The sequence below is a fragment of the Chaetodon trifascialis genome, chromosome 9, assembly GCF_039877785.1.
Source record: "Chaetodon trifascialis isolate fChaTrf1 chromosome 9, fChaTrf1.hap1, whole genome shotgun sequence".
Classification (NCBI taxonomy): Eukaryota; Metazoa; Chordata; class Actinopteri; order Chaetodontiformes; family Chaetodontidae; genus Chaetodon; species Chaetodon trifascialis.
This window is the reverse complement of record NC_092064.1, coordinates 6,112,620-6,256,798: the sequence shown is the minus strand read 5'-3', so window position 1 is coordinate 6,256,798 and position 144,179 is coordinate 6,112,620. Positions and strand designations below refer to the sequence as shown.

General features: G+C 41.8%; 2 protein-coding genes and 1 pseudogene across 2 annotated transcripts in view; 1 reads left to right on the top strand and 2 right to left on the bottom strand.

The window, feature by feature from the left end:
* The window catches only part of chrd (chordin), a 17,708-nt gene extending 2,973 nt beyond the window's left edge, over positions 1-14,735 (bottom strand). Inside the window, exons 1-16 of the mRNA XM_070970331.1 lie at positions 14,326-14,735; positions 11,805-11,908; positions 11,476-11,602; positions 9,282-9,434; positions 8,901-9,018; positions 8,487-8,574; positions 7,294-7,435; positions 6,909-7,046; positions 6,729-6,811; positions 4,857-5,004; positions 3,328-3,434; positions 2,258-2,537; positions 1,844-2,085; positions 1,606-1,719; positions 206-397; positions 1-47 (exon numbers count right to left, since the gene is read on the bottom strand). The exon at positions 1-47 is cut by the window's left edge and continues 47 nt beyond it. Of these exons, the coding sequence (XP_070826432.1) occupies positions 1-47; positions 206-397; positions 1,606-1,719; positions 1,844-2,085; positions 2,258-2,537; positions 3,328-3,434; positions 4,857-5,004; positions 6,729-6,811; positions 6,909-7,046; positions 7,294-7,435; positions 8,487-8,574; positions 8,901-9,018; positions 9,282-9,434; positions 11,476-11,602; positions 11,805-11,908; positions 14,326-14,467 (2,225 nt within the window). The 5' untranslated portion in view covers positions 14,468-14,735. The remainder of the gene's footprint in view (positions 48-205; positions 398-1,605; positions 1,720-1,843; positions 2,086-2,257; positions 2,538-3,327; positions 3,435-4,856; positions 5,005-6,728; positions 6,812-6,908; positions 7,047-7,293; positions 7,436-8,486; positions 8,575-8,900; positions 9,019-9,281; positions 9,435-11,475; positions 11,603-11,804; positions 11,909-14,325) is intronic.
* Positions 14,736-35,862: 21,127 nt separating this feature from the next.
* Positions 35,863-99,259, top strand: LOC139336913 (solute carrier family 12 member 9). Its single transcript, XM_070971223.1, has 13 exons — positions 35,863-36,368; positions 39,199-39,333; positions 41,819-41,956; positions 42,548-42,868; positions 43,573-43,680; positions 43,761-43,872; positions 60,704-60,861; positions 64,963-65,045; positions 74,024-74,148; positions 87,376-87,568; positions 93,363-93,537; positions 95,137-95,283; positions 96,233-99,259. The coding sequence occupies exons 1-13, from the start codon at positions 36,149-36,151 to the stop codon at positions 97,186-97,188; spliced, it is 2,871 nt and encodes a 956-aa protein (XP_070827324.1). The 5' UTR covers positions 35,863-36,148; the 3' UTR covers positions 97,189-99,259.
* Positions 91,729-92,364, bottom strand: LOC139336462 (uncharacterized; annotated as a pseudogene).
* Positions 99,260-144,179: the final 44,920 nt, after the last annotated feature.

The following is a 144,179-nucleotide window of genomic DNA, read 5'->3' as shown; positions in this document are numbered from 1 at the left end:
CAGGTCAGCACCGGACAGATGACTGGGTCGCAGATCACAGTTCGCTTCTGCAGAAAACATGCAGGAAGTTAGGTCCAATCCTTGATGTGATTCCCAAAGACCGCAAACTCATTTATTTCCCAGCTTCTCTTCACATGCCTTAGTATTTCAGTGCCAAAACAGAGAACAAAGAGCTTGAATTGCTGCCTTCGCGTTTGGCGTTTACCTGGCAGCTGCAGGAGAAACACTTGTCATAGTTGGGAGTCCAGCGGGAGCCATGAGCATGGTGCTGGTTCTCAAAGAAGCAGGTATGGGGGTCTTTCTTCAGCTCCTCGGGATCCTTCACAAAGAGGTCGTCAAACTCAGCCTCCTCCACATCCCCTCTGGTCCCGAACTCACAGTTGTTTGGCACATGGACCTGGAGTGAAGAAATGAAAAGAAGAGATAGATGAAGGTGTTGAGCATGAAAGAAACACAAGAAGGCAGCAGGGGGAAGATGTAAGGGTGGGTGAAATATGTTGAGATGAAGGGGAGGAGAAAGAAAGAGAGGCAAAGAAAAGAGAAAAAGAGAAAGGACGGTTAGGACATCAGAGAACTGTTGGCCACACCTGACTCAAGGCTGGTGTCATGCTGACTTGTTAATTGTTCCTAAATGGAGCGTTTCTGTGCTCCCGAGCAGATGGCTGTTTATGTGTTGGACCTGCTTGCTATTAAAACAGCTGAACCCTGTAGTGTGTGTGTGTGTCATCACTTTCTCTGTTAGTACCTGGCAGCCTCAAAGACCTCATCAACCACTACACCTGCAAAGCCGCAAATACGTTTGTGGGCGACTGTGGTCTGCGCCTGTGTGTGCTTCTGAGCTGCAATAAAACTTTTACTTTTCAACAAAGTCTCTCCAGGCAGACAGCACCTGCCAGTGAAAGTGTGTGTTTGTGTGGGCTGGTAAGCACTAAATGAGCAATCACACAGGCACATAACCACTCAGATGGTCAAACGAGACCGCAAGGACTCTTACGCTTGGGGCTACAAACTGATTTTTTGACATGGTTCCAACCTCTTAGAGGCATTTTCTGACAGTTTAGCACTCTGCAGCATGACCATTGTTAAAAGATTTGCTCTGTGCAACTATAGCTAATGCCCTCAAATTATTTTTAGAAGTCTGAGCACTAACTAATCTAACCCCTCCTTTTTGGGTCTTGCTGTGCTGGTATACTAGCTTGCACTATTATCATTTTATCGTGTTATGGTTGTCTTGTAATAGTAAAACAGATTTGAGGATAAGGTCATTGTGTTGTGGTTGTAAAGCAATTATGTGACTTGTCCAAAGTTTTGCATTCAATTTGTAATTTTCTGTATTTAATACTGATCGTTTATGAAAAAGTTCCCTATCTTTAAGTACTCGTCATGACAAAAAATCAATACTGTCAGGACTGATGCCTCTAATTGGGAGACTAAAATACTTTGCTGAAAAGAGAGACTCGTGGAAATGTTTCAGAAAACTGGCAACTCTCCAAGCCTCAGAGCAAATCTGCTCTATCTGACAAAGGAAACTATTTCAAATTGAATAGTGAACTTGAAAAATGTGAAACACAAATGAATGTAATGTTGTAGCTTTTGTTTACATACCCGTCCTCGTATTTCTCCTCGGGGGTTCATCTTGGTGCTGACCTGGACAAATGCTGTTCCTTGGTCCAGGTGTTGCAATAATTCAACACTGATGTCCTTTAACACTCCCTGAGCCTGGAGGAGAGGAGAGTGTCTTTGAGTGTGTTTCTGTATGTATGGATTTTGTGTCCATCTGTGCACATATTTGCATTAATTTGAATGTGTGTGTGTGTGTGTGTGTGTGTGTGTACTGATGTACCTGAGAGCCATAAAAGCCAGTCAGCAGCCTCTTGTGAGTGGTGCTGCTGTCATCTAGTTCTCCAATCTCTGCCAATCCATGGAGGTGGACGTTCACAGTGAGGTCGTCTGCCTTGCTGAGGCCCGCAACAATGATCTCATAATGCAGGTGACACTGTTTGTCCACCGACACCCAGGCGTGGCCAGAGGCGCCAGTTCTTACTGGTGGAGACACAAAGTGGCCGGCCAGAGGAACGGGCAAGTCTGAAAGAAGCATTAATAACAGTTTAATGAAGTGTGCATCCAGGGCTTGAAAGCATTTAGAAAGCTGTAGCATCTAAAGCATGTATTTCTATGTATATTATGGTTTCTATGACCTCCAGCCCATCAATGCCACCCCTGCCCTTCTCTCTCCTTTGCTTCCACTGATCTGTACCATGTCTGGGTGCCTCCAGGCCATTGTAGAGCAGGGCCTTAATCTGCCCCCTCAGCTCCCCTTCCTGGCTGTGTGTCGTGGCCACATTGATGAAGAGCTCATTCTGCAGCAGCATGTGGATGTGTCGAGCCTCCAGACGACTCCAGCTGCCCTGCGCCTGGCCTGTGGCCTTGTTGTACTCCGGCGTCAGGTCATACAGCACAGAGCGCTTGTTTCGCCGCCGCGGCTTCAACTCAATAGTGAGGCCAACGAAATCACTGGTGAGACCTGCGACCTGAACCTGGAGAAAGGGAGGGAGAAAAGGTTGAAGCCTCCTCGGCTGTGCTTGCTTATCGTCACTTCATTTGGATGTTTGTGTTTCGTTGCAGAATGATGTATGTGTAGAGTTGGTCACTTGAAGGTTGTTTTCACATTCAGCTGCTGAAATCTGAGTTTGACAGGAGAATGTACCAGCAGGACTTTGGAGTTTAGGAAACAAGTTTGGAATCCAGTCGTGGTCCAATATTCAACTTACACAAGTGTGTCATGAAAGCTTTTCAGTGAAGTGGAATATATATAGTGTCCAGCAGTTAAACTCTTTATATCATTTACAAAACTTGCATGTTCATAAATTCTGTCTTTTTTTATATGTCTTAAAACATGTCTGGAGGGGATCCTTATTTAATGATTTGTTATTTGTGTTGTGGATTGTTTGATCTGAAATCTGATGCCAATGCAAAGGGAAAAGTGTACTAATAAAGATGTTAATGTGCTCTGGCCTGGTTTTTTATTGTTCAGAGACTTCAATCCCATTTTTGTGGAGGAGACTGCATAAAACTCATTTTGAGTGAGACTTGTGACATTCATCTTTTTGGATAGAGGACTGGCTAGTGGTTTATTGACTTTTTGTGCCAGTTACAGTGTTCTACCATAATTGACCAGACCAACAAGATAAAAGAACTAAATACTAGTTATCTTAAAAATAATTGTGTGTGAATGTGTAGTACATCCCCAGGTGTAAGTTTATAATCATAAACTATAATCCTAAAAAAAAAGTCAAACAATCTCCCTCAAAGTGGACAAATCCATACCTGGTAGTCCAGTGTGCCGTTATCATGGAGGTTGAACACTGCAGATCCCACGCCTCCCGTCTTCCCTGGCGTCAATGCATCACCGCTGGACAACACACTCTGAATAGCTGTGCCAGACAAAGACAGATTAATATCAAAAATCCACTTTAGAGTACATTCCTGCTCAAATGACTTATCTCCAACCATCACTTTTCCCCTCGGAGTTTCCCTCCCTTAAACCATAGTAAAGCCTGACAGCATGCGAGATGAGGCAATGATTTCTGTCATGTTAAAATTTGCTGGTTGGATCAAGGAGGGAGAGGAAGGTGGCTTCATTACATTCCCTCACGTTCTGCAACCGCACACACATCGAAGCCACATACCCATAATGTCACCCCTTTCTCCAAGAAAGAGTCATCGAGGGGACAGATTCGATTGAACCTCTAATCAGGAGGTGTGTCTGCTGCCTGTGTAACTGTGTGCTGCACAAGGGGCCAAAAACATACATGTTGTTGCACTGTCTGGCACACAAACACACACACTCACACACAAAAATCCCACCCAAGGTTAAGCCTTGGAATGAGGTAACCCTTGTTGAATGCAGCAGGCTTAGGAAGATTGAGCTGAGACGACAGGAGGGAATGAGTAAGAGAGAAGGATGAGAAAAGTGCACAGAAACATTTTGAAAATGACACGAAGACAGAAAAAAGCCAGAGAGGGGGAATGACGGCAAAGATGGGATGGGCTCGAGACATGAAGCGACAGAGTGAAAGAATGAGAGAGGGAGAGCGGGAAAGAGAAGGGGGAGAAAGGAGGGAGAGCGGGAAAGAGAAGGGGGAGAAAGGAGAGGGAGAGCGGGAAAGGAGTGTGTTGAGTTTGAATTCTTCACACATAACGTCAAGCTGTTAATCACAGCACTGGAACACCAGCATGGAGAGTCAGGTCCAGCAGACTGTGACCTTGGCAGCACCACTCTGTTTTGGTGTGTAAAACTTGGACTTAAAAAAACATCTTTGTGTTTATTTGTGTCTGTTTGTGTGCAGGTATTTGTGTATGTTAGACAATAAAAGCGTCTTTCAGGGTGTTTCAAAGTGCCGAACACCTTGATGTTCAATGATCACGTTCAAGTATGCGTCCTATGAAAAGACCATGTGTGCATGCTTTAACGGTTTCAGACGATTGGGCTGTGCACAGCATTCCTAAAACCTCTGTCTGTCTTTCTTTGTGTCTGTCACAAACACACATGGACAGACATGCATACACAGTCTTGGTGGGCCACCAAGTCCACCAGAAGGTCTATAAACATGGTTTTCCCCCAGCGATAAGACTTGAAAGGATGGAGGCACAGAGAAAGAGAACAAGTATTTATAGAGGAGAATGACAAAAACAGCCACAGATGGACAAGAACAAGCCAACTACAAAGCCAAATACATTCTCGGCAGTTTGTTGCCTCTACAGTGTTTCACCTTGCCGGAGTAATGTGAAGAGAGACAAGAAAAGACATTTTCATTTCACCTGTGTTAAGGTGTTTGACTGCAGGGGACACTTACTGTCACAAGATTTCCTGCCAGTGATGAAGCCAGAGATCTGCCGGGGATCCTGACCCTCTGTTGCCACGGCGATTTCCAGCTGACCACGAGATAACCAAAACAGTTCGCGGCTATTCAGGTCTGTCAGCACCTCCGCGAAGTCTGGATCCTGTACAGATTGAAACGGTTAGATCAACAAGTGGATAAATATAAAACCATATTCCATTGTAATCAATGCCTTTTCAGTACCAGAAATGAAAACTGTTACTGTGCCATTAAGATCTTGCTGACATGATGTTAGTACAACACTGACAGGTTACCAGAGTAACCAACCCCAACTTCGTTAGACGGAAGACACAGTGGTGCCATGTTTCCGACTGAAATGAATTTATCCCCTCAGTTTATACCAAACAAAGATGAGATGAGCAAAGAGAGCAAAACAGATCCCTGGACAGTTAAATCTCCTCAAGACAGGATTAATTCAACAATCACAAAGGTACCACAAAGTCAAAAGCCATTAAGAATACAAACTGCTATATTACTTAAAAACACATGATTTGAAATCACTGCTCTCAGAAGCGCAGGCTTAAACCTGGGGCAAAAATATGACTTGCATTGCCTGAGCATGTTTCATATTGAGCGAGGTTTAATTTCAAGCAGGCAGACTGGACTCTGAGAAAGCAGGAGGGGCTGGTCAGGACGCTGAGAAATGTGGGATTAATAGGACAGATGTACGAGCGTGTTGAAGAAATGTTACTTTTATGACCTCAGGGCCTCAGTTCAATATAAATATACTTGTACCATAAATCCACACAGCGAGGAGCCAAAACAGAGTGGGGACGGAGAAGGGGCTGGGCAGAGGGAAGGTGACTTATGTTGGGGAAACTGAATGGATAGACTACTGAGAGGGAAGCAGGATGCAAAAGGATATGTTGGGGTTTTGTGTAAATCGGGCAGAACAGCAACACTCAAGTGTGTTTGCTTATGTATGAGTGTATTTAGAAATAAATAAAGGCAAGCATCCTCCTCGGCTACATTGTGTTGTTTATATGCTGTTTCTCAGTTAGACTTAAAATGAGTGGTTTGGCTTTCAGCATCTAGCTCAAGGACACTTTGAGGGGTCATGTGGCAAGTTCCTGAGCTCAAAAGTTTCACATATTTTTCACGGACGGTGTCTCTCACCGCTAGGCTCGAAAGAGGCGCATCGGCCCTTCACGCAATTCCTGGCAGAATTCAAAACAGACCCGCCTTTCATCACTCCTCTTCCTCCCTCCATCCATCTCAGCCCACAGACCACTAACCACTGACATGTGTGAGGAGTGTGTACGCAGTCCATCCTCTCTACCTCCCCAGTCTCTCCACTCTTTCCTCTGCGTCTCTCATCCCTCGCTCACATCTGTCTCCTGCAAGAACTCCTCTCACACACTTTCTCTCTTCTCTTGTTTTCCCCTAACTCTTCCTCTTCATCCATTTTTTCTTGTCATGTCTCAGGGCAGTTAACTGTGATCAGAGCGGCGGCAACAACAGCGTTGGGATGTGGTGACCAAACCACATCCGTCTGGGAGAGGAGGGGTGGGGGGAACCAGGAGTGTGAGTGTGTTGCTGTGTCATATGTTCCTAACCGACAACAACCTCCAGTCACCCCTTAAATTCACCGTCTGTCCCAGATAGGACTTTTCCCTAAAACCTCCCACTTATTTCGGGCTGAATATTGGGTTTTTTGATTTATTGTTTTTCCAGATACTTTGTGGCAAACACAGAGTATGTCTATTTTTTGAACAGTTAAAGAATTCTCAAGCATGAAGATAAAAATATTTCTTACAACAGCTTCGACTGCTGGTATCAGCCTTGAAAACGCCATGCCAAACTGAAAACCATGGTTATGTTACTCACGTGAGAGGTGATGTTTGCGCGGATCTCTCTCAGGATGTGTTGACGGTATACAAGCTGGACTCGGATGGGCACCACGAGGGGCTCTGAGGAGACACAGAGACAGTTTTCTCACCGTCAAACCTAAAATTTTCTCTACAATTCAGTGACGACCGTCTCTTCCTTCTTTGTCTGACTTCTCACCTTTGTCTTTGTGTCTGATGAGGCCTTGAAGGATGAGGATGAAGTGGAGGTTGTTTTCTGTGTCACTGAGCGTCAACATGGCGATGCCTCCCATGCCTGAATTCTCCTCCTCCGATGTCAACGTGGAACTGAATGTCTCTGTACACAAGACACATGCACATTACCATATTGAGTATCTGCATTTTCTTACAGGACTTTGATCTAAATACTTCTCTGTAAACAAAGCCCACACTTTGTAGCTGCATTAATCCACAAAGGGCCTTTTAAGATACATGAGAACGTATACAATTCCAGTGCTTAAATATTGAGTTTATTGTGTCTAAAGGAACTTAACAAAAAATAATGATCCATCAGGATCAGGACAATATCCAACAAGCACGCATACCAGCAAACAGCGCCCTGTGTTTGATGATCTTCCCCTCCACTTCGTCTCGTCTGCTCGTCGATAACGTCATGCTGATGCGCATCTGCTCAGACTGCAGCTGTCGTATTACGGGCTTAGCCAGGTTCTTCCATACCCCGCAGATCTATAGGAACACACAGACACAGGCAGGTAATACACAGTATCGCTGCAGTAGTCATCTCCAAATATTTTGATATATCTCTCAGAAATGAAAAAGGCACACAGACATCCAAACAGACATCACATGCACATCTGCTAAATACATCAGATCATCTGATTGTATTCTCAACCCTCTGCTGCAAACCTTCAGCATAAAACTGCTACTTCTCCCTGAGAGCGGAGGGAAGAAATGTGGCAGCGTGCCGGCACTTCATAACTTTCAGTTCAAGGGTAATCTCCATTTTAATTAGCGATACTCTCTGTCTCCCTGCTAAGCAGTGATGTAACATGTGAAAAATTCTCTTTCCAAAAGTTTTGGTCCAGCAAACCCCCCCTCCGGCCGCCCTCTTCCTTTTTTGCACTGGAGTGTTTTCTCTAAGGTCCTCTGGTGCTTGACACTGACATTTATCTAAAAATAATAATAGGCCAATTTCTGGGACCTGTATTTAGGGGGCTCCTGCCTCGCTCAACAGTGTTTGAGTGTTCTGGTCTGAAATGGAATGAGGAGATGTGTGTATCTTGGCAGGAAATGATGTGTAGTGATGGAGCCAGACCTTCGGGAGTATGTGGACATGCATGCATGGGTACTACTGTTACACCAACATATCAGTTTACTGATTTATCAGGATAATATTGGCCTTTAACTAAACTCAGTGTTGTACTCCTCTGACTGGAGAGTGGTTTCTCCCTCATGTTACCTTTTGAGTGAGTGTGTGTTGATGTTTACTGCAATCAGACTGCGATGTTTAGAAAGAGCTAACGAAGCAGAAAGGAAATGTCACTCTATATGTGTGTGCGTGTCTACGAGTGTGTTTATTGTTTATTATCGCAGAATGAGTTATAGGAGAGAGCTTGAGCATAAAGTCAGAGCGGGTATGAACAGTGAGCACATTCTTCACACCAGTACCTCTCACCTCTCTCAGGAAACACACAGACACACATGCACACATAATGAAAGCAGCACCGACACAAGCAACGGAAGCAAGAGATGACTTTCTACTTATGTGATGCCTTACCATGTCTGACTGTCCCTTGGGGACTCTGTACTCAAAAGCAGTGGTCCCATCTGAATCCCGGAAGATTATTTTGCTGGGGCGGCTCATTCTGAAACGTAAGGGAAGACCAAGAGATTGAATGGACAAACATTTCACATATAATTGTTTTCAACAACCTAATTTTAGTACTTTTAATGCTGACCACTTCAGCAAAATGATGGTAGAAACAACACAGAGCTTGTGCTGTGTTTTATATAGGAGAATCTAAACACAAATCTGTTTGGGATACACAATAGAACAGCTGGAAAAGAGGAAAAGATGAGCAGTGATGCTGCTGAGGCTGTTCAGAGGAGGAGGAGAGCACCACCATCAGGGACTAATGCCACTAAATATTTAAGGAAGTAGTCGTTTTAGCTGTGACACTGTGTTTTTTACCTCTGGTATGTGATGGAGAAGGTCAGGCTCGTTCTGGTCAGAGAGAAGCGAGCTCTGGCAACACCACTGGAGCTGGGCAGCCATGAGTCTATCACTCCTGTCAACACTGCTACAAAGTCTGCAGGAAGAGAGAGTGTTATATAGGTGCTTACTAACATATGCCATCATACGTATTCCTGTTTACTTAATTTTATTATCCTGTGTGTTTGTGATGCATGAATGGGAGCCCCGTGTGAATGCATTCTGTGATGCATGTATCATCTTTAGAGTTTCATTAATTATGTACAGATATTTACGCCCGCGTTACAAATAGCAGTCCACTGCGCTCTAATGTAAGCGTGTTGGTGGTCTGTCCATCTGTCTGTGGGTGCTCCTACTCACCAGTGCGGCTCTCCCCGGGACCCACCTCCTCCGAGCTCAGGTAGGATCGGTCATTGTAAGATTTGTGGAGGTCATCCTCCTTCTCTTTGCCCTTCTCATGGAAATATTCAAAGCTGTCCAGCACAGAGTCTGTCTGTTTCTTGTCATCCACACCTGCAGAAGGAAAAAAGTTAAGACAGAGATACTTGCTACAGTAAGTACTGTTGATATTAGTGAGATTTATACACTGTAGATTTGTGTAATGTTATACTTCTATGCACAGTTTGTCAGTATATATGGCTGTTAGCCTTTGAATGTCAGTTGTCATTTTAAATATGTCAACATTTTGTACTAGGAATATATTTCATTGTCTTTATATTCCCTGATAAAAAAGACTGTTAGCAGTAGCAGTGTTCTGGTTTTTAATAAAGACTTTCAGTATCTGCCTTTCATTATCTGGCAAGGTAAACCAGGTGAACCGAAGCATTTCAAAACACATTCTGCTACATTGTCCTCAAAGTCTGGCACACAGATGAGAATAAATCATCAGCTGACCTCCATTTTTCATTTGATTGCATTTTCAGTGTGGATGAAGAGTGTGAAAGGTGTGGACATAAGCAGCCGGAGAGAAACTGTACACAAATCCAGGTTGGGCAAGACAAAAATTACAGAGCGGGGATGGGAAGTCGGAACGATTTGGAGGATGTCAGAGGGCTACAGAGCATTCTCTCTGTCTTCCTCACTTCCTCTCTCTCTCTCTCTCTCTCTCTCTCTCTCTCTCTCTCTCTCTCAGCCAGGGGTAACTAACCAGGGTAGTCTCCTGTAGCTGAAGAGCTTAAGGAGAATTGGGAGTGACACTGGCGTGCGATCCCAACAATGACCTGCTGTTCCACACAGACTGCTGTGCGTCTTGATGTAATGTGTAGACTGCACACACACACACACACACACACACACACACACACACACACACAGTGACAAATGCAGTGGTGATCATTCAGCCAAATAGAGCTCTCTGACATGATCCTGAGAAAGAAAACCACACACTGGCTCTTAGTCACCTAAACTTTATTTCTCCAAGGCACTTTTCTGAGATTGACTGGACTGTCTGTTTTCTTTCTTGGTGTCTGATTCACACACACACACACACGCACGCACGCACGCACGCACGCACGCACGCACGCACGCACGCACGCACGCACGCACGCACGCACGCACGCACGCACACACACACACACACACACAAACACACACACACACACACACACACACACACACACACACACACACACACACAACTCAAATCTCATCATTCTCCTCTCACTCCCTCAGTCCTCTGCTCCACTGGGCACACTCAAGGGCTTCTGGGTAGTGTCACTCTCACTTCTCCCCACTTACACTGTATCCTCAGGTGTACCACATTACACACACATGCACATAAAAACACACACACACAAACACACACACCATTTTCCATCACTTAGACAAACATACTAGCTGCTTTGGTGCCAAAGCTAAGACAAACACACTCAACCTTTTCCTTAAAACTTGACCACAACACACACACAATCCTGGGCCTGTCCAATTCAATTCACACACATACACACACAGCACAGCACAGTGTTGTCCACACAGTGCTTTACCTTTACTTTCCATTCCATTACCAGACACACAGCGTAGAAAAACACCCAATCTGCTGAATAACAGCACAGCATGAAGACCCACCCTGTGTATGTGTGAGTTTGTGAGCATGTGGAGCTCTAATTCTCTAATAAGGTGGAACTGTGTGCCCAGCAGTGTGTAGACAAGTGGCAATGTGTGAATGAGGTTAAATTGATGGGTGGTACTTTGAGTTGTGGCTGGTTAGAGAAAATGTCCATTTGATGCAGCTGAATGGAAAATCAATTGACCTGCGACGACTGTAACTGTAACTGTAACTGGGGGGGCAGAAGAATTGTGAGTGCAACAGGGAAAGACGGAGATAGACAGGGAGGGAGGAGGGGAAGAAAAATAGAGATATGAATCAAACAAAGAATAAACAAAAAGAAGAAAAGTAAAGAAGCCCTTGAGGGGAACAACTGCAAGTAATTCATTTTTGCTGTTTTCCCATGAGGCTTTGGGAGCAATTTAAGCTGTGCTTTGCTTGTTTTCTCAGCTGACTATTTCATGCATTTGGGACAGCTACAGTGGAGAGAGTGGGTCAGCAGATGATTACCTTTGGGACAGGTTTTACAGCAGTGGCCTGGGAGCAGGACAGGATCGTCACAGTCCAGGTCTGGACAGTCCTGTTTGATGTTCTTACAGTTTACTTTCCCGAACACCTTGCCACGACGGCTCTTTTGCTGCCAGGATAACAACAGAGAAACAGACACATCTGTCATTGACCAAATCTCATCTGAATACATACAGTGAAGAATTCTGCCTTTCTGGGGCAACAGTTGATTACAAATTCATCTGGAGTTAGAGCTGCTTCAACCTGCTACTGCACAGATACTGGGTGAGAGTGACACATACAGAGAGAAGTCACAGTGAGACAAAACTTACAGGTTCACAGTAGCACTGGACACAGTGCATGACACCGAAGGGCTCCCCCAGATCTGGGTGCCATGTCTCTTCCAGAGAATAGAATCGGCCTCCAAATGAGCATCCTGTAACACAAACACTGCTGATTACACATGGCCGTCATTGTACAAGGCGGTCTTCAGGGTGCAACATCGGATAGTTATGATAACGATTTTTGGCTCTTTCCAAACCAGACACACTCTCAACAAGAAACTAACTGAAATGATATGATTATATATGAGGTCTGTCCTTTTTAATTGCACTAGAGTTAATTATGGGGCACACATACAACAAGAATTTAGTTGAGGTATTTTAGCTGACTTGCATAAAGAGCAAGAAAAAGTGCAGCTGCAAGGCTTTTATTAAGTGTCAGTCATGCAAAATGACAAACTGTACAAGCCGAGCCATTGTGCCCGTTTTCAGATTTAACTACAAATAAATCTTGCATAGCTCACTGCCCAGGCATGTTGGAGGCAACTGAAACTCCCTGAATGCCTCGTGAGTTTTGGGACTCAACCTTGCATCCTGCTTCATCTAAATGATCCATGAGCAGAGCAGACATGGGAGACATTCAAATTTCCACCAAAAGATTAAGGGAGATTCCCAGAAATATGTGAAATGGTGTAGGCCAAACCTTGTTAAAAAAAGACTTTGAGGAAGTGATTAAATACATTTTGAAGGCACAGTGTAAATGCAAACAAAGGAACCAATAGAGGGTGAGAAATACTAGTTTACAATAAACTCATGCTAGTTTGTACATACATACATACTAAAGGGATTATGACATCAAACATAGTTGGACAGTTTTTTCTTTGGCTCATCAGCATGTTGCAAGAAAAACGAAACAATGAGAAAGAGACTACAGGAGTAAGGGCTTTGAGTGCACATCCACATCAGATGAAACATGTAAAAACTGAAATCCTTTATTCCACAACAGCCCCAAAGATAAAAAAGGGGCTACAGCTCCTTACTCACCCAACATGTCTGTGAACACTCTCGAAGCTCAAAGACAGCACATCATAGTCATTGTTTCACTTGAAACCCAGTGTGCTGGAGTACAGCCATAACTATACAAAACACATCACTGTTCTAATATATAGGGACTGCACCGTGTATTGATGTTACCGGAGATAAAAATAGCTTTTAGCGTTATTATTACTATACTAAAATCATAATTGAGTGTTAGTCATGCTGTGTTACTACAGGAATATTACAGGGATTTTTGGATGGGATAAGTGCCTGTGAGCAGTGTGTGTGGTGAGAGCCCTTGTCTGACTGCACACACACACACACACACACACACACACACACACACACACACATCAATCGTAATGTCGCCCCTCGCCAACTTCACTCGATCTGATGCCTAGCCTTGCTCACTGCTACCAACCTGGTTCACATTATTCTTTCATTAAAGTGACTACACACTTTAAACAGTCCAATGCAGTTAAAGGGAGCCAAACTGTGATCCCCTCGCTTTTCCTGCCACCTCTGTCTCTGCTGAAATAAATCATCTCAGAGGAGCCAGCGCTTGTAATGGAAAGTCGATTGATTACAGTTTCCAACATAGAATTACGCGTTAAGGAGGGGGTTAACGTGGAGTTCCCACAGTTTTGAACTCCAGAGTAGTTACCTTGTAAAAACCGCAATGAGCTTTGTGCGTAGGGGCTTTCACACATGAATCAAATGGCATTCACTGTGGTTATGACTCAGATGTTTGCCGCTAGTTTACACATGAAGCAACTCAGGCAGAGACAAGAGGGAAATATGGAAATTCACGAAAAACAGGTTGGCTTTCCAAAGCCATCACAGTGGGAAAAGTTAAGAAAATAGTTCATTTAAGTCAGCTGTAAATGTCATGCGCTGATATTTCGAAAGCGTTAGCGACTCGGGCTATTGGGCCAGTTACTGGGCTGAACCCAGGTCATAACCTGCAACCGGCGCGCGCACACAGCACAACACAAACTTCGTCGAGATATCTCGCAATTTAAAGACTTCTGATTTCTTTTTCGGTAAAATATGTGTACAGGTCATACTTACAGTAATTTTGAATGGTAATCGTGTGCTCATTGCAGTTCGGCTTGATTGTTATATCAAGTTATAGCACTCTTTTAAAAATAATCTGGACTTTTAAATTGTTAATCAGCGCTCGATGCTGCCCCCCTCGGCGTGTGTTGGGTCAATAGGAGGTGCAATTCGCTTCAATGCGTGAAATTGTTGATAAAATGAATGCTGCTTGTTGTATTGGATGTTAGCCGAATTGACGACAGGCTCCTCTGTGTTCATTCTAAATGTATAGTCACTTTAGACTTCCATAGACCCGACCTTTCCAGAACTGTTCACATTAAAAACGACACATTTTGAACGGAGTTTTGCTTCTATCTTGTGCTGGCTCAATTGACTGTCTCACACAATAGCACTGTATAGAGCCAAACACAAAACTTTTGGAATAACGGGAAACAATGGTGTGCAAGTTATAAAATAAATATGTCGTCTCTCTTACCTGACAAGCCTTTGGAGGGCAGCGGCTCTCTCTCTGACTGGATGGGCAGAGCAGGAGACTTCAGTCGCGAGGCCGCTCCGGTGTGCAGCCACGCGCAGCTCAGCATGCACAGCAAAGAGCGGAGCGCGCGGGGAGCCAGCATCCCAAACCTCCGTCGCGTCTTTCCACAAAATATTCCCCGCAAACTTCCGATAGCGCGTACTTTAGAAAGCCACTGTCGACTTGGAAGCGACTAACTGCACAAAAAACTCAGGAAACGTAGGTTTCCTCCTTACATCCAAGTAGTCGTGGTTATTAGTTGGAAAGTCTCCTGTTTTAGATCATCCGAGTTTCAGTCAGGCCGTGGTTTTCCGAAGACAGCACAGTCAGCTGTACCGTATGTCGTCCCTCAGCACCAGCAGCCTCCTCACAGTCCCGTCCCTTTCTGCTTTATAGCCTGCTTCCCTGACAGCTTGAAGCAGCCACCGGCCGGGAGGAGGGGGGCAGATGAGGGGTGGGATGTGTGATGGGTGGAGGTGGGGGTTGGTGATGGAAAGGGAAATTGACGCCGCTATCAATTCACTAACAGTTAAGATATGGAAAAGAGAGTGTGTCTGATCCATTCCGTACCAAAACTACTACTTCTTCTTCTTCTTCTTCTTCTTCTTCTTCTTCTTCTTCTTCTTTTTTGTATACAAATAATAATAATATAGGGAAAGTGTAAAGCTATATTATTAGTAAAGGAGTGAGAGACTGAATGTCATTTTTAATATTTTTGCTTTAGATTAAAAGTATCGATTAACTGGTATATTGCATTTGCTGAGGTCATTTGCTAGTTTACTTGACTTATTGAGAATATTTGATCATTTAAGTAGCCTACTGTTAGAGGCAACAAAATGTTATCGTATTATTATTGTTATTTTGGTGGTGGCACCAAATGCTGCTTTATTTATTTGTTTTGCTCTTTTGATTGTTTGTCATATGGCCTCCTCATAGATTTATGGTATTTATGCTTCGATTTTCACACTCTGCCGCAGTGATAAAACCCTAAGGGATCTGCTCAGTTTGTTGGGTGCCACACTTCAGTCAGTTGACACCGATGAGCCAGAAACTGCATCAGAGCTCCTGTGGAGAGAAAGTGTGAATCACCACATCATGTACAGTAAGGAATGTGTGTGTGTGTGTGTGTGTGTGTGTGTGTGTGTGTGTGTGTGTGTGTGTGTGTGTGTGTGTGTGTGTGTGTGTGTGTGTGTGTGTGTGTGTGTGTGAGTGATTGGCCACACCATCTATATTTTCAAGTGTGTTTGGAGCTGAGACCTAAGTGACTTAACAGAAACAAATGAAAATAGTTGGAATGCCTCAGGTAAGCCATCTCACTTTGTCCTGGCCCTCTGCAAACCTCTGTCCTCTTTCACATCTCAAACTGCTTCTTTTAGCTTGCTTAAAAAGCTCACCTGGATGACTCTACTCAAAATCCCATTTATTAAGACTTAATTACACTTCCAGGGCCCCCCACATGTGGATACAGGTGCCAGAAGCCATTGAAGCTCCAATCTTTTAAAACTCATCTGTGGCCCGTGTGGAGCTTCACAACATCAACAAGTGAAATTTATTTCAGCCTATTTAGATCTGGGAAATGTTCCCATCAAACAAAGCCGAGCTGTTGAGCAACAGTCCAGCTCCTCATAGTGGTCCCTTGGGGGCCAGAACAAACGGTCTGCAGTTCAAGTTTACATTACTGTAGTGGTGCTCATGGGTAATTTATTTCAGAGAGTTTGGCAAAGGTCAGGCTTATTATATAGCTGAGATATTTGAGATAAAGGAGTGACTGACTGGATTTTAAAAGATATAATAACAATGATAATAATAGGCCTAATTTTTATGGAAATGCTGCCAACCTTCATGTACGTTGTCCTGTGTAACTTCATCTATAGTTTGTTATATATGGCTCAATCTAGACAACATGCTCAAAATAGTGTCTTTACAATGAGAATAAATGTTGTTTGTGCCCATTGAAGTCTCCAGACCCTACTTTGAGAACCACCAGACAGCAGCAGTTGTATACTGTACTTCATTTTTTCATGTAATTTCTCCATGGCCTACTTAGTACTCGGACAGGCTACAAATCCCACCCGACACCCTAAACCCTGTGTCTTCGTACTGAAAAGTCGCGTAAAAAGTGCCAAATCTCATCGGTTTTGTGCCAAAAGTCCAGGCCGAGGTGTGAGCGCAGGGTGTTATTTTTATGCATGTGTCACATTATGTGGCCTGTGGGAGCCACTTCCATCCGGGTGTGGAGATTCATGCTGCTCTCCCCAGCTGCAATGGGAGTCGATGATGGCCTGTTTGCACTTCATCATCGGGCGATAAGCGACACTTTTCTTCTGCGCTGCACACGGTGATTCATTAAGCAGACTGGATGGTAAACTGTCTATTGGAGCGAACCAAAACCCAGTACACATAGAGCCCCTCTGAGGTAATGACGACAGTGTTTTTGTGTATTGGAGGTGTCCAAGCAATGTTTAGAAAAGGACTCTCCGGGAGGGCTCCAAACCCTATTTCATTATGAGAGAGTGGATGAACAATAAATTATGATACAAGGTCCTTCCTGTACATGAGGCCATTATTCAATCGCCAGCAACTCACGCAACGCTCCCCTCAGTCAACTTAAGACATCCACTCTGCTCCAAGCTTCGTTATCTTGTTCAAATCTGACTGGAATGGCAGAGAAAACAATATATGCAACTCTTGAAGGTGCATGTCCATGCCGAATTCCGGAGTCTTGCACATTATTGGACGTGTTGTCTACTGCTCCAGTACTGAATAGTCTATAATATGCTGAACATAGTGAGACAGTAATTAATGAAGGCTGACCGTCGATAACTCATTTTTGAGGCATGTGAGTGTAATTTGGCTTCAGGCCGCTGGACTCCACTGAGCTGCAGCGCTTGCATTTATAGAGCCATAGCATGGCAATAATCCTTTAACAATTACAGATGTCTTTGTAAGAACGACAAACAATATTCATCTTGAACTGATCCATACCAGTTCTCCCCGGGAGGTGTGGGTGCAGAGAGGGGCCGGAGAAAAAGAAGACTGACAATCAATTCTTAAGTCTTTTCTATTATACCACGAAACATTACAGCCCCCCCCAAAATCGATCAACCGTGGTCGGCGCTTTATGGCTCTGAGAAAAAGTACGACTCCGACCAAGACTCAATTAGAAGCAGACGTACTGTTCCTTTATAAAATAACTTATATCGCTTCAGAGTCCTGGAACCTTTCTTTCTGGAGAACGCAATAACCCGATATGAGACACTGCTGGCATGCATGGAAGAAACATGCAGACTTTTACAGACCCAAATGTGACATCATTAAAAGCGCATTATCGAAATTCGCTCTCGTGTGTGTGTGTGTGTGTGTGTGTGTGTGTGTGTGTGTGTGTGTTTGGGAGGGGAGGGACTTGTCGGCTGTAAATCAGCCATTATGGCATAATGGTGCAGCTGGATGGATACACACATGGATACTTCACACTCCATCACCGCGCTGTGTATTTGCTCTTGTTTGTCAGACGCCCCAGCTTGCAGGTCATAAACGTGGTTGTTTAGCAGTATCACCCCCACCCCTCCTCCACCTCCACCCCTCCTTAATCTGTCTGTCTGACTCCGCAGCACACACTCACAAGGGACCGCATCCTGTTTGCTGGTCGGACTGGGAGGTGTGAATATTCAGCCAGTGAGCTATGGAGCTACGATGGCCTGGCAGATGTGCTCTCTCTCTCTCTCTCTCTCTCTCTCTCTCTCTCTCTCTCTGTCTCTCTCTCTCTCTCTCTCTCTCTCTCTCTCTCTCTCTCTATCTCTCTCACACACACACACACACACACACACACACACACACACACACACACACACACACACACACACACACCACCTGTTCCTCATCACACGCTCGCTGCACCACTACAAGCATGACAGAGGCTTAACTAGCCGCCTAATTTGTTAAAAAATCAAAAAGCTGTGTCTTCATATTAAGCTGTGCATGCGTTTTGTGCATCTGTAGGACAGTGAATCACGTCTATTGAATCCCGAAGCCTTAGAGAACCTCTAACAGAATTTATGGCACCAAAAAGTCTCCCATGTGGCTCATAGAACAAATTCTGTTTAGAGTGCACATGACTGTTCTCCCGTTCTCCCGTATTAATTTGCTGGAAATGCATCTTAAAGACCCAATTATTTCTGACTAATGTTTAGATAAGCCGTGATACACAATCCAGTCCTAATTGTGCTTTTCCCGTTGCATTCCTAACTTCTGTGCGCATTTCAGGTTATTCTATCATAGGCAGACATCTGAAGGAGGCAACTCATTAAGAGATTTTGGAAAATTCGATCTTTGACGCCAGAAATAATCAGATCCAGAGACCTGAACTGAACTGATTTTTGTCCCCAGCACAGGAGCCGTGATCTTCATCCAAGAGTATCAGTGGATATCAGTCAGAGGCAGGATGTAGCTCAGGGCGAGCTGTAAAAGCTGACAGAGCAACAGAACAAGAGGCGCATGATGCTTTTACAGCCTCTGTTATGCTGATGCTGATAATGATGGTAATAAGAGGCGGCCCGCTCAGTTGTAAAGCTAATTTTGTGCTGCTGCCGGCAACGGAAAAGGCCGAATGGGCTTTTCCTCACTCAATATGCAAATAGAAGAAGTCTTGCAGAGTTGATGTTTATTCATACAAATGGAATCCATTTGCAGACACAGTCGAAACTTCAGAGAGAAAAGCGGACCTATTTCTTTTCTCACCATCACTATTTCCGAATTGGGAGCCATGATGGAGAGTGTGTGACAATAATTAGTGGAGGCAATTAGCGGGCAGAAGTCATCTCCAAATGTACTGGCTATGGTTGTTGTGGGTGTGTGTGGGAGCTTGGTTTATTTTGACACCTCGGGGAGAGGACCTGTGTGCGTCTGGGGTGAAGTTTCCATCATTTGCCACCAATAAATAGAAAAAGATGGAGGGAAAGTGGAGCAACGTGTGACAGACTGACGAGATGGGCTTATTATAAATTCAGTCCGATAAATGTTGTAGGGCATTTAAGAAAATGGTTTAGAGATTGAATACGTTTGAGAAAGTACAAAGTAAAATAAATAAATAAATGAAATCCCTTATTTATTTGTTTATTTTTACTCAAGTAAAAGTACTGGCCATAAAATGGTGCCACATGAGTGTTATAGTAATTAAAGTCATATTCATTTATTTTTAGGGTTGCATTAATCATCTGTAGCTGTAGCTTGTGGAGTCAATTTTAATTATTTTATATATTATCGGATAGCTGAATCTTTATTAATACATGATATTTCATATATTGACACTGGTGGAGGAAGCACTCAGTCTCTTTGCTTAAATAACAGTAGTAATACTTCATTACAAACAAAAATCCTTTACTCACTGACAAATAGACACAGAGTGACATAAAAACAGTTCGAATAAGACAGGACATACAAAATACAGAGCAGTGTAAGATATGAATCAATGTCTTGAAGAGCATAAAATGGAAATACCCAAAGCTGTACTTAAGTTAAATACTTGAGTAAATGTACTTAGTTACATTCCACCACTGCACCTTGCTAAACGGTTCATGTACAGAAAGCCAGACACCATACAGGAGACGCTGCCAAATGCGCACACATGGCACCACGCGTTTCAACTCTTATCCATCCTTCCTGGCAAACTCCCCCCTCTCTTCTCGCGGCCCTTTGAAATCTGCATCACGCCTCTCTCATTTCTGTTTACAAGAGTCAAATTGCTTCCACACACTTTATTGGTAATAGATCTGCACAGAGAGCTGCGCCAAAAGCGGTCACGGCACACGCATTTTTTTTACTCGCGCGGTAAATTCCTCGACCGTTAAACATCCACACACAGTCATCTTGATGAGTGGTCTGAGAGGCGACAGTCTAACAAGCTTCTCTTTGACTCATCGGTTATTACTGAGTCTGACCCACTGCTTAACTGATGCCGTGCATACATGAAATGAATGACGCTCAATGGAAACTTGGCCCAACTCCACTGCTACTCGTCCTCAAAAGTGTCCCTGCAGCGCTCCTACAGACTGATGCTTGTTTTAATTGCAAGGGTTTTTTCATTTCTTACAATGAGATTTACAGTTTGGGTGCCTGCTAAATACTTGGAGATTGCAGCTTCCAAAAAGGCAAGCACACTCATTGAAAAACAGACAGGAAAGAAGAAGGTGGGGCAGGAGGGAATTCTGGGCCTGCACTACTTGATCATAAGTCAAGTGGTCACAGGGAGAATATGAACATCGGCTATGCCAAGTATAAATAGTCCTCGGCACCAGTGGTTCTTCAAATGGGGCTTGGAGCCGTAGGGATCAGGGAGAAAATGAGGAAAAGTTTATACTTTCACTATTTCCTTAGCCAAAATCACTCAAATTGAATCTGTGCCTAACATGCAAAACCAGGGGTGTGGAGCTAAAGGCCTATGAAGAAGAGACACAAGAGAAGGTCTCAGTTGCAGAGAAAACACTTAGCAAACAGACACATGAAAAAATACGTTTGCATACAGCTTCTGATCAATGAAAGGACACGTGCTTGACTGAAAAGCTTTGCATCTCTATCACTACACTGTAACCTCACCACTTTAACGATGAAGCAGTGGCTTCTGCAGCTCAATCCTGCCTTAAAACAAGCTCTCAGGTGGTGTGACCTGAGCCAGTTGATCCATTCAGAGCGTCTTGGCATGAAAGCTGTTGGGAATCCCTCTCTCAGCTCATTTCTTTTTGACCAGGTCATCACCTGCTGTCTTTTATTCATGCATACTGTTTTCTCTTCCTCCCTCTCTGTTCTCCTGCTCTCTTTCACCCCTTTTGAAGTCCTTGGGAGCCCTGTGGTTTTCAAAGGGTCAGAAAAGGGTAAGCCTACTGTCCTATCGAAGGCAGGCCGCGGGATAAACGCATGTTAGCACCTGTCCTCACTGCTCCGTGTCAACACCGCTGGTGTGACTGCACTCACACCTCGACATCTACCCCCCTGTCGCCTGTACATTGTTCCCTCGTGCTCATACACATCGAAATGCGACTGAGCAAACACACATAGTTTGGATAGTGCTTGTGCCCACATACACACATACAGGAACATGCGCACTGCTACTGTAGGACCCCTACTGTCTGACAACCGTCACACAGAGACAAATCCAGGAGTCCCGCTGCTAAAAGCCCACCCTTTCCTCACACGTCACATTACAGAGGACTCTTTCTGGTCCAATCCCAAACCAGTGGGGGTTGTTTGGTTGAGAGGAAGGGCTGTGTCCTGGGGTGAGAATCAATTGCAGTTCTGGGGTCACGCAGAGAGTGGAAGGAGATAGCCAGAAGTCCTTCAAGATGAAAAATTAGCCTTTCAAATGACAGCCAAAGATCAAACCACTCAGAGGAGCAATGGGTGTATTTCTGATGATCCCATTGAAGCTCTTCTTATTCAGCCTGAGTTTCCTGTCCTGCTTGCCCAGAGGAAAACATCCCAGGAATCCCAACATCTGGAAAGGAAGCCAAGGTGGAGCACGATGATCCAAAACTGGACACCAGGCCTGAGTCAGAGTCTGACACAGCCAGCTCCTCAAACTTCTGTATCACTTTCCTCACAGACAGGAAGGGGATCTCCCTGTGCCACTGGCCTCCAGCAGCCCCACAAGGCCCCCTATAGACTGAATCCTTACTAAGGAACACATGAGGAGGAGGGGGGAGGCCGCAGCACAGCCTCAGCCTGCCCTGGCCCAGGCACAGGGCCGGCAGCACTCCGGCAGGGTTGAAGTAGGTAGGCAGCGTGGCGAGGTGCTCCTGGGTCAGAGGGTTGTGGAAGCTCAGGGTGCCCCCACCAATGTTAAGGAAGACCCCGACTTTTTTGATCTGAGGTGGGACAGTGCAGAGTGGCTCCTGGCTGCCATCATACACTGCACAAAAAGACAAGCCGCACCTTTCGAGCCACCATCCGCCAGAGCCGTCCAATGAGCTCACACCTAAGAGAGTGAGAGTGACATTTCATATTCACTGTGCACATTTATGGATTTGCAGCCTTCAAAAAAGCAATTTCCCAAGATTTTTAACATTTAAATTCCTAACTTTTCAGAAACTCTGCAAGAATAATATATCATGTTTGAGTCTTTCACTTTAGCCAACAAGTTGAACAACAAGTCATTGTTTTCAGCCATGTTAGTGGTGTGGCTTTGGCGACGGATATGTAATTAGGTTGGCTGGTCTACTGCTTTGGTCCAGATGGATGGAGAGCCATTACATTGTGTACAAACATTCATGGAGTACATGGAATTTTCCTCTGGCTCTACCATGAGGTTGGCATATCTGATTGAATTTGACACAGACATTCATGTTCCCCCCAGGACGAAGTGTCATAACCTTGGTGATCTTTTAACTTTTCATTTAGCACCATCACCAGGTCGAAATTTCAATCTGTCCAATACTTTGGTTTATCACCAAATATCTGCAAAACCAATGACTTTCCTTTTAAGGATTCTTTGTGTTTAGTCCTTATTAGAAAATGTTCACATGCCATCACTGTAAACAAAGAGGCTAATCATCAGCATGTTATTGTTGTCCTTGTGAGCATGTTAGCATCCTGACATTAGCATTTAGCTCAAAACACCAGAGTCCTTTGAGTATCCAGGCATAGCCTCACAGAGACACTAGCCTGGCCGTAGACTTTTAGTCTTCCTCTGTTGTTTCTCTCAGTGATCAGAGAGCTGAGTTATGAAAGAGTGACTCATTTATTTTTCATTGCATGCAGGTAATAGCAGGCATATTAAACCAATGTTGTGTTTCCCAGATTACTGTGACTTTGCATGAATTAACACAGTCAAAAGAACTTTCTCTGTTAGCTGTTACAGTCAGATGGTGGTGCAGTGCCAGAGTTTCAGGGTCACTGCACTTCTCTTTGATTGTGGAGGGTTTTGATGCCAATAACTCTGTAAATACAGACATGTCTGAATCAGATCATGACGTGGATTATAATTTTGTGTGACAGGATAATTCAGATAATTCAGAAGCAGAATTAGAGTAACGTTTCTTTTTCCAAGTTGTAAGTTGACAATTCTATTCATATTTGGTACAACTGAAATCTGTTTCTAGTCATGTCTTATTCATGGATTTCAAGTTAAACACAGGTTACTATATTAGGACAACTTGGTCCAGTCATTTCAGAAAACATGTAGAATGGAAATCAGTTTACCAATGCTGCTTAACTAATCATCAAAGGTCTGTCAGTAGTCTAACCGCCTGGTGGCACTATGAACGCTGTCTGATGACGTGTGCATGTGTGTTTACAAATGAGTGTGGGCTTAAACAAGCACAGTCTTGCTGACTAACGGTAAGGGTTTCTGGAAACAATAAGCACAATGGCATCGAACCAACCTAAACAAACTTAAGAGAGTTCTTACCGATCCTGTAGACAGAGCTGTTACAGACATCCACCTCCCAGTAATACTGTCCTCGTGCAATGACAACATCAGCACAGACCCGGGGGAGGGCCAGTGTAAGCCCAGGGCCAGAGGTCATTGATCTCCTGACCTTGTTGTCTGAAGGTGGGCCAGGAAGGCTCTCTCCTTGGTAGGTGATGGTGAGGGAGGAGTTGGAAAGATGGAGTGATGGAGGGACGGTTGAAGGGTCCAGAGCAAAATACAGTCCTAAATTAAACCAAAAGTGAACAGAGAACGTAAAGGATAGTCCTTTTTATATTAGTAACCCATTAAAACAAAAATACTGTTCATGTTCTGTACACATAAACCTACAAGAAATGCATTTTGTTTATGCATTAAACTCATCAAGCGTGAACCCTGACCAAAGACTGACTGCTCCATTTCCTCCTCTCGCAGGTCTACAACGCCATCCACTGGTGCTGTTAAGGAACTGCCAGCATCGGAACCTGAGTGAAATGAATCTATGAGTGTGTAGGTTCAGTAGGAATCACACAGAAAAAAGGTTATTCATAGAAACTGGCTGGACCTATGGATGCATCACCATACTCACCATGTAAGCGGCTCTGTTTCGTCATGTCACCTGCATCCTGGCAGCATGTTTCCCCCTAAATATAGTGACAGCAGTGGGATGGGATTATGAATAGAAGAAATAAGCAGCACAGGTCACAAAGAATGAAATTAATTTCAGCTGTGACACAGAAGTGACACAGCCGGCTTGGCTCTGGCCAAGTCCTGGACAGCCACTGACCAGCACCTCTGAAGCTCATCAATTATCAACACATTACACTAAAATATTTGTTGATATTGTTTGTTGCTATTTGTTAGCATATAGCATGAAAAAAATCAAAAGTTTCCAGTGTTTATAAAGTAAATACTTTTCGAATTGACTGCTTTTATAGTCAACAGCAAAACAAGAAAAGAAGTAAATCAATTAAAGATTAATACTTCTCCATCGCAACAGCCAATGCATAAAATCTGAAAAAGTTCAAGTAAATAAAAACATACATTATTCTTACTTTTACTCTTTATTGCATGTTTGGCTTCTTCAGGCCTCAGCAGTACGCCATCCTGCATTTGAATCTTTCATTTCTCTCTTCTTGGTTTGGATCTCTCACCTGCACATGTTGAGGGTGATCCTCAGACGCTCCCTCCCTGGTGCTTCTCTCCCTGCTGAGACTCAGTGTGGGATGTTTTGGGAGGCAGAAAGTTGCAGATGACCAGTTCCAGCATGGCAGCTCCACGGGATGTCGACAGCATGGGCACAGCACAGAGCAGACAGGTAGGGCGACGCTACGGTGTTGACGCTGACTTGACCTTACTCCCTCTGCAGCTGCTATACAGTGAGCACACATGGTGTGAGAGCACGGCAGGATCAGGACAATGTCACAGTCCTGGATGCAAGCTGGACAGCGAGAGAACTGCTGCAAACAATTTCTATCTTTCTCCTCATCTTCCTCCCTGTTTGACTTGCCGGTTTCCACATCCAGAAGCTTCTGCTTCCCATGTCGTCTCTGATGATAAAAAGTCCTCACTGACATTGCTAGTAATTAAATAAATTCTTTAAATGCCATTGCTTCTTTGGCTTTCCCATTGCTTGAAACATGAAAAAAAATCTACATTTCCGTTATTTTCCAACATAAAGGTAATACCTTACAGCGTATATCCAACTATTATCTTCAGTGAGCAAGGCCTCTGCCACCAAAGAAGCAGCATCAATAATCCGTCCTTCAAGGAAAGATACACAGAGGCGGCATCCTATTGTCGAGATATCGTTTGCTGGGAAATCACAAAGATGTTCTAGTGGGTAGAGATGTCCCACAGTGACAAAAATGACAAAGTTCACTCATCTCTAACAGACCAAAAGCACATTGTCACACTGCAGGACGTGAAGAACGTTGTTAAACAGACATCAAGAAATCCTCCTGTTGTGCCATCCTCTTTGTCTCCCGGCTGACTATTGTGGGTGAAATAGGTAGAATGGCCTGAGAGCAGATAAAAGAGAGAGAGCGATAGAGAGAGGGGGACAGAGAGAGGAGCCCAGTCTTTTGAAATGTATTCATTGCTTGGTGTTGCCATGGTGATGGCGCTCCCATAGAGATGCACAGCTGCAAGATAATGTGCTGCGTAGGACCCTTGTGCAGATACACATGTCTAAATGCTAACAAAGAGCTCACTGATTTCATATGCATAGGCCACGTCACAGATAGACAAAATAACACACACACACACTTACATACAACATACACATTTCATCTTCTCCTCCTGCTCTGCACGCTCTGCTCTCCTGTTCATCAGCCGTGCTCCCTTATGGAGGATTATCAGTGAGTGATCCATGTTGTGAATGTGAAAGATATTTGTCGCAGCTCGTTGTAATTCACTGCTGTGAGAAGGAGACAGCTCATTGTCCCCTTGCTTTGTCTACAATGTAGGGGGCACATCTGAGGTCAGCGTTGGGGAGGCTTTCAAATGTTTTGAATGGTAAAGAAAAAAAAGCCTCCTGGGCAGATCTTGTGTGGAAAAAAAAAAAATCATGGCGTTGATTTTGGCATCAGGTAAAAGCAAAAGCAAAATTACATCTTACAGTTTGTTGGAAAAAGAACATGCATAGACTCCTTCCTGCACGAGGTGGATCGTTGTTCCTCATCATGGGAGTTTGTTGGAGCAGGACGATTGTGATGTCACAGCGTTTCGCAACATGATAACAGGGAAGTCTGGCATGGCCTGCTGTCTCGAAAGCTGTTTTTTCCCCCACTGATATAAAAAGAATGTAGCATTGCACTGTCATGATGCAATAGTAGGCAGATTTAAACGTGACATTTTTTGCAATGCTATTCCATTGAGGAACCTATTTGTAGGATTTTTACATGATTGTAGCATGTTGTTCTGCATAGCATAGCATACATTTGTAGGTGTTTTGTTTGTTCAGTGAACATGGGATGGATGGTGACTAGTGTCAGAAAGTTTCAAATGATACACACATAGTGACTTTAATAACACATGGTGAAATAGTATTCTTGCTCATCTGTGTTTGATGTCCCCAGTTTAACAAAGGATGCCAACTTATTTACTGTTCAATTGAAGCTGCACTAATGAGTATTTTTTACATACACAAAGGGTCAAATGGCAACGTGTCAATGGTCAATCCACAGAGAATTATCACCCGGCTCTGTAGTTCCCCTCGGCTCTACAGAGCGTTCTGGCATCTTTTAGCTCATTGTTTTGGTGTTCCTGTCTGCAAACTCTGCTATCATTTATTCCTGGCACAACTTTTCTCAGCAAAAAAACAATATAAATATTTATTAATAAAGGCAGTATGCATAACCTGCCCAGCACCAAACAGCATAGACAAAAGTTAGCGACAAGCCAGTGAACATAGTGGAGCATTTGGCTGCTAAAGAGTCAGCTCTTTTCCCTGAGGAGTGGGCGAAGACCAAAACGAAGCTAAAAGGAGAGTGAATATTGGACTTAAATCCATCAGGTGGCCGGAAACATGACTACTAATTGATGCTAAAGTTGCTCCTGTCAGCTGGATCTGTACAATTAAGTAACCCTTTATCACTAGTTAAGATAAGGCGTCAATTTTTCCTACTGCCACTTATATCTACTCTGCAACCTCTGTCCTCTATTCTGTCCCTGTTTCTCCTGTTTGTTTTGGTGTGTGTGTGTGTGTGTGTGTGTGTGTGTGTGTGTGTGTGTGTGTGTGTGTGTGTGTGTGTGTGTGTGTGTGTGTGTGTATGTGTGTGTGTGTGTGTGTGTGTGTGGAGTTTTTCCAGATCCAATCATGACTCTAACAGGTGTTTTAACATTGTAGACTACAGTCTGTAAAGACTGCTGAAACAAATGTGCGACTTTGGGTTGCTTAAATGGAATTGCCTTGGCTTAACTAACATCTTTCTCAGTCGATCAGGTGACTGGAAAATGGCGAGACCCCTCCTTCAATAATCATTACTTTTATTTGTAATAGCAGGAGTCGTGGTAGTAGTAGTGTCATACTGGTCTTATTGCACAGTCCATCATAAGTCCACCATGATATGAACCAGCAGGTACAGACATGTAGCAGACGAACCATCAGATATAAATTACACTAACTCAAGCAAAGTGAGTCCTCCTTTTCTGTATCATCATGTTATAACTGGGTTAGTTCTGTATCTGCCTTTGTGGTGCCTCTCTTGTCTTGTTTGTGTTGAGGATCATGAGTCAAACATTAACTTTGGCCTAAATCAAATATAAAGCCTACTGGCTCTAAAAGTCATGGTTCAGTCATGGTTTCATGCGAGCACACGTCACTCTTGACACAGCAGATTATTAAACTGTTGTCAAACTATTAAAAGAGAAAGCAGCTGAATGGCGTTCTCACCAGACCTGGAACCTGTGGCTCAAGACTTTGCCTGAGCCTTACGCACGCTAAATGGCATTTCTTCTGGACACTGGAGTATCTATGTTCTGAGCTCGTTCTGATGAAGTGGAATGTAAGAAGGATGTAAGTTGACAGACCACAGCTGAGGGACACCATGCACCCAGGAACGGGTTATGGCTTATAGCAGTAAGTTGACTGCTTGGACTCATATCCTGTATTTCAGCTGTTATTAACAAAGGGCAAGATCTGGTGTTACTGTGCTTTATACATAATTAAAGTGGTGCAAGTGTGTCACTTGGATGTCAAACATACTGCTGATCATGTTGCTGTTAGGACATGATAGCGTAGTATGTGATGTGAAGCCTCAGTCCTTGAGGAGATTCCTTTTTATTCACAGTGACTCATACTGTGACCTCATCTTCTCCAGAAAAGTCAAAGTGTAGATGGCTAATCTTTTATAACACTTCATTCATCCATCGCCAACACACCCACACACAAATACCTGCAAAAATTAGAGATTATTTTGGAATAGGAAGCACTTGTAGGGGCAAATCTCTTGTTGTTATTTTTTGGCAAGGACAGACGGAAACAGATAAAAGGTGTGATATAGTCTGCAAGCTTCAATGAGCAGAATTTGGACTGAGTGACTAAGTGGAGGGGGATTTTTGTGGCTGCTGCTGCAGAAAAAAAGGATCTAGATGGGAGCTCGTCAGTCATTTCCACCGTGTGTTCCTCTAGGACTCCTGCTGCTGCTGATAGGAGTGATTTCCTCCCATCTACCTGAAGTCCAGGCCAGAAACATTAACTTTTGGTGCAACAGTCAAGCCAGGAAATTTATGGAGTCATGGATTGAAATGCTGAAGAAAGACATGGTGAGGAATTCTATATCACAAGAGCTTTCCAAATAATGTTTTAAACAGAAAAATTATGAAGAAAAATGCAGTCTGCAGTGACAGGGATTGAATTTCTTTGTTGATTTCTGTGTGATTTTCTCCACATCCATGTGTGTCACAAAACTTTGTTCATGTACTCAGGTGGGCTGCGTGGGCTCAGATACGCTGTCCTCTCCTATTCAGCTACCGTGTGTTTGGATAAACGAAGCAGAATGGGCAAATAAAACTGTGAGTAATACCTGACCAAGGCACGTACACACACACCTCCAGCATCTCTGTCATTCAGAAATTTGGCAGCCAATTGCAAAAACTGACACATGCATTGTTTTGTGCCTCTTCTTATCTTTCTTTGTCCACGCTCTATTCACAAATACAGCATCTGTGCTTTTTCAGTGAATTAATATGCTACTCAGGTTCACATATTACATATGAAAGCATATAGTTTTAGCAAAAGATATCACCTCTCATCTTTGAAAATGCACTTTGATAACTTAGCTATCAAAGCTCAAGCAACGAGCTATTTGTTACAAAAGTATATTTTCTCATACATATAAATTAACATCTGAACTAACTAAAAAAAATTAAATCATGGATGATAATTTATGTATGTCTGCATCTGAAGGGGCAGTTTTTAAATAATTCTTAAGGCACTGATATAAGTGTGCAGGTTTGTACGCTGTGCAAGAATCATCATGCAACAAGAAGAAAATATGATATTGTTAATGGCTACAAATATTTCCAGGGAAGTTATGCAACATCTGCCTGCTTTGGTTGCTGACTTATGCAAACTTTGCAACTGCTCCTGTCCAACAAGTGTGTTGTTGTGACAGGTAGGTTTGAAGACATGGCAGGAACTCTTTGGAATGAAATTTAACAGAATTTATTGAATTCAGTTTAAATCATGCTGATGCAGTTTAGCAGGCCATATTAGCATTTAGCCATTGCCATATTATTTGGACTTTAGTGTCTATTTTGTGATTTTTAAAATCATCACAACTGCACAAACTTAAGAGAGACAGTGAATTTCATTTGATGCCACAAATTATGAGACACTATTGTTGGGGTACTGATGAGGATTTGGGCAAACGGAGGTGATGGACAAACCACACTTCACACTTACCTAAGTTTTCTTTAGTTTGCAATGCAAAACGAAGTAGAAATGAGCCATGTTTACAGCGTCGAGCAACTGTGCTGAGGCAACTAAATGCTAAAGCCAGCATGCTAACATGCTCACAGTGAAAATGCTAAAATGCTGATGTTTTGCAGGATTTACAATGTTTACCATTTATGTTTTGCATGAATGTCATTAGTTTTGGTTCATAAACCAAAATAATGATGATGAATAATTTTGATGGCACTAGATGAACAGACAGGGGATCACAGAAGTTATTACAATTCATCCTGAGGGGAGCAAGAATATCTGAAGCAAACTTCATGACAATCTATCCAATAGTTTACATTTTCATTTTACTTAAATACCTCATTGTGTATCACAAAATTCATTGTGATTCGTCCTCCAGGAACCATGCATGTCTGTAAAAAATTTCATAGCAAATCCATCCAATAGTTTTTGAGACATTTCAGTCTGGACCAACTGATCGACCAGCAAATGTTGCCATAGCAATCCACTGTTGATGTGATAGGTAGAAGCTGAAATGCTTTGTCAGTTGTTAGTAAAATGGAAAGACTAAACATGTTCCAACAGGTGAAGTTGGAAGACAAGCATCCTTGTGCCAAGGGGTACATACCTGGATTGTATATCACGCGGTCATGTTCATACTTCATATCAATTTCACATAACATTCATCTTGCACCTAACCATTACACCCTCTGTGCGTGATGCAAGTGGAAATAAGCAATAAAATAGGAAATATGACGGATCATTGTGTAACAAATATATCTTCCTTTTATCTACTGGCTGTCATCGTGTGCATGTTCCGGTGCAAATGCCAGTTCAAATTGATGGGGGAAGCGTGATAGTACAAGCAGAATGCAATTCAGTAGAAATGGACAACATCCAAGAGTGATATTTCTAGAGCAGAACCTAAACAGGCAGATGGTGATGTGGAGGAGGCTGTTACCAACAACATCACCAGGGTCAGAATAAGCCTTCAGTAGACTGTCAAATCAGTGCATTTGAAATGGATGAGGTTTGGTAAATTTAGACATTTTTACATCAATGAAATCAATCAAACTAAATCCCTATTTTCTCTTTGATTGATATCACAACATAGTCACTCAAGCTTTAAACAATTTCACACTGTGCAATATGGTTCACGTTTTTAGGCATGCAAGCAACTCTTGAGATGCAAATGTGGGTCAGCTGGTCGACTGCTCCACCGCTTTGGTCCAGACTGAAATAGCTTGACAACTCTGAGATTGCTGTGAAATTTTGTACAAACATTTATGGTCCGCGGGCGATGAATCCTGAAAACTATGGCGATCCTCCAACTCCATCTCTATCACCACCATGAGGTTAATATTTGTGGTTCACAAAGAAAAACCTCCACAACTATTTGATGAACTGCCTTCTAATGTACAACAGATATTCAACATCCCTGGAGGATATGCTCTGACTTTGGTGATACTGTGACATTCCCTCTAGTGCCACCTGCAGGTCAAAGTTTTCGCTTACGCTATGCTATAGCTCAACATCCACACACATTGGTACAAACTCTGGTACAGACTTTCATGGTCCCCAGATGATGTATCCTGCTGACTTTTTAACTCTTCGCCTTGTTAATGAAATAACTGACCCAGATTTAAACTGCCACATCGGCAGTTTTAACCATTACCAGATTTAAACTGCCACATCGGCAGTTTAAATCTGGGTCAATGCTAATAATTTATATGAGTAGTAAAATAGTTTATTGTACATCTCTCTCTCTTTCTCTTTCTCTCTCTCTCTCTCTCTCTCTCTCTCTCTCTCTCAAGCCAATCAGTTTCATTTCATGGCAACATTGTGACAGTCTGTGTGTGCGTGTTTGTCCAGCTTCAGCAGAAGCATGCAGAGGTGGTTGGGGCCTTCCAGATGTTTCAAGATGGAGTGCAGAATCAGACCACACAGCAATGTCAGACCCCATTATTGGAGAGGCTGGGGCATCGAATCACAAACTATCTGGTTATTGTCAACAAGCTTCAGATACAGGTGATACACATGAACGTGAATTCTTCAAAACCCTGTGTGGCTGCATAACATAAATTGTTGTTGTATATTGTGCATTGTTTTAAGCATATAGATAAACATAGAGAATAAAAGATAACAAAAGATCCACCAAAAAACTATATTCATTCATAAAAAATTATAAGATAAACTTTTGCATAAACAATGTGACATTTTTACCGAACACTGACAAATTCACATATTACATTTAGTAAAAGAAACCATCAACAAAACTGAAAGTTCTTCACCTGCTCTGTTCTTACTACTGTTACTACAATTGCAGTACAACACAATTCATGCCCTATAATGACCACAAATGTTACAAAGTAAAAAACAGCTTAACAACATAGACATGCTTTAATTCAATATCTGTGCCGGTTCTGAAAAACACGTTTGTCAAACCCTGTTAAAACTCTCTGTTGTATAATAACTTGATTTTTCTTTGGGGTCCTTACAGAATGGCACGGTGACACCGCCTCAGTCTGCAGTGCAGAACTGTTCCAGCCAAACCAGCCTGAGCAAAGTGCTGGAACAGCTGCAACACCTACTCAGGGGAAAACTGGAGCACCTTGCTCTTGACCTCCAAGACAGTAACTGCAAAGTAGAACACAGGACAACCAATACCAACCCAAGAACTAACTGACAATACTGACCCAAGACCTTATGGCTAATTTAACAAATAGAAAGCTTATTTGTGCTGCTGAGCTGTGTCAGCTGAGAACTGATCGAAGATGTAAGAGGATATCAAGAAAGGACCGGCACATTGTGGACTGAGAGTGTGCGTCATGTTGACGAAGACCCAAGAAGAAAGGCGTGGAATTGAGTTTGTGGATAGAACGGTGTGGTGGCGTAAAGCTGTCTGTAAAGTTGTCTGTCTTCTTAAGCAGCTTCTCCATCTTCTAAGTTAATATTGCTTCTTCTCAAGCATGACTGGATTAGAGCTAAAGAATTTTGTCTACTAATTTTGCAGGTTTTGCTCATAAACCAAAGTATTTGACAAAACTTAACCTCATGATGGCATTAGAAAAAAAGTGAAGGTATCACCAAAGTCAGTATGTGTCTGTACAAAATGTGATTGTGATCCGTCCAGTTGTGTGGTGACCTGACCACTTAGTGATTGACTGACAGACCAACAGTGCTATCCCCAGAACCATATTGCTAGCGTGAGTGAAAAGATACACAACAGCTAACCTGAACCGCTTAATTTTGCTGGAATTTAAGGGGAGGAGTTTGTTCTCATGCGGTGTGTGTGTGTGTGTGTGGCGGTTTTGGATTCAGAGTAGACAGTATAATCACATGGATATAATCATGTTGTGTGGAAGTTAGCAGTGGTCTTTTTTAAGAAATAGTGAGCAACCAACTGTTTGCCAGGAAAGTTTCACAAGTAGGGCTGGAGGGTCTTTGAAGTGGAACTGATCTGGCCTTATGTGAGACCCTGGTTCATTTGTTTCCATGTAAGTAAGTGCAATTGTGCAATGACCATCATTTTGCAATCACACTCCTAACACTACTGTTTATGTGAGCCTGGTGAGGCAGTGCACTTTGTTGGTCATGCTTCTCTTTGCCAAGTGCAATCAAAACTGTAACTGTAGCGCCCTCTGTGGGTGCTGGATGAGTGGTGCTCCATGTTGGGTTCTGCTGTGATCTGCCCGCATGGAAACAAGGAAAAAGGGCATCTCATCTCATTAAGCCTGTCCTGGCCTGCGGGACAACTTTTTAAATATTTTTTTATAGTTAATCTACAAAGGAATAAAAAGATCTAAATGCAAACAAGACCTTCAAAAAAATAACTGATACAGTTAAAGATACACATAGTGAGTGGCCCTTTCTAAAGCACTCAGCAGAGTCCCAGTTGTTGATGATATGAACTGTGGACTGTTGTGCACTACAACAAAATCAGTGAATACATTTTTAAGTTGGTCATGTTTTATTGGAGATCTTTGGATGTATCTGATGAAAATCAAAAGATGTGTGAATGTATATATGTATGTATGTACGTCTGTATACACAGAGAGTTGTCTTATTGCATTATTGTTGCATTATTTTTATAGATGTTATAGATGTATACACGTTTGTTTTTAATATATGCAGCAATATGTATATACTATATAAAATATATGTATTAATGTTGCAGTATTTTTCAGTATGTCATTTTTGCTAAATCACTATAGTGTCAAAAAGACCTTCAGGCTCTGCTAGTCAGACTGTGTTCATATATTATTTATTTGCTGGGGAGGACTTTAGGCTGCGTGGGAAGGGACTGGGTCATGACACTCTTGCACTACTCTGTATTGTATTGATCACTTTCAGTTATAAACCAGTCATATGTTTCAAAAGAAAACTGGTGAAAAGTGTTTCATCATTATGTAAAATGACAGAAGTAAAAGAAGAGGAGGAGCACATTTGGTTTAAACTAGAATTTTCATAGCCATATTGATCCATGCAAGATAGCGTTGTTGACAAAAAGAAATAGTTATTATTTAATTTGCAGTGGAAGCTTGAGAACACAAAAATAATGCAAGAATCTATAATAGATAACCTACAATTAAAATTAAATATGTTTTCCTCTTTGATCTATCAAAAGTTACTACATTTTTTCTGTTTTCAAGGTGAAGTAATATGGACACCAAGTTCAATATATTAACCGGTTTTCTGTCTCTGACGTGATGTGGCTCCCACTGGCAGGTGACCGAAAGAGTCCAGTGGTCTGATTGGTCCAGCCAACCTGATCACATGACCAAAAGCAACAGGCTGGAAATACGGCGGCTGGAAGATTCAGGCATTAGAAAGCTTGGTCAAGTTAGATACAGACAGGCAGGAGAAAACCGGAAATTGCGGGATTAACGTTTAAAACAAATATACAAATAAATCTGGTATTTCTCTTGTTTGTCTTGTTGAATTATTCTGACTGATTTGACAGCAAGCAGTGGTTGTTAATACTTTCTGAGTAGTTTGGTAGATGTTTGTATGCTACCACTGATTTTCCTGTCTCGTCCATGGTCTGTCATCTTGTTTATATACTGTGTTATATTTTTTAACGATTGCTATTATTCTATGTTTATATACTTATTTTAAGAATTGCTCTCATCCTTATTCTTCTTTGTTGTATACATTTTGGGTTTGTCTGCATGTTTAAACTGATGCTGCAACAGAATAATTGCCCAATTTGGGATCAATAAAATAAGTGTAAGTCTAAGTCTTTTCTAGAGATTTTCAGATTGATCTGTTGTAGTAGAAGATCTATTTATATGTATATACTCACTCACACAGACACAGACACAGACACAGACACACACACACACACACACACACACACACACGCACACACACACACACACACACACACACACACACACACACACACACACACACACACACACACACACACACACACACACATTATGACACGAACAACTTTTTCTTTTTTTTTTTTTTTTTTAACTTTTTTCTGTTTGCTTTTACTACAACTGATTTCCGTTTTGCCTTGCAATTTTTTTAAGCTTTTATACTGAAAGCAATGGCCGGAAGTTGTTCCTGTCATTCAGGGGGTTTCACGTTCGTACATCACATGATATTCTATTCAGTCGTTTTACTAAGAAATTATCCTGAGCTACAGTGTTTTCGCTTGTGTGGATTTTTAACTGTTTTCTCCACTACGTGTAAGGACTGCTCATTTGGATGTGCAGGTTTACTACGCTGATTTAAACTATTTTTGTTGATAGCGAAAGTACTTATTTTCTACTCTGCTATGTAGCTACTAGTTCCCTAGCTGTCGTCAATCAGGACGCGTCACTGACTTCCCAGAAAAACATTGGAAACGTTCATTAACATCTGGGAGACGGGCGGCGGAGCAGTCAGCTGCAGTGACAGCTCTCTCTGCCATTATTCACAGCACTCTATGAAGTTGTGAAGCTTGCGCCCAGGCAGGTTTCACTATGACAGAGCGGACTCCTCTTCTCCACTACCGCCTCTCCACCAGCGTCAATGAATCCGAGCTGCAGCCACCTCCGACCGGGCAGGCCCTGGAGCAGCACCCGGGCAGCCCGAGGCAGAGGTCTGCCCATCAACGGCAACCAAAGAAACTGTCCATCTTCTTCGGGGTGGTGATCCCTACCTTGCTGTCAATGTTCAGCGTGGTAGTTTTTCTCAGAATAGGTGAGTGCTGATGATGTGAATAACGGAGGTACGCCAACACAAAGATAAACCAAACCCCATTCAAAATTCTTACATTTTAAGGTTCCCCCGCTTGTCACTAAAGGCACATAGTATATAACATTACTTTGAGCTTTTTAGGAGCCCCTGGTGAATCCGGTATGCAAGCCAGTCAAATACGATTGAGTAATACCAACTTTAATGCACTCAATCCTCTGTCTGAATTACAATGTAGGGGTCTTGTGAACATAGTGAACCCATTCAATAAGTTGATTTTATTGAAAGTAAATGTGTGCTTGATGAACTGATATGAAGAATCCATTAAAAGCTTTTACTCCTTTCAATTTCTCTCAATCATTTCCTACTGGTTATGAAGGAGATTTATGCTTACAGGTAGTCATCTTAGGTTTGGTACACACCTACTCTCAAAACCACGGTTATGTATCAGTTTTGGCTCTCTGTCAACCCTGTGGTACCTGTGTGTTAACTAGTCTTGGTAACTTTGATTCCATTTGATTTGTTTGAGCTTAAATCGACAGTTATATGCAAAGTGAGTGTATGGATTCATATTATGTTCATAAATTCAGCTCCAAATCTCACCTGTATCCTGAAAGGAGGATGAATTCCCCCATTCAGCCGGAGAGCGTCTCCTTCCTTATGTACATTTCTTGGGTAAGAATAAAATGTTTGACCTCCCCCCCCTTTTTTTTTTTAGTTTTGAACGTTATGCATAACCGAATTTCTTTTGAAATCTCTTCACGAGAAATTTGTTCCAAATGTAACCAAAATTTGTTTGCAGTAAAAATGTCCCCTTTTTGAAATTGCTGGACCTTTTTCTTGAGGTTCATGTAACAATTTTACCAGTCCAACTGGTTCCTCTCTGGCATGGAGGCATGAGCTTCTGGCAGGTTAGTTGTACCATTCCTCAAAGCATCATCATCAGTATGAAAGTGTAGCTTCCTGGTTTCTATCTGTTGTTTTGGTAACATGAGGCCCACTTCATTTAAAGGAAGCATTTCTGTTTTTTATTTCGAGTACTGCGTAAGTTTTGGGCTAAAACAGCTGAAATAAGTAAATTGAACTGAAACCATGTCAAAGTGCTGATTTCATGTGAAAAAGTGCAAGTATGAAACTGATAATCAATGTCATGCAAAAGTTGAACTTTTCTACTGTCACAGTGTGTAAAAGAGGCCGCAGACTGCAGATCGTCCCTCATGTCTCTGCTCTGCCTTAATGAGTGTTTTTCCTCCCTCTTCCATTTCCAAGTTGTTTTCTAACTCTCTCTCATTTTGCCCCCTCCCCTACCCCCACGGTCTCATGAGATGTCAGCTGCTGTGCAGTGAACACACATAGTGTATACTCACACACACACACACACAGACACACATGCACATGCACATACTCACATGAACACACATAGTAGCTGTCTGTTGAGCACTTCACACTACTATTCTTACACTGTAGCATGTTGGTCTGCACAGGAACTAACCGTGGTTTCATGGTGGATATGAAACTACTGAACATTTACCAGCTGTGAAAGCCTCTCCATACATGTGGATGAGGAGATGTTGCTGGCTATGGTTTTAAAATCAAACATGGCCTCACATATCCCAGTAAGTCAAGTTCTGTTTTCATGGTGTTTAAAATCAAAGCATCGTGTCCGAATTTGCTTAAAACTACCATCGAGCTAAAAAATCTTCATATGTATTTGAACATTTTCCAGGAGATTTTGCTTCTGATGCTTTGCGATCACGTGACATCCAGATAAAAACAGCCCTGAAAGCAGCAGCATTATGCTGTTCGTCACAGTCCCTGATTGCATATAAATATATACAAACGTCACAGTAGTAGAAAGGAGGGATGATGTGGAAAATGTGTCCAACATGGTCTAAAATGCCACTCATATCTGCTCCCGCACTTTGATTGGATGTGCATGACTTTGTTTATGAAGATGAGAGATTTTAGTTATTTTAATCAACTGGCATCTGGACTAGTTTTGCCACATAACGTGTATGCAAACTCTGTATAAAAGAGCTGAACGTAACAAAGTCTGCACTCAGTAAACCACTGAATGTTTTAAGTGAATGAGTGAATGATTTCAGACAAATTATCCTGATTAAAATAAACTTGTAACCGGGCGAACTGCTGAGCCTTCAACTTTAAGCAGCACCACAAACTACAGCCTCTAAAATGATGCAAAGTGGAATGATGTCATGAACCTTTTCATGTTGTTCAGGCAGAGTCAGACAGACTTTGTATCTTATCAACCTAACATCAGACATTTCCAAAACATCCAAGCTGCCTCTGCTGGTCTCTCCCAACTGATGTCGGAGCTCTGTTAAATAATTAGGAGTTAAGACCAAGTCTGAAAACTTCATGCCTGACACTTCCAGGCTGCTTTCACAAACCCTGATTCCTTTTTGTCGTCTTTGTTAAACTATTTTTTCTGCGGCACATAATTAGAACCACAGGCTCCAGTGTTGTGAAGGCACGGAAGGGAAACTGGGAATCACTTTCAACATGTGATCCCAGTTTCACTTTGAGACAACATGGACTGTTGTGAAGAGTCATTTTGTGCAATGGTCACTTTCATTTTGCTTTCTTTACAACATTTTCAGAAATGAATTAATCATAAAGCGCAGTTCTTCCTCTTTTATGGTCCTCATGCCACACTGAGTGCTCACATCCCCTGTGGGTGTGGGCTCTTCCTGGCATCATTTAACTTCCCTCTGCGACCACACTGACGATACTGCCAGGGCCAAAGTTCTGCTTTCGAGCAGCTGACCAGGTGCTCGCTGTTTGGTCTCATTGTGTGTCTGTTTTCTCTAACTAGGCTTCGTGGTGGGACAGTCCGGACTGTACCAAGCTATTGCCATGTTTCTGGTGGCCTACTTCATTATCTCCATGACTGTGCTGTCAGTCTGTGCCATCTCCACCAATGGAGCCCTGGATGCCGGGGGAGCCTATTGTATCCTTTTCACACATGCACCATCGTGACATTTGCATGTGACAGTCAGCGTAGTATCAGTAACATTGTCAGTGACCAAAATATCAAGAACACGCACTTGTCGTACCCCTTTGCTATACTAAATATATACAAGCTGTCCTCATTTTAGCATTGTGTTAGTGAATATCTGCAGCTTTGTCTGTGACACTGAATGGAGGGTTATATGTCTATTAACGGCACCATAGCACACTGTTTGCTGCTTTAGACAGAGGCCAGTGTGCTTTGTTTTCCAGGAAGTTGTAAGTGATCTGAGAACAGGCGATCTTCATCATTTGAAGTTGAAACACATGCATTAACATGTACAGTACACGTGCACAGTAAACAGCTTTGTCCTCTTGGCATTCAGTTGTGGCAGACGTGACCTCCTGTAGATGATTTATATAGAAGTAATACATTAAACATCCTCTCCATTATCTGCAGTCAGTAGTGCTGTCTCCCAACAATTATCATTTGCCCATCTGTCATGTTTTAATTGTGGCATTGGCTCAGAAATAGAGTTGGATGAAAGTAATCTATGTTCTTCTATCTACACACACTATTATAGTTCTTGGTTGGACTGTTTTGAGTGTGTTTGAACTTTCCTTGATCATACCCTTTACCCTCAGCAATAACAGCTGGGTTTATCATTGACAATGCTGAAGTATTAGAATGACCTATCTCTGACCATCTTTGTGCATTTTTTCATGCCAGCCTGCCTTAACAAAGACTAAAAGGGACTTTTTGGTTCAAAAGAAATCCCTCGATGGCAAGGCTGAATAAAGTTCAGTAATATTATGGGATCATTTGAGTCACACTGCTGTAACTGCTCTTTAAATGACAGGGTCGAACACTTCAATACTACCATGTCATCTGCTTTAAATGCTTTTGCTCCTCTAAAGGTTAAAAAGAAGTCAACAGAATCTCCCCATAGTTAAACAATAGCAGTGTTAATGAGGGGAAGAGAATCTGTTGAGTAGCTGCTAGAAAATGGAGGAAAAGGAAGCCATGACTGTCTATAACAAAGCCATGACTGTCTGTGACAAAGCCATGACTGTCTGTGACAAAGCCATGACTGTCTATAACAAACATACATCTGGCAAGAAAGGATTACTTCTCTAAGATTATGATAGAGAATGCTGGGAACTCTGGGATATTATTCTCCACTATTGACCAGCTGCTCAGCACTGTCCCCACCAGTCCACAGCTCTCTGCATCAAATTGTGAGGGTATTGCATCGTTCTTCAATATCAAAATGAGCTCAATCAGAGACAGAATTAATGCTGAGGTGAACACAGATCAAGCAATCAAACCTTTATTTGTCCCCAATGGGGCAATTGCTGTGCAGCACTGGGAGCAACACATAAGTACACATCAGTCACTCATAATCAGAAATACATAAATGGAATAAGAATACTCAATCGGTATGGATAAAATAGTGAAATAATATAAAATAGTAAAATAATGAGCTCAATAAACCCTGTGAAAAAGATGTAACCATGAGAAAATTCATCTGCAAGACTGTCACTGAGTCCAACTCATCCACCTCATGTGCTGACCCTGTTCCTACAGCATTTTAAAGCAGGTGTTTGACAGATTAGAAATACATCTCTGCAAACAGGCATCTTCCCCGTTGTGTTTAAAACAGCTCCTATAAAACCATTATTAAAGAAACTCAGCCTAGATGGTAATGCACTCACTAACTATACACTGATATCCAACCTTCCATTCATCAGTAAGATACTGGAAAATATAGTTTCAGTGCAAATTAAATTCTCTCAGAAAATAACATTCTGGAGGAATTTCAGTCAGGCTTTAGAACACACCACAGCACTGAAACTGATCTAACTACAGTAACCAGCAACCTCAAACTAAAGGTCTAAGCTCTTCTCTTAGATCTAGTCTTGGAGATCATGCATCTGAGAAACATCATATATTTTGGGGTTGCACAAGGCAGCTGCCTCGGCCCATTACTGTTCTCATTATACATGCTGCCACTGGGTGATGTCATTAGAGAGCACAATATGTTTCCATAGTTACGCAGATGACACACAACCGTACATCTGTGCTGAACCAAATGATGCTGCAGCTATAGACTCCATCACCAACTGTCTCTTGGCAATAAATAAGTGGATGAAAAATTAAATGATGCCCCTGTTTCCAGTTTTTGTGCTAAACTCAGCTGACTGTCTCTGGCTGTAGATGTATTCCCCAACATATCAAAATATTCCTTAGACTTTTTTTCTCACCCAAACACCATGAGCTACACTCTTGGGATGTACACCACCTCTCTTTTACCCAAACCGATTTCTAATCTTAACTAGAATCGGATCCCTTGTAAAGGAGACAGCCATTGCCCTCATGCTCTTCAATACTGACTGGATTTTACAAGAACAGAAATACAAAAACACACACACCTCTTTCACATTGTATCCAATGAACAAGTGCACTTTGCCTTAACTTCACTCAGACATGATAAGCCGAGCGCTGGGACCAGAATTTGGTGGCAGTATTGGCATCATGTTCTTCCTGGCCAATGTGTGCGGCAGCGCTCTGTATGTGCTGGGCCTGGTTGAAGCCATTGTGGCCACTTTTGGAGTGCCAGAAGGTTAGTTCAATTCTGGAAAAGTGTCAGCATTCCTCATTGTTTTAGTTTACAAACACAATTTTGTATCTGTTTAACTTACCACATATAACACACATTATAACAGAGACACAACATTGACAATTAACACAGCTTGGATTGATCCCTCCACCAACCTAAAACATCAGTCTGATTATAACTCATGTCATTAGCTCTCTGAATTACTTATTGTAGGTCATTTAGAGAGCATTATGTTTCTTCAATCCATCATTATATCTGACTGCTCATCCTTTCTGAAGAAATGCTGACAAGATCTGAGGTGTGAACGAGTAGAACTGAATGAATATAAAGTAGGAAGTTTCTGCACCGTAGCATAAAGCTCAGGCAGTGTCCCCTGAGTAAATAAGGCTTAAAAAATGGGGTGTTTGGTGTTGCGGGACAGTTACACTGAAGGTGCTGACATTATTGTTTATTCCTCTGAAAAGTTGTTTGTAGCTTCTGTGCTGGAACATGATTGTCTTGAACACATTCTGTCAATCATTTCTAAACATTAACAGATATTCCCCCTCATCTCTCCCCTCCTCACCCTCTGCCTCAACACCTTTACATCTCTAGATGGGACTCTGGCAGTTTCGTCCTACCAGGTCCTGCCATCGGGCTACTGGTGGTCTCTTCTTTATGCAACAGCCGTTGCCCTGCTGTGCCTGCTGGTGTGCCTGGTAGGAGCCCACATCTATGCCAAGGCTACCTTCCTCATCTTCGTGGTCGTCATGTTTGTCCTGGGCACCATCTTCATCAGCTTCTTTGCCGTACGCCCTCGGACCATTGTCCTTCCCCCTTTTGCCAACCCGTCAGCCAATGGAACGGGCCCCGTGTTTCCCACCACAGCCAACTTCACTGGTTTCAAGTTGGACACGCTGCTCGGGAACCTGCGGGGTAAGGTGCATGAGGCTGGGCCAGCAATGGTTCTCTCAGGATGTGCTCACACCTAGCCTGTTTGGGGATCCTTATTTGATCTTTGGTGTGTTTACTTCTTTTGTTCAGAGGACACACGTCTTCACTGATCTCTAATTATATGTTGCACATGCTCTCTGATTCTAAAGGTCCATGGAAAACCAACCAAGCACTCCACTCTGTTTGCAGGGATTTATGTTCAAGCACATGATTTCTAAGCTAACTGCTGTAACTCAGGCACGCAGTCAGGCACACGTGAGAGCTATTATACATTCAAGCTTTGAATAATCCAAGAATCTGACAAAATAGAGCACAAACACACACAGAGACACGTCAAAATATGATTTTACATGTAAATATGTCAAGAGAAAATCATGCGTTCATAATTTCAGACTCTCATGATGGTTTCTGAATGTGTGTTGTTCCATTTTAAGGAGTAAAAGGGCCCGAGTGGAGTGGCAGTGCAATTCTACCTCTCTTGTTATTTTTAGATCCAGCACTCTGTGATTGAGTAGATGCTGCTCTGTAAACAACAGAAAAGATGTGTGTGCCTTTCTCAAACGCTGTAAAACATGATGAGGTTTGGTGGCGAGCAGGTACAGAGGAGTGTCTGCCAACAAACCAAATTGAGCTTTTTGATGCTGACAAAAGCACAACTAAAGTGACTTATCTGTGGCCTCTTACAGCTGACTACACTGTGGATTACACAACAGGAACTACGATGACTTTTGCCACCGTTTTTGCTGTTATGTTTAATGGCTGCACCGGCATCATGGCTGGTTCCAACATGTCAGGTGGGTGAGTTCAGGCTGCGTGTGTGTGTGAGACCTGATTACTTTTATATGAACACTCAGTAAACCTGTCTGTCTACCAGGCGAATTGAAGAATCCAAGCTATTCCATCCCCCGCGGCACCATCACAGCTGTCATCTTCACCTTCATCATCTACAATCTGCTCTCCGTGCTGGTGGCCTGCTCCTGTGACCGGTCAGTCACACACACACTCCTGTATATGCACATACTTAGGCGATATGATTAGGGTATTTTGCACTTGTGTTGAACTCCAAGAACTTTCTGAGAAGCATTAATTTATGCTTTTTATCTTTCCTTCATTTTCATATAAGTGTCTTGGTCTTATACTACTTACTGTAATGCATTCAATTATATAATTTACATCTGCAAACAAGCAAAAAGCAGTAAAATGGCCCATAATTGAATATTACGCCACACAGATCCAAACAAAGTAATTAAACCTTGAGTTTGATAAGAGTACAAGTGTGGTGCTGTAGTAATAGATAGAGCAGATGAAATCCAATACTCAGTGAGTATCAGATAATGCAAACGCGGTTCATTTTCTGCTCCACCAAACAGAATTGGAGCATCAGGGGAGGCCAATTTCAAAACCATCTATTCCAAGTGAATGTTATCCAACACCAGGTGTCAGATAATCAATTTGAACAACTGCAGCGTGCCTGAAAGAAAGTGGACAAAATAATGGAAACGTATGACTGTGTGCGAGACTGACCAGTGTGGCTCCATTCAAAGCCCCTTTGTGATGCTGACGCTGATCATTGACAGCAATTTAGAGTGTCAGATCTGTTTTTTTTATTCTATTTGTTGTGTAGCAATTACCGTGTAATGCGGCTCAAATAGTCGTCTTTTTAAATGTTGGAGCAGTAGCAGCAATATAGAAGAAGATAAAGAGAGACTGGTCAGTCTACACTCAACAATGTTTCATGCTTGCAATCATTATTCATAAAGTTGCAGGAACTATATGTCCACTGCCACTGTCCACGACTTCCCTAGTGACTGATGAAAGATTAAAGATTAAACAGTGAATTAGAATGACCTACTCTAAATCTGCGACTGGCTGAGATTGCAGCATATTTTAATGCTTAAGCAGTTGTTCAGGCGATCTTGTGCAAGAATTTGAGAAAGGGCATCTGAGTAAAAGTGAGTTGGTGCTTATTATTATGTGCTTATGTGGATAATGGAATACACACAAATACATTTGTTAAGCACAGAATAGGTTATTATTTGTTTCTCAACAAACTATAATTTATGTATTTGCAGTTTTTTCTATGCTCTCAAGGTTCCGTTGTGTGGCCAGATCGAGACATGAGTTAAAGTTCAGAGGTGTGATGAGTAGCTGTGCTTGGGTTTCTGGATGGGACTTGAAGGATTTTGAAATCATATTCTTCCAGGTCGAAGGCTGGATTTTGGAATATAATTGATGAGAAGAAAGTGTCAGACATCGTCAGTGTCTTCAGTAGATCCATTAGAGAATCCATCACAACATGCCAACACTGCAGCATACAACATATTTGAGTGAGAGTTTTAAAACTACTTTCTGAAAAACAAGCACATATTTATTTATCCACTTATTATTGACTGTCTGTGGTCTTCCATAACCACCCACAGAGATTTATGTTCATTATTTATTTATTCATTTACTGCAACATGTCAGCATAACAGCATCTACCTTAGCGTTGGGCGATGATACGGTGATGAGGTATTTGAAAATAGCAGTTTCCATTTCATAGTACTTGTGTGTGTGCTACAGGCTGTTCAGCACCACAGGCAAACTGGTAAGTCTGTTACGTGGCTGTTTGAAGACTGAAAATGAAAATCTGTTTGTTTTTCTGGCCAAAAACTGAGAATAGGCAGTCCGACGTTTCAGCATTTGATGCCCATTTCCGCTCCTGCCAGTTATTATGTAGACAGTTTGTTGTCAATTTCCTTCCGTTTGGTGAGAGTTACTGCCACGTCCTTACACTATTCTTTATTTACCTCAGACTACCTGCAGTATTTGAACTCAACTTGAAGTTGGCGGCTCTCTCAAAGTCCTCCAATATGATGTGTAATCAGCTGGTAATCCCATATACTGCGGGAAATATATGGGGAAGGTTGAACAGTATCAAAAATTAGATACCGCCCAACCCTATTCTATCTTAAAAGCTACATATGAAAATGTCCAATGAAACTTTATAAATGCTCATGCAGTGTAATCCACAAGCCACAAGATATGGTGAAATATTCCTTTGATTGTTAGCATGCAGCTAATGAGTTATCAGGGACACAGGGATAACTTTGGTGTGTGTGTCTTTGCTCGTAGGGTTAGAGCAGAGAAGTCCTTGCCCTGATGTTGACTTGCTATTTGCTTCCTTCTCTTTATTGTCATCTCTCTCTCTCCATCAATCTCTTTCATTTCTGTCTTTTGCTGAGTGCCAGAGTTCAGTATTGATGTAACTCTAAAGCTGGTGTTGCCAATGTGCTAAACTGACATGACGGGCTATAAAAGAGCATCAAAGATCAATACTGCCATTATTTACCCTGCCGCACCGTCCTCTCTGCTGCCTCCTACCACGCACACACTCACTGATAAGAGCCAGAGTTTCCTAACACACTGTCTTCACCTCTGCAGTTCTCACACGTATTACTTGTACTTTATTGGTTGCTGTGTGATTCTATATGGTTTTCATCTGTTGTAGATATCTAAAGTAGTTTGCCTTGTAATAAAAAAGTGACTTATGCTGGGTATAGTTATGTGGTCATCAGTGAGGGCTAGAGGCAGTGTCATTGTATTGAAGAGGGACCAAGTCAGCACTGTGGGGCGGATAGAATAGTAATAAAAATCATGTTTTGGTCTGAAAGACATATCCACATATTGAGTCAGTTTAATGCCTGAACACTTCATGATGCAATTGAGAGTGTATGAAATCTAGTAAGTGAGCTAGCAGAGAGGTCAACACGTCTAAAAGTACTGCATCAATATTTGAAATAGATAACTAAATGAACAGATAAACAGTTGAACAATAGATGGCTGAAAGAAAGAGATAAGAATTTTGCTATATGTTACAGATTAATGGTTGGAATAGTTAAAATTATTCATCTTGGAATAGTAAGCTTAGCTAAAAAAGTGGATGAAATAGATTCCTAAAAGTAAATGGTTGAGATAGTCAGCTATTAGTTATGGATAAATTGTTAAAATAGATCGGGAAATAGCTAAATGCAATAGATTAATGGTTGAAATATTGATTAAAAAAGTAAACGCCACGGAAGATGTTTGGAATGTCCGACTCCTGCCAGTCCAAGTGGACGTAGTGCAAATGCAAACTTGACTAAACTGAACTACACATTGTATAATTCATAGTGTTAAATGGCATCCAGTTTAAACAGGAAGGAATGATCAGACAAAAAAGGCTGGGTACACTGACTTATGTATGTAGTGAAGGGCAAATGCATCTCCCCAGTAGATTTGGTCCTGTCAGCCTCCCAAGAGGTGCTTTTAAAGTCCATTGAGGTGAGGTATCACACAGCCACTGCAGTCCCGTCTCTAGCTGTGTGTGTGTGTGTGTGTGTGTGTGTGTGTGTGTGTGTGTGTGTGTGTTATGTTTCATGTTCGCAGTGGTCACAGTTTCCCCACAGAAAAAAATCAAATAGGAGCAGGTCAGTGGGGTCTGATCACAAGTGGTCACTGGAGACTCATTTGATTTCCTTTGTGAACTACAACCGCATCAAGACCCAATCTGAACACATTACATGTGTGTGAGCTGCATGTCTGGGCCCGTGCTTTTCCCAGTACATGAACATCTCCCTCAGCTTTATCGATGGATTTTTGTTTTGTTCCGCAACATTCTTACTGATATCGGCAGCTACATGTGACATCATATCATGTGCATCATGCGTGTGTGTGTGTCTGTGTGTGTGTGTGTGTGTGTGGGTGGGTGGGTGTGGGTGAGAAAGAGAGCTTATGCATCGGTGCATGTAATGCTTCTGTGGAAATCTGGTCATATGACGATGGCTTACTGTACACTGGAAATGGACAGGGTGGTAAAAGGGAACATAGTGGTGGGAAGAAAGTGAAACATCAAGTTCCTCAGAACTGTGCAGCCAGCCAGCCAGCTGTGTGATTCTGAAAGACAGAGGATGTAAACATGTGGTGTAAAATCCTATTTTATTGGTTTCTTGCCCGGGACTTCACTCCCTGTCTTATCTTCAGTATGCTCAGGGCCATTAGGTTTATTGAGGCTGGCCAGAATTGAACTGATATGAGTGTTATCTTGCAGGAGAAAATGTATAATCATTTCTCAGAAGCACTCGAAAATTGGCACTGATGGGGTATTTCCTTATTGTGCACTTGTTTCTGTCTGACTTTGTGATTTTTGGCTGGTTAATGTGAGACAAGAAGAAGAAAAGGTAGTCATTTTAAACTTGACCCAGCTATATTAATTAGGAAGATGGCGTCATATTTCTGTGTATGTTTCTCATTCTTGCTTTTAGAAACTTATGCAGAATTTTCTGTTTCGCATAAATGAATCTCACCATGTGATAAAATCTCATTGGCTGGAGTTTACTGCTTTCACTTCCCAGATTAACAGAGTGGTTGATTGTGCAATGTGGAAAATGGCACCAGACAATGTTTGACACCTTACTCAGAAGAGTGCACCCATTGACTGGCTGGCAACCACTATAGGGGATGATAAGTGGGCCAGTAGTGGCAATGACAGGCCTGACTACTGAACAATCTATTTTAATATCCAGCTTTCATTTTCTAATGGAGGACATAGGCGCATCTGTGCATTACCTGTTTCTAAGCAGCGTGCTGCAGCGTATTTCATCTTCTGGTTCCAGAAAAACATTTTCATTCCCCGCCGTTTCTGCTACATTAAGTCGGCTCACTCCCAGAGAAAACATTACCAACAATACCTAAAGTGCATTATCAAACTTATTGATTTTCTGTAAGGAAATTAGAGAAAGGCCAATATTTATCATGGCACAAGAATTTAAGTAACATCCATTTACCAAGTGCAAATCGTTCCAGAAACATCCATTGGAAGTACAAGAGCGCATACCTATTCAAAGAAAGCATTTTGTGAAAATTACCTTGAGATATTTGTATAGAAATACAGTCAGTATGAGCAGATTCTCTGATGAAAACTTAGGGGATCAGCAGGAGGAGAAACCAAAACCCTGCAGGGTGAAAACTCATCTTACATTTATCTCACACAACTACTTGTTCATGCCAACTCCAAATAACACACACTGACACAGCAGCGTGTGTCCGGCAGGCAGGAAGGCAGCAGGTTTCTTGTCATTAAATTATGCACAGAGGCAGACCAACCAAATTATCACGGATTAAAATATGACTGCTTCTATTAGAGTCACTTGTCATGTTATGGTGCCACCACACTACATATCAGGGGAAGCCCTCACCCCTGAGACGAGACGTGTCTGATTATTATGGGAAGGGGTAGGTAGGCATATATTTCTAACCCTAACCCTTACCTTTAACACCCCTTCTTTAGCATTTCTATTGTTTATAACCAACTAGAATATAGTTGTACGCACATATAAGGATTTTTTAAGGGCTTATTAGTATGTAAGTATGCCAGTGTTTATAACCTCCTCAAGCATCTGCTGGTGTATAAACAGATAAAAGTAAAACATAGCTGCAGCCATATTTAATTATGCACCATTCACACATGAACATAACCTTAGAGCATTTACTGTTTACACATCTACAAGTCATTCACAGGTGGGCTTAAGACCATTTTAAACTTGAGGTCCATTTAAGTTTCCTCAGTTGTCATGTGACATATAAGTACTGAGCATAATTAAATCTAATAATTTTTGGAAAATGACTCTGCAGTATCTTTATGTATAGATATCCTCACATCGTCCTACAAGTGCATCATACTGTGTTAGAAACAATTTCTGAATTGTTTACATGCAGCCTGTGTACGTTGCTGTAAATGGAAGGGTTCAAATAAACTGGAAGACTTAAAGGTTGTGGTGTTGTAGAGTCACTTTAGACGGCACTAATGCTGTCAAGGTTACAGCTTTCATTCCAACTGAGCCTTTCTGTGCTGCAGAATATCCAATTTAATAACAAGTTTTTTTTTTCTTGCAAGAAGGCAGTTCTATGATAAAAGCCAAAGGGAAATTCAGTGGCTGTTGTAGTTGTGTGACTTGGCCAGAGGGTGGCAGTCACGCACTCTTAGCCACCAGCCGTGCTGTTTTTTTAGGGGGGAGATTTAGAGTGACAAACTAACCTTTACATAAGTAAATTGCTACCCTCTGCAAATTGTAGTTCTGCATCATGGCTTTAAAAGGCAAAGCGGTTAAGATTGTATTTAAAAGTCAATGTCAGGCAGGTGGGAGAGAGGCCATTGAAAGTAATTGTATTGCACAGTAAGGGTACCTCTTTATAACTGCCTACCTGTGTCAGTGTGTGTACTGATCTCACAGCATCAGCCCTCACTCAGGTGTGGATGGGGGGTGGGAGGAACTGAACTATGACATGCCTCAGGAGCTACGACTCCATCCCTGTATGTGGAGTCCTCAGAGGTCATGGAAATCCTGGAGAATCATGGAATGGAGATTTTGTTTGGTGACTTCTCTCAGAGAGTCACAGAATTTCACAAATTTTTAAACACATTTTAGCTTCTATCACACATTTCAGTACGTTTTCTGAAGTATTCCAGCTAAGTAATGGAACTTCGTTCTGGAACGCTGTGGATTTTACACCCGTTCCACAGTGGGATTCCCGTGACTGTGAGATCGATTGTACAGATGCACTGTTTTTTTAACAGCTCCATGAGCACATTTTCTGCTTCGTGGCTGTTAGCGTAGCAAAGAAAATGAAGCTCATTTGGATGGAAAAGCCGTACAACTGGTTTCCAGGTCACTGTTAATAGAGCAGCCCCATATTTTGTCTGTTTTGAGATTATCTCCGATGATATGTCACTATGGTAAGAGGGCTGCAGCTGATGGCGATGAAGGCTGAGGGGATGTGAGATAGAGGGGAATCTATTAACCTCATGTGACCAGCTAGCCAACCATGACAGATTGCCCTGCCGCTACTTTATCAAGTTCTTTTGGTTGGTTGTGTGTGTGCGTGCGCGCGCTCCTCTGTAAATTAGGAACTTAAATCTACAGTTAAAGCAACATTGAGCATGATAACTCATTCTGTTGCTCTACAATTTTTTATCATTTTAGGACTGGTTTCATGAATATTAACCGACTGGTTTAGTGTGTGGCGTTGTCTCGGCTTGACTGACTTCTTTGTGTGTGTGTGCGTGTGTGTGTGTGCGCGTGTGAATGAGTGCATTAGTTGTGCACACGTGTTTCCACAGTGCGTGTGTGTGTGTGACCCGTGGGCTAATCCGCCTTGCGCTATGGAAGCTTTTGTATTAATAACTGACTTGATAATTATATTAATTTGAATCTGCTGGGCTTTCTTTTGTTGTGCTATCTCTGACATGCAGCCTTGTCAATGTGTGTGCAATCCGCACCCCCCGAAGAGCCTCCTTCTCTCATCTCACTTCTGCTGCCCCCCCCTCACCCCCTCACTCACACACACTTACCCATACCTACACACACATACGCACACACTGTATCTAATTTCTCTCACTTTTCCAGAAAGTCCCATCTTTCGTCACAGCACTTTATTTTTTTCTCTCCATCTTCCAAAAAACATTATGTATTTCTGCTCTGTCTCTTGTCACCCACACACTTTCTATTTCCATTTTTCTGTTTTCCTATTCTATATCCTCCGATTACCTTTCAATCACAAACTGCTGTTCAGATTTTTACTCTTCCAGCATCTTCTCCCCTGCTTTAGCCCCTTCCTGTCTGCGGGATCTTCTCCAGATATCTGAAGCTTTATCAATAACTGAAGGACCTTCACCTCATTTTCAATGTGAAAAGGGATAAAAGATTCTTGGCCATTGTTTCTGCTTTGCAGTAGTGAATGTCTTTGATTGGTGAATCACACAGCTACCATTTTTAATAGCAGTGATGAAGACACATATCAGCAGGAAGAGGAAGCGCAGTTCAAACAAAGTGAAACACAGGTAATAATCCCCAGACCCCAAAGGCATGCTAATGTGTTCTGGCTAATTTGTTACAGAATTTGTACTGCATAAGTACACTATCAACTAAAGCACATTGTGCAGTTTTATCTAACGCCGAGCCTTTGTCTTTATAGTGGGGCCCTGTGGGGTGGCAACTGGGGCCGACGCCCCACAACCAGACTGGTTGTGCACAACCACAAACCGGGCTTTTATGATGAGTTACACGCTGGAACTATTTCTTGTGAGTGCTTGATTGATCACCTACATTATGTGAACGGTCATATACACAGTGGAGAATACAGGAATTAAGGCGTGATGAAATTCAGACACTGTGTCTTTGTCAAATTAATGTTGGCTTTCTTGAAATCAATTTTTGGACATCACAGGAAAACATGGAAATGTAAAAATATGGAAATTTGCACATATTTTCAAAGCACCTGCAAACAGACTCCGATTGATATTGGTCTTCTTATTGAACTGTGCTGGAAAATGAAGAAGTATATTTCCCAAAATGTCAAACTCCTTTAAACCAGCCTTGTACAGTTGAACCTTAAAGAAACAGAAACAGAATCAGGCTTGCACAGTCACACTTCCTGTGTGCTCTTGATTTTTATGTAGTCCGTGAGCTTTGTAGCTCATCTCATTCTTGCTTTTTTGGTCAGGACCACACACACTGTCATCCCTCTCGGCCATCACTTCCCCGTTCTCAGGCCTTCTGCTCCTCCTTGTCCACACTGTAGCCATTGTAAGGCAAGTCCAGCATCTCTTCACCCCTCATCCTCACCCCTTCCTCTTTCTCCCCCTCTTATTCCTTTTTGTCTTGGCACTATCATCCCACAGCAGCATTTTTGGCTTGGCTTCCCTTTCTCCTGTCTCCGTCCTCTTCTTGTCTGTCATCCATCCATCCATCCATCCATCCATCCATCCATCCATCCATCCATCCATCCATCCATCCATCCACACAGCTGTCTTCCCTCCTTTTGTTATTCATCCCTATCTCTACACTGCAGAGATTTAACTCTTAAACTGTCTCCCCCTCTCTCTCTTTTTTCTCACTGCTTGCCCCTTTGTTTTTTTTTATGGTGGTGGTGGTGGTGGGGGGGGGGTTACAATGGTGACAGTACAGGCCAAGTCTTCGACAGCATGTCCAGCCTGAATTAAAAGCTGCTTGGACTGGAGGAAATGATGTAGGGATGAAGAGCAATAGAGAGAAAGGGAGGATGTGAGACAGTGGTTTAGATACCAGGCTCTTTAATTGAGTTGTTAGGCACTTTAAGTAGTCCATGAAAGAGTATTCAACAGGTCGACTTCATTGTACTTCATTAAACATTTCCAACATTTCCAGTGCAGCTATTCACATGAAATCTAGACCAGACATTGGTATTAACTCAATAAAACTGCAGAGATAAAGAAATCGTAACATTCCACTTCATAAAAAAAGTGCAATAAAGTGGAATGACACGGGAAAAAAGTATTGGCAATGGCTCTGGTTACCAATGGATTTCTAAACTCCTAAATGTTGTTATAAGACTAGTGGAGCCATTATCCACAATTGGAAGGAACATCAATCATCTGACCATGCACAGGAGCTCCTGGCAAGATTTCCAACTGGGCCTTCAGACAGGTCACAAGAAGAGCAGCCCAAGAGCCAGGGGCCAGTCCAAAAAGAGCTCCAGATGGACCTGGAAGCAGCAGGTACAGTCGTTGCAGAGAAGATAATAGGCAACACTCCACCGCCACTGTCTCCATGCACGATCGCCCCAAAGTCAATTTCTGAAGAAGAGACATGTTGCTGCACAGCAGTTGCAGGAGCCTGTAGATGATTATGAGAATGTAGTGTGGACAGACTTTTTGGCAATAATACAGCGTGTCATGTTTGGGGGAGAAATGGCTCTGCATATGACCCTAAAAATACCATACCGCCGTAATTTTGGAGTGAAAGCATCATGGTGTGGGCTGCTCTCTTCTCACGGCACTGGCAGAATCCAAATTCTCAAAGGGAGACGAATGGAGCCATGAACCAGGAAATTCTTAACAAGAATCTGTTGCCAACAACGAGGGCGATGACAGTGACACGGAGCTGGACCTTCCAGCAGGACAAGGACACTGTCAGTGTGTTCAAGAGGAAGGAAATAAAGGTTTTTGAATGGCCCAGTCAATCACCAGACATGAACCCGATGGAACATTTGTGGGAGGAACTGAAGATCCTGATTCACCAGTAGAAAGAGTTTGAGAGAGGGCCATGTTTACCACTTTGTCACATCCCCTGTTCTCAGTCAGTTAGTGTTTGAGAACTTAGGACACAAATTGAAGTTTTGAAAGCGAAATTCTTTCTTATAGAAGCCACACATGTAACATGAGCAGGATGTGATTTGGCATTGTCTTCCTGGAATATGCAGGGACATCCCTGAAGAAGACATCGCCTGGATGGCAGCAGATGTTGCTTTTAAACCTTTCAGCATTCGTGGTGCTTTCACAGATGTGCGAGTTACCCATGCCATGGGCATGAACACGCCTTCAAACCAGCACAGATGCTGGCTTTTGAACTTTGCACTGGTAACAGTCTGGATGGTTCTTTTCCACTTGAGCCATGTTTTCCAAAAGCAATTTTAAATGTGGACTCATCAGACTACAACACACTTTTCCACTTTGTGTCAGTCCATCTGATGAGCTCGGGCCCAGAGAAGACAGCAGCGTGTCTGGATGTTGTTGATATATGTTTTTCTTTACATGGTAGAGTCTTAATTTGCATCTGTAGATGCAGCAATATAATCCTTTATACAATCAGGCCAGTTGTCAATGCAGCGTTCTGACAGATTGAAGGCCACAGCCGTCCAATGTTGATTTTTGGCCTTGCCCCTTACCTGCAGAGATTTCTCTGGATTCTTTAAATCTTTTGACAATATTCTTGATTGTACATGGTCAAATCCCTAAAATCCTGGCAATTATGTGTTGAGAAACATTGTTCTGAAACTATTGGACTTTTTACACACTCAGTTTTTCTGAGTGGTGTACCTCGTCCCTTTCTTGCTTGTGAACAACTGAGCCTTTCCAGGATGCCCCTTTCATACCCAATCATGATCCTATCACCTGTTACCAATCAACCTGTTTACCTGTGGAATGTCTCAAACAGGTGTTTTTGCAGCATTCCACAACTTTCTTGCCCCTGGAACACATGGGCATCAAATTTAGAATCAGTGTGTATTTACAAAAAACAATAAAGTTTATTAGCCTATACATTGAATATCGTGTCTTTGTGACATATTCAATGAATGTAAGTCAGAAAGGATTTGCAAATCAATGCATTCTGTTTTACACAGCATCCCAACTTGAGTTTGTAAATTTAGTAGCTGTTCTCGAGCATTCAACCGTATAACAAAGGGGCAAACTCCATCTTCCTCCACAGATGGAGTTTGCCCAGTTGTCATAGAAATGTCATTGATGTTCGAATTTCCATTTTTGTGTGAGCACTTGGAGAATTTGTTGTTCCATGCTTAAACGCTGAGGTTTAAATGTTCTTCTACAACTCCATGACAGTTGGGCAATTTTCCACCTGCTGATGAAAAACAAGTGATACCATTTAGATTTCCATAACAGCTCTCCTGAAATGGTTGGCTTTCTGTATGTTTGTCTTCTGACAGTCACTGCAGGCTTTTATTGTCCCAGGATGGACCCTGAGGCCTGTTTGACACTGAGTATCAGGAAAGACCCGTCAGTATTCCTGTCCTGTATCGGTCAACCCCTTGTTACAAGCATCGTGGGCAATGGAAATTGGACGGTGGAGCAAGAACGACTGACTGGACAAGAGTGGCTGAAAATTGGAAACGGTGAAATTGAGAGCAGCCATGAAACAAAACGAGTGTATCCAGAAAAATGTGATAAACATTTAAAAATGTGAATGGCAAGATGGGCCTCAGGTCACCTGGGACATGCAGAGTACATGTGAAGAGATGGAAGGGCTGGAAACTGAGGATGGGAGGATTGAAAGGAAGGGAGGGCGAGAGAAGGAGGTTGTGTGTGTGCGCATGCGTGTGTGTGTGTGCACGCTCAGAGGCCTTGTTAGTTATTGATCCCATTTAATAATCCTTAACCACAGTCTGCTCCCCTGAGGGCACTTAACTCTCCCTCTCCCTCCCTCTCTCTGGCTCTTACAACCCCTCTCTGCCTCCCTTTTACTTTCTGCTTGCCTCCTGTTCCTCGGCTGCTTCTTTATGTGCCTGCATCTCTTCCTCACGTCTCGCGTAGGGTGGCTTCACTCTCAAAGCACCGCCAGGGTCAAGGTGAAGTGAGGCTAAAGACCGACACTAAATCCCAGCAGTAAAGGGTGTAATTCTGTGCTGGTGCATTTGTTGCTATTGAGTCGAATCAGTCGTCTCTAAGAGGCCTGAACTCATTCAAAGCACACCGGGCCAGATACAGACTCTGTAAAGGTAACACAGGTCTTTTGTGGATTGAGATCCACATGTTCAGACTGTTACAGTTCAGACTTTCTGAAGTGTGCTCTGAGGAGTTTGCCACTGGCTTTACTTGCCGGAAGACTTCTTTGTTTTTCCCCACTGGCATAGTGGAAAATTGGCCCATAGAATTGTCACCTTTTCATGTTTCTCAGCTCAAGTGTTGCCTTTATAAAACCCCCAATTCCAAAAAGTTGAGGCGTTGTGTAAAACATTAATAAAACCAGAATGGAATCATTGCAACGAACTGTTTCATTCCAAAGCAAACAGTTTTACAGAATGTCCTCCATCATATGTTTCGCGAAGTGGTGAACCAAGCTCCATCCTTGCTTTGAACGACTGAGCTGTTCCAGGATGCCCCTTTCATACCCAATCATGATACTATCACCTGATACCAATGAACCTGTTTACCTGTGGATTGTTCTAAACAGGTGTTTTTGGACTCCACATCTTTCCCAGTCTTTAGTTGCTCCTGTCCCAACTTGTTGGAAATGTGTTGCTGCATCAAATTCAAACATTAAACATATTGTCTTTGTACTGTTTTCTATTAAGTTTATGTCAAAAAAAGGGATGAGCACATTACCACATTCATCCATTCTTGTATTTACGCTTCCCGCAATGTTAAAGCTTTTTTGGAATTGGGGTTGTGCATTTATATCCTATACTTTAAATTCATTTTTGGTAAGGATGAAGGATGAAGTCAGTGCTTCTTCATTGAAGACCAGAGACCCTGAAATAAGTCTTGGTTTGATTCTGTTCATAACCCAACAAAGATATGATCTGTGTTAACCACTCATCAGCCTTTAAAAAAAGGCCCTTAAAGGGACACACTTGTGAAAACATTTGGTCTACTATATAATGTATTCTGTGGCTGTGAAGGAGATTTTAAAAGTTTGAAAAAATAACCCTGAGGATGTCATAGTGATGTTATCAGGGTTATCTCAGCTTAGGCTTGAGACTTAATGAAAGACGTCTAATGAAGGCAGCTGTCGCTAATTAAAGTTAGTTCCTTGAGTAACTTGATGACAGACCAAAATTAACCTGTACCTACTCTGTACGTGTCAAAGGTCATCTGTTAGGGTTGAACCTCCACTCTCTAACTCTGCTGTACAACCACAAGTAGAATGAGTGTTTTTATAATTCCCGCAATAGAGTGATTTGTGTTTTCTCATGTCACATCAATTTCCAAAGTCAGAACCTCTCTTTCAAACTTTGATTCATATTATTTCCAAAATTTGAATGAGAACCTTTAGTATTTGTCATCTACAAACTCATGAACATGTCAAACAGGAAATATATCACATTTAGGAAATAATATAATTTCCTGGGATCTTTAAAGCTGCAGCCATTTATTGTTCTGGCCACCAGGGAGCAGAACAGCAGAACAAATTAACACACCAATTCTACGATATTATCACCATTTTAATGTTGTTATGGTGAGTTTGTTGCCTATTTGCACACCTGGCACACACAAAGCAACATTAGCATTCATTTGGTGTTTTTGTCCACCCCAACAAATGAAAATCCAAAATCCACTCTCCTTTTAGCTCTTGGCTCTTTAGCTGTTAGATATCTGACACTCTTCCTAATCACTAACTTGGGCAGGTAGGTAACAGTGGGAAACATCTGCCTGCTGCTGTTGCTGCTGCTGCTGGAAAAAGGGATGATGAGCAAATTTGCTGGACTTGAAAACTAAAACAATGAGCTAAAACAGGCTGAAAAGCCCCGTAGAGGTGCAGTGCAGAATAACCGAGTGTCCCCTTTCACATTACACACAATAACTTAATTCACTGTTAACATAGAAAATATTGATTAGTGCGGCTTTAATGATAATATGCTCAGAGATCTATAAAAATGGCTTCTTTTTAAAAAAAAAAGTAAGAGCACAAATTCTGACATCAGCTTTCATCTAAAGACTTTTTCATCTCAAAAACCCATTGCTGTTAAAGTCACACCTCGTCTTCTGTTGTTGCAGTAAAGATGCACGCTGTCCTTGTAATGCTGATGGAGGGATTCATAAGAGGGACTAAACTTTGAATTCCATAGAGACTCTGAGTATTGACTTACAGGACCATCAGGTCCATATTGCGGGGACACAAATGGTCACATAATGGTACGATGAACATAACAGTGATGTTCGCCATAAGCCGGAGCCATCTCCGTAACTAGCTATGATCCCACTTGAGCATTTATCGGACATGCTGCCAAGCCTTTTTTTCTTCAGGATCATTAAACTAGATGATCCTGAATTGTTATGTTATTCCTGATATTCCTGACCTCGCCACCTGAAAGCTGAGATGACCACGATCACAGCCGAATAAGCACCGTCTCTGCTTCTACGTGTCAGCGCTTCATTTTTCATCCCATTTGCAAAAATCAAGGATAATTAATCCATAATGTTCGACCAAAGCGCTGGTGAATTATCAGAAGCACAAACACATGAAATGATGGATTAAAAGATGAATGCGCATGAATACACAAATGAGGGCATGAATAAAAGTGGTAAACAAATGAGCTGAAGGATGGAGCGAGCCGGGAGGAGCGAGAACAATCGGCCAAACAATCTCTGCGGGCTCCTTTTAGTCCTTTAGCTTTGTTTCCTCCTCGTCTCTAAACGAGCTCCTTTAATCTGTCACTCGCTCCCTCATGCTTTTGTTCTCCTCTTTATTTCGATGGCAGAGCTCATTTCAGCTGGATGATCTAATCAATAATTACTATCCGGGCCGCACACACACACGTATACACGTGCACAGAGGGAGTCACATATAAGCAATACTCCCTCGGTAATGAATACACAGCGCTGGAAGATATTCTAAAACACAGAATACATATATTTGCTCAGTCTATTATGACCCAACACATGAACATCCTCTCCTCCTCTCTCTGTCACACCCACACCCACACACACACACACCATTTGTCATCGCTGTCACCCAGTTTGCAGTGGCTTTGTTTTTGAGAGCCAGTTTGGAAATGTCAAGCTTTTCAAGATTTATTTTGCTGCTGCGGCACGTCAGAGAAATTAATAATCATCCTATAAGTTTTGACCCACATCATCACTCAGCTCTCTCTCTCTCACACACACACACACACACACACACTTTCACACACTTTAATTCCTCATCATGCTTAGCACTTTTTTTTGCATGATTCTCTTTTTCTTCTTTTTCTTAACAAATGCAGAGACTCTCCTCCAAGGGTGTGCCTGTGTGTCCGACCGCTGAACAGTTTTTTCATTTCATGAATATGTCAGAGTCTAATCCAAGCAATGGTTCATAAACTTTTCACTGCAGCACACACGCACACACACGCACACACACACACACACACACACACACACACACACACACACACACATACACATACACGACACACACACCAAATACGCCAAATAAACAAAGAAAGTTCCTAATTTGAGGGTTATGTTAACTTCTCCACAGAACCTTTGTGTAGTTTATTTGTGGTATTGCGTGTGTGTGTGTGTGTGTGTGTGTGTGTGTGTGTGTGTGTGTGTGTGTGTGTGTCTGCACATGTGTGCTGTATGTATATTTTCATGTGTACTCTATGTATATATGCGATGCAAGCGTGTGTGTGTGCCGCCTGCCTCGGGCTCCGTGTGAAATAATAGTGTGCACACATCTTTGGATGGAGTGAACAATACTTAACAGGGCCACGATAATAAGTATTAAAATCACTGGACCTGAAAGAAAACGTGGTGAGACTCTTAATTACCAGAGAGAGAGGGACAGAAAACTAGAAAAAAAAAAAATCCTTGAGTGGGTTTTAAAAACATCATGATGAGGGAGATGGAGGTGATGAGGGAGGGGAATAGATGGATTGCGTGTGTGCGTGTGTGTGTGTATTGAAACACAAAGAGAGATTGAGATGGATCAGGAAAGAGAGAGAGAGAAATACTCTGCACTCTAATGCTCCTCTCTCTTGCTGGGTTGTATTGAAAAGAGGTGGGGGGCAGGCCACAATCATGCACACCCTGCTGTGGTTTTTGTACTCTCTGATCTCACTTTCTCCACGTCTAGTGCAGCATCTCCTGCACACACACTCACTCACACACCCGCTGGAGTGAGCCCCTTATTCCAGGATGTCATTATGAGGCACCCTGGCAGACTAATCATCACTTCCTCTTCAATCATGTTCTTTTTCATTGGACACGTTTTGCCCCCTAGAACAAATGAGTTTGAAATGACATACAACCTTTTCAGACCTCTTGATTTTGATCTCCTGATATGAATGTAAGAGAATGAAGCCTTTGTCTGTTAATGGATATAGAGATGATGGGTGTCTTCTGTGGGCTGTTGTCGCATGTGGACATTTTCAATGCTAAGTTGTAGTAGGGGGTGATAAACCACATGTTTGTTCCTGTCTTTCATGCATTTCTACTATCAAATGAAAGTAAAGATGCCATAAACTAACACCATGAATGGCTTTCTTAGCACCAAGCTCACTTTGCTTATTAAATTAATCTCTTTGATCTCCAAAACTTCACAGTGTCCTGCTCCAGAGGGATTACAGTTTCCTGAGAGACATCAACATCTGGAACCCCTTTGTCACGATTGGGGTTTATTCCTCCACTCTCTCTGCTGCCATGAGCAACCTTATCGGAGCCTCGCGCATCCTCTACGCCCTGGCCAGGGATGACTTGTTTGGTAGGTAGCACAGCCAGTTTCTGCTGGGGACAGATGTCCTCTGATACTGCTGTCAGATGGCCTATTTTGAATGTTTATCACATGACTTCAGACTTAAAAGATGCAGATTTGCAGATGCTTTTTTTGAAAATAGTTGATATCATTTCAGCTTGGACCAATTAAGTGAGACCTCACCATCAGCTCCCCGTTCTAGTCACCAACCTTTAATCCCTCAGTGCTCTGTTTGCTTTCAGCTAATGGCTCAGTCGCTAAGATACTAAAGTATGGCACTTACTGTGAGTATTAATATCTTAAATTGTGTCATTCTTTGAAAATGAAAGTACTCCAACACTTTAAATATAAAGGCCCAGTCTACTTCCAGTAAATGCAATCCATGACCAGTCAGATCTTGAGTTTAAAATCTCCCTCTTAATGCAAGTGAAAGAAATTTCCCAGTGGAATGAGTTAAAGACCGTCTGCACTCGACTGTTGTTTTAAGACAGGCTTGAAAAAATGTGAACTTATCCTTTCATATCCGGCTTCCAAGGCAGATGAGCATGTTGAAGTTTCCCTGCAGAAGTGGAGTGAGTCATTAGTTCATATTTCGTGTCTCAAATGTGTAAAAAAAACAAAACAAAAAACAAATATGCTCTACGTCATATGTGAAATATCATTTATATCAAGCTCAATGAAAGGTTTGGTGATTTTCTGAATCTCACCTGCAGGTTAAGATATCAATAAGGCTGACTAGGTCTTATCATAGTATATACACTTCAGATAGAACAAAATACTTTTTTGCCCACGTGTTTTTTTTTTTGTCATTATTTTTTGGGTTATCCTGTACATTTATTGGATGGGCATGCAACAAAAGTCTGTTCAGACCTTTGTTTTCATTTTCTTTTCCATTCTTTACTATTTCTACCTCTTTTTCATACACACAACAAAGTGCCCTGTGAATGCCTCAGAACAGAGACTGCCCGATAGTCTGTGGCCTTATTCCCATTGGTGTAATGCAAAGACAGATATTTGGACAGAGATCAGGAAGACAGTGGGATGGAGTCATGACCAGGCTTTAACAGCAGGCTTTTTGCCCTATGTTCAGGTCAGCCAATCCAAACAGGTATAAACACTTGCCCCCAGACATGGTTTGATACTGTAAAAACTCTCTTTTGAATACTGAACCTTTAAGGCTATATTGACTGTGTGTGTGTGTGTGTGTGTGTGTGTGTGTGTGTGTGTGTGTGTGTGTGTGTGTGTGTGTGTGTGTGTGTGTGTGTGTGTGTGTGTGTGTGTGTGTGTGTGTGTGTGTGTGTGTGTGTGTGTGTGTGTGTGTGTGTGTGCTGGATTCTAAGAAACTAATTAAGCAACATAACTGAATGCTTCTTGCATGTTTTAACGCAAAAGTACCTCCCTTTGTCGTGTTAGTTATGAAGTTTTCCCGCAGTCATTCCCATATCGAGCGAGCGCAGCATTCATGTGATTTGCATCCCTCCCTGCCTCTCTGTGTGAATCCATGCTGCCTGCTGCTTTGTCATTATTAATGACTGTGAGCAACTTCCTTATCCCACCCCGTGCTCCTTTGTTAAGTCTATTGCAAATTGATTTGGCATGTTTCTGCCCGTGTGTGTGGCCACGCACGCGGGTGTGTCAGGGGAGGTAAATGGCTGTATTAGTGTGCGTTCCTCTGTGGAGTGATCAGATGGCAGAGGCAGATGACTCTTGCTCAGCTGTCTGTTCGCAAACAGCCAAAGGGTTAACTTAGATTAATCTGTTTCATTAAGACTCAATGACGGGGGAACCGTAAATGTGTAATGTTCTTGTAGGGGGAATGAAAAGGTGAGTATGACCACACCGTGTGCATGACTGCATGTTGGTCTTGTTGTTGTCATGTGTGCATGCCACTCACAGCTTAACCTTGCCACTGTCCTATGCTAACGGAGTGATGGATACGTCCCTCTATAACTCTCTAATCTCTAACTCCTTCACCTCTGTCCTGCCTCTCTCCGTCCTCTCCATCACTCAGCCTACTCCTCTCAGCCGCATTGATTTGACTGAAAAGTCTCGCTGATTTAATTCAAGTCCTTCATCAGCTGTGAAATTTATTCTTGAACTTGGATTCCTCGTCCACAAATAGTCACCTCCCTCCTCATGAGTTGGCCTTCTTTTCTTTTTTTGCCATGTCTTTTTCTGTCTCTGTTGTCTGTCTTTCACGGTGGTTGTGCAACCTCTACTGTGCAGACCTGCCACGCCATTCATCACAAATGTCAGCACCATCATGAGATGAAATGTCATGTTTGCAAAAATGAGAGGCTGTATGTAAATGATTTCTCTCCCAGTGAACCCCACAGCCATATAAGGTATTAAATAAAGTTAAGTGTCAGCTCACTTTGTCTCCCTCGCTGTCTCGCCCGCCTGCCCGCCCGCCCACTCACTTTCCCTCTCCATTCTTGGCTAGATGTGTAGTTAATTACACAAATTTAATTTAAATGTCAGTAAAATTAGAAATTGCCGTCCCTAGTCCGAGCTGATCTGGTCTGTAAAATCCCTGCCACTCAGAGGTCTGATGCTCCATGCACTGGTTTGTATCTGTTGCTATAGGAAACACAGGAAAAAGGAGCATGGTGCCTGTGTTTTGATACACTTTTAGCTGCTCTGTCCTCAAGATGAAGCTGTTTCAATTTTCCTTACAGCTTTAAACTAGTCCAGACCTTTAATTAAATTTAGAGGGTTATTTTTAGTCCATATTGTTACTGTAGTTCACGTCTTCTAAGATGGCTCATTAACAACTGAGTTTTTCATTAGCTGGAGTGTACAAATACACAATGGAATGCGCTGGTGCGGGATGTTATTTTCAGGTACTGGAGATATGATGATATGTGATCCAGGGAGGCCCAGTTGAACTGATGAGAGTCATGAGTTTGACGGCTTGTCACATGTCAAAACTCTACGCAGTGGTTTAAAGTCCTATGAGACAGGATTTTATATCTCTGGAGAGTTATCAGTGACAGTCATTTTATCTTTGACTGCAATGATTGGGACGGAAAATGATAGAAAGATGCTGTTCACATTACAAAGTAATCAACCAGAAAGGTGTGCTTGCATGTATTTGATTGGCCGCTGCAGTAACTTGAGGGATGAGGCAGCCTTGAAGTACAATTTTTTTGTTGACTGATCTTTTTATTTTCCCAGGAGCCAAAGCAGTGGTCCCATTCAAAGAAGGAGAGGGCTGTGTTTTTCACACAGCGCATTGTCATGTCTGAACCAGTCAGGTTACAAAGTAGACTAATTTACTAAGAAATAGCGCCATTCAAAGATGGAAAGATCAAACTCTGCCTTCATGTGAATGAAAAAAAATATTCCAAAGTTTATTTGAAGTTAAGTTAGTGAAGCTCAGCACAGAAACACTGTCTGTGGAAGCACAAAAAACTGAATTTTGTATTAAGCAACTCTGGAAAATACGCACTTGATGGCACATCTGCAGGAACGGGCATTGCTTGTTAAAAATCCTGCAGGAGAGAGCAGACACGGGATTGAAAAACTGTTCCATGCACACTTTCATAATTCTGTTTTGTATGAATCACTGAGAAATGTCCACTGGCAACAGACTTTACATGCCAAGTGAATACGTTTTCGTGGAGGCTTTCGTGGGACGCAGTGTCAGAAATCATCAGGAATAGCAGTGAGGAGGAGGTGTCAGGAGAAGGGCTGAAGTTAAACTGTGCAGGTGTGAACTAGTGCAGGTATTGACTAGTGAACAAGCATCTATTTGAGGGATCCACAAGGAGCGTCTACCTGCTATTTCAGTTCCTCCACACCCACAGCGTGTTCAAAACTTTCCAGTGTTGGGAGAAATGCCAGCTGACATTTCATGGAGCATGTTGCCAAGGAAATTCTTCATTAAATCCAAGGATGGTCATTCGTTGCATTCATTCTTGCTTTGATTAAACCTTTCTGTCCACGTATGCATCCAGGGTTTCACTGATGTGGGTATTAAAGGTCACTGCTGATATTTTTATGTGAAAGCTGCTGCGAAAGAGTATTCTGGGCAATTTTCAGGGTCATAATTCTCTGAAATCTGAAGTGTTTGTTGTTTTCACTAAGATTATTTTTTCATCCATGTAGGTAAAGTGTTATCTCCAGCTAAGAAGACATCCCACACTGGTAACCCCTGGGTCTCAGTGCTCATCTCCTGGTTCCTTGTGCAGGTAATTGGAGACATACAAATGTAGAGTGATGGAGATGGTCAGTAAAGATGTTTGACACCTGACAGAAGTTACTGGTTAGCCATTAAAGGGGATATCCCAGCAAATCTGCCAGTTAAGGCATCAGATCTCAAAGTAGTGACCGATGACTTATTCAGTTCAAAAGTTCCTGTATTTTGATCTGATATGGTGAAATCACATTTCTTCTTCAGACACAATTCCACTCATTTTCTCCTTTCAGCTTCACATTTTGTCCAAATTTCAGACTTTACTTCCCTGAATTAGGACAACATTTGCTATCTGGCTGTATTAATTCAAAGAACACTTTGCATTCACTCAGTTGATGTGGTGTGACCGATGTGCTTAAAAATGTAGAGCTTCAAGGGTCAGGAATTCAGATACAACACTGGCTTTAGACTTTGTTTTAAATATTTCAGTGAAATCGATAAATCAGGAGACATTCCTGCAGAGCTGTGGGAGCAATGAAGCTCAGGACTAAAGGAAGGAAGAGAGGCTTCAAACAAGCTGCTGTTATTTGTGGGTAGTACATGCAAGGCTGGAGATGTAGTGGGACAAAATCAGCCTGAGCTCCTGTTGTTTGGACTGTGAAGTCTTGTCATAGATACTTTCCTCAGGCAGGAAGATCAGAAAGTCCTGCTGTTTAACTCCAGAGAGTTCCTCCTTCAAACAGGAGCGATTCATTCTGAGGAGAAACTACGTCAGCTTGGGCAGTTTGGTTTCTTTGTTTCCTGTGACTGCCAGTCTGCATCCACGCATGCCCGTTACTATACTGTTCTTTAATTTGTACGTTTGTGTTGAACGAGCAGTGCTTGAAGCTTTCGTCGACTAATGTGTTCCAAAAAAGTGCTCCAGGGCCACTGAGTTCTCTTGGGTTCAATAGTTTTCACTGAATTTCCCAGAAAAGTAATTGTATTGTTTGCCACTAGACAGATGTTACAAAAGGGAAATGTTCTGTTTTCCACTGTCTGCATCTAAAACTGCATCCTTTCTCCTCTTAATCAATAACTTTGAACAAAAAAAAAAAACATTTAGTTGATGCAATGGTCAACATTTCCCCTCATACAGCAGTGTGGTGTCTGTAGTTTGATGCTGCTGCACGGTCTGTAGTCAGGCAATTTCTAACCAAAAAAGTAGCTTTTTTTCTTACCAGATGAAATTTTCTGCAAATCAACTTCAGGATACACCTTTTCTTAACACAAAGAACGTGAGAGCCAGGAATAAAATGACATATCACAGTTAAAGTGCCATGGCAGCAAGTGTACCCTTAGTTCCAAATTTAGACTTAGGAGCTGCGAGAGGAGCTTTTCACACCGACGTCAGCGAGCACCCTTCGTCAGAAGCATAGCTTGGACCCATTCCATTTTAATGCCTTATAAGTAATTAATACAATTTTGAACTGAATTCTGAAAGCAATGGGAAGTGAGTGAAGGGATGCTAAAATTGGAGAAATGTGTTCTCTTCTAATAAAGCCAAGCAGCTGCATTTTGGGCCAAGTGAGGAAGATTTAGTGCTTCTCTACTGAGTGCTCTTCAATATAGTTAGTAGTGTAGTTCCAGTAATCAGCATAGAATGAATGAAGGCATGTATAACATGCAGTCCCTATCTAGGCTGGTTTTGTCAAAATCAGTGGGAGGAGTGCAGAGTTGTTGTTTCAGGATCAGACCGAGGCCAGGAATACAGTACTGTCTTATTCTTACTCTGACGAAGAGGCCGAAGAATCTTCCTGTGGTGTTTTTCTCTTCTATTGTGGCTTCTAAGTAGGGGAAAGAAGTCAATTTAGACTGAGTAGAAAATATTGGCAGAAGGGAGGAGGGTGAGGATAGAGAGACAAAGAGGAGGAGGTGGAGGAGGAGGAGGATCTTAACAGCAAATAGGCCTGACTATCCCATCATTATCAGAGGTGAGTGTTAAAGGCTGAATGGCTTGTCATTATTTGCGCTCTCTCTCTCTCTTTCTCACTCTCTGTCCCGCGCTCGTCCTCCTCTCCTCATCCCTTGCCTCTCTCCAGGAGCGGAGGAGGAGCAATTAGATGGAAATCGTTAGCTGAGCCGCCGTCACCATCAGAGATCATTGACTCTCTCTCGTCCTCTTTCTCTCTGCCTCTTCCTCCGCCATTTGAATGATTCACTGATGACAAAAGTCTGATTGTAATCTCGCCTTGAACACTCACACACTGCAGGATTGAAGAGAGAGGAGGAGGGGGAGGGAATGAGCCAAGGTTTTTTTATTGGACTTTAAAGTAAAGGGAAAATAAGCAAGAACTGCAAGAATGAGCGGAGAAGAAAAACAGAAAAAGTCAAGAGAAGTTTGAAGGGGGTAGAGCTGGATCGCTGAGGTGAAAGTGAGCTGCATTTTGGCACAAGTTAATGTGATGGAAAAGATGGGCATTGTACATGATGACATTGAAATTGCATATATGCCAGTCACATTTATTGAAGAATTCACAATCTGTGATTGCGAGAATGAAAGCAAATGTGGCCAGAACTCACAGATATTTCAATTGAGCCACGTGGTCTCTTCCCAGTTTGACGTGCTCAGAACACCTCCACAGGGAGGTCTCCCGCAGACATCCTTATTAGACACCTGAACAACCTCAACTGACTTCTTTCAACACTGTGGAGAAGTGATTGTACTCCAGCTCCTTCCTGATTTCTGAGCTCCTTATTCTACAGGGGTGAGTCCAGCCGCCAAGCCAGGAAAACCCATTTTGGCCCTCTGAAACAGTGATCTCATTCTTTTGGTCTTTACCTAAAGCTCCTGAGTATAGGCGAGGGTTGGAATGTAGATATCCTCACCACAACAGTGCAGCGAAGCATCTGCATTAATGCTGACACAGAGCCAGTGTGCCCTGGGATTCATCCCCACTGCTTCACACTCTTGAGATCGCAGTCTGGTGAATTCAGAATAACCACATGAAGAGAAAGTCGGCCTGGAAGTTAAGTCTTTACAAGGTGTGACTAAATGTCCGTGGAGGATCATTATTGTGTGTCTCATATTTAAAAGTTGCTGATTATAAAAAGTCTGGCTTGCCACATCAAAAATATTGTACTCAGGTTGCTTTTTCCATAATGTTTGCTAACGAACAAGCTACTCTCTTGGTCAGTTGCTAGCTTGCGTGTGTTGAAATGCCAACATCGACGAAGAGCATGTTCACCGTAACGTTGCTGGAATGGACTGTAGAGCAGGGCTGCCCACAGTGGAGCCCGCTGCAAGCTTTGATGAGGCCCACAAGATGTTTCTCACTTTAAATACGCTCGTTAGTTATGTACGATCCCTGATTATGAATCATTTTTCATGATCTCAGCACAGACCAACACTGCGCAGCCAAATGTATTTCAAACAAAGCCGGCGAGAAGACTTCTATTTTAGAGATTTGAATTCCAAGTCAGCTTATTTTCAAGCAATCCGTTGATGTACTGATATCCGTCATCACTACGACTCTACACATGCACGACAGCAACGTGCAGAGACCAGTGAGCTGCTATCATTTTCCTCTGGAGAGTTTGTCAAACAGTGCCTCTCTTCAGCTGCTGAGTTAATGTGTTCCTCTCAGGCAAGGGTGTTCTCCCAAACCAGCTTGTCATGGAATACAGTAACGTGCCACAAGATAAGCCAAGTGACATCAGTGAGGAAATAAAGGCAAAATCTGCTGAATTTGCAGCCTTTCCAATAGCGTGATGACAGAACTGATATTTCAGATTCAGTGCTGGTTTTGAAGCAGGGTGAAAGCTTTGACTCCACTCAAGAACTGGCTGGTATCGACACACTGTGCGGCACCATGAAAGGGGAGGTTTTGTTTGCGGATTAACACAGATAGAGCCTCTGCAGTGGCTGGGAGGAAATCTGGCCTCGCCACATTTGTATCACAAACGGTCAGCACATACTAGCACTATTTTACTGTTTTAGATTTGTTATCAGTGAGATATGTAGGAATTAGATGACTTACTAATCCTGGGAATCAGTCTGTAAATTCTAAAACTCTTTACAGCCCTTTGTCACTGAGGGGAGAAAGGACAATTGAGTGAGGGACACAGGATAGAGGGGGAAGGTTAAGGTGCGATTCACTGTACCTGAGGAGTTTATGGTATAGTATGAACCCTGGGAAACAGGATGAGTGAACTCCCCCAAATGGTCATTGCTTTTGAAGGAAAGATTTATCATTACCAGGTGTCTGTGACAACCATTTGTTGTCAAGTATAAAAGCCAAGACATTGTTGAGATCTGGAGAGAACACTCTGCATGAGTCTTCCCTCCATGCTGCATGTATTAAAGAGACCTGATTCATCACACCGAGTCTGTAATTCTTCAGAGAATTAGCAACTCTCAACAAGCAACACGGAGAATTTCCCTTACAGATATTCTGGAGTTTATATAGTGACTTTGCTGTTGTGAACACAAGTGCATCTTTAAAATTCTAATAGATGTTTTTCTCATTGTTAGCACTGCTTTGTATAGCAGATCTGATTATCACTGACAGGCTTTTATGTGTTGCTTGAACAGAGCTCAAATAGAAAAATAAAGCATGCATCATGGGAATGGGCCTGGAGGCTGCATGTTCATCATTTTCAGGCAAAAGAAATCGTTACCTTTTTGGCCCATCACCAGTTTGCACCCCTGAGAACAGTTGTGTGCCAAATCCATCGGGCTGAGAGACGCCCAAGGTTATCAAAACAGTCAGCAACATATGCTCAGAGGCTCTCTGACACCACCAGCTCAAGGACCTGTTGGATGCGATGGGAGCACAGTTTGGTGGTGTGCTGAACCACCAGGAGGTTAGGTGGCTGAGTCGCAGAAAAGTACTCAAGCAATGAGAGATTTCCTCAGCAGTAAGGACAGAGATGCTCAAGTAGCCTTGGATGAGCTGGCTGACCTGGCTTTTGTCAACATCACAGGTCTGCTTAATGTGTTGAATGCTCAGCTTCAGGGACCAGATCATCACTCAGTTACTGTGAGGGCATAAAGAAACATCTATAATAACTTGGACCTATCATACAGTGCAGTATAATAATATCTTATTATTGTACTGTACTGTACTGTGTGGTCATAATTCACAGTACAGCAGAGATACATGATTAGAAATTGTCTTGTAGTTGCATGAATTAGTCAGAGAGGTACACGTGATGAAAGAGAGGCTGTCTGCTGCACTTCTCAGTGACCCGGCCCAGGATTTCACAGACACTTTGAGGATGTCAGCGACCATGCAGCAGACTTGGAGTTGTTTTTCCAGCCCTTCACCATCAGCGTTGACGGCTCAACTTCAGATGGAACTGACTGAGTTTCAGTGTGACTCAGAGCGCAAAAAGAATTCGAGCTCTCTTCACCCAAAGATGTGATACAAATGTGTCCCAGCAGACAGGTACTAGGCTCAGATGCTGACTAACCCTACAGTGCAGTACTGTACAATAGGCATTTGATTTTGGCCATAGCCCACCATTAAATTTCAGTTTTGACCCTTCAAGGGAAAATATTTGGGCGGCTCGGCACTTGGAACTTCCCCCAAACTGATGTACAGGTGTGACCAAGCCTCACCACTTTTCAAACTTACACCACAACTGAGCCATTTCTACTTCAATACCTGAAAGTAACCATTTGCATTGTTGACCTACTGGCAAAAAGAATAGATACAGACTCAATTCAGGGAAAACAAATGTCACCAAAGTGTGTTCAATATCTGAACTGTTAACTAACCTTTATGTTAAAGTTGCCACGAATTAAGTCATTTTGGGCTCCGATAATCATCAAAAATCTTTGTATTGAACATAAATGCTGATGGTAAAATTCAGATTTTCTTCATTACTTCTCAATCATCTGCTTACTGTAACAATTTCCTTCATTAGCCCTGCTGTATCTGTGTATGAAGCCAAACACAGCATGTTCCAATGGTTACGCATAACCCGCAGACATTTCTGTAAAAGTGTTGCCTTTTAGTCCAAAGCATTACTCAGCTGCTTCCCCTCAATTCTTCTTATTTAATAAAAGTGTCTGTGTGAGCTCTCTTATTTCAGGGAAATTTATGGCAATATATGCACACTGCTTTCCAGTAAAAACAGTCTTTCAAATCGCCACACAAAAACATGCCCAGGAGAGATTTAGTGTGCGGGTGTCTATGCTCACACACACACACACACACACACACACACACACACACACACACACACACACACACACACTTTGTGCGCTATGACAGCAGTTGTCCATGCTGGCCTGTGTCTGAGTTAATGGCTAATTAATGCTCTGGTAGAGGCAGCTCTCAGGGGAGCGCTGCAGAGACACCCACTGACTTTGACTGCCAGAGGTCAGAAACGCTCTCTTACCCGCCTTCTCTTTTCTCTCGTTCTTTCTTTCTTACCCCTCTCTTTTTTCAGTCCCGTCTTCTCCTCTGTTCTTCTTTGGCTCTCTTCTTCTCCATCCTCATTGCTCCCTCGGTTTATCATTTTCTCTCTCTTTCTGACCGCCTGTCAATAATGTGACATCATTAATCTCTATTCTCCATCATTACCTTCTCTCCTCTCTCTCCCCTTCAGTTTACATCTGCTTCATGGTCACAAAGTTAATGCTCATAGAGTTGCTGCTTCCCCCCCACAATAAACACCAACGATGTGCCCTTGAGTTCAAGAAAATATACTCCAACTACAGTGGAGTTTCTCAATGGTCAGTTGTGAAATGCATGATAATTGGAGAGAGAGTGTACAGCGTTGCAGTTTCCTCCTTGTTCTGTGCAGTCAGTCTCAGTAGCTTTCATAGAGATAAAGAAAGCACGCTTGATGAAACACCCACAGAAGATGTTTCAGTCGGTACAGAAGAACTAACGACGGCCTTTGAATGAAAGATTAAATGTTTATGCACGCTTTGTGTTCCTCCACCAAAATAAGAAGATATGGTACACATTGAATGGAAGGTTGTTATAATGGCTTTGTTCAAGCCATTGCAAAATTCAATACGCAATTTTTGGTAATGAGCGTCATTTACACACTGAATGAATAGTTAAGCCACAGTTCTGATGATGGGCACAGCTGACCATGTGTCAGCTTTGGATAATGGACTTCAGCTGATTTGGGACATTCATGTTTGTTTACTGTTCAAGAATCTTGGTTCTAATTATTGCTTGAATGTTGATGTATGTATCAACAAGTAAGAAATTTATACATATGACAACTTTAATGTGGGGGAATGTAGCAGAAATCTGATTTAATGAATATACAGATATCTGATTAAGCTATAGGTTGATGCAAATCAATGATGAAACTGTGATTTCCTTGAAACTACTGCAGTTCTGTAATTTCAAAAGCTCTACCAACCGTTAATGCCTGATGTGGCGATAGGTCAACTGATGATGTGTGTTCATGATGTGTTTGCAGCTTATTGCACTACTTCTTACTTTGCTACTTCGAATATTATAATTGTGACCATATTGTGGTTAATATTAAAGCAAAACGTAATGCCGATGAAACAGTGGAAGCTCTTGCTGCTCTCGCTCTTGCCTTTCACATGCATAGTAACTGGCATTGAGTCGCACACAGCCCTGTTCACACATTCTGATGTCAGGGAACATGGCAGGGACTTCTAATGGTTTCATCATTTCCCTCCTTTATTAGAAGTCACCTGCTACTCCTCAGTCAGAAGAATACATTCATGTACTGTCAGTGTTATCAGACTTACGACTCCAAATCAGGCACTTAGAATTGGAAATGTACTGTAGCTTGACTTGGCTGTGCCGTCATGTCGCTGCCGTAGCTAACATAGCTGACTGCGTGCTCCTAAAAAGCAGCCGAGATGCAATCTTTATTAAATCTAACACATTAGCCTCAATCAGTGGCTCCCAAAGTGAGCCTGGGGGCCACCTGTGGTCCTACACTGGTCCGTTAGAAACGTAGAACAATTTCATTTTAGCAGTGTCTTGCTCCCCAGATGATAGTCAAATCTATCCTTGCTGTCACCTTCCAACTACAGCGCAGGCAGATAATCATATCTAACAGCAGGAAATCTTCTTAAGGTTTCTTGGGACCAAAATGGACTAATGTTCAATTATCTGGGGTTCCTTGACTCGAGAAATGTGTGGAACCTCTGGCCTTGATAACAGCTTACTTAATGCCCCCATGTGTAGAATTTTTAATTACAACATTTTTCAAATTTTTTTGGATGACACAAGTTTTTATTTGTTTTAAAAAAAGGACAGGTCGGGCTTGCTGCCATTCCCTCTCAGTGGTGAGGGTTCAGATCTGATAACCAGTTCCGGTTCACAGTTGGCAAAAACACCCTGATTCATGAAGCACGGAGGATAATGAGTCTATTGGAGAACTTTTTATTTCTTGTCATTCTTTTTTTTAATTAAAGAGGAAATGAGCCATTTCTCAAACAATCAGGTAGCAGGCTTCTCAGTTTTTGCCAGATAGGACCTTGACTGGTGGGTTTGAGGTGTTGTGGGGCATCCATGTCTGTGACTGTTCATGACCGCTGAACAAAACCAACAGACTGGAGTGTTTTACGTCAGTTTTAGAAGAATCTCTCAGTTAAACTTTTGTGAATCTGTAAAGGGATCAAAATATTTGGGGAAAGTAACGTGTTGTATATCTTCAGCTTCACATTTAATTTTCAAGTTGTAACTACTGGATGTGAAAATTCATCAGGCTACCTCTAAAAGCTACAGTGTTTTATTAGAAGAGATTAGAGATCTAAATTGAATATGGAATTGAGCTTCAGTTATGTCTACTTTAGTTATTTTCTTCCAAATGAGGTTCAAAAGGATTCGATTTCACTCAAAAAGCACAAGAACATGTGCTTCACTTATTATATTTTAGAGGCCTGTTGTTGGGAGGGAAAAGCAGGTGCGTGCTGGAAAAGGTCATATGAAAAAGGCATTAAAATGCGCTTCTGTGTCCCACTTTGGAATGACATGTCGCTGTGAATATTAATCCCCTCTGCCTTTTCCCTCCTCTTCTGTTTTGTTCTGTCTTTTCTAGCTGGTGCTGTTTTCAGGGAAGCTCAACACCATTGCCAGTATTGTGACCATTTTCTTCCTGCTGGTGTATGCTGCCGTGGACCTGGCCTGCTTGGCTCTGGAGTGGGCATCTGCACCCAATTTCAGGTACACACGTGTCACTTACTTAACTGAAACACACAGTTTACCCGTCGCAATGAAGGCCTGTGGTCAACACCCCGCGATGTGACTTTCTGCAGCACGTTTTCCTCACTAAACACTCTCCTTCTCTTCTTTATTTTCCACCTCTGCCATTGTTTATGTATGTGTGTAAGAAGGTGGTTGTTTGCCAGCTGGATGCTGCTATGGTGACAGTGTACAAATAAAAGACATAAAACTGGCCAGTGCTTATAGCCCCATATTGGACAGGGACCAACAATAAAACAGACTGTGTGTTTGTTTTTGTGTGGGCGCAGCCTGAACTGGGTGCTCAAGTAACAGCGCATGGAGGTGCTTAGAGATTTAAATTTACAGTCTTTGTGCATGTGCATCGGTGTGTGTGTGTGTGTGTTGTTTGTATTCTTAGGACATTTGGAATGATCCTGATTTATAAAAGCTCCCTGAAGCCGTTTTCACACAACTGCAGTATAACCTGAGGACGGTGTTAGTGTGTATGTAGCTTGATGATCACATCATGGCATCAGCACGGCATTTGATTCACTCTGTGATTTTCTCATTGAGTTGTTCCAGATTTTCTGTGTGATGTTGGTGGTGTCAGACAGAAAATGTGTTCTATCTTCACTATCTTTAATTTGAAAATCTCCACATCCTGTAAGCTGTATTGTTTTTTTCTGAAGACATACCATCCTCGATTAATCTCCTCCACTGGCTGTGAAATACATTTGAACACGATAACAGCGACTGTTTTTATTTGTTAGGCAGGAGAAGCTCTTTAAACACCATGCAGCATTTCTTTGTTATGACAGGTTGCCTCCAGTGGTGCTTTGGGTGTTATACAGTTATCTGCAGTGATAGCAATGAGTGGTAAGACGTGAGCTTCCCACATCAAGGACGCATCCGTCAAGTCCGGTTGAAATCAGGATACAGCAGCCGAGAGTGTAAACATACTGTACATGTGGAAAACAAAGAGGTTGAGAAGTAATTCTCAGATGAGTGAGTTCCTCTGGTAATACTGATTCTCTGTACGATGGGATTCAGTCAGGTGTTGCTCTTCTGAATATTTCGCAGGATGACGTTAGTTAATTGATGCTGCATATTGGGCTTTGGTCTCGTCTTTGGGCATTGAATGCCTCTCTTGAAAGGCATGCACACAGAGTGCTGACACAAACCCCTGTTGTCTTACCTGTGAGATGAGGCTCTTCAGCAGCAGCAGCTTCCTTTGCTTTGTGTTTGAATGTGAGCACGGTGCAGATGTTTGAGCACATTCTCTCGTCACATTTTAAAGAAGTTGATCAATGGAACAGTATCCCCAAAAAAGAGCGGCCCCTTTTTTTCCACACATTTCTGTGTGACTCACCACTGACGTCTTTTTCAGTGCTTATTAAACGGCAGTGCAGCTGCACGGCAAAAACGTTTTTGTTATAAGCCCTGGAATCGCATATTTGAGAAAAATGGAAATGTCTGTCCCTATGTTTTGTCCTCCAATGAGTCTTTGTATCAGGGGTTCTCAAACGTCTCACACAAAGGTCCCCATCTGATTTTTGTTCAGCGTCAGAGGTCTGAAATGACTGGCCATAAAAAAATACTGTTGAATCTTGTCATTAACATCACGTCTCTTGTGATTGGACCAGCATGAAACCGAAGCAGACGAGGTTCAGGCAGTTAGTCCATACTTATTTCTGACTCAGACATATTCAATACTCAGACATTTACAATAGTCATTGTGTCCTAGAGAAAAGGAGAGACATCCTGTATTAATGTGTGAACCTCATTTTGGGGGTCTAAATTACCACAGAAAGTTTTGGAATTGTTCTAGTAGATCACCTCAGCCAGCAGCTCTGAAATGGGCTGCAACGTAATCCTTAGGGACAAATGCACCCATCAGACACTGAAATTTCTTTTTTTTTGCCACTGACAGACGCAGATTTTTATTCTACACACACGCGCGCTGCTGTGTGCTTGTGTGTCAAACTGTTGTTGTAAAGTATCCTTCTGCCAGCTAGAGACTCTGCTTTTAGTTTTTGTGTTTAACAGTTTATTTGAAATAAGTTAGCTAATAGATAAATTATTTAAATTACACCATATGGCCTTGGTGTTGATAACATGCAGCCTACATTTCAAAAGAAGACATTTTTCAGGGCATAAAACCGATGATCTGTTGATGTTTATAAATCAAGGCTCGACAGTCTAACAGTGGCATAGCTGAAAAAAAGAATTCAAATTGAATCCGGACCATAAAATTGAAAGTCATATTGAATCCTGGATTTGGAGAATCGGCACTCCTAATATCTTGGTGTCTAAATGACTAATAGGTACAAAAAGTTTCGGAATTGGTTCAGTGGATCAATCAGCCAGCTGCATGAAACAGGTTGCAGTGTAATCCGTGTGTTTGTTTTTGCCACTGACACACTCGGGGTGTTATTCTAAGTGTCTGACAGCATTGTGGAGAGGATCCCTGCAGAGGTGGACCTTTTTGTTAAAGAGTAAGATCCTTTTTGTTTAACCAGAAATAGCTGTTATGGCGTAGAGCTGATAGTCATGCAAACTTAAGGTGCCAGCAGGCTATGACTGCTGGAACAGACCGAAGCTTATCGAAGGGCTAGCCACTGTTAGTCATGCAGGAAACACTGGATTTAATGCTTAGCCTGTTATCTCCTCAATTCTACAGCTTTCAGCTCATTTCAGAAACCTGATGTATTATTTTGACGTAAAGGAGTTTGAGGAAAGCTTCCCCTGTGGGAAATAATGAACTGGCATGAATGTGACACACTTTTCAATTATTCACCCACAACAGTTATTTCAAAGATTTCCCTCTTTTAAGTGCAAGCAGTGGTTTTTGATTGCCAAACACCTGAAACCACCTCAAAATATAGTGATAAGTTCTTGGAAAATTACATTTTACAAGGTTTTTGTAAAGTTTTCAAATCTGAAATTGGCTTATCGTGCATCATTTCCTGTTTGTACAGGACAAGATGCATCAATTTGAACTGCCACAAGAGTGCACTGTCAGCCTCAGCACTCAGGCTCTGTTTTATAGTGTCAGTATAGTGGGGGGATTGTTTGTTGGAGAGTGCGCGTTAGAGGAAAAACTACAGTAACTTTGTGCGCAGTGCCCAGTGTTTCCTCTGGTGCCTTCCATGTACAGTGCTGTGTGCTATCTGCTCGTGCCTCGTTATCACTGTATGACCGCTGGCAAAGGCTACAGGACGCAAACTTAGCTGCAAAACTTTTTTTCCGACCGTCGATCTTTCCTCTCCCTGTCGGCCGGGAGACCCGGGGCCCCTGCAGCTGATAAGGCAGCTTGTTGTCTGGCTGGCCGCCTGCTTTGGGCCTCCTTCCTCTTCCCCTGAGTTGTTAATTCTGTTGGTTCATTGTTGCTGTGTCACTGGGCAAATTTTAACGCCCGTTGTTTGTGTGTTTATTGGTTTCCATTTTTGTTGCTCGTGCTCTGTGCTTCTCTCGCTGCTCTCTCTGTCTGGCTCTCTCCCACGTCTCTTTCCAGGCAAAAAGAATTAAAAGCCATTTAGTGCTGTCTCTCCCCCTGAGAACTGCTCTGTAATTAGCATAACTAATTTAGCAGAAATATTTCCCTTTCCCTTAAATTTGCTGTTGTGCAGGGAGGGAGGGATTGAAATTATGATGTAGCGGAAAAGATGTCTGCTTGTTAAGTGTGTTAGTGTGCATATGTGTGTGTGTGTGTGTGTGTGTGTGTGTGTGTGTGTGTGTGTGTGTGTGTGTGTGTGTGTGTGTGTGTTTGCACATAACGGTATACAACAGGAGAGTGAAGGTATGCAATTTGGAGACTGTGTGCGTCTGAGATCCAAATACGTTGGGTGTTTTTTCTTTTTTTCATGGCCATTGATGTGTGAGTGCATCTGCCTTTAGGACTTTCTGTGTGTGTGTGTGTGTGTGTGTGTGTGTGTGTGTGTGTGTGTGTGTGTGTGTGTGTGTGTGTGTGTGTGTGTGTGTGTGTATACACGTGTGTGCTGGAGTGTTTTCCTTCATTTGTATGTGTTTGCAGTTTAATCTTTGTGTGTGTTTTGTGTGAGGAGGCTTCTGTTGGCTGCAGCTTTATCAGTGGCAGCTCCAGCTGTGTGGAGTGTTCCTCAGGGGGTGCTGTGTGTCCTGCTGCTGATGCTGCACGGGCACCGGTCACTTGGACTTGTGGCTTAAACACGCATGAGCACACACGTATAAACACATATACACGCAGTACGACAGTGTCACTGGCCAGGATTCCACACACAACCAAGCGCTCTGTGCTGATGCCAAAGGATGTTTGTGGAACTTCGTCACACGCAGGCGATGACCTTCAGTCAGAGTGGGCGACTGGAAAGCAACAACTGGCAGCTCAACAGGAGCACACACATTTTTACTCTTTTTACTTTTACCCGCTCGGTGCCATCTGATGTCGAAATTACAGTAGCATTCTCTGCTGCTACCGCAATTGTCTTTGTAATAATCTGTGAATTGACCAGCTGAACCATTAGCTCCAAAAGCAAAAGCTTTGTCCTCTGCTGTGCCCATCCATTGTCCAAATATGAGTCAGAGTGATTTGACAGATTGGGGAGTATAAAAAACCAGATGGATCATCAACTGTGTCTGGATGAATGAGAGACAGTAGGTTGTTAGAGGATCATTATCTGTTAATGGAGGGATTGAGGATAAAAGTGTCTTTATCCTGAGCCTCAGCTCTAACCAGATATTCAGAGCATGGGTTTGTGATCAGCTCCATACTGACCCTGCACAAATGGGTATTTGTAGGTAGACTATATCTCTACTTGCATTGCTCATACATTAACGGACACTTGTAAAAAGGAGCTTGATTCATCATAAGGATTATAAATCAGCATATCTTGATAGTTTCAGGAGGATCCAAAAACACGTTCAGCTGAGCGTTGTGGTCATCTAAACTTGCTTAATTTAGCTTGAATAAGCTTGTTACTTGGGGTTTGAAAGTGATGAACCATCTTTGAAAGGGACACAGAACGATTTATTGATCTATGTTCTGTATCCTGGTGCTTTAATATAGTTCCTTTATTAAGTCTTTATGACATTGATCCTGTGTTGTACAAAGAATTCAGTGTAAAAGTGTACTTAGTGTTGATTTTCCTAACGATTCATTTCCCCAGTGACGTAACGGAAGTCAGTTTAGACTTAGAGTAAAAAATGGATATATTATAAAAGCCATTTTAAAATGTTACATATTCTAATTTCAATGTCCTGGACAAATTCTGGTCAAAAAAGAAATTCTGGTCAAATGTAACCTGTATTTATGGACCCTATCTGTTTCTGGGGCTAATGGGGAAACCAATTTTTGAATTTGGGCCAGTATTGAATGAGAACGTTGCAGCCGACAGCTGTGAAACGGCCTGCAATAAAATCCCTCCGTGCATCCATTAAAAGTGTTTGTTTTTGCCACTGACAGGCTCAGATTGTTACTGTAAGTGTCTGACAACATTATGAAAGGATCCCTACAGAGATAAACCTTTTTGTTGAAAGAATGAGATCCTCATTGTTTAACCAGAAACAGCCGCTACATGGCTCTTGCCAAAGCCACCAGACTCATTCACAGAAACGTCATTTTATCATCGTTAAACACACTTTAACCAGTTCCAGCAATCCTCACTAACTCTGCTTTGGTTTAAACAAACCCTTAACTCACTGGATCAGGAGAGTGAGAGAGAGGGCGGACATCAGAGGAGCAGCAGGGAAAACAGCCTGTAGAGCCAGAAAGCTTTCACATCTGACTGAATTAATAAATAAAATTATTAATAAATAAATAACATAACAGGAGTAAGTTTAACTGACGGCTATTTCTGGTGCTGCATAGTGAGGTTAGCAACATTTAATCGAGTCGACTAATCGCTCACATCTCGACTCAGTAGAGGTGCAAGTGACAAATCATTTTGTTGATTAAAATCATTTCATTTAGGTAAAAGAGTCAAGTCACTGAACATAGCCCCTTTCAGAAATGCACCCCTGTACTTCAATCTAATGGCAGTTTGTTGCTCTCATGTGTGAATAAGCTCACTTTCATACAAACACTTTCAACGTGGTGCTGAACTGACTGTCAGATTAACATAGTTCAGGCTGCTGCAGCACAATGCAAAACATAGCGAGAGAGATGAATGCATGCATGTCTTGTTCCACCTCCTGAGATCACTGTAATGGATTTATTATCTCTATCTTCACCTCCGGAAACACTGCAAAAGGCCTCATTTTACATTGTTGAGGAGATTCTTCTCAGATCAGATCAGAAAAATTTTAGTGACCGGGGCCAAAGAGATTAAAGAAGTTTGGAACTTACAACAGAAATAATTTGACCAGCACTCTCTATACAGATTTTCATTCTAACCGCATGGATGAATAATGAATATCCAGCAGAGCAGTAGGATAACATCATGTGTATGACAGCTGAGCTGACAATGGTGCTCTCAGTCACCAGTGAGGAGAGTGTCAGTGCAGAAAGCACTAATTTCTGCGGGGATAATGATGATTCAGTGTACCTTGCACTGTTAACCATGTGTTTGTACACTACGTGTACTGAAGACCTCTTATGCTAACAGGCAAAGCGTAAAAGTGTTTGGATGTAAGACTGTGGATCAGTGGAAAGATGCCGCCTCTGTGAGCCTCGATCACCAAACCTCCTCCATGCCAGAGGCCTGGAGAGAGGCTCAACTCAAGTGTACCATTCACACGATGAATGATGGGGCCATCAACAGGAGAAAGAACATGCTGCACTTACAGCTTTTATTGTTGGGACAGGATTCCTTGACTGTGTTGTGTGTAGGTTTGTCAGGTAATGGGATGACGTGCGATTGATCCCATCATGCAGTTGTGTCAAGTCACGTTGAGGTGAATGGATTGTCATGTTACATCAGACTGGTCCAGTATCAAGTGATTTCTTAAGTTCTCAAGTGGCTTCTTAAAGGCAGCCCAGTCTCCACTGGTGTTGTGCCAGTTTTGGGACGCTGCCTGACGTAATGTCTCCTACACTCACTGACCTCTCACTTATAGAACCTGACATCTCCTGGCAGCCCCCTGTGTCTGTCTCAGAGTGTGTGCCTGTGTGTGAGGGAGTGTCAGGATTAAGTTTCTGTCCCCACTTTCCCTCAATTATGACGTGTCTTTTGGCGAAAGGCCGGGTGTCCTTTCTCCATCTTCATTGCTCTCCGTTTCTTTTCCTTAATGTCTCTAAGGACTTGATTGGCGGTGATTATTTCAGGGTGCTTTTGCTGTGTCAGCTAAGTGACATCACTTGCTGGAGAACAAGAGGGGTGGCAGAGGAGAGAGCGAAGTGATTGTATGGAGGGACCGTAGAGACAAAAGAGATGGGTGGGGTAGGGCGGACCTGGTGGGTGAGCTTTTAGCGTAATTACACCCTCTCTCCAATGGGATGGAGACAAGGATAAGATGATAGAATTGTGGACATCGCCGACGTTAAGTGATAAAGTCGAGAAGAAAAAAAAGCAAAGTTTGAAGAGCGTAGGCCTGTACGGTGCAGCAGTGGGCACAGGCTAGGATGGGCTAAAACAGGTATGTCAGGATGATATAGTCATCTACTAATATGATGAAGCTTCCTGCTGAGTTTTAACAAGCGAATATGTTTTATTTTTATTTCCTTACGTCAGTCACAAGAGATCATCCCACTGTGCTGTGGGCGGATTTTACTCAACAGCTTCAGGAATGTCAGTCTTGAAAACCTGCAGTGAAACCTGCCGAGTCTCGCTGTAACAGCTGCCAAATAATTTCACCAGCGTGACAATCACTGGTGATTTTCGGTGTCCCATATATGCTGTTATAAAGGATTTTCCACCCTGACAAGAGTGTTTGTAATTTGTCTGGAATGTATATGCCTTAAAACAGTCTCACCAAAGAACTCAACAAAACAGCAGAGTCAAGTGTTTTATTGTGAAAGAGCCAGAAATTCATCAGCAACCCAGCCAGGGTCATGCTATACTATATGCCAAAGGGACAAGAGAGCTAATGTTGCTCAGGACAAAGTTATATATTTTGCTCAGAGAGGAGAACTTCAGCATGGTGATGACTCTTGCTCTTGGTCCATTTATTGGTGAGAAGTAAAATCAAATATTTCAACTTGAAAACAACAGCGAGTGAAGGGACGATGAACATTTGGCACCAAACACAAAGAACAGCTGAAGCTGATGGGAATGTAAGTTTTTCAGGTATTTCATCATAGTTTTGGACACCTCAAAATTTTGATGATGGTGCTGGATGAAGAGGCAGAGGATCACCAAAGTAATTGTAGTTCATTCTGATGGAGACATTGTGCCAATCCATCAAGTAGATGCTGGAATATATCCGTTGAGAACTTTGACTTGGTCATGATGCTAGAGGAAAAGTCAGTGGGCTTCATCCTTTAGAGCGCATGAATCTCAGTGCCAAATGTAATGGCATAATTGTCAAGATATTTCCCTAAAGACCAAAAATGTCAACCTGCCTGTGATGCTAGAGCATAAAGAGAAAGTTATCAGGCTCATCCTCTAGAGACTGAATATGAATATCTGCACCAGATTTCTTGCCAATACATCCAGTAATCTAACATCCAAGAGACATTTCAGACTGGTGAAAGACTGACTTCACCATCCGTAGAGCCATGATGCTTGGGTACCTCCAAATGAATATCAGCTGGTTTATTGATACTGGATTTTGCCTAAAAATCCAGTATTGATTTGGTTCTAACTACTGCCAAGTCTGGGGTGGAGTTGCTGTCTCAGTTACACGTCTCAGGATGAGGCTCTTAGATATCAGTGCAAAATATTAGCTTTCAGCATCTTTGATCTTTAAAAGTATTCACTTTCAGATTTCTAAAGTTAGACCTGCTCCCATTCTTATTTATCCCTCCCTTCTCAAAGAAATGAACTTGACCAATGGGAGAGCTAATGACTGTCTCACGGCTGTCTCTGTCAATCCCTTTGTTTTTCCTCCCTTCTCATTCCGCTTCCTGGTGGTCTCACCCCCTGCTAGCGTCTCCATACTGAGCGCTTTCCCGCTGCGTGGTGTTCAGCAGTGGTTATTTTCCCCCTCTTAAATAGACTGTGAGTGGGTCCGTGCAGGAAGCCTGTTGGTCATTTGAGATGCATTGTGTAATTACAGCTGAGACTATTTTAATGACTGTTTATCCACGTGGCTGCAGTTATTGCAGGGAAATTGGGGTCAATTGCATGATCCTCCAAATATGTGAGCGCTTCCATCCGCTGTGTGGCTCCCAGCTCTAAGACCCCGTCATCTCATTTGCACTTAAATGGCACACACACCTATGAAAATAGATTTTGACAGGCACATATGTGTAATGAGTAACAGTAATGCACTTGATCATATATGAAGTCAGGCTCATGCACACACACACACACACTGAGAGATCTACAGCAGCGTGCAGCTCATTATCTATGTGCGGTGTTTGTTTTAATTGCTCTTGTCCCAGCATTAACTCCACATTTGTTTTGATGCTGCTGTGCAGTCACACATTAAATGGCTCTGTAATTGTGTGTGTGTGTGTGTGTGTGTGTGGAGAGTTTGAGTTGAAGTAATTATGGCTCATCTGAAATTGAGATCCAGATGACTCGTGGTTAAAATCTGACCTTTTAAAGAATGTTTCAGCAAAACTATGGCCCAGGTTACATAAAGTGAAAAATTTAGATTTAAAATTGTTTACCTTGCCAGTGCAATTATTCACTTAAAATAACACCTTGTTATAATAGTCAATGGCAGGGATGTTTCTAGGGTTTGAGTACCCTGGGGGCTTAGCCTGGACCTCTGTAGAGGAATCTGAGCAGATTTTTTTATGCTCTGTTTTGATGGGTTTTTTTAATGCACTCTGGCAGATTTATTATGAATTGTGACGTTAAAAATATTAGTTGTTGTTATTTTATTTTATTTAATTTTAGAGATCCGGGGCGATTCATAAAACATTCAGACATGTAGCTGTGGACAGCCAGGCCTAATGATGGCTGTGGTCCAGGGTATGCATGTCAACTTTGCTAGTGTGTGTTGCCTGTCCAAGAGTTTGTCTCCACAGATGGCATCAGCTGCCACATACTGTTAGCATTCAACTTACAGTGGTTGTATGGCACAGTGGTACAAGAGCAGCCAGACAAATGGAAAATGATATAGTTTGGGGCCAGAGGGGAGGTTTTAAAAAAATCATGATGTCAAAAGCCAAGAAAGCAGTCACAAGTAGAGCCTCAGCAACACTGACTGAAAGAACAGGATGTTTGTTTAACATCGCAGATACCTACAAAATGACAAATGAGCTGAATAAAAATGAGTTGCAGTAACAGCCCTGACAGTCTCAACAAAAACAGAACAACATGTGCTTCACCCAATAGGTCTTGACCACATCCCTGATTTATTTTTCTAATGTTGCGCCTTAGTTTGTCTTTAAATTTGACTATTTTCATTCTCCAAATTTCTACACAAACAGGCATCAAGTGTCTTAAATGTTTCCTAAATATTTTTTTCCCCATCAGGGTGGGAAAGTCTCTGGAAAAGGGATTTAGACTATCGTGTGACACTGAAATTCTCCAGTGAAACCCAGACAAGCGAAGTTCTTTCATGGGTGTAGCAGCTATTTAACAGAGTGCCTGAGTGTTGGTGAGAGTTTGCTCATTTTCCAGATGGCTGACTCACTCTTATGAAATGCTGTATTTTATTTTCTTTAGTTTTTGCAAGTAAGATGGTTAATGTGCACAGAATCAGATCTTCTTTTCACTTAATCCAAACAACATGCTAGTCATCAGACTTAAATGATGCTCTCAAGTCATTCCAGTCATTCCAAATCTCTAAAATCACCAGGAGAACCATGTTAAAACTTCAAAACTTAATGGAAGCACTGCTTATCATCAACCATAAATAATACTGTCTACTGTCTCAGAACAAGGCTATGGGCTCTGTTTTTGTGGCAGCGCAGCATCCAGCACAGGTAGAGCTTTTGTACTTTAATACGATCCTTGCCAGCAAGAGCTAACTTTTGCCATTTTAATGAAACACTCAACATCCACTAGATGCGTTTAAATTGGCATCAAAGAAAATAATAAATAAATAACCTTTACTGTAATGAAAGCAGGGATGGCAGTAAATCAGCCCGCATTGATCACAAAGGTCATTAGGATTCCTCTGGACACTATGGACGCCTGTACCAGATTTCAGAGCAGTTCATCCAATAGTTGAGACATTTCACTAGATGTCACACAGTGGGAATTTAGCAAAAAGACACTTCACTGTTCATGTTTATTAATATCTAAAAATCTTTCCACCGTTCAGGTAGCATGTCTTGGTCAACTCCACCAAAAGACAACTTTGTCATGCTATGAAATCTTAGGATGAACCACAGTCCTGTTGAAACCAAAGGAATGAGGTCATAGAGTGTAAAAGTTCAATCCGGATCTGACTGAAAAAAAATCTGCCAGTCCTGTGTGAAAATGAACGACAGCGTGGGAATAAGATCAGAAAGAAGTAATACCCTGAAGATCTATTTCTTTGCTCTTGATAGACTTTAATAATTCAGTATGAGATTCCTGTGCCATTAGCTTTTTTAACCCAGGTGGATGGATAACCATGTTTGCAGAATTTTGATTTCATTCCAGCTGCTTTTTTTTTTTTTTTATCTGTGGTTTGTCAAATCCCTCTAAGTTTAAAGAACTGACATTTGGGAAGTGCTTCGTCAGAGGTCTTAGAAATGAGCCTGTAATGAACGGCTGAAGGTTTTTCTTGTCATATCCTCTAAAGAACTTTAAATAAAGAAACAACATGTTTACAACAGACATGTTCTTGAAAGTACCATCTCTGTACTTTATTACATAAAATATGCCAGATTACAGTTAGAACTGTAGAGCAATATCAGAAGTGAGCAGCAGAAGGTGGTTGTACCATGCAGGGTAGTGATATCTTACAACTGACTACAAAATTCACTCCCAAGTCTCTTTCCACTCTGCAGCATATCACCCTGTAATCGTACCAAGTCAGTAATCAAAGTTTGTTGTGTGTTTGCAGTATGGTCACATCCGTGGTGTGATGTTTTCCTCAGAAGGTTCTTGGTGTTTCTCTCTGTCTGTATAAATTGTTATGTCTTTGTCAGGTTTTATTCCCCTCTGTTCCACTAATCTGCACCACATTTGAACAGATATTTGACACATTATGACAGAACCTGCTTTTATGTCTCAATGGACTTGGCAAGGCATCTCTGTTTGAAACTCATGAATTAGTTCGAGTCCAGACCAAAAACATCTAGCCTCTATTAGCAACATTAGAAAAACCCTGAAAAAGAAGTGACAATAGATCAACACACTTGAAAGCTGCTAGAATCAGTATTTTTTCCACCAGTCAGTCACAACATACAGTAAAACCTGCTTCATGTGTGTGGGTCCCCCTCGTGCCACCCATCGGGACATGGATTGGATGGTGGGGCTTCCGTGGATCAGGCTTGTTGATGCACATCCCGAGGATGTTTGATCGGATTAGGATCTAGTCAATGCCTTGGGCTCTTTGTCGTGTTCCTCAAGCCATTCCTCAGCAGTTTTTGCTGGGAGAGGCCGCAGCTGTCGGGGATACCGTCACCATGTGGGGTGTCCTTGGTTGGCAACAGTGTTCAGGTGGTTTCACAGCAGAACATTGCATTTTAACAAGTAGGGATGGGCATTTCAAGCAAAGATATTGTTCGATATTCAATGATAGCTGTTCAGCCATTCTTCACGTCACTTGTCAGTGCTTTTAATATTGTTGCTGATCAGTGTATATTAACAAGGGATCAAATGACTGTCTTTCTTCAGTTCTTCAGTTCACCTTTCAGCATCTTTCAGCTTACTGTTTTGGTTTTCCAACTTTACTGTTTAGTTCCGTTCACCCCCCTCAACAACCTTGTTTCCAGCCACAGCAGACAGCAAGAAAAGCTTGGATAATCCCACCACGCGCTACTTGCCCAGCACCAAATGGCAGACCAATAAAGTTAGTGAAGTCACCTGAAGTGAGTGTTTTGAGGGCATTTTCGCAACTTTTGCTGTTTCTCTCAATGAAAACACGTTGATGGAAACATGGCTACAGTCATCTGAAAATGAAATAACAGCAACATATGTAAACAACTAGCAAATATCAGGGAGGAACCTGGTGGGTGAGCACTCTGATTTAATGACAAGTGAAACCTGTCCTGCTTCCAGCCTAACTTTTACCTCTCCACCTGTCCTATTCTCTTCTTAGGCCCACCTTCCGTTACTTCACCTGGCACACGTGTGTGTTGGGCATTGTGGGTTGTGCCGTCATGATGTTCCTGATAAACGCCATCTACGCCTCGGCCAGCATCGCTTTCATGCTGCTGCTCCTTCTGCTGATTCACTACCTCAGTCCCACCTCCAGCTGGGGCTACATCAGCCAGGCTCTTATTTTCCACCAGGTCTGACGCACACATACACACACACACACACACTCAACCCTGCATTGTCATTACTAGAGCAACTAAAATCTCATCCCCTCAGCTTTACAAGAGCCTGTACCTCTGCCAAGCAATCGTTCTATCAGGTTTATAGAGACATGCAGACACGCACACACACATACACACAAACACAGACAGACTGATCTCTGCTGCCTCTCCCTCAGCCAAACCCTCTGCATTTAGCAAACACACACACATTTTCTCTCGCACCCTTTTCTCACACATACACTCAACTCTGCCTTGTCATTCCTACAGCAGCTATCTATCACATTTATATCAGGTTTACCAAACAAACACACACACACACACACACACACACACACACACACACACACACACACACACACACACACACACACACACACACACACATCTGCATCTTTTCCCTCAGCAAAGCGCTGAACATTTATTACACACACACACTCATAAACATACACAAACACAGAGCTTTACATCATCCAGCTCTCCATGTCCTCTATCTGGCGAGCCTGTTGCTCTCAAGGAGAGGGGGCACAGTTGCCAGGAGGGCTCGCTGCCGAGGGAAACTGTTGCCAAGGCTGCGGGCAGGGGTTATAATCAGGGAGGGTGAGGGTGGCTGGGTTTGCCAGCAGCTTGTCAGGAGGCAGAACATTATTACAACCACTTAACTTATTGAGATTTTCCTCCTCCCGTCCTCCTTCCCCTCTTTCCTTTTCTCATCCTCTTGTCTTTATGTCTCCTTTTTCTCTCCCCCGTCTGCTGTTTGTCTCGACCCAACATAGCATCCACAAACAGGGATGGGGCCAATTTGATTGGCCACCCTCGGTGCCCCCACATCAGAGTCAGAAGGTGATGGGTAGTTAGGTTATTAGTGTAATGGATGGATTACTGGGTACAGGCCTTGGGCTGCTGGACCACAGCCTGGGAAGGAAGAGACTGTTAACAAAGACATGCAAACTACAAAGAGACACACAAAATGATGACAGACACACAAAACCACCACAACGAGAGACAGAACCACCACAGAGAGACACACGAAACAACCAGACAGACAAACGAAACGACCACAAGGAGACACACAAAATGACGACAGAGAGACAAACAAAATGACCTGCAAGAGACACACAAAACGATCAAGAAAGACACAAAACAACCACAAAAAGACACAAAAAAACACCACAAAGCTCTTCAAAGTTATGAGTAGCAATATATTATTTTGTATTGGAATAAAAGCTCTTCATGTGGCATTAATGTACAAATTAACAAAGTAACAATTTATAATGTACTAATGTATGTAATGTATGTAAGTATCAGGCTTTAAATATACATTTTTAGTCATTTTGTAAATGTGCCTCCTTTCTTCAAAACTGACCCAGTGTGTGTTTACACTAATAGACACAGCAGAAGAGACCAAGTGTGTGTATGTACATATCTCATACATGCACTCATCTCCCACTCCTGCACCCTCCAGCAGTAGCCAGTGTGGCAGGGCGCCAACTGGGTGACATTGAAGCAGGGACGGGGGACACAACAGCTTGCGACAAAAAACACACTGGGAGATAACAGGCAGCTGACAACAGTGTTTAAGAGAGAAAGAGAATGAAGAAAAAAGACAAACTGAGGCAAGAAACGCTGATAGTATCATGGGAGGGAAAGATAGAGGCAGAACAGAAGCAGGAAGAGGGGATGAGTGATTGAGAAACTAAGTGATGGATGAGACTGAAGCGACAGAAATGATGATAGCCTGATGGATGAGAAGACGGGAAAATGGAGAGATAAAGATAGACAGATGATTAGATGAGTGGAGGCAGTTGGTCTTCGCCTCTGAGACCCCGTTTTGTCGTTTTTGTGGCAATTAGTGGAAGGGAGCATGAAAACAGACATGGTGATTATGATGGTAATAATGTTGGGAAACGTTTGCATCTTCATCTTTGATTGATGGCTGTATAGACACATGCACACACATTAGTGGTTTATATATGAGATTTTTCTGGTTCTTTTCAGGCCAAGTTCTCAGCTGCAACATGAGACAAGTGTCATTCTTTCATTTTTCCTACAGTTTCATATCCATCAAACACATCCGAAATGTGTTTTCAACTGGAAGTCATGTTAAAGTATTTTTAGTCATTTTCAAGTGATGCTTTACGGTGCGTTTAACCAAAACAGGGCTCCTGTTTTAATTGGCCAGCGATGTGGGCTTCACTCACCTTTCCCAAATGTGAGGCGATTGGTTGACTCCACTAAAGGTCACTTTCTTCACACCACATCTTGCTGTACTTCATCAAGCTGTACTTGCGTCAGAGATGATGATTTCTACAACCAAGTCCAGTTGCCCTAGATTCAACCCTCCTTAGATAACCAAGACTGGGATGACTGAGAGTCTTCAGACATCACAGATGATGGAAACAGTTTCCCCCCAACTTTCTTGTAATGCTTGTGTCACTCACTCACTAAGCATGCAAAATCCACAAAAAGCACAACATTATCCATTAAAGTTAACCTTCATCTCTTCAGGAGGTGAATCCAACAGTGTTAAGTAGCAGCTTTAACATGGTGGACATGTTGTCACTGAGCTAATAGTCATTAATTCCAATGAGGGCATAAATCGAGTGTTAATCATTCCTAGTAGACTGTAAGTTTAGATCTAATGTTTGGCTCCACTTGGTTACATTTCCTTAATGGTACCTTGATCCCACCTCATCAAAACACTTTCAGAATCCTAATGGTGGTTGTGCTGTAGAGTGCATTGTAATACTGGTGCACATTTAAGCGTATGCATGCAATATGCACATGCTGACGTATGCACACAAACATATACACACAAAACCTTTGGTCCCTGCCATAGTCTTTTATTCTAATGGGATGTTGATTAGAAATGTAATGATGAAATACAACAGCATATGCATACATATCAGATGGAGGTACACACACATACGCACGGGATATTCAGCCACTGAAAGCAAGGCTTTGTGGGTTTTGCTGAGCAGTGAGGCCGCTAAGATACATTTACAGTAGAAAAATTGCTGCGATCGTCATGTGTTTATGTCTTGCTTCACTTTTGTGATAAGACAACTGAAATGTTCTTGAATTGCTAAAACAGTGTGAGCAACAGCACAAATAGTCTTCAAGTCAGTGGACTGATCCAGTTATGACAGTTAAACAGCATTACAGTATGTATATGAACTTTGCTAACATTAACTAACATCAGCCACTATAAGCTACTCGTCATTTGTAAGAGGAAGATTGTGCCATTTCTTCTTTCAAAGGTTAAATAGCCTCACTTCAAGTTCAGAACTTAAGTCTGAAGACAGACAAGAAAAGTCCATTGATCCTATATGATGTGACTCATTTGCTTAACTGAATTTCTTGGCAGCTCATTGGGTTTATTCAAATCACTCTCATCCAGTCCACACCTCTGACGCTGCCAGATCTGTCTTGTGGGAGCTTTCAGGGATTTGTTTTTCTCAGGCCTTTGCCTTCAGTCTCAGTGACATGAAGGACACAAATCAAAAATCTACAGTGAAAAAATATTTCTGGAACAAATGAGACCAGATGCAAACATACAGCTAAAGCCGGAGCTTTAGCTAGGAGCTTAGCAGCTCAAATATACACTTGGCCTATACAGTGGGTACGGAAAGCATTCAGACCCCCTTAAATTTTTCACTCTTTGTTATATTGCAGCCATTTGCTAAAATCATTTAAGATCTTTTTTTTTTCTCATATTGACAGAAAAACACAGAATTGTTGACATTTTTACAGATTTATTAAAAAAGAAAAACTGAAATATCACACAGACATGAGTATTCAGACCCTTTGCTCAGTATTTAGTAAAAGCACCCTTTTGAGCTAATACAGCCATGAGTCTTTTTGGGAATGATGCAACAGGTTTTTCACACCTGGATTTGGGGATCCTCTGTCATTCCTCCTTGCAGATCCTCTCCAGTTCTGTCAGGTTGGATGGTGAACGTTGGTGGACAGCCATTTTCAGGTCTCTCCAGAGATGCTGGCTGGGCCATTCAAGAACAGTCACGGAGTTATTCTAAAGCCACTCCTTCGTTGTTTTAGCTGTGTGCTCAGGGTCATTGTCTTGTTTGAAGGTGAACCTTCGTACAGTCTGAGGTCCTGAGCACCTGAGAAGGTTTTCATCCAGGATATCCCTGTACTTTGCCGCATTCATCTTTCATTCGATTGCAACCGGTCGTCCTGTCCCTGCAGCTGAAAAACACCCCCACAGCATGATGCTGCCACCACCATGCTTCACTGTTGGGACTGTATTGGACAGGTGATGAGCAGTGCCTGGTTTTCTCCACACATACCGCTTAGAATTAAGGCCAAAAAGTTCTATCTTGGTCTCATCAGTCCTTCGGGTGTTTTTTAGCAAACTCCATGCGGGCTTTCATGTGTCTTGTACTGAGGAGAGGCTTCCGTCGGGCCACTCTGCCATAAAGCCCCGACTGGTGGAGGGCTGCAGTGATGGTTGACTTTCTAGAACTTTCTCCCATCTCCCGACTGCATCTCTGGAGCTCAGCCACAGTGATCTTTGGGTTCTTCTTTACCTCTCCCACCAAGGCTCTTCTCCCCCGATTGCTCAGTTTGGCCAGACGGCCAGCTTTAGGAAGGGTTCTGGTCGTCCCGAACGTCTTCCATTTAAGGATTATGGAGGCCACTGTGCTCTTAGGAACCTTAAGTGCAGCAGAATCTTTTTTGTAACCTTGGCCAGATCTGTGCCTCGCCACAATTCTGTCTCTGAGCTCTTCAGGCAGTTCCTTTGACCTCATGATTCTCATTTGCTCTGACATGCACTGTGAGCTGTAAGGTCATATGTAGACAGGTGTGTGGCTTTCCCAATCAAGTCCAATCAGTATAATCAAACACAGCTGGACTCCAGTGAAGGTGTAGAACCATCTCAAGGATGATCAGAAGAAATGGACAGCACCTGAGTTAAATATATGAGTGTCACAGCAAAGAGTCTGACTACTTATGACCATGTGATATTTCAGTTTTTCTTTTTTAATAAATCTGCAAAAATGTCAACAATTCTGTGTTTTTCTGTCAATATGGGGTGCTGTGTGTACATTAATGAGGAAAAAAAAGAACTTAAATGATTTTAGCAAATGGTTGCAATATAACAAAGAGTGAAACATTTAAGGGGGTCTGAATTCTTTCCGTACCCACTGTATGTTTAAAATATGCATCACCTGCATCTCTGTCTTAATCTCAAATGAGCTCATTGACAGTGTTGTTTCTAAAATAGTTTATTCAACAAATGCATTTTCCCTATGCATGAGAAATTATATTTAGCATAGATGTAATTCATTGTTGGGTTCAGTATAGGCACTTGCATTAACCACAGACAATGTGCAATGCACCAGTGATGCAGTAAATTTCCCTTTCTGCACATTTCCCTGATCATAGAGGAAACTAATTTGAAAACAGGCTTTAGATATATGAATGAGCATGTTCATGTCTATATATGGGCAACATGTATTTGCTTAAGCATAAGGAAGGTCACATTTCAAATCTGTAGGTCTGCAAATGCATATATTCAAAACATGTTATGCAGAACATCTCTGTTGCAAGTGTAAGCATATGTGTTTAAGTTACATCACCTGCTGGAAGGAACTTTAGGGAGTGGGTGTTGCATGTAATTAAAGTGGAGACATCTCTGTCTAGGGACCCTCCATGCTGCACACATGGCTGTCTGAATGTCACTGGAATTCACTGGTGTGGACCATGGGGCTAACAAACCTAATCCCAGTTCTTTCACTTCCTATAGGTGCGTAAGTACCTGCTGATGCTGGATGTGAGGAAGGACCACGTCAAGTTCTGGAGGCCTCAGGTCCTGCTGATGGTTTCCAACCCTCGCAGCAGTGTGGGCCTCATCACCTTCATCAACGACATCAAGAAGAGCGGCCTCTACGTGCTGGGACATGTCCAGTTAGGAGATCTAAGTAAGGACACTGAAGTTCACCTCAGCCTCGACAAATTGACTGACCAAAAATTATGTTTGCACAACCTTCATTTTACAAAATATCTCCATACACACAAGAACGCAAAACACATTTCAAATGCTCACACAAGTGTGTGGGGCCAATAAGTGAGGATAAAGTCTACATGAATGATAGATCAAATAAACAGTGTGAGCATGCTCTTACTTTGAAACATGGTGGTAAATTAGTTTTTTCTCCTGTGTCAGGAAACCACACAGTGACGACTTCCAAAGTTTGTTTGTATGATGACATCAGGAGAACTGTAATGTTTTGAATTTTGCACAGTTTCTCATCAAAACCAGGGTGACGTTTAATTATGAGCAAAACAAATCAGGCCCTGGTGATGGGATATAGTTTTGGGATAATGTAACATAATGGTGACATTTAGTCAAAACTAAAAGCATTTGTTTTGACTGTCAACTTTAACATTATTTCTGAATTTGAATAGTCTTTTGTTGTATTAGTCATAACGAGAAAAAGTAGCAATTTTGCCACTTAAGTGTTTTCATTCAGTACTCACTCCAGTCTTAAAATATGTAAGCATATGAATTAACAAAATGCCTCCCGGCTTCAGAGTGAGCAATGCGTCCTTCAGTGGACCTTTTTTGCATACCAGACCTTTCTCCATGACATCGGCTCATCTGCTGCGCCTCATTTCGGGGGATGTAATTGCACACAGAGCTCCAGAGGCATCTCCTTTCTTCTCTGCAGAGACTTACACGTACAGACTCTAAAGGAGCAGAGCCATTGATTGTTTTCTTTGTCTTTTGAGGATTTTGTTGGGGGTTTTTATGTGTTGATGGGAGACTGGGACCGGCTCTGAATGGACTCTTCAGAATCTCAATCCTCTGAGTGCTTCACAGGGAAAAAAATGACAAGTTCATTAGCCACTGAAGAGCCCTTCTCTCATTTTGAGTACTGACGAGGCACTTGGTCTTGAGAAATATGAAGGAGTCATTCATTCACATAATTACATTCAGAGAGTTTGTTGTTGAGGACTCTCAGCTACAGTACTTCTACATTGCCGTCCTAATATATTTTAAGTCTGTCCATTTATTCTCTCACTTGTCTAAGAGCTGAGTGCTTTAAAGCTGAATGTAAAGAGTACTTATCCATAGGAACAACAGCGTCAGGAGTGTGACGAGGGCCTAACACTGCTTAAACTACCACAGGAATTGTCTGTGAAGCTGGCAGATGTGCTCTCTGGATTGCTCTCTACATACATATTGATGTTTTTTGGATGATTGATCACCTGCCTGCCTGCTTTTGCTCCCCTGTATCTTTCTCTCTGTCTCACATTCTGTCTACACTGTCATTTGCGCTTGCATCTTTCTCTCTCTGCGCCCCCCCACATCCCAGCGTCTTGTCTCGTATCTCTCTCATGCTGTGCCTCTAATTCCAGCTCTGTCATACTGGCTTCTCTGCTCTCTCCTTTGACTTGTATATCAGTTGTTCTTGGCCTTCTCTTTCCTTTACCTTCTCTGAATCCAGATATGCTTCAATTGAACTGTCAGCTGTATTTCTCATGTTGCACCATTTTTGTTTCTTCCACCCTCCCAGACGTTTTACCATCGGACCCTCTGCAGTCCCAGTATGACTCCTGGTTGTCCCTGGTGGACCATCTAAACATCAAGGCTTTTGTCAACTTGACATTGGCCGATTCTGTACGTCATGGGATCCAACATCTCCTCTTCATATCTGGACTAGGTCAGTGTCTCCTTCACAATTTTCCGCTTCATTTCATTCAACACTTGCAATTATACTGGAACTATGTGCACTTTTAACTTGTTTCAGTAGTGCTGTTTCAACTGCTACCTCAGTTTCTCTCAGTGCTTATACAAAAACTAACATTTAAGCTTTACTGAAGGTTAACACTTACTCTCCTTTAGCACTTTCATTCCAGCTGCCATTTAAAGCCTTTCTGTAATTCAGTTTATATTGCTGTTTGAATTTCTTTCAGTACTTACTTAAACTGGCTTTTTATCTTCATTTAAGGCTTAAACTGAAGTCATAAGTCCCCTCAGTACTTTCATTTCAACTGCCATTCCAACGTTGTGTCAGTAATATGGGTTCACTGCCACTTCAATTTCTTTCAGTGCTTCAATTTCAGGTACAACATTATGTCCTTTAGTTATCACTGAGACTCCTTGTGTGCTTTCAAAATATCAGTTCATGCAAGCTCACTTACATTTTCTAAAGAACATTGCTTTCTAGTTTATGTTTTACAGCTTATGTGTACTTTTAGTCTTGGTTTTAACTGTAAACACAGGTTTTAGCGTACTCTCCTCTTCAGTAACTCTCACTGCAAACCTCACAGAGATTTGACTGTCAATGGTTTTCTAGTTCCTTCCCTGTTGTTTGCTGTCTTCCTGCTTTCCTGAGAGTTGTCACTCATGTCTGACTTTGAACACTCTTCTTCTTGCCAGCCGTTTCTCTTATCTCTGCCCGGCTCCATTTCTCACTCCAGCACTTGTCCTCTTTACATCTGTCTCTTATTTTCACTTCTTCATCTGATAAACCTCTACCTCTACCCTTCATTCAACAACTCAAGAAATCAATGACAATGATAAAGAAAGGATTTGCAGTAGATTGTTGCAAATGGTCTAGTTTCATTCTTTCCCTCAGTTTTCTTTTCTCCTCCTTCTCCTCTTTCCAGGTGGGATGCGTCCGAACACACTTGTCCTCGGTTTCTATGATGACTGTCTTCCAAAGGACAAGCTGATTGATCCAACACTGTCTACCGATCAGTGCACAGATTCCTCTCAGGAGCTCGAGCAACAACCTCCGCTATTCCACTTTGCCTCCCTGCGGGGGTCCAGCGACAGACACGATCATGGTGAATGTGGGGATGGGAAGGTTCTGGGACCCCAGGAATATGTAGCAATTATTGCTGACGCCATGAAGATGCTAAAGAATGTGGTGCTTGCTCGATACTTCAACAACTTTGACCGAACCCAGGTCCTCTCGCCGCCCTCCTCCTCTCCAGGGAAAGGAGCTGTGTACGTTGACGTCTGGCCGGTCAACCTCCTGCGTCCGGACAGCAGTAGCTACGTCGATACCTGCTCTCTGTTCCTGCTACAGCTAGCATGTATCCTCAACATGGTGAGAGCCTGGCGCAAAGCTACCCTCCGTCTCTTCCTGTGTGTGGAGGAAGGACGGAGTGTGAGAGGCTCGGAGGAGAAGCTGGGCCAGCTGTTGAAAGAGCTGAGAATTAAAGCTCAGGTGTATCCCGTGCCCTGGGACCAGCAGGTGGCACTACATTGGCAGCGGCAAGGTGAGTGGGGCAGGAAGCAGCTGTCACAGTCCACTGATACCACTACAGAAGAGAACAAGATGCAAACAGTCGAGGAAGAGGAGGATGATGAAGATTATGTCAATAGCTTCCCAAGCAACGCCACTCGCCTGTCTGATGACTACCTGTCGGCTGTCAATAAGATGATCCTGGACACGGCTCAGCCCGCCCCTGCTGTGCGTTTCTTGTACTTGCCTCGTCCCCCAGCTGACACCCGCCGCTACACCACCTACTTACACCAGCTGGATCTGCTGACAAAGGACCTGGGCCCCACGCTGCTCATCCACGGTGTCACGCCGGTCATCACCACTGACCTTTGAGCAATCCCCTTCCTTTAGGAACTAAAGGCTGGTGAGTTTAGCAGTGTCCCGACCAGCTGCTGAAGGTGTGGTGACCACTTTTAGTGCAGCATCACTGCAGACCTCAGCAGTGCTCCAGTACTGACCTCTCCTCCCAAACACGGTCTGAGTGAAAACAGCCCTTAAATTTGACCCAGACAGGGACACCACTGCTGACTCACTGATAATATCTGCATTGCCTCGCACAATGTGGAGGTAAAATGTAGAGCAAAGCCTCTAAGGACACAGCCTATTTTTAGAATATGTGAAATGACAACTGGATCTTATACAAAAATCCTGACTGTCTACATGTTTATCCCTTCTATCTCTTTTTTTTGTCCTCAATTTGGAATTCTGGTATTCCCATCAAGCTTCTGAAGGCACCGTGATCTCTAACTTTCAGGTCAACTTTTTGCATTTTAAGCATGAAACAATCAGACCATGGTTGCAGCTTTTCAGACAAATGCACAGCCTGCCAAGTAGGTTGTATACCACCAATATTCAACAATCCCACCAACAGTCAACAAGCTGACAGGCGATAATTTAGATTGCAGATCCACCTCTGTCACCCCATCAGCTACTTCTCCCTCCATACAGTCTCGACAATAGAGTGGTCTAATTCCTGATACATTTGGGAAAGACTCCCCTTTTTCCTTTCTTGAAATGTTCTCTTGGTGCGCTGCTGCTCAAGTTGCTTAAAATGATCATTCCATATGCTTTCAGATCAAAAAGCGCCTTGCTAGTTCAGGAGCTAAAGTTTGGATTCATTCCAGCATGGACAGAAAGTTGGACTGTGTGACACCTTGGAACAGTCATTTGCAGGAAGTCTGCTTTTTCATTTTAGGAGCTTAAAACAAAGGAAACAGTTGAACAATATATCTACGGTGCTACCATGGAAGTCTTCAGAGTTTTATTCCAGAAATCATTTTTTGTGGATCTCAGGAAGACATTCCTCTTTTTTCCAAATGCACTTTTATTCTCTCTGCCAAACTGCATGCTGTGCAGCTCTCCCAAATTCCTTAAACGTGTTTACAGTGCCAATAACTACTGTGATTATCCACAATATTTAAATGATTGTTATTGATTTTTTTTATGTATTTTAGGTACTCTGTAACTTTTAGAAGTCTTTTTACTCACTAGTGACCACATTGCTTGACCAGCCTAAATGCTGAAGTGCCTAATTGAATTTCAGCCTTTGCTCAGCTCTACAGCCTCTGCCTTTACTCAAAGTGTTTGTACTATTCAAACTGAATCTATGCCACTTGTGCCATTTACAGGAAAATGGTAAATACTAAAACATTGTCTACCAGTAGCACAAGAAGAGAAGAATGTGAAAAGTCAGTCCTGACTCAACAACAACATAACAACACAACATCAACTGCACAGCAATATCTATTCATAGAAGCTATGCTAACATTAGCTAACATTTGCCTCAACAAGCTGCTGGCCATACCAGGCCAAGAGCTGTAAGGCTCAAACGTCGGAATATATTAACTTGAGCAAAGGTACGTTTTATTGCTTGGAAATTGAAGTTGTCATTTGTAAGAGAAAAAATGTGATTTTTTCTGTTCTTCTTGGGGCATCACAGTGTTTCCATTCCTTGACACATTGATAATGCAATGTGTATTGTGAAAATAATGTCCACAAATAGATTCTTTCAGTTCAATAGATTCATCCTGACAATCTTCATCACACTGACTTTGACACATCTGTAGGGTTCAGATGCTTTTTTGATGAAAGGCAAGTGCTTGGATATGAACCTATCTTGATATCCTTGTGTTTGAAATGAGATCAGTTTACTTGTGGACCAATTGGATCCTTCCTATTTTACGGATGGCTTCTTGTTTGGACACTACACTCCTCAACAAACCATTGACACTACATTTCTTCCAGTCTTTGTGTTGGATTTGCTCTTGAACTCACAGGTGTGCAGTACACCATTGTTTATTGAAGAGTTGAAGTGTTCAGTGTTTGATTTCCAGTTGAAATCTGAAAATATATATGTATACTCCACAAGATGTAAACTGAAATGACATTAAAAAAAGTTTACGTTACATGTCTTCTTTCCTTTCTTTTAACTTCTTCTGGAGATTCTTTGTGAAAGCCGGATCAAACTTAACAAACACTGATGTGTTCGGACTTTGTTTCATTCCAGCCGAAGACCAGTTTGTGCGTCTCAGAGCAGAGAGCTGAGGGTTTTTTGTGTCCGCTGCACTTGTTTGTTTGAGGTAAACTTTGGAAATAGAGGCTGAGATAGCTCAGCAGCTCAGACAGAGAGATACTAGAGGGTGCCAGCCAGCCAAATTACCTTGTCCTACAGTCACCCTCACCGCCAACCAGGCAGAAATGGATTCCATCTCCGCTCTGAGGTGAACAACAGATTGGAGAAATAAGCCCAAATAACCATCGATATCTGTTCAGGAGGGGGAAGGCTGACATTTATCACTGAGAGGATTCTGTGTGTGTGTGTGTGTGTGTGTGTGTGTGAGTGTGAGTGTGTGTGTGAGTGTGTGTGTGAGTGTGTGTGTGTGTGTGTGTGTGTGTGTGTGTGTGTGTGTGTGTGTGTGTGTTTGTGTGTGTGTGTGTGTGTGTGTGTGTGTGTGTGTGTGTGTGTGTGTGTGTGTGTGTGTGTGTGTGTAAGCGCAAAGAAACAGGATCAGGGCGAGGTTTTCTTTGTTTTATTTATTAAATACTTCTGTGAAGAGAAATTAGGCTCAGTATTGGTGACAAACTATGGATGGCAGATTTACAGCTGAGTGACTGTAACTGATGGTGTTCACAAAAGCATTGTCCAATCCACAAACGTATACCAACCAATTTGAACAACTGTAAAACAGTTGTACTACTTAATACAACCCACCTTGAATGAATTACTGGATTTAATTGCTGGTGAAGCGCTCAGACGCCCAGCCTTCACTGGATTCATGTGAACAGGTGTTGTTGTTGTTGTTGTTGTTTTTGCAGGAACTTTGCCCAGGCACTGTTACTTGGATACATAACTGAGTTTGCTCGATCATTCATTTGAAGTTTGAAAGCCTCAACCCGCAAAAGTGCAGTTTATTGAATGAGTTGGTACTTTTTTAGCATGATCCCCCAACAGGAAGTCATTTTCTGACACAGATGACACCTTTCTTTCAGGGCATGACTAGGTGAGAAGGTGTAGACTCTTGAGAAACCCCTCCTGTCTGTTTGTGTTCTTGTTAATTTATCATATTACTGATTTCATTTTCACACAAAAGATCCCATGTGAGATTGAAATAATAACTTGTTTTAAATTGCCATAGGTTTATTAACTGGAGGTATATTATTTAATTATGATTCAATGTCAAGCACTATTTAAGATAATATCTCCATCCAATTAAATCTGCTTAGTCACCATCACTCAAAGCATTTGCAAGATATATTTTTAGACCTTTCCATGCATGGGAAGCAAATGCCATCAGCTCTATGAAGCTGAAGGTGGGAATATATGTAGAATACTGACATTTATTGAATTTGGGTTGTAATTGATTTGTAATTGGTTGGTATGTTTGTAGACTGGAAAATGCAAATCATCATACACATTTGTAAATCCTGTTTTATTTTTCGGTCATGAAACATGCATATTTGACACTAATTTCTCTCCGTCTCCTTCAGGCTTCAGAATTAAATTTTGCATTCGAAGCGTTTCGCTTGTTAAAAAAGTTGTAGGCTACGAAAAAAAAGAGATCACGATGGGAAGGAGGAGGGTGGCTGTGGCAGAGGAGAGGAGCTACTCACCCAAAGGGGTTTTCCTTAGTGTGTGTGTGTATGAAAGAGAGAGAGACAAAATCAAAGATGGAGACCATCAGGACTGTGTGTTTGCCTCCAAGTCTAAAACCCTGCTCTGTCATGTCTGCTGCCCTGATCAGAGGAAGCTTGTCACTACCTTGTCACTTCCACCATGTGTCATAGCCCTAACCACCAGAAACGCTGCCGGGATACACACACACACTTCATCACTTTTAATTTCTACCACACTTTCCATTTCATCTCCCTCTCTGCATCTTCAGATCCACTTAATTTTACATGACACACAGATTGCCACAGTCATCAGATGGAGAGGAGGCTGGGGTGTCAAGTAGAATTTAGTCTCACTGACACCCAGATTCAGCGACTAGTTCAGGTTTTCAGAGGTCAAACACACCCCTGGCGTTTCCTAAGAATCATGTTTGCATTCCAATATGCAGACAGTGTGTGCGCATTCAGATTACAGTATGTGGACTTTTAAAGAGTTCAACACAGTCGTAGTGTGATTGCTAAAGCATCTGAAGCACTCCTTCACTGCTGCGAGTGCATGTCTGCAGTATGTGTTTAGCAGTGTGGCACTAAGATTGCACCTCACAGCCAGTGTAAGCTATGAACTGAGTGTGTGCACATGTATTCTGTGCTCCTTTCAATCCCAGAGGAAAGTGCACTAAGTGGTGTCATGTAAGCCTAAAGTGAAGGCTTGAGCAAATCGTTTGTCTTCATGCCAAATCACAGCTCCATTTTCTTCAACAATATGAGCTCAGTGTGTGTTGCTCAGCCGGTGGACTCTTCATTGTGTGTTGACATACATTCCAAATAGAATGCAATGCATGCAGGGTTTTTAGGGCAAATGCTTTGGAGCTGCAGACATTTTCTTGCTGCAGCATACAGATATTCAGTGTTTGACCTGGAACTGACAGCCAAAAGAGCATTTGGGGATGTTGTGTAAGTTTTAGGTGGGAATTCAACATGATACTTCATGATATTTCACTTCTGAGCCCTGTTCAATCCATTGACCAACAACCTCTGACAATTGTGACTACTGGCTTGAAAAAGTTCTACCAGATACACACAGTATTGACCAGATATCCATGTATCTGGTCGATACTACACTAACATGTACAAGAAGTGGCTAACACTGTAATAACACTGTATATCAGAATGAGAATCAGAATCAGAAAAAGCTTTATTGCCAAGTACGATTTTACACATACAAGGAATTTGCTTTGGTGAGGTCGGTGCGTGACACATCTATTAAAAGGAAGCTATTAAAAAAGTAAAAATATAATGGTAAGTAAAAAATATAACAATAGTAGAAAATATAACTATAAGTAAACAAATATAACAATATAAATATATATACACAAGTCTGTTTTTTTTCCCAGAAGCACAGTCTGTTTTTTGTTTTTGTTTTTTTCTTAATGTAATGTTAATCTTAATGTAATGCATAGGCTTATGGCAATGTCATAAGCCTATGCAATGGGGGGGGGGGGGGGGGGGGTTCTGGCCTTGTTAATAAGGCTGACAGCAGACAGGAAAAAACTGTTCTTATGGCATGAGGTTTTGGTCCTGATGGACTCTATAAGAAACAGTTACTGCAAAGTAAAACACATTAAGGTGTTCTAGAGAGTTCGGGCCCCTTCGGATCAAAGTAACCTAAGACATCAGGGCACAGATCATCCTGTCAGGTAGACCCCTGGAGAGAGTTCAACTCAGTCACCTGTGGCATCATGTGGCCTCCTTCATGGATCTTCCATCTGCTGAGGTACAGTATCTCTTATGTGACTACTGAAGTGCAATGATATTACACTGAAATACAAAATACAACAAAAGAAAATAGAAGTAGTAGAAATAGCCTTGCCACACTGGTCTCCCTCTAAATGACAGGAAAAGTGGCTGCTTCCAGATTTGAACACTGTTGAAAATGTCAACAGACATTTCAGACACTAGACTTTAACCTGTTAAAGTCACGACATAGCCTAAGTGTCATGTTTGCAGTTTTTGCCCACCTACCTTTCAGTACCGCAGTGGCTAACACAGCAGACCTGTCCCCTTGTGAGATTTTCCAGCAGAAACATCCTGATTTACCAAACCAAAAGGCAAATCATCGTAGAATGCTTCATCACAACCCAGTTTAATGACAATAACACTGGCAGCACTCTTAGATTTTGAATAAAGGTCTTTTATAGCTCTAATGCAGTGGACTCACTCTACTTGTGAATGTAACACACTCCTCTAAACACAGATTTAACTTCACCGGCACTTCTGTCAGGCTGCGCTGAGTCAAAGCAGAAAACTTGGTCAGCTGTTTAAACTCAAACAGCCACCATCTCATCAGGCTGTGTGTGCACTTGTTTGAATAAGGAAATTGAATTAGGATGGAGCTTAAAAAAGCAAATCTACAATGTTTATCTGCCCTTTAGAAAGTAAGAAGTAAAAAAAAGAAAAGAGTAAATTATCTATGGAATGAACATCTTTTGAGATTATCTCAAACCTGTTCTCTGAATATGGGTTTCACACACTGGACTGAGGGTGAGCACAAAATAACGGCTCATTTATAATAATATTTCTAATTATATAGTTGTATTTATGTTTATATTTAAAAATAAATGAAGACAAACTAAACCAAAATATTCACTGACAAGGGTTATGATTCATTCTCCATCATGGTCTCCATGAAAAGAGGTGCATTTGCAGCAGCACGCCTCTCTCCTCTACACCTACTACTCTGTCGTCTGCCTGTAGGCTCGCTCATATTATGGAAGGCAAAGGCAAATTTATTTGTATAGCACAATTCATACACTAGGCAATTCAAAGTGCTTTACAGAAGCATAAAAATACATTAAAATCATACATTTCAAGAAAGAAAGAAAGAAAGAAAGAAAGAAAGAAAGAAAGAAAGAAAGAAAGAAAGAAAGAAAGAAGAGATTAGAAGAGAATAGAAAAATAAAAATAAAATACAATGAAAGGAAAATTAAAAACAGAAGCCAGTAAAACACAATAATTTAGCATTTAGAATGATTAAAATCATTGAGCAAATATATTTAATTTAAGTAAAAGCTGTAGCAAATAATAATGTTTTCAACCCAGATTTAAATGAGCTGACGGTGCAGACCTCAGGTGTGCAGGGAGAATGTTCCACAGGTGAGGAGCATAATAACTGAGGAGCATAATAACTGAAAGGTTCTGATTCTGGGAACACACAAAAGACCTGTCCCTGATGACCTGAGAGGTCTAGAATATATTTTAGTCCTAGACCAGTTAATGCTTTGTAGACCAACAATAAAATTTTAAAGTCTATTCTTTGACTCACAGGAAGCCAATGTAGTGATCTGAGGACTGGTGTGATATGGTCCATTTTTCTGGTGTTTGTAAGGACTCGTGCAGCAGCATTTTGGATCAGCCTAATTGATTTTTTGTTTAGGCCAGTAAAGACTCCATTGCAATAGTCCAACCTACTGAAAATGAATGCATGAACAAGGTGGTTTTCAGGTGGTAGTAGGCTGATTTGGTAATCAGCTTTAAATGGTTGTTAAAATTCAGGTCAGAATCAATAATTACACCAAGATTTCTGCCTTTATCTGTTGTTGTCAGTGACATGGAGTTAAGGTGAGCACTGATCTTTGACCTTTCATTTTTGGGGCCAAATACAATCACTTCTGTCTTATCTGCATTAAGCTGAAGAAAATTCTAGCACATCCACTCATTGATTTGATGAATACACTCACTCAGTGAAAGTAAGGGACTGTAGTCATGTGATGACACATAAATCTAAAGTTGTGTATCATCTGCGTAAGTATGATAAGAAATATTATGATGCTCCATAATCTGAGCTAGGGGCAACATGTAGGTATTGAAAAGAAGTGGTCCGAGAATGGACCCTTGTGGCACCCCACACATCATCTTTTTTTGTTCAGACATATGTTCACCAATTGACACAACGTAGTCTCTATCTTGTAAATAGGATTTGAACCAATGTAGTACAGTGCCAGTAAGTCCCACCCACTTTTCCAGCCTATCAAGAAGTATCAGAAGTATCATGATCAACTGTATCAAAGGCAGCACTGAGATCTAATAATACTAAGACTGAGGTTTTGGAAGCATCATTTTTCAGATGTATGTCATTTAAAACTTCGATAAGTAGTCTCAGTGCTGTGGTGTGGACGAAATCCAGACTGAAATGCATTAAAAAGATTGTTCTGCATCATGAAAGCATGCGTTTGTTGAAAAACAACCCTTTCAATAATTTTTCCTAGAAAGGGAAGATTTGATATTGGCCTGTAGTTACTTATTACTGAAGCATTCAGATTAGTCTTTTTTAGGAGAGGTTTTATTACTGCAGTTTTCAAGGCCTGGGGAAACTGACCAGACTGAAGAGAATTATTTATTATCTGCAACACATCTGGAGCTATGCAATTAAAAACATTTTTAAAAAAGTCTGTTGGCAGAGTATCAAGGCAGCATGTTGTGGATTTTAACTGTGATACAGTTTCTGTCAGCCTTGTATGATCTAGAAGGTTAAAAGGTACTAGATTAACTAGAGAACAAGAAGGCACAGATGGACTTATCATTTTGCCTGAGCTGAAGCTGCGCACTGTTTGTCTTATCCTTGAAATTTTATCTGTAAAAAAGGCTGCAAAATCATTGCATGATTTGTTGGATAGCAGCTCAGGAGGGACTGATGCTGTGGGGTTTGTCAGTCTATCCACAACAGAAAACAAAGTGTGGGCATTATTACAGTTTCTGTTGATAATCTCTGAGAAGAATGCTTGCCTTGCCTTCTTTAGTTCATGGTTATAGGTGTGGAGACCGCGCTCTGCCTGTCTGCAGACTCTTTTCTGGACTTTGACCAGTGTGGTGTTTCTCCAAGGTGCCTTTTTCCTTACTGACAAAATTTTGGTCTTAATTGGGGCGATGGAGTCAATAATAGTCATAACTTTGGAACTGAAATTATTTACAAGGTCGTCAGTTGAAGCTGAGAGCAGTGTTAGTGAGGGTGTAAAAGACTGAGTGAAGACTGCACAGGTGTTATCATTAATATAACACTTTTTGATTACCTCCGTTCCACTTTTGTTACGAATAGCAGGTGTGGCCATTTTAAATGACACACAGTAATGATCAGAAAGAGCAACATCCATCACCACAACCTCAGAGATATTAAGCCCTTTGGAAGTAACCAAATATAATATATGCCCTTTGTTATGTGTTGAATGTGTTACGTGCAGAGATAGGCCAAAATGATCCAGGATGTTTAAAAGTTCATTAGCACATCCATCTTTAAGATTATCAACATGAATGTTGAAGTCACCCACTAACACAACACAGTCAAAATCTAATAGAGCTAAGTTAAATGTGCTAAAAAGTCTAACATCCCCATGTTTTAGAACATACTGTGGCTGACATGGAATACATGTTAAATTTGATGATGTGATGTTTCTGGAGAGATGGACGGATCTTCTCCTTCTACCTATTGAGACATGAATCAATGAAGCTTCCGGCACAATGGGCCCTGGGTTTCCTTGGAAAAGTCAGGCATAACATTTGCCTTAAAAGCTGGACCCAGAACACATCAGTTACCAACACAAATAGGTGGCTGTGCTGGGCTCTTACTAGGGGACTGGAGTAGGTTCAGATCAAGCCGTGGCGGGGGTGGAGGGGGGCAGGGTGGTTGTAGGGGGTGGGGTGGAATTTGGGGGGACAGGATCCCAGATGGCGAGGAGTAAGCCTGATACCAGCGCTGATAAGTTTGTTCATTTGGTTAGTAAACTCCAGCAGGGGGGAGGAGGGTGATGGAATACCCAGTGAAGATGATGAGCTAGATGGAGTTTGGGCAGTTGGAGATGGTGACCCAGGTGGAGTTTTAATGGTTGGAATCGGTGAATCTTCACGAGCAGTGGCCTCTGGTGGAGGACATGGGGCATCCGCTTTTTTGCTCTGGCCATCCCACATGGTTAGAGCTATAGGGGGGAGGGGAGAGTTGGTTCTCCTTCATGTTTTGGTGTTTGCTGCTTTTGTTTGGATTCCTCTTGTCTCTTGTCCTTGGGAGTGGGAGCAGTGATGCAGGAAGAAAGAAAGGTTGGAGGCAAAAAGTTTTACTCCTGACTTGTTTAGGGAAAGTCCGTCTCCTTTGAAAAAATGTCTGCGGGCCCCAGAAAAAGTTGAAATTGTCAATAAAATGCACTGAGTGGACATCACATGCAGTCGAAAGCCATCTGTTTACTGTCAACAATCTGCTGAATCTCTCTCCTCCTCCTCTGACTGGTGGTAAAGGCCCACTGAAGAAGATTTCAGCATTCAGAGAGCTCACTGCATTTAGCAGTTTATTTAAGTCTCGTTTGAACACTTCAGATTGTCGTTTCGCAATATTATTTGCCCCTGTGTGCAGTACAAGGTATTTCAGAATTGGAATTTCTGCAACAATACTGAGGATTTTGTCGGTCATGTTGGAGACTGTATCATCAGGAAAGCACAACACTTTTGTGTTTCTGCCGTACATTCTTCCCACATCTTTGATAGCAGAATCAACAACAACCAGAGTCTCAGGACCAGTCAGTAGCTTTCCTTGTAGCTTTCTAGCTTCTGACTTCCTGTCAGGCCTTACCCTTCTCTGTGAGTCCGAGAAGTTATCCAGGTTTTCAGTTGGAGATCCAGGGTCCTGCAGTAGTGGAGCAAACCGATTTTGTAACTGCACACTAGCTGGTTTGGGAGCTTTGTTGCTCACCTTCCCTTTAGCTTTTATCCACGGCTGTGTCTTACTCTGCACAGGTGTTGAGGAGGATGATAACGCAGGCCCGCCTGTTGCATCACGGATCTCTGGGCGCTGGGTTCTACTTGTTGGACGTCTCCCCATATCAGCTGATTTACTCTTGGGCTTTGCCCTGAGAGCATTCCAGGGAGGACTAATACTGGCAGATTTATTACCCAGTACACAGCCCTTTAGTTTCGAGGGAGCTGTATCAGAGCTAATTAGCTGGATGTTAGCATTCTCCAGTCCACTGTTTTGAGTCAGTGGCAAAGTGCTATCATTTCCACTAAGTTCATTCACTTCTGCGTTTATTTCCAGATGCTGAACTTTAGTTTCCAACACTGCAACCTGCTGCAGAAGTTTGTAGAGCTCATCTGTAGAGAAAGGAGGCATCTTGGTGCTAATTAGCTTTAGCTGCCAGCAGGCTTTTTCTGTTGGTAGGCCAGTGCAGAGTGTATCCGTGAAATATCAGAGGTCATTCACAACTTTTCTTTAGATGTCCAATTCAGCCAAAACTCTCAAATTTAAGGAAAATTTTAATAAATACAGAAAACAAGGTGGGAAATCACGAGCCCAGACAGAAACCAGCTACCAGAGGAGGAGGAGGAGGAGGAGAATCTCTTGAGATTGACAGCCAGGGAAATAAATGATCGTGAGTCAGCGTGGATTGATACTGTTCATTCATCCAATTCTGTTGAGATAATTCATTGGCCAAGGTGGACTGGCCAACTGAGTGACACTGCCATCCAGAGCCACACTACGAATTGGTTGCTCAATCTTCACGTTCTGTTGCTCCCACAGTACAAACTCACTGGACTGTTTATTCATTTTCAACTCACAGTAGACAGTCCTGTGATACTGTGTAGAATGTAAATAGAAACAGAATGTGGCACAAAGACAACATATCAAATGTTGAACCTTCATTGTTATTGAAAGTGATATCCTCATTTAGAATTTGATGCCAGCAACATGTTTTAAAAACATTCACTTTTTAATTTTAAAAGTGGAATTCTTTCATTCTTGCTTCATGTACGACTTCAGTTGCTCAACAGTTCGGGGTCTCCTTTGTCGTATATTTACATTTCATGATGCACCAAACATTTGCAGTGGGTAACAGGTCAGGACTGCAGGCAGACCAGCTTAGCACCAGGACTCTTCCACGATGGAGCCATGCTGTTGGAGAATGTGGTTTTGCTTTGTCCTGCTGAAGTAACCCGCCTTCTGCTTGGCAGCATATGTTGCTCTAAAACCTGTAAAGATGGTTCATCTTTAATGGAGCCTTCACAAATATGCAGGTTAGCCATGCCATGTGCACTAATGCACCCACATACCATCACGAATGCTGGCTTTTGAACTGTGTGCTCATAACAAGCTGGATGGTTGCTCTCCTCACATCTATGATTTCCAAAAAGAATTTAAAATTTTGACTCATCAGACTACAGGACAGCTTTCCACTTCGCCTCAGTCCACCTTAAATGAGCTCAGGACCAGAGAAGGCAGCAGAGTTTCTGGATCTGGTCTATATATGTTTCCTCTTTGCACGGTGGAGTTTCAGCTTCATTTTTTCATCAGTGATGAACTGTGTTCACAGACGATGGTTTTTGGAAGTGATCCTGAGCTCATGCAGTGATGTCCACCACAGAATATCTGTTTTCAATGCTGTGCTGTCTGAGGACTGAAGATCACGGCCATCCAATCCCAGTTTTCACCCTTGTCCCCTGTATACAGTACAGAGATTTCTTCAGATTCCCTGAATCTTTTAATGACATTATGCACCAATGAAATCCTCAAATTCTTTGCAATCTTACATTGAGAAACATTATTCTAAAATTGTTCGACTATTTGCCAGCACAGCCTCTCTGGGAGGCTCCTTTTATACCCAATCATGTTCCTAACCCGTTGCCAGTTAACCTTGTTCATTATGAGATGTTCCACCAGCTGTTTTCTCTCATCATTTTGTAACTGTTCCAGTCTTTGTTGCCTCTGTCCCAACTTTTTTGTAACCGGTTACCTGCATAAATGAGGATATAATTTTCAAAAAGCAATGAAAAATTCTCAGTTTTAACATTTAATATCTTATGTGGTTGCAGTGCTTTGCAAATCATCACATTCTGTTTCTATTCACAGCAGGTGAAAGTGTCCCAATTTTCCTTGAATGGGGTTGAACATTTAAAGGCTCTCATGAGACCATTCCATGCAAATAACAAACTATGAAATACATCCATGATATAAAGCTGGTGTGTACACTCACACACTCAAATTAGCATAGTTTTACAGTGTCAGCTGTGTGTGCTCATGGTCACACTGTGCTCCATGTTGAGTTTCCCATCGCGCTTTTGAATATGTATGGTGAACGTGCTTGCAGAGCCACAGGTAGAGATCCATTCCTTATTGCTTATTCTGTTTTATGTTTGACCTGTACACTGCAGTGCGATATTCATCCATTTCCACACACAGCTTGGACAGGATAAGGTGCATAGCCTACTGGCTAAATGTCATTACATTTTCCATTCATTGTCCCACCATGAGACTTGGCAACATTTGCTTTTTCTTTGTATTTTTTGGGGGTGAGGAGATGCGTGTGGGATGAGAGGAGATAGAATGAACAAATCACATCAAATGGAACCAATACCATTTAGGATAGTGTGTGCATCACCCCTGCTTTTGGTATAATGACACAGAGGGGTCTCACCTCTGTTTATCCTTGGCCCTCACCCTCGGCATCTAGCCTTGGTTTCCTGTTTAGCAGTAACAGTTTATGTGGGAAGTGTAAAGATGAGTCCTTGTTGCTTGTATTCAGGACCATTGTGAAAGGCCTGTGTGTCCCTGAGTAGTGGGAGTGAATTGGTGCTGCTACCATGGCAGATTCTATGTTAATTCCACGTAACTGAAAGTGGAGCATCCTTTGTCACGTTTTCCTCTCATCTACTCTCCATCTATCCACCGAGCTGCATGCTCCCTTTCCATCATTTACTACCTGTCCTTGTCCTCAAAATTAATCTCCAGATTTCCTCTTATTTCTTGTCACCTTTTGTACTCCAACACTTTCTCTTCTCAGCTGCCTTTTCTAAAAGATGCTATGTGTAGCAATTTGACATCAAGAAATCTTTACTGCATTGATTTTGGTGCATTGGGTAAATAACTTAACAAATGAGAACATCATTTAGAAGATTTAGCAGCCCTTGCCATCCCTCTACACTTCATTAATTAGCCACACTCGCACCATGACTCACTGGATGGCAATGTCAGGTTGGTCCCCCACTTTGGTCCAGACTGAAATATCTTGACAACTGTCGGATGGATTGCTCTGAAATTTTGTGCAGACATTCAGTTCTCCAGATGATAAAGCCTATTGGCTTTTCATGTAGCACCACAATGGGATTGATATTTTTGTTTTCACAAGTGAAATGTCTTTATGTTTACTCAAAATCTGGTGCACAGGTCCATAGTTTCCAGCCATGATTACTATACTCAAAAGTCTTTTAAAGCTGGAGTGCGGGATTTTTACATATAAATGGATGTCTTTTACATTAAAGCCCTCGCCAAATGAGTTGACACAATGCTGATTAAATCTGTGGCGTCTTAAGCAAGTTGACAGTGTTTGTGTAATTACTCTCACTGCCAGAGGGGGTAGACATGCTTTAAAGATAATTCCAGTTAATTAAAACTTGGATCTTGTCGTATAGTTTGGGCCATCAATTCTTACTCATCAAAGTCATTGCTGAGATCTGGGTGAACACAGGGATATTAACAAAATATGTCAGGGCAAGAAACACAGGCAGCCAGATGATGAGACCATCGATTAGCCCGACTATGTAAAGCAATTATATGGAGGTCAAAGTTGAACCATGTTGTTGTCTGTAAACTGCTGAAACTTTGAAATTTTAATGTTCACCTTCACTTAGACTTTGTTGGACTAATGTTACAGATTGTCTAAGATCACTACTTATCACATCTTATTGCATAACTTGATAAGTTCAGTGTTCAATATGCCTGCATGCTCACAGTCACTAATTAGCAAACACCACAGAGTCTGGCTGAGACTGATGAGTGTCATTGATTTTACTGGACAAACCTAAAATCTGACCTGATGATGGTGTTAGATGAGTCAGAGGATTGCCAACATGATTACAATTCATCCTGAGGGGAACATGAATTTGAGACATTTCACTCAGAACTGCAAATGTCAACCTGCTGGTGGCACCGGAGTGTAAGTCAGGGGATCACCACAGCAGACTAAATATTCTTCCACAATGTTACGAGCTAACTATATCAGTGTGATATCTTTCCGTACATTTTTGCATATGACCTCACAGCTGAAATGAGCTTGCTTGGTTGTTAAATAAGCATTAACACACTTGAATGCAGTGCAGGGGATACTAGAGAATTTAGTGTGTCAGTGATTAACTGACAGTGGTGTCCTCTCCAGTCTTTCAGACACAACAATCCATGAGACCAAGATAGAGTCTGAGATAACAGAAAAAGACATCTTGAGATTGCATTTAAGAAGGTCATTATTTACCCCAGAAACACTCAGATTTTCTTACTGGAACATTGCAGTGTTGTCTTATCTTGTAACCCATAAAATCTCAGCTTTTCAGTGGCTCATTACAGTAAGAATTTAATCATGCTCTGCCTATTGAGCTCCACATGAACTGGCCACACATCTGTGCTTTGTATCTAATGTTCAGTCTGCTTAAACAATATTAAGAAAAAGCACACTACTGCTCATTTAATCTTCACTAATCAGAGCAATGACCCGAAAGATGAACAAAAAGAGGCGAGAGACCTCATCGACTTCAGTCTAGCTGCTTGTCATTATCTGTCCACCTCTTATTTCACCCACTGTCAACTCCTGCCTTCTCCCCTCCTTCGGCCCACCACTCAACCCAAAGATGTAATCGCATATTCAGTGATGAAGATGAAATTGTCCCCTCCATCCACCTCCTCCTCCACCCACTCCCATTTGAGCCTGGTTGGATCTGGTCATCCTTTTGTTGTTGGGGGAAACAAATGATGTCTCCTGACACAGTTGAGAAAATAGTGATCACCTGAATAGACACAGACAGAGAGTGGAAAGAGCGGGATGGGAGGACTGTGACTCAGTGAAGTCAGCACGGTAAATGGTTATGAGTGTTTGTCTTTGTGTTTGTTTACAGGGGTAATTAGTGCATTATGCTGTGGGTAAAATGCTCAAGCCAGCCATGCAGAGGAAATGGACAAGTAATGGAGTGTTACCTATGCCAAAGCACACCCACAGGGCTCATTTAACACACACACACACACACACACACACACACACACACACACACACACACACACACACACGGTTGTGCGTGCATCCACTAAACACAGAAACAAAATGTCACAGAGGCTAATTGTAAGTGTTTTACTTAAATGATCATTGGTCTGTGATTAATCAGATTTCAGCAGTGGAAAGGCAACTTTAAGTCATGTAAATTAGGGTAGGTGCTGTTGGAAGTCCATCAAGGTCTCCACAGTCAAGCAGTGAAGTCAGGGTCAATGGCAGGACTAACACTCTAACTTTGTTAGGGCAGGGAACTGTTTCTCAGTCAGGTTGCTCAAGCCGCAGGTAGATCTACTAATGGATGTTTAAGGTGCCTGGATAAAAAGGTCTTAATAACCTTTGCTTCCCATTATAACGCAGTGCCTTCAAATCTTGTTTTAACCCACTTAATTGTACATTAAAAAAGTAACTTTCACACAGATAGGAAAGAAGAGAAAAATATACAAAAAGTGTCAAAATGAATAAGTCATTATCCAAATACGACTTGTATTTTAAAAACATGGTTTGAAGTGATTTAAGTTCTTGTCTTCTGTGTGTTTTTTGACAAAGGGCCACTCAAGGGCCATGATGAGCTGATACTGCAGGACACACCTGGGTGTTCAATTTTAGTTGTGCTTAATTTGCAATAAACCAAATGACCAAAACCCATGCCATGCTGAGAACCTGGGACTTTTGGGTCCTTGGGGTTCTGAGGGAAGTTGCCCACTTTGCCTGGTTGGTAGGACACTTCTGCCCGGGACACATGATCTGTTAGAGTTATAGAGAGCTTATATACTTGACAAGCAACATCAATGACTCATTTAGTTGTACATCCATTAGGGGAGGATCAGGGCTGACATTCCATGTAAACTTCAAATTTTGCCAAATTTGATAACAACTAAACAGGACCAAGAGATCAACGAATGTTTTGCCTTTTTACACAGAGTTCACATCCAATATTCACTCCCTTTTTACCTCTGTTTTGGTTTCCACCAACTCTCGAAATATCGAAATATTTGTCTCTTTAGCTGCTAAATGCTTCATTATGTTCACCAGCAATTTTTCTAACCTTAACTGTCTGCTGTTGTATGTGCTGTAGTGTCAGGTAGGTGTACAATAATTGTGTTCACTAAAAACAGCGGCCTGCTCAGGCTGGAAACAACACCGATCAGAGCAGTGGGACTCAAATAAAACAGTGAAGTTGTGAGCTATTAAACCGAAACAATATGCTGAAAGAGGCCGACATTGTTGGTACAGCTGAGGGGATCAGCAGAGTCAGATAATAACTCTATATGGGTTCATCACTATTAGGAAACCCCTTTTACAAACTTTTGATTATACTGTAGCAGCATTCACTGCATGAAAAACCACATTAACGACCAGTAAAGTTGAGATCATGGCAGAAAATGTGCCAGTGAGTTTCATTTCAAAGCTATCTGCCGTTGTTGTCGTCATTTGCTTAGACTGACCTGGCTTCACATCCTAATTTAAAGCCCCCAATGCAAGATACACAATCATGCAAACATCAACATTTAGTTCAAAATTAGTTGAAAGCACAGAAATGATCATAGCTGAAGTGATTGTGATGGAAATCGGAATCAGAAGAAAACTGAAACTAGGAGACAATCAGTGATCTGTGACTGGTTTATTCAAAAGATCTCACAAGTTTAAACAGCCACAACTCTTTTGGCATCTCGAAAAGACCAGCAGCCCTGATAGTAAAGATCACTTTGATTAATTGGTTTCTTTCATCTAGATTCAGATCTCTTTTTTTCACTTACTCTTGCTGTTTTTCATCTAGACAGGCCATAAAAACCTCTTGTTTTCTGGAGGGAGCCAATAAAAGAATATTGTTTTTAATCTAGATCCTGGAACAGCCAGTGAGTTCCTGTCAGATGGCTTCAGGCTGGGGTTTGACTCGTGTGGAGGGTGTGGTAGCTTAAAGATGCTCAAATGGGAGAAAGTCTTAAATGACTTTCTAACCCGAACCCGAATGTAATGTTTATCAGGGTTTAAGGATGGAGGATGCTGCATGCTGTACAGACTGTTAAACCCCTGTGATTTGTGATTCTGGGCTGTATAAATAAAACTGACGTGACTTGACTTTGTCTTGTTGTGTGGTAGAAACGTGGCAGCTTTAAAGTGATGTAAACATCACTGAAAAGTTTGGGTTCTCATTCAGTGGAAAGCTGTTGTTGACAGCATAATGATCTCTCACAGCACTTGTGATTTCATTCACGTCAGGTCTCATTCAGTCCCATGGTTACTTCCTCTTCACTAAAAAATACAAAGTGAAGTAATCACTCATCAACTGCATATCAAACCTAGAAAAGGCATGTTTAGTTGATGGATGAAGTTGTCGCTTGTTGAAAGATGCGAGGTCTGAATATAGAGAAGCAGTGTGTGTGTGTTTGTTGAGGTAACCACAAAGGCTGACTGATGTCTTCTGACACTTAAACCGCTTAGTGTGTTCTTTAGCCCTTGTGGAAAATGGTTCCATCATATAAAAGTCAGTCGTGCACGGCAGAGTTTATACTGGGAAGAGGAAGGAAAAGAATTGGACATAACTGAGGAGGGGGGGAAGAAGGGCAGGGAGGAGTGGAAGGAGAGCAGTGACTGGGACACTGTGATCTGGGCAGAGGAGTTGAGGAGCAGGAGGAAATGAGATAGGACATCTTCATTTAGTTTTAACATCTGCCTAACTCTGCAGTGCAACCTGCTCGGCTCAGGCAGACAGCAGTGGGTTCAGCTTCTCACACTAACAGATGGATTTAGACTTTTAGACTCAGACGCTTGGCAATATTTGCTGCCTCAGGTGAGATTTTAGAATTTGGTATTGAATCAAGCGTATCAAATCGGTCTTGGGATATGAAAAGTCGATGGGTAAATGGGATTTTCTTTTTTAATTAGTCAATCCGCTGCAATATTTCAGGGCCCCACCTGTACGGTATGTACCTTGAGGCTGAGAATTGTGTATATTTCTCAATTAACTGTCATGAAAAGAGGTAGAATGGTATAGAAAGAGCAGAGATAACAGCAGGAGGGATGTGACAGCAGCTGAACCCATACTATCGCATTGTGCTTCTGCAATGGATAGCTGAGGCAAAAATATTACCCATTCTGTCCTTCATTGAGCAAAGGTTGATCACACCGTGTTTAGCAGCAGTAAGTTTGAATTACCGACTGAAATGTGTGTGTGTGTGTGTGTGTGTGTGTGTGTGTGTGTGTGTGTGTGTGTGTGTGTGTGTGTGTGTGTGTGTGTGTGTGTGTGTGTGGGTGTGTGGGTGTGTGTGATTAGTATGGAGAGTGAAAAGGGTCGTATTCACCTGCTCAAGTATCTGTCCTGGCCATAAACTGGTGTGATCAACAGTGACCGACTAGTGCCATCGTCCACGCAGATGCACACATGGATGCGTGGATGTCTGGTAATAGTCACACATCAGTCAAGGAAGGGTGTGTTGTATATGTGCATATGGTGAGTTTCATGGTGGCTGCACACGTTTCAGTCAACACGCCTTGTTGATCAGAGTGTGTAACTGTGCTCCACACTCTGGTGCAGCTTCTTTTTTTATTCCATTTTTTAATATTCACACTGGTGTCCTTCGCCCTGCAGGTGATTGTGGGTATTTAGTGGATGACAGACATTTGTAGGAATCACTAAAAGCTGCACTAATTGATATAGGTATTTATATTAACAATGGATGAAATTACTATGTATAAAATGAGTCATCACATAGCGTAGAGACAAACCAACAGGGACTTCAAAAAAACTGAACCACTTAACACCACCTGCCAAGCTTCAAATAACACATTTAGCAACTAGCTGATGAACACACCAGAGCAATTAGCTGCTAAAAGAGTCAAATATTCCCATGTGGAGGGGTGGAGACCAATGCAGAGCTAAAAGGAAAGTGAATTTTTCTCTTAGATTTGACAGGTGGCCAGAAACAAGATGCAAAATGAATGCTAACGTTGCTGTGTGTCAGATGGATGGCTGAAGGTAGAATTTACTGCTAATGTTGTAATATGCAAGTGTATGAATTATGTAGGGAGAATAAACAAACAAGAGGTTGCTGATACTATCATGCTGACTGTTATTTCAACCAGGATCCGTTAGTTGCTCATTGATGATGGTTGATACAAATTATGGAGTGGGGGGGGGCATATAAATTTCTTGTCTTCTGAAGAGGGTAATGAGGTAGTAGTATCACTGATGAGTGATTGTCACTGATTGTTTTTTCAAATATTTACAGACATCCATAAGCATGCCACCTTATGGTGTGCCATTTGCTCCCATCTTCTTGTGCTTCTCTCTCCACCTTTGCACAGTGCACTTTATGCCAGACATGAGAATATATGCCTTTCTGTTTAATCTCAATACTTTACTTTGAGAAATCCTCCAGCACAGCTGATCTATCCAGTGCTTCTGGTTTCACACAAACAGTAATATAAACCGAGTATATATGTGTGTGTGTGTGTGTGTGTGTGTGTGTGTGTGTGTGTGTGTGTGTGTGTGTGTGTGTGTGTGTGTGTGTAATGCATAAATTGTGTGTGTAGCATCTAAAGTGTGTGAGTGTGTAATAAATCTTGAGGGCTGGACAGAAAGCGAGCCACAGTTGTAATTCACTTGTACTGTCACCTGTCCTAACACACACACACACACACACACACACACACACACACACACACACACACACACACACACACACACACACACACACACACACACACACCTTCACTATGCAATGTATATATAGAAATACACACGATAGCCACACATCAGCATTAACTCAGCATCTGTAATCCTCCCCCACTCTCTTGAACTTTCTTTGTGTGTGTGTGTGTGTGTGTGTGTGTGTGTGTGTGTGTGTGGTCCTGTTGTACGTCTGTGTTAAGTTCCATAGTGAGAGCTGTGGGAACATTCAGACTAAAGTTATTTGGCTCCAACAGAGAAACGAAAGAGAGATTGTGTGTGTGTGTGTGTGTGTGTGTGTGTGTGTGTGCGTGTGTGTGCATGCGAGTGTGTGTATGTGTGTGTGTGTGTGTGTGTGTGAGAGAGAGAGAGAGAAAGAGAGAATAGGAAAATAAAACCACAGATAGGAAAAAAAACAAAGGCTCCCCTCTGATTGAATCTGTTGAGGCGTGGCATTGAGATAGATCACAAACAGTGATGTGTGTGTGTGTGTGTGTGTGTGTGTGTGTGTGTGTGTGTGTGTGTGTGTGTGTGTGTGTGTGTGTGTGTGTGTGTGTGTGTGTGTGTGTGTGTGATCCTGCCTGGTCTGACCGTTACACAGAGTGGAAAAAGATGGAATTTTCTGTCGATTCAGGAAAGCCACAAGTCAGAGTGTGCTTGTGTGTGTGTGTTTATTCATTCATAAATGTGCATTTTCAGAGAGTGCATGTGTGTACATGATAAACACATTAGTGTGTGCATCAGCATTCATGCAGCCCAGTGTGTGTGATTAGATATTTACTCGGTGCTGCAGTGTGTGATTAAGTGCAGTTTGGAGCGGTGGCTTTACGCTACACTGCGTCGTGGACTCTGCAATCACAACAGCACACACAGGTAGAGAGAAAAGCACATCGGAGTGCTGCACCACTTCATATCTGCTTTAAAGGAGTTCACTGAGTTTGTCCCAGTCACGAAATTACTGATTACTGATGAGACACTAACATCCCTGATATGAAGCTAACTTTTAAAAAATACCCCTTTAAATATCCATTTTGTATTACAGAAGCTCCCTCACTTTGGCAGGATTTTAACACACTGTCATAATGTGCTCCACTCCACCTTTACAACTTTTAAAGGCAGGACTGAAGTGCTGTAAATTGACTCTAAAACCCCCAAATCAATTTGACTGAATGGGATTTAACTTTTTTCTTTTTCTGTGTCTGGTTTCAAAAAATGATTGTTTAAATGGGAGGACATTGTGGCTTAAAGTTGCAATCAGTGATATGTTACTGGCACTTTGCACACAATTACAGACAAAAAGCACCTTCACCGCTCGCTCATTTCCACTTCTTCATTTCTTTCGATGCAGGCAAGGAAGCAAGAAGAGGACCATCTGTGATCGACACGTTGTCAATCATATCTACTTCTTATAAAAAAAAAGAACAACTGTGAACGAGCACACAGAGCGCGGCTGTTTTTTTCTTCTGGCAGTGCAGATTCTCATAAGCACCTGCACAGATTTTAAGGAGCATGTGCCTCTTTGAGATTGGCTGTTCACTTGTCAGGCAATTACCATAATATGTTTTGAAGGGTGGCTTGGAAGTGTTGTTGATCAATGCCAGTCACTCCTCTGTTACCTCCACTGCTGCTGAGATTTCAAGCTTTCGAACAGGGAGAGTGTCCTGTCCTGTTCCTTACCCTCACGTCTCCCTGAACTACACATACTTTGGCTCGCTGTTTATTATGCTAAGCGTTTTTGCATGCCACACTGTACAGCAACCTTCAGCAAACACGGAAGATGTTTTGAAGAGCTCGATATGGTAAGCCTCGCAGACTCTTTTTGCAGTGGCCAATTGTGTTATTGCGAGAAAAGAAAAACCTTGAAACATAAAAAGCTTTTTCCTCATAGGCCACTGTTATAAAAGTGATGCCTGTAAAAGTCACACTTTGGATACTTTGAACTAAAAGAGCTGGAAAAGCTGTTTTTCGGTGTTTTTTTTAAATGCTCTGTGATAAAATCGAAATAGCCTTATAAATTCCACTGACGTTTGACAAACTTGACTGACTTTTTAACTGATTTCTTTTACTAACACAGTTACACACGATTCAGTCTCTGCAGATCAGGATTTTCTGTGTCTATGCAGATACCCCCTTTGAAAGTCATTGTTTTAAGACTAAGTAATACAATTATATAAAAAAAAATGGACCACACATAGTCTTAGAAAAAGTCTTAGCATAGGCTGCATTATTCCTAATGTTAAATTTACTGTTAAATGATGAAACATACTGTCTAATAGTCAATGTTGGTTTCTTTTGAGCATGACCACCATATATTGCTTAACTTGACCAAACAGTTAAATTCCCTAAATCTAACCAAATTTTAAGTCCAGTAGTGGCAGATCAGAGAGTTCTGGATGGCACTGATTACATCAGTGCCATCCAGAAAAGGCTGCCATGTCAGAAAAGGCTATGATTGAAAGGCTGGCCATGTTTGGAGGTCCTGCGGCTAGAAAAAACAAATTTGCTGTCCACTGCTGACTCTCCCGACTCATAAAAGTGCTCCAACTGAAGTTCTAAAAAGTAAACAGGATCATAGTGGGAACCCTGAAAACCTAAAGCCTGAAATCTCTAAAGTGGACACCATAGAAACTTACAGAATACAGCATTTCAAAAAAGAAAAACAAGAAGAATCATCGCTTATTTGACACAGGTTTCATCAAACAGGATTTTTCTGTGTTTTCTAAATGGTACATGTTTTGACTTCATGCTGTAGGCTATGAAGCAAGCATCAGTCACTGCAAAACAGCTGCTGGGTAAATCTGAGCATTTCAAACAGATTTACGTATTTGCGACTTTGTAAAAATGTTGTGTGGTAATGGGGTTGGGTTGTCATTTTAAAACAACTTTATTTTCCCAGGGAACAGCTGTGTATCTTGCAGATTGTCTCACTAACAGATAAATCACCAGAAAGCATTCGGGGATATGAAACTCATCTTCTTGTTGAAATTACCAGCTTCCAAATGTCTCTTTCGTGCATGTAGGTTGTCTCTATATGCACAGTTTGTACCTCTCATGTCACCTGTGCCCCCCTATTGGGATCCTATTTTGATTGACAGGTGCCCTGCTCACCTTTATGGTGAAAACCAATACTCTTTCCACAGCCCACCACTCTAGTCTTGTCAGAGCAGCGAAGCGTGTGTGTGTTTGGAGGGTTAAGCAAACATACTCTGTCTTTGGACCACATTTGTGTCTCCTTTTCTTTTCCTATCCTTCTCTCCATCTCGTTCTCTCTCCCTGTGGGTGTATGTAGTTAGTCTGAGTTCCACAGTGTGTGTGTGTGTGTGTGTGTGTGTGTGTGTGTGTGTGTGTGTGTGTGTGTGTGTGTGTGTGTGTGTGTGTGTGTGTGTGTGTGAGGGAGATGTACGATGATAGATTTACAGGCCACTCACATATGCTGGAGCAATCAAGGAATCACCCCCAGCTCATGTCCTCTCCTCTAATAAAAAACACCAGAGAGAAGAAAAAGTGAGTGGGTGGGTGAGAGAGAACGGAGGGATGACAATGATGAGGGAGAGACAGAGAGAGACACATGGAGAGTTGACAGAGACAATGAGCTGAAAGAGTAGAGAGGTGTTGAAAAAGTGTTTTTTTATGGAACAGCGGAGGACTCTTCAGTCCTTTAGTCTGGTGAGACTCAGGAGAGGAGGTAAAAAGAGACAACAGTAAAGTTTGGATGAGATGTGAGAAATGTGGAAATGAACGAGACGGAGGGAGAGTGGGGAGGGACTGAATGAGCATGATTTAATGTGGCTCGTTTTTATGAGGTTGTAATTCTTGTTTTTTTGATGAAAGCGATCTTTAGTTTACAGCCCACCACCCCTGCCCCCCCACCCCCACCCCGCTGCCCCTCTCACTCGACTCTCCCCTTTTCCTTTCTTCTTCCTCCCTTTTCATCCATCTCCACTGGTTAATTAGACACTATAATATCTCCAGAAATATAAACAGGCGGGATGTTTTTCCTTCCACGGTCAATCTTCCATATATCATTTTTTTCACCTTTTTTTTTCTATACAATACTGGAAAAGCAAACATCTCTCAGTTGGTCCCTGAGGCATTTCTTGATGTGGCCTCTAGGGCAACTTTAAAGTTCTCCACTGAATATTAATGAGACAGTGGCTTTAAAAGCAGTCCCTGCCTTACATCACTGAATTGAAAATTCACTCACTTGCTGGACCTAATGAGAAATTTGTAGTCTGAAACCCTCTCAGTGTTGAAAATATCAAGCATAACATGACAAACACATTCCTCCTCAGAGCTTTGCTCCATAGACTGTCAGTGGTTATAAGAGCCAATCCACTTTGCCTGATTCCTGACCTCTGATTCATCGGCCGCATCTCAGATTTGATCAGAAATGAACTCCTAGAATTTACATTTATATACAGCTAATTTGCATTTCTAATTACATTGTGCTGACAAAGGTAATCGCTGCCTGGATCAAGTTCAGAGTCAGTGTATTTAAATGTAATTTCTAGGAGATAAGGCTCCATGGCAATTTGTTTTTATGACTATACACCCAAACTACAACTATATTTCTATATACTATATACTATATACTAATTATTGAGATTAATATTGTTTGGAGACACACACACAGTTGGTTGCATCAAGTATGCCTGAAATTAAAACATTTCTGACTTTGGTAACCCCAAGTTAGTCTCAAAAAATATCACATCAGGCCTAATGGGATAAATGGGCGAAAACGTAATAAATGCACCAATTTTCTCTAGGATTGTTGCGCTTAGTTTTAAAAATAGAAGCGTACGCTCTCTGGATAATGTGAAAGATGTTGTAGCTATATGAAAAGTGTACACACATGGGCTTAAGATACAGCATTTTCAGAAAGGAAATGTTGACTCTTCCATGACGTTCAAACCTGCACAAGTATGCTTCACACCCATTTATTATCTGTACAAATTCATGTCCCATTAATTGTTACTAACTTGGCTTCTTCCCTGGAGTCTTTGTATTTTCTCGTCTGGCAGGTTCTCATGGATCGCTGCACCTGCATTGTGGATCATGGTTGCAGCAACTGCTATAGACCTGCTACTGTTATTATTATTCTTGACATTGCTGGGTTTTTCCTCACCGCCGTCACAAATTGCTTGCTCATGGTGTCATGAGATGACACTTGTTGTGATTTGGTGCTCTCTAAACAAATTCAGATTAGATTAGAAAAATGATACTTTCCATTTTGTCATTGAATGCTGGCACTGACGGTAAATCTTGCCCTATAAAATATATATCTAATATGAACAGATTTCCTGCAGTGATAATTACAATGAGAGCAGGGCAAGCTACACCCTTTCAACCCATCACACGTCATACCTGTCAACACTGGGATTTGAATATAAGGGAAATTTTCCAGCATCCCTCGGTTGTCCCACCGCCCTTACCACTGTCCACATACCCCTGACATTTTGACAAGAGTATACACACAGTGAATCCTAAAGTCACCACTGGGCAGCCACAGGCTTTAAAATATCAGAGCAACAAGGATGGAGTTAACTAGTTTTTACATGAAATGACTAGAGGGAGAGCTGACAGGTCTGACCCTGGTCTCTCAGGCCAAGGATCAAAGGTGTTAATGGTCCCTTAAGACCATCAGTCACTGGTACTCTGTATTGAAATTTAAGTCTTAAAGCTGCATGTCAAAATATTCTCTTAATTATAAACAAGGTAAAAATTGACTACACAAATTAGGTTCATGACACAATCAAGTTTCTATCAGAAGTGACACTCTCTGCTCAATGTCAGACTTTTACTGGAAAGACATAATATCACATTCATTTCTTGAAACCACGACAGACAAAAATATTCATATTCCAAATACATAACATGCCGAGCTAATCTTGAGCACAGCTGTGCAAAATGCGATCTTTTATGTTCACTCGGAGTATTTGACATTGAAGTTGTTGAAAGAGTGAAGATCTGTGACACTGTATACCTCTCTCGTTACCTCTTTCCCCCTCTTCTCCTCCTTCTCTGTCTCTATCTTTCTCCAGCATCCTCCCAGCTTTACCATTTCTCCTTTTCTCTTTTGCCTCTCTTCCTTTCTTCTTTCAGTCTCCGCACTTATTTTTCCGTCCTGTTTATTTCCTTCTGTTTCTCTGTCTCTCCTCTCCCTCACTCTTTCTCTCTCCACCTGGTTCCTAAGGAGGGATAGGTGGAGTCGGCCTTTCCGCCCTCCTCACTCCACCGAGCCACATTCTCATTAAGGCAGGAAATATGCTGACACACACACACTCATACACACCATCACTTCATACCGTGGGACTTCATTGGTTACCCATTCTTCTTTTCTTTTCTTTTCTTTTCTTTTCTTTTCTTTTCTTTTCTTTTCTTTTCTTTTCTTTTCTGTCTTTATAACTTTGACCTTTTCCCCCTGAATTCTATTGCTTTCTTACTTCTGACCTTTTCATTTCTCTGTGAGCATGTGATCGGCTTTGTTTTTTGCCACTTTCTCACTTTATTTGTGCTGACAAACCTTTTCAATTTTCACCTGCTAAACAGCTTTCTTGTACTTTACTGATGTTTTCTTTCATTTTCCACTTCATTTTTCTTTTGTCGCACACTCTCTGTTTCCTCTTTAGCTTTGCCTCAAGTTAAACTGATGTGGTGACATGACAACACAGGCTGCCGGGAGCAAGACGAAGCTCTTAATCCCTCTTAGGACATGAAATTCATTCTTCTGTAACTGTGTCTTTAACAACAGACATTCTTAAACAGTTTTTACTCTGAATGAGAATCAAATTCTCTCAATTACATCTAAAAATGCATTATTATTATTATTTGTTCATTTATTTTTCTAGTGCCTACAAAATATTTATTTATGCTTTATGATGTTTTAGCTTTTAATGTTAGGATTTATTTCCCCTTTTTAGATTTAATGTCTCACAATGCGACTTCCAATAACTCCAACATATGTTGTTTGTTAAATTTGGTGGCACCAAACTCACAAAGACTCAAAAGCATTGCCATGTTTCTCTGGTGCTGCATTCATTCCAGTGGTTTCCTGATAATTTCAGGATTTATTTAATTTAATTAATTTTTGAATTCTTAAATTCTTTTTAAATTCTTCTTATGACTTTTAAAGCTGTGCACTGTTTTAAGTTGTAACTTACTTATTTACTTACTACATCTGATTTAGACGCTGGTCAGAGGTTTGCAGCACTATCACACACCACCCTCACACTCTGTCTATCTGACAGTTTTTATTTGCAAGATTCACGAGAGATCAATTGTGAGGAGGCTTACATTTAAGAACGGTAACACTAAACAATTGTGCAAAATCCTGGATTACATTCAGTGATGTTTGTCTGTTTGTTTCTTTGTTTTCATGCAAATGTGTTCACTAAAATTCCTTTCCTAAAACTGACGCTTTCCATAATATTTGCACATGGTCAAAAGGATACGGTAAAGTTAGCGACAGATTGTGGTTAGGATCCATAAATGTATGTAAATTGCTGGTCTGTGCTAAATCTTGGTCTGCTGCAACCTCCACATGCTTAACTTTCCACCTCTCTACATAACAGCCAGACTATTTCCTGCACTGGCCCAGGATGCTGACACTGGATGTGACTTGCGAGGTGCAGAATCAGCACGGACACTGACTTGAACATAAGTCACTTGAAGTGTTCAAACAAACAACCCACTGTTCCTTTATTGTTCTGTGAGAACGTTCTATTTCAGTCTTCCTGACTGCCAGAGATACCTGGATAAACACCTGCATGTGGCACCTGCATATTCATCATGTGCATGCGCAGGATGGTATTACATACTGGTTCTTGTCAACCATTATTCAGCAATGTTGCTGTCAGAATGTCAGAAGATGTATGTTTTCCATCAAAGTCACAATTGAAATGAAAGCAATAAAAATGTAAACAAAAATAAATACACATGGTACTTTAGTATAAATAGAATACAGCAGTATATAATACTAATACTGATAATAACAAGTAGAAAAAGAACCATGATTTACCAACGCTGTCTTTCTTGACCCACCTTGTCTCTCTCTCTCTCTCTCTCTCTCTCTCTCTCTCTCTCTCTCTCTCTCTCTCTCTCTAACCACTCCCCCTGGTCATGGCAGCTTTGATAGTGAGTGAGGGGAGAGAAAGGCCATGTGGTGTTTCAGATAAGCACAAAGTTCTTCTCTCAGGAACACAACATCCCAAATCACTCACTTTCTCTCTGAAACACACACAAACACACACATACACATACACACTCACACACCCACGCACGCACGCACGCACGCACGCACGCACGCACGCACGCACGCACGCACGCACGCACGCACGCACGCACACTGACATGGATACAAACACATCTAGAGTGAGATTCAAACACAAAGCTCAAAGAGTCAAGCATCAATCACTTAACTTCATATTCTGGCTCAGATCTAATCACACTCTCAGTGCAGCTGACAGGGATCAGCCAGGTGTTTGAGCTTTGGATGAAGCTTTATTTTTCTATATTTGTTTATTGCGGTAAATGTTCCTGCTGCGGTCGGTCATCTGATTCAGACTAGCTACCTCCAAGAGGACGTTGTTCTCACTGCAGCCTAATAAAGACATTATTCCCCAGAGGTGTGTAATTCCACTCAACAGGAAATCATTAAGTGCATGAAGAAATTTGCAATATTTGGACCAGAATGAACTTGTGTTCCTTCCAACATGCCTGTTCTCCTGTTCCCTGGTAAATATCTCAGCCTTTCGTCCCCCACCACGAGTCTTGCCTTATACCACCTGCATCTTTGTTTGCCTGAGACCGTTTGGTGTATGCTGCACCAACCACTTAAAGAGACTCAGAGACTTGATATTTTGCACTTCCTGAATCTTTGCCTGCCTGTGTCTGCTTGGTGTTTGATTCATTGTACATTACTAGAGACTGTGTACTTGTTGCTGCTTATCTAGTCCTGCCAAGTCTAAGATTAAAGTTGATATAAGCTGCAGTTGGGACCAAAACCCCCAGCATCCCAGTAGTTAAGTTTAGGCAACAAAGTACTTGGTTAGGTTTGGGAAAAGCTCATGGTTGGAGTTAAAATAAGTATGTTACTGTGATGTAACAGTACATGAAGTACATTATGCAAGTTTAGGGATTCACAAGGGACACAAACAGCAGGCTCCTGGGTGAAGGTCCTGTTCGTTTGACCCACCTCCTCCATCTGTGGACTTTCCTGCTCTTTAGAATGCGTGACCTGACGTCCTCCTTTACTCCTGTCATAATAACTATGGCCACTGGAGTTTATGGCTGTTCTGGTGAGGATGAGCTGGTTCTATCAGGGTAAGGGATGATTGTACGGCAGCCTGTCCACTTCAGAACCATGAACGGCCATTTTCATCAAACACTGTAGCCCCCTAGCCGATCCCTCCTTCCATTCATTCTTCTACCTTCATCCTAATGTATTATCATTCATTGGCTTTGCTCTCCTTCATCTATAATATGCATTAAACCATTATAAATCTATATCTTATTGACAAGGTCCATGCCAGTGAAAGAGGCAGCCAAGGCGCTTATCCAGGCGCTTGTTATGTCCTGCCTGAACTGCTGCATCTCCCTGCTCACCAAAGCTCCAGATCTCTGAAGTCAGTCCAGAGTGTTGCTTCCTGTCTGGTGTTCAACCTCTCCAGGTTTCCCCACAACACTCCACTTCCTTGGCAACTACATTGGCTCCCTGTTGTAGCTCACATCCAGTTCAAGACTCTGGTGTTGGTCTACAGGGCAGTCAGAGGAACTTGTCCTTCATTCCTCCAAGCCATGGCCACACCCAACACCCAAGACCCAACACCCAGTCTTCCACCTGTGGACATCTGGCCCTGTATCACTCTATGGACAATGTTGCCTCTGATCCTGGTCAAGGCTCTTCTCTGTCGACCATGCACTGGTGGAATGAACCCACCACTGATGTCAGGGAAGCAGTCACCAGCCACCATCTGCCACAGGCTGAAAAGCTACCTTTTCAAACTGCACATCGACACCCCATGCTGGCTCAGACTGACGTCTCATTTCTTAAGAAAACAAAGTAGCACTGTATTGTAGCACTAAACACACTTTCAGTTGTTTATCTTGGAGGGATGTGTTATGAATGGAACAATGTGCATTATCAGTAAGTCAGTTCAAGCAGTAAAGTAATATTTAATGGCCTTATTTTTTCTATTTTTCACATTCTGATATTTCAGCATTTTCATATTGCTTCATATTTAATGGTTATAATGTTTACTGTCAGTTGCAGCACCATCATTTTTTTCAGGTATGAGTACCTCATAAGGATTGGTGTTTACCTGTGTGGTGAATATGTATATGTGCTTGGAAAACTGTTTATAAAATACAACATTAACATATTTAGTAATTAAGTAATGAACTTAATTACCTGCCAATGATTGAGCGTGCTACACAAACCTTTTGCAATGCTATCTGTAGTCCATGGAGTAGTGGTACCTCATAGCCATGGAAAAACTGTATGACTGGTTTTGCAGTGTGTTGGCTATTCTGTATTCATGTTGCTGAAATGTCTGCATTACTGACGCTTCTGCAGATGCACCTACATATTTCGATGTGTCTGCCAAATGAAGCTAATGTAATGAAGAGGTGGTAAGTCATATCATCAGTTCAGCACTTCAGAGTCTGCTGATTGATCTAACATACCCATCTCTGATTAATGTTCAATCCATTCTAAGTGGCTGTTTTCAAGACTTAAATCATGTAACAAATCCTGCACTCACACGACCGTGCTGTCATGTTCTTAATCATAACTTAACAAGCCAAGTTTAACATAGTCAAAAAGATAATCCTTAAAAACTTTTTAGTAAATGGAGAAGAGAAAAATGACAGATTGTGCTGCTGAGATATTATTGCAAAACCAAGAGGCTTATGACAATTTTCATGTTAACGGATACTAAAAAAACCAAGACATCAAAGAACTTTGAAGCTGATGGTCCAATTCCAAAAGAAAGAATATGGATTATCAAGAAAAAATGTGAATCCATACAATGCACTGTAATATTCCTATCCATTCATCCATCCATTTTCTATGCCGCTTATCCCTTTCGGGGTCACGGGGGGGCCGGAGCCTATCTCGGCTGTCAACGGGCGAGAGGCGGGGTACACCCTGGACCGGTCGCCAGCCGATCGCAGGGCACAAACACACAACCATTCACACTCACACTCACACCTAGGGGCAATTTAGAGTCATCAATCAACCTAATGAGCATGTTTTTGGTCTGTGGGAGGAAGCCGGAGTGCCCGGAGAGAACCCACGCATGCACAGGAAGAACATGCAAACTTCACACAGAAAGGCCCGACCCGGGAATTGAACCTGCAACCTTCTTGTTGTGAGGCACGCACACTACCTGCTGCGTCACCATGCAGCCCTGTAATATTCCTAATGCAGGAAAAATTAATTGTAAATCAGAGGGTGACAATGTATCCATGGTTGGATAAAAAGTCCCATCATAGAGTGTCTGTGTGTCTGCTTTAGTGACCCGAATCAGTCCTGTAATGATGCACATGGCACATATGAACAAAGGCAGAGCCCATCATCTAAAGAGACTACAGCCACATACACACACAAGTGTAGCACACACTGACACAGTTGCACCAACACAGACAGCCATTTAATGAGCTTCCTGATTTGTGCACGTGACACCCGATGCTAGTTGTCTGTGTGTATGTGCGTGCGTGTGAGCCACTGCTCTGTCCCCCTGTGTGGTGCATTTATGGACACGATTTATCACCTTTGGACTCAAAAAGTGAATATTGATAGGTTTATAGCTTGGGAAACTTTGCAATCCGTCTAAACTATGAAAGAGAGAAAGGATCTAATCTGTCAGGAAAACAGAGTGAGGGAGTGTGTGTGAAGAAAAAAGAGGAGCTGGGTTGGATGAAAGAAGAAGAAGAAGAAGAAGAAGAAGAAGAAGAAGAAGAAGAAGAAGAAGTGAGGAGTCTCTCTGGAGATCTGGATGTGGTTTAATGATCTGTACACACTGTCAGTCCCAATCACATTTAGCATTAAACACAGGTAGAAGAGCCAGTTTGATTCCTGTTTATTGGCATCAAATAGCTTCAGCTCAGAAAAGTGATCTTTTTTCTGCAAGAGAGGAGACTTCTCTGGCCATATTGCTGGCGGGAAATCTGTGTTCACACTTCTCAAATTATCTCAGCAGTCTTTGTGACGTCACAATTCACTGAGGCTGTTGCGAGCCTCTCTGTTGGCTGATAGCACACAGCGCGCTCCATTCAGCTAACTGTCCAAAATGGAACAGCTGTTTACTTTGCATAGCCTCTAACTATCTGCTCTAATTGGGAGTTTATTTTGTGGTTGCTCAGCCAATGGGGGCGTTTGACTGACTCTCAGAACATCTCTGCCCATTTTCTGTTGGCTGTGCTGTCAAATGAGGTCTGATGTGTGTGTGTGTGTGTGTGTGTGTGTGTGTGTGTGTGTGTGTGTGTGTGTGTGTGTGTGTGTGTGTGTGTGTGTGTGTGTGTGTGTGTGTGTGTGTGTGTGTGTGTGTGTGTTTTATCAGACTGGGCAGATATCAATGGCAGCAGACAAGCTGGTTCCCAATGTGCTAACAGCATCTCAGACTTCCCATCAAATGCCTGCAACTGCCCTCTCTAACAAGCAAGTGTGTGTGTTTCCAAGCATTCAGGTGGTGGTTGGCCCATCGCTACAACACTTGGGAGGGCTTACAGAGAAAGCAGAGGATAGTAACAATTTATGTGTATGTGTGTGGGTGCCAGAGCTCTTTAGGCCCCATTAGCAGTGTTTTTTGTTTAATATGGAATCTAACTGATTGAAGGTTATTGGAAGGATAATGCTGTTTTTAAACTGTGCCTCCTGCTCCATCTTAAAGAAATCCAATACTTTCTGCTGGCCTGCTAAAAGCATGAATAAAAAACGATTAGTTTTGGCTGAGCTCTGTGCCAGTGTTTTAAAGGAAGGAAGAAGGAGAGGAGGGAATAAAAGATGAGAGGAACAGCGACAGGGGAAAATGTAAAAAAAAAAAAAAAAAAAAACCCTGTTGGGAGCTGTTTTGTTTGTCTTGCAACAGGAGAATGGCTACACTTTGATTGATTCTCCAATGGTTATCTGTTCAGCCAATCACAGTGCCTGTCTGCTTTATGAGGAAGCACGCACAAGTTTGCATCCAATCATCTCCCATACTTGCTGACATGATGCCACCGGCTGAAATGGCACCTAATCACAGCTCCTGCATCATGATGTCGCAGCTATAAACACGCTGCAGTCAAATATGTACAGAAGTGATGCTTTACGGTGTTTCAGGCAGGATGCATAAATCATATCCACCACATCAGCTGATCAGTTCAGCCATTTCATCCAAACAAACACCAATCACATTTGACATAATAAACAGGGCCCGTCTATGACATCAGCCTTTATATTTCTACCTGCTACAAGCTACAGCTTCACCAGCACTGACTCCTCCTCTGCTGTTGTCTCCCTGCTCTGCTTGGCCAAATCAGCGACCCACCTGAACTTGATGCAGGTGCCTGTTTGACCACATCTTTAAAGGGCATTCAGCCCCAAAACAGCCCTCCGTTAAAACAATGGAGGGGAAGTCTACGAAGCACAGATTGAGTAACAGATAGATGAAATTCAAGATTTGGCGTTGACATGAGACCTGAGAAGCCTCAGTGCCCTTTGCACTTGGCATGATTTATGCTGAGAGGCTCCCGTCTGTCTGACAGGATGTCGACCTCGTTGATGTGTCCAAGTAACACACACACACACACACACACATTGTCTGCCTCCTGTTTAGTGATGACACTAAATTCTGTATGATGCAGGATATCCTGTATAAATCTGAGCCAATATAATGCTTTTGGTATTTGACTGTCCATCTGTAAATGTTGTACCGCAATCTTTTTTTGATATCAGATTTGTGTGTAATTAACATATATTCAAGTAAGGATAACTTAAAAAAAATGATTGAACTGATTTTTCATTATAAACATTAGAAACATTGGTGTTATTATACAGTATAATGCACTGCAAGTGTTTAACACAACCCTCTTCCCATCCCCACACACACCCAGTTATTTTCTCTCGTCATGTCTCTCTTGCACGTCGAACCAAATCAAAATAAAGCATGTGACAACATCAGTCATATAATACAATGGTACCTCTAACAAAGCTAAGCTATACATAGACCAGAAAAAAAGTTACACCATGGCAGTACCCTTCCCTGAGTTGTCCTCCTGTGGAAGCTCTCCTATATCTCCACTTTTGTTAAAATCATTAAATGCTTTCCAAATTCCCTCATAAGCACACAGTTTGTTTTTTCAAGCTATTTGTTATTCTCTCCTTGACATACATTGCGCCATGTTCTTGATCCATGCACCTATTGTTGGTGCAAGTTTTCTTCCACTTAAAAGGTATCATTAGTTTTGCCTGCAAATTAATCTTAATCTTATGTAAGATGTACATTGATTTGAGATCTGTTAGACAGGTGTAGTAATGTCATCTTTGAGTTGAATATTCATGACCAAATAATTCTCATTTTGTTGATCACCTTCCTCCAGAATTTCTTTTGTCACACTTGAGCCTCATTACATTTAAAATACGTCAGATATATTGCAACATATATATATATATATTCAGTTCGACAAGGGTTACGTATTGCATCAACCAGTTACATTGAAGTAGCTTTAAATTAGTGTTGGCTGTTTGTGTCTCAGCCCCTCACTGGGCTTTTTCCAATTATTATTTGAAGTGTCCCCTTTCGAGTCTGCCCTGTGCATCAAGTTTGGATACTGAGGCCTCATTATGGCCAGATGCGTGGCGGTTGTATATTCATGAAATCAAACCATTACTACTGCAATTTTCAGTAATATTTTTTTCTGAGGGTGGAAGTACTGGAATTACCAATGACCAGTTTTGCATAGAAGAGATAAAACTCCTCAACTGAAGGAATTAAAAAAAAAAAAAAAAAAAAGCTTCCTTGGGATGTTATGTATTAAAGAGATTTCCTCCAAAATCATTTGAACCTCTTCCTTATAGAAGTCAAATATTTTACTTAGTCCTTTGCCCAGAACTGAAAATAGATATATGAATTTAGGTAATATGTTCATCTTTAATACCTTTCTGCTCCCTATCAGAGAAATAGGATAGTGTGCAGGAGCCTTTTGTTTTGTAATGCTTAGATAAGTCAAGATACATATATGTGATTTAGTTTCTCCTTTATGTGAATTTCCCTTGGGGAATCTATCTATCTATCTATCTATCTATCTATCTATCTATCTATCTATCTATCTATCTATCTATCTATCTATCTATCTATCTATTCATTAAGTAAATCGGGTGTGCTTTTAAAGCAGTCATTTTGTATCCAGAGATGCTACCAAACAGTCCAATCAGACCTAACAGTCTAACAGTGCAGGTATGGATGTGTCTTGTTGTTTTAGAAACAAAATTGCATCATCCACAAATAGAGTTATTCTGTGATCTCTTAACAATTTTAATCTCCTGTGTTTGTCAATTAGCTCTAACTGCTACTGCTAATGGTTCCTTAGCTAGAATAAAGAGAAGCTGTGACAAAGGTGAATGTTGAGGACAGCCTCTTGTGATATTAAAGGGTTCAGACACCTCCTCATTTATTAGTTCCTCAGCTAGAAGGTTGTGATGTAATAATGTAGTCCAATAACAAAAAGTATCTCCACTCTAAACTGGTCGATAATGGCATAGGTCCATTCACCCTTATCAAAGGCCTTTTCTGTATCAAGTGAGAGAAGAGCTTTTTTTCCTTTCTCCCTTTTGGTTTTGTAGGATATTGAGAACACGTCTTACATTATTAAAACCATTGTACAACCTCTAGCCTCTTTGCCATGGATTTGTGTATTTCTAAGTATTAGTTCTACCTGTTTTTAAGCAGGATAATCAAAAAACTCTCTCACTGAAGCAGATAAGTAACCATTACTGAAGGAGTCCGAATACATCTCCTACAGAGTAGTTATCAGTATATCTTTAAAAAGTTTATATAAGCCCTGCTGTTTTCCCAGCCTTCAGTAAACCTGTGGCTTCTGTCATCTCAGCTGTGCTTAGGTGTTTATCTGCAGTTTTCTTTCTTCCTCAGAAATTTCCAGACAGTTTAAGTTTGTTTGGGACATCAGTCTGGACGTCAGAACTCTGATCTGTGCAGGTTTTCAGACAATTTTAAATGCTGTATTAATTTCCAACGAATGAACTATAATATTCCCATCTGCATCGTCAGAGTTAGTGAGTGCCCTCTTTGTTTGCTGTTGCTTGGTGAGCTTTGAGTCCTGCATCCATTTTATTTGAACTCTCCACACATGCATGTTGGCCCTGTATGTTAGACATACATACAGCAGCATGATCTAAGATGACTAAGTTCTTGTAATGGCAGCCTCTTCTGACACCAAAAAGTAACTTTTTTAAGCCTAGAATAAGAGGATAATTCTATATTTGATGGGTTCAGGAGTCTTCTTTTTATCCATTCAGTTCAGCTCTCCTAAGATAATGTAATGCTCTCTTAGATCTCATATGTCTGCCTTTTCTTGGATCCAGGACACGATGTAGTACGTCCCCAGAGATGATGTACTTGTCTGGCAGTGTTGAAATTCTCAAAAATTGTTATGGCAATTAACATCACCATTATTTTCTCCATATATATTAATGAAATTAAACTGTGCAGAAAGAAGATGACCTTGTATCACTAAAAGTCTCCTGTTGAGTTCTGCAGTTCAGCCTGTGATGGAATAGACCTGTATATCAATGTTGCCACACCTCTGGAATCAGTAGAGCAGGAAGGTGAGGACCTGTCTTGACCACCTTTGTTTTATCTTTGATATCTCGGTAGCTAATAGGTGTGTCTCAGATCACTTTTACCGTTTTATCCTCTGCACAACCTGCTTTATTTTGCTGAGTTTATTCAGGACTCTCAAGCTTCATGAAATATATTCAACTAATTTATCACCATCATTATTTGCTGAATTTATTCTGTATACATAATGGCATAGTCTCCTTTCCTTTACTGAGTTCTTTTATGTTTCTGAAAGTGTTGTAGAAGGCTGGATGAAAAGGCATTAAAGTTGAACAGGTCCACACCATAATGACAAAGCATTCTTCAGCATTTTCTTTTAATCTCCTGCTCATACTGCTTATTGGTTGGACCACAATCCACGTCTTTTCCAATAATATTAATGTTGGTATGTATGAAGGCAATATAACTCCATTTTAGCCTTTAACTCTCTGGTGGAGTCCTCTACACTGGCACCCCTGCTGTATTGGCAGACTGGTTCCATTCAAAATGAATGAGCTGGGCTGCGTTTTTTCCCGCAGGCTTAAAGTCAGTAGCCTTAGACACACTGGTAATGCAAGCTGAGGTAAACCCTTTTGTTTTCAGTTGTTGCTATTTGAAATGTCACTGTTTACCTTGTTCAATAAGTGAACTTTAACTTTGCCTCAGCAACAATGGCGTGAACTCCAACCCCATTTATTTATTTTTTTTTTTGACATAAAGCACAAAATGTGCATACCAAAACAAAGGACACCTGCCTTTAGCAACAGGTGTCATTAATTACTTAACAAATGTCATTAATTGAGGCCATTAATGATTGATATTGATATTTTTGTACATTATTCTATGTATATATTGTACCTATTTTAGACTTTAGAAGAAAACAGTCCCAGACACAGAAATATTCAACTTTCTGAAGCTGAAAAACAAATAGAAAATCCTGACATTTGAAGAAGCTGAAACTAGCATGTTCGTGTTTGCAGCTATAATCTTGTGTAATAACAGACTTCTGAGTTAAAAGTGTTCCTCTCTGAACTATGGTACAGATTTGCACACATATTTACAGGCACAGCAACAGACAAATATATGCATGCACTCCTCATACATGTGCACAAACTCACAAACTTTCAGCAGACAGAAATGAAGAATAACAGACTGGACCATACAGTTGGCTTTTCATTCAGTCACGATAAGGGGCTTATTTGGCATTAAATGGTGTTACAGTCAACTAACATATTTTTGTACTTTCGATCTGTTTTTTTTTCTATTAAATTCAATTCTGGCATGCAAACTTCTAAAATGCTAAAAACATATAAACATATCTCAGTTTAGTCACACAGAAAACAGCCTAGAGTACTGTCAGGAAAGTCATCACTCTTCAACAGTCACTGTCTTCCTCATAATTCACAGTCGGTCAATGGTAATCTCCCTTCCACAGTTGATTTAGTCTCATTTTAGCCTCAATTCAAGTGCAAGAAGTAAACATTTACTACTGAATTGCACCCACACTGAACTTGTGGATAGATATGAGCTCAGTTTATATTGACTCATTAACTGAATGTTATTAAAGTTTGAGAGTCGAGTGGATATGTGTATGGAGAGGGAAGTGGGAGGGAAGATTTGATACAAATTGAGAGAGGTTGGAGTTCCAACACAAAAATGTTTTTTACATTGTTCTAACTTTTGGGCACCTTCTCCAGGACAAATGCATATCTGCATTAGACATGACATTTATGATCAATCCACAGTTAAATAAATCATATATGACTCTTTGTACAGTTTGTCAAGATGAGCTCTACTATTGCTGGAACTTGCTAATTAATGCTACTTCATTTAGTCTAATAAGACACACTCCCCTTTAACTAATACTGACTCCAACGACAGGTGCAGCACATTTCTGTTCATTGTGAATGAAACCTCCCATGAAATGAACTGCTTAGTTATGTACTAGTATAGAAACAATATGTGAAAATGAAAGCCTGTATTAATTAATAATTATATTATATGTAAATAATATGCTTAACTGAACACATCCACAAACTTCAGGCTTGTGAGAGTGAATGGAGAGTCTGAATGTATGAACAGCCTGTAAGTTTACAGTCATGCTAGAAGCAGTGACACAGCAGTGCTTCGCTAACATGTTCATAGTAGTAATGCTAATGTCTTATGCAAGTCTAATGTTTAGCATGTTCACCAGTACAGTAGCAGAGACTTTAGTTTTACAGGACAGCTTGATTTGACTTCCTGGTGAAGCTGGATTGAAAGGCTCCTAGATTCCCTGATGTGAACATTCATTGACCTCTGTCAGTCTTATCACCTCCTCTCAGTGACTACCAATCAGGTTGGAGCAAGGACTCTAAGGTCCCTGGGGGAGCTCTGTGAGACAGTTAATGAGCAGCTGCTCAATGAGCAGGGGAGTTGGACTGTTAAATGGTCAGTGTCTGAAGTTGAAGAGACTGTTCATATGGAGTTTTAAGGGGCTGCTTGTTGCTGTTGAGTGTGTATGCAGCTATTCATAAGAGCCAAACCTTTCTAGTGTGTTAATTGTATGGTCTACTATCTGTTTTGGAAGGCTGATAATGTTTAGTATGCTGGTCCTCCTCATTTTGCATGGTAGTTTTAAAGAAGAACGTAGACATCGGTCTAGAGCAGCGGTGGGGGACCTTATTCCTATCAGGCCATTTCAATTTCTATAGTCCTATGTGGGACTAACCTCTAATGCAATTGCTGGAAGTGCTTCTCTTTGGCAATGTGTCTGATGTCAGACAGTGGTGATGATGATGATGATGATGATGATGATGATGATGATGATGATGATGATGATGATGATGATGATGATGATACTGGCATCATTTGCAGTTGCTTTTTTGTATTTATGAATTGCCTCATTCGCTGGTCAGTCTCACTGGTCACATACAGCTACATCTACTGGGAACCAATAATATATTGACAAAAACAGCAAGAAGCACTAAAAGTATAATCAGGATCAACAGAATCAGTGGGATTAGTCCTCTAGGGACATTGGATATCTGCATCAAATTGAATGGCAGTTCATACAATAGTTGATGAGATATTTGAGTAGGAATGATCAACTTACATTGCCATTCCTCGAGCTACATTGCAAGCATGGCTAAAAATCTACTTACGGTAGCCTCACCAGCCACAAAAGTTATTTAGCTAGAATACTGAGTTATGAGGATTTGTCTTAATTTTCCATATGCTTTTATTTGAGGACAACTGGGACTGCTGGAATTTTTTTTTTTTTTTTGCCCCCCAAAAACTGCAATAGGTGCAAATCCTGCACAAATCTCATTTTACATTCTTGTGCACACCATAGATTTTCTCAAAGTATATCCTTTGGAAGCAAAGGGATGAAAGGGACCTCTATTTCTGATACAAATGCTCAGTGACTGGTAGTAAATATAGGATACTGTAACACACTGTAATACACCAAACCTGAAAATGTTTTATATTAGCTGACAATTGTGACTTTAAAAGGAATGTTTTTGTAATTAAAATGACGGTTTAATGCTATATCATTTGCTACTGTTATATCATTAGCTTTTAGTGTATTTTAACTGATTTAAAACAATATTTTAGTACAATTGACAGCTTTGATTACATTTCTTCACCCTTAAAAGAAATGAGTTAGTGCCATCATCCCTCTGGCTCCTAGCCTCACACTCTGTGGCTCTGTCAAAGCCATTTCTACTCAATGATACCATAATACCATTCGGGAGAGTTGCTTAGTCACTTATGATGTCATATTAGCAGCACTGATTGATTTTGCCATAGAGTCATAGATGCTGTAATTGGTCCCAAGAATAAATCTCGAAAGTGGCCTCATGAATTAAAACGCAGCAGAATGACTCAGCTAGGATTTAATGGCTTGGCCGATCAAGCACAAAGAACAGTTTAATACATTTTGAATACTTGAGGAGGGTTTGATTTATCTCACCTTCATGCAGGTGACACATCTGCTGTTGTAGCAGTTTAAGGGTCTGATAAAAGAAACAAACACACTTCAATCATCTGAACTCTAAACAAGTTCATGTTCGCTTGTAGCAGCTTGCATGCAGATCCTGAGGAAGTGACTGGAGGGATAGAAGTAGCAATCACTGAACATTAAAAGCAGAAATACTCATGCCATTAAAATCTGAAGGAGACACTGTTATCAGAATTGGAGGTGGTGAACCAACAGAGAATTAGCACAGGGCACTGCAGCTCCCCCCGGCACCAATGAGCGTCGTAGCTCCTTTCAGCTCGTTGTTTTGGTTTTGTGGCCCTCAGCCTGACTGTTTTCATTCTGTCTCATTACTCTCATCAGGCTGATTTGCACCAGACAGCTGTTTTCAGTGAAAATGGTATAAAATCCTCTGTACACTATGATAATAATAATAGTAAACTTTATTTGTACAGCATCTTTCATACAGGAATTGCAGCTCACAGTGCTTTACAAGAAAGGAATCTGTTATGATCCTGCCTTCCTGTCTCTCCCAGTGTGTCTCCTCTTCCTTTTTCCCTGTGTGTGTGTCTGTCTGTCTACCCCTGGAGTTGTGGCCGGGCAGCCCCTCACCTGCTGCCAGCTCCTCCCACGGCGACTCACCTGCATTCACTCTCCCTTCATCAGGGAGAGTATAAAAGACATGGACCTGCTTCTCCTCGTTGCTGGATTATTCCTTATGCCATGGTTGATGTCTGGTTGTTTGGTCTGTAAGTACGAGTCTCTTTGTCTACCTCTCCTAGTTAAGAAAAGTCATTGTTTTTGGTCCATCGTTTTTTCCAGCCATTTATTGTGCTGTGTTTTTCTTTGGTTTCAGTGTCTGCCTGCCGCTTCCACACGTGCCTCGTGTCAAACCCGCTCCGCCGGTGCTCCTTCTGTTCTTCCACTCCGTTTGAGTGCGTCTTTTGTTACTTCGTCTCCCACTCCTTTTGAGTGCGCTTTTTGTTTGTTATTTATCTGCTCGTTGAGCGCGTTTTCTGTTCTTCGTTTGTTAATAAATTTATTCTTGGTTTTACACAATTCCTGCCTCTGGTTTCTGCATCTCTGGGTCCTATTACTTGGCGGCTGCAAGCCTAACAGAATCACATGCAGTGGGTGCTTCACATAAAAAAGACAGAATGGACATAAAAACAGACAAAACTGAATATGAAATAAAAAAATAAAGACAATCCATTAAATCACACAATAAAATATCAAAATTGAGGTAAAGATGGAGTAGAATAGGGGTAACAGGATGGACATAAAAACAGATAAAAAAGTGAATGTAAAATAAAATGGAATAAAGACAATGCTTAAAACCAAACAACCCAACAAGAAATGCAGCAGTGTGTAAGTACAAGGCAAAGCACAAAAGTTTCACATCTGCATCAAGAAGTCAAAGCTAGCAAAGGCATAAGTCAAGAGATACGTTTTAGCTTTCATTTGAAAATATTCAGCGAGCTGCTTCCCTGATATCTGCAGGCGGTGTGTTCCAGAGCTTTGAGGCATAACGGACAAAGGCTACACCCTCAATTTTCTTTCGACTGTTGCTGGAAACCTCCAATAAACCAGCAGCAGATGACTGCAGTGTTCATACGGCAAATAATAAATGAGGGAGTTAGTGATGTAGCTTGGTCCTATTCCATGAAGGGCTTTGTATACGAGGAGGAGGACCTTAAAATCAATCCTGAATGCTACAGGCTGCTGCTAAATGCTGAATGCTAAAACTGGACTGATCTCTCCTCTCAGTTCTGGTTAATAGCAGAGCTGCAGAGTTTTGAATGAGCTGAAGTCTCAAGGTGTTTTTTTTCAGGAGGCCCGTAAATAATGCGTTACAGTAATCCAGTTGGCTTGAAATAAAGGCATCAATCTGTTTTTTTAGCATCTTTTCAGTTTCTAAATGGTCATACTTAAGCTGTTTCTAAGGTGAAAAATGAAGTTTTCGTCACCTTGTTGATGTGGGACTCGAAGCTAAGATCCCCCCAGATTTTCCCAGATTATTGAACATCATTTCTCTCTTTGTTTTAGAGCCGACTAGCAGAATTTCAGTTTGTCCTCATTTGACTTAAAAAAAATGATTGCTCATCCTTTTATTTATTGCCAAGAGACAGTTGGTGATGGAGTCTAGAGCTGCAGCATTATTTGGATCAGCATAGTACAGTTGTGTGTCATCTGCGTAACTATGGAAACATGCACTGTGTTCTCTAATGACATCACCCAGTGGCAGCATGTGAAATGAGAACAGTAATGGACCGAGGCAACTCCCTTGTGCAACCCAAAACAAACATTGTGTTCCTCAGACACATGATCTCCAAGACTGATGAAAACTTTCCTCCCTTTGATGTGTGTTCTAACCAGTTTAACACAGTCAGAAAAACCAACCAGCTGTTCAAGACGATTGATTGAGATATCATGGTCAATTGTATCAAATAATGCGCTTAGATCTAAGAGGACAAGAACTGAGACTGAATTTCTTCTAAATCTAGTTGGAGGTTGCTGGTTACTGTAGTTAGATCAGTTTCAGTGCTGTGGTGTGTTCTAAAGGCTGACTGAAATTCCTCCAGGATGTTGTTTTCTTTAAGAAAAGCATTAATTTGCATTGAAACTATCTTTTCCAGTATCTTACTGATGAATGGAATGTTGGATATCAGTGTATAGTTAGTGAGTGCATTACCATCTAGGCTGAGTTTCTTTAGTAATGGCTTTACAGCAGCTGTTTTAAATACATAGGGGAAAATGCCTGTTTGCAGAGATGTATTTCTAATCTTCAGGACATGACTTGAAACACTATCAAACACCTGCTTTAAAATGCTGTAGGAACAGGGTCAACACATGAGGCGGATGAGATGGACTCAGTGACAGTCTTGCAGAGGTCAGCTAATGTAAGACAGGTGAATCTTCCCATGGTTACATCTGTTTCATAGGATTTGTTGAGCTCATCTGTGTTCACAGCAACATCAGTGCTGTCTCTGATTGAGGTTTTTTTGTTAGTGAAGAATGATGCAAGTTCTTCACAATTTGATGCAGAGAGCTGTGGACTGGTGGGGGCAGTGCTGAGCAGCTGGTCAATAGTGGAGAATAATATCCCAGAGTTCCCAGCATTCTCTGTCATAATCTTAGAGAAGTAATCCTTTCTTGCCAGATGTATGTTTGTTATAGAAAGTCATGGCTTCTTTTCCTCCATTTTCTTCAGCTGCTGACAGATTCTCTTCCTCTCATTATCACTGCTGTTGTTTAACCATGGGGGGGATTCTGTCAATCGTCCTCTTTTTAACCTTTAGTGGAACAACGGCATTTAAAGCAGATGATGTGGTATTGTTGAAATGTTCAACCCTGTCATTTAAAGAGCAGGCATAGCTGTATGACTCAAATGATCTCATAATGTTACAAAATCTTTCTTCAGCCTTGCTTCAGTCCATGAACCAGCAGTTCTGTCTTAGTCTTTGTCAAAATTAGTTATGTATCAAAAAACACACAGTGATGGTCAGAAATAGTCATTTTAATATTGAGACGTTGTCGATGTTTAACCCTGCTGTTATTACCAAGACCAAAATGTTACCATGCTGATGAGTGGCTTCATTTACATGTTGGATCAGTTCAAAGTTGTCAAGTAAATTCATAAGCTGCATGGCTTTGGAGTCACTCTTTTTGTTAATGTGGATATTCAACCCTCCATTCAGGATTGATTTGTCATATTTTGTTGAACTAAGTGCGATCAGCTCTGAGAATTCCTGCATAAACGCAGATGAATATCTTGGTGGTCGATACAATGCAACAATGAGCACATAATTCTGCTTTCAGCTCAAGAGCAAGATATTATAATGATGTAAATTCACCCAGGTCAATGTCATTACACACAAACTGTTTAGAAAAAATGGCTGCAATGCCTCCTCCTGTCCTGTTTTGTATGACTGACTGATAAAAAAGCATAATTTGGAGGACAAGCAGACACAAGACTGACTGTGGCTGAACACTGACAAATTTCAAATTACTGAGACAGGTTCCAGGTGGTCTGTGTTTGCTACCATGTGTTTGACCATGCCACCAGCTGTTGAAGATCACTGGTATGTTTAAGGAAGTGGCATGGCATCTGTCACATTTCTGATGGACATCTGAGTGATAATGGTTGTGGTTACTCTTCACCAATTTGACTGAGCTTTAGTGTGGCAACTTTCACTATGTCCTTAATAGGGGATTGTTGTTGTTGTTGTTGTTGTTGTTGTTGTTGTTGTTGTTGTTGTTGTTGTTGTTGTTGTTGTTGAGGCTGGGACCCTGGAGAAAGAGATGGCGAGACATCCTCTGGATGCCTTGGGTGATGTGAAGCAGAGGGTCTGGTGAGGCGTTCTGCCTGTGCAGGCTGACCTTGGCACTTATCTGTGTATTCTTGTTTTGGTACATCATGCCAAGGGCATGACGCAGATTGTTGCCAAGCAATCGGCAACCAGTGATGTTTGGGTGTACGCCATCAGGCCTAAAGCGTTCTTTACAGTTCCAAAAGATACTGTTGTCTATAAACCTTATCCCATGATTGAGGTATTCCGATGTCAGCCTTCTGTTCAGGGCGAGCAATCTGCTGAAAGATTCGATGTCTTTCCCCAAGGTTGGAAAGGGGCCCGATATGAATTCATGCTTTGATTGACATCATTGATCGATCAGTTTCTCCAGTAACAGGCAAAAGTCTTTTTTCAGGACCTCAGAGCCAGTTTTCCTTCGCAGAATGTCAAAAGATCCAACATGAATAATAATGTTTCAGTCACTTGGGTGTGCAGAAAGGATGCCAGACAGCAGCTCTGTTAGCTCTCTGACAGATGTGTCATTCATGTTGAGATTTTCAGTCCTTGCCATTCTTACATGCCTGATTATAGAGTCCCCAATCAAAAATGGTGTCTGGCTTATGAGGTGAGGGTTTACTTCTATTATTTCTGGCCTATGGCTTGTCAGATGGGGACAAGCCTGGCCTTGGGCCTTGTAGTGCTCTTGAGGCTGTTTCTTGGGTTTCGGCCAGCGTTACTGCTCATGTGTGATTAGTTTCCCTGGCCTCAACGTGGTTAGTATTATCACACTTTTCGTCAATCAGAGTCAGTCATTTGTACCTGTTTTGCAGTGAGAGTTGAAGTGGTGCCACACACTGAGCCATTTCTCCACCATACCTGCTCAGTAAGAAACAGCAGTCAGACATAATTAGAGACTAGCTGATGAACATAGTGGAGCATTTAGCTGCTTCAGAGCTAGATATCTCCCTCAGTAGGTTGTATAAACCAAAACTGACCTCAGGAGAGTGAATGTTATGCTTTCATTCATCAGGTGGACACAACTCCATGCAATACTGTTGTTGCTCTGTGTGTAAACATGTACATGAGGTTTGCTAAGTTCTACATATCAACTTAAAATGTGTAATATGCCAATGTTGATAGCTTGTTGTGCTGCACCCACGTGGCTCCAAAAATCTGTTAATGCAGGTTTAAGAACAAATGTTCTCATAAAAGTCGTTCTTGTATGATGCTAATGATTTTATTCATTCCAACAGTATAATATGTGACAAAAGCACAACCTTGATGGGCCATATTTACCATTTCTGATCGTATCGAGGTTCAAAGTTCTAGGTAATAAATATGAAATGGCCTTTGGCAGCTAATATTTGGTTAAAGACACACTGAGCCATTTCCACATTTCTTCTTTGTACT

Coding starts and splice junctions, on each gene's coding strand:
- LOC139336913 (XM_070971223.1), top strand. CDS start 36,149: ATGACAGAGCGGACTCCTCTTCTCCACTACCGCCTCTCCACCAGCGTC. Junction 65,046..74,023: donor TCTCCTGGTTCCTTGTGCAG/GTAATTGGAGAC, acceptor TGTCTTTTCTAG/CTGGTGCTGTTTTCAGGGAA. Junction 74,149..87,375: donor GCATCTGCACCCAATTTCAG/GTACACACGTGT, acceptor TTCTCTTCTTAG/GCCCACCTTCCGTTACTTCA.